The 144,179-nt window shown below is 45.9% G+C and overlaps 5 protein-coding genes and 1 long non-coding RNA gene across 8 annotated transcripts in view; 3 read left to right on the forward strand and 3 right to left on the reverse strand.

Moving 5' to 3' along the window:
- Positions 1-722, reverse strand: part of LOC127341453 (uncharacterized) — a 4,003-nt gene extending 3,281 nt beyond the window's left edge. The window contains exon 1 of one of the 2 annotated variants that reach the window (XM_071827896.1): positions 298-722. In XM_071827896.1, the coding sequence (XP_071683997.1) occupies positions 298-452 (155 nt within the window). In that variant the 5' untranslated portion in view covers positions 453-722. The remainder of the gene's footprint in view (positions 1-297) is intronic. The other variant, XM_051367307.2, reaches the window with a different exon arrangement.
- Positions 723-40,848: 40,126 nt separating this feature from the next.
- On the reverse strand, positions 40,849-44,701 carry LOC127339323 (protein FAR1-RELATED SEQUENCE 5). The gene is made up of 6 exons (XM_051365188.2): positions 44,359-44,701; positions 43,629-43,893; positions 42,771-43,464; positions 42,179-42,636; positions 41,800-42,087; positions 40,849-41,669 (listed from the first exon to the last, which is right to left on the reverse strand). Exons 2-6 carry the CDS (start codon positions 43,773-43,775, stop codon positions 41,052-41,054), a joined length of 2,205 nt encoding a protein of 734 aa, XP_051221148.2. The 5' UTR covers positions 43,776-43,893; positions 44,359-44,701; the 3' UTR covers positions 40,849-41,051.
- Positions 44,702-83,746: 39,045 nt separating this feature from the next.
- On the forward strand, positions 83,747-86,510 carry LOC127341451 (alcohol acyltransferase 9). The gene is made up of 2 exons (XM_051367305.2): positions 83,747-84,239; positions 85,370-86,510. The coding sequence occupies exons 1-2, from the start codon at positions 83,799-83,801 to the stop codon at positions 86,372-86,374; spliced, it is 1,446 nt and encodes a 481-aa protein (XP_051223265.1). The 5' UTR covers positions 83,747-83,798; the 3' UTR covers positions 86,375-86,510.
- Positions 86,511-113,995: 27,485 nt separating this feature from the next.
- On the forward strand, positions 113,996-116,736 carry LOC127341450 (uncharacterized). The gene is made up of 2 exons (XR_011754780.1): positions 113,996-114,815; positions 115,538-116,736. It is a non-coding gene; the product is annotated as an uncharacterized lncRNA (long non-coding RNA).
- Positions 116,737-132,291: 15,555 nt separating this feature from the next.
- Positions 132,292-134,438, forward strand: LOC127341449 (uncharacterized). 2 transcript variants are annotated; one of them, XM_051367304.2, is made up of 2 exons: positions 132,292-132,966; positions 134,256-134,438. In XM_051367304.2, the coding sequence occupies exon 1, from the start codon at positions 132,568-132,570 to the stop codon at positions 132,934-132,936; it is 369 nt and encodes a 122-aa protein (XP_051223264.1). In that variant the 5' UTR covers positions 132,292-132,567; the 3' UTR covers positions 132,937-132,966; positions 134,256-134,438. The 2 variants fall into 2 exon arrangements, with proteins under 2 accessions (XP_051223264.1, XP_071683999.1); XM_071827898.1 differs by lacking the exon at positions 134,256-134,438 and adding an exon at positions 133,397-133,535.
- Positions 133,214-134,675, reverse strand: LOC127341448 (uncharacterized). Its single transcript, XM_051367303.1, has 4 exons — positions 134,633-134,675; positions 134,433-134,541; positions 134,187-134,338; positions 133,214-133,570 (listed from the first exon to the last, which is right to left on the reverse strand). The coding sequence occupies exons 1-4, from the start codon at positions 134,639-134,641 to the stop codon at positions 133,232-133,234; spliced, it is 609 nt and encodes a 202-aa protein (XP_051223263.1). The 5' UTR covers positions 134,642-134,675; the 3' UTR covers positions 133,214-133,231.
- Between the last annotated feature and the right edge of the window lie 9,504 nt (positions 134,676-144,179).

Here is a 144,179-nt window from a genome sequence, read left to right on the forward strand (position 1 = left end):
CTGTGCTACAATTCCCTATGCAACCGGGACAACCAGGTGGTAGCAAACAAGCAACCCAGAAGAAAACTCCAAATCCTAGGAATCATACATGCAGCTAGAGCTGGGAGGGATACGAAGTTGCTAACTCAAATGCCATCACTGCCAAACTTGGCACTCACTTATTTTCTCTAAAAATCAGCAACAATCTATCATTTCTCTCTCAAGCTAGAGGGAAACAACTCTTTATCAAAAACAGCAAATAAACGGAAATAACTTGAAAATGGAAGCTAAAAATGAGCAAAGTTTGGAGGTGCTTACAGCATTAGTGGATGGATCCATTGGTGGGCGTGATGAACAGCCGGAGCAAGTGGCGGCAGCAGGGTAGAAGAAGAAGGAGGCCATGGGAGGTCATCTTGCAAGAGGTGATGATCTAAGCTTAGGTCGGAGGAGGAGGAGGACGAGGAGGCCATCATGGTGCTATACTACTAAAAGCTAGTAGGAAGGAGATCTTGATGTGCTACTTCCAAGAGGGGAAGAAACTTAGAAAATGTCAGTCAAGCTCTATGACCTTTCTCAAGAACACACTCACACACTCACCCTCGAATGGGAAACTATAATACTACTACTGTTGAGTTTGAAAATGGAGGTGCCCATGAGTGAGCTTTCTCCATGTCATAAGGTTTTCACCCTTTTTATCTCTTTGGGTGGTAACTTTTTCTCTCTCCTACCCCTTTGCCCAGAAAAGTGATCTCTCTCCCTCTCCCATCTGCCAATTACAGGTGAATCATTATAGTAACATTTTTTTTTCTGCTAGGATCATATATAGGATCTCTGCCTCTAGATTCCGGAGCATATATAAGCCCCAACAGAACTAGACAGTCTTTCTCGATCTTCCTGGCCGGTGTATTATTACCACCCATATGGCACGCAGATGCAGGTATAAGCTAGCTGTGTCAGCACAGCAGCCAGTACACACATGCAGGTACAACATTGTTCTCCAGAAAAGAAAACGGGTCAAGCAAACTGCCAATTATCAGTCTTGGAAATATCTGTCATTTGTATTTATCCATATAGATGACAGGTTGATGTACATTCAAATCATGTTGCAAGTAGAAAATGTCCCCTGTTGAAAACCAACCATATATGTGACTGGCGACAGTAATTAAGATAATGAGATATATAATGGATAATTTTATTAAGGGAGTTTATTTCATGGAGAAATATACTATATCTCAAATTTAACCTAATTAACTAGTTATCTAGGACTACATGTCCTATACCAATTAATTAGTAGAAGTGAAAGTATATAGTTAAAGTTTATCTCAAACAACAACACGGAGTAAACTAACCAGAAGTGAAAGTATATAGTTAAAGTTTATCTCTTTAGAACGGTATAAAACCATGAGTTGGGGTGCCAACTTTTTGTTGAATATACATTTGTGATGCTAATTAACTTTATTAACTTCTTTTCAGTAAATTAATGGACCAGGAGGGAGTAGATCCCTTTTCTCAGGAAGAAAGATACTTTGTGAGTTGTGGCCTCGGTAATTGTGGTGCATGATTCCTGGCGGAGCAAGGGGTGCAAAAAAGTTGGTGTCTGCTGGGGCTTTTGTCCAGTAGCTGGCTCCCAGGAACAAAATTGGAGAATGCCCAACTTGATGCAGAACTGCCTGTCCTCCAGGCTCCAGCCACCCCAGATAAATGATGAAAAAAAAGAAGAGAAGACTGATTCATCAGATGAGGAGAGACCCACAGCCATTCATGTCATGTCAGATGTGAGAAACTAAAGGCAGAAGTGCAAAGTATGGGCATGGTGTTGCCTTTCCCTTACAATCGTGTATCTTTTTCACTATGTTTACTACTAGCTGGGAACTCTACTTTCCACGTGATGCATGTGTACGTGCATACATGGTAGCCAAATTAGGGTTCTCTCCTACATATTCTCTCCTCTCCTTCACGTTGAAAATGGTTAGTGTGGTATGATGTGGGAAAAAGATCTTTTTTTGCATCAAACAGTTTGTATGGTATGGGCATCCTAGACACTTGTTTGGCGATATTGGGGCGGAGGGGAGCGCGCCCGAATAGAGAGAGAGAGAGGAAGGAGGAGAGAAAGGATTTTGTGTGTTTTTGTGTTTTTTAGAGAGAAATCGCCGCCCCTGTGCCGCCCTCCTCGCCACCCCTCTCGATCCCAAAAAAAACACCGCGCGTATACGGAGGGGGCGGCGAGGGGGCGCGCGGCGCACAACTTTGTGCGCCGCGCCTCGCCGCCCCCTCCGTATACGCGCGGCCTCGCCGCCCCCTCCGTATACGCGCGGTTTTTTTTGGGATCGAGAGGGGCGACGAGGAGGGCGGCGAGGAGGGCGGCGTGGGGTCGGTGTTGTGCGGAGAGAGATGAGAGAGAGACACACACCGACGACCCTGCACTTATACGGAGGGGGCGGCGAGGGGCGGGGCACTCATCGTGTAGTGAAGAGGACAGCTTGAACGGAGGGTAGGCTCGGGAGCGGAAGAGTTATTAACGGAGAGAGGCAAACCTTTCTGGTTATTTTGTTTTCTATTTCCATTTCTTGAGCTCTAGTTCGAGGAGGTCGTTAGTAGTTCCTCGCCGCCCCCTCCGTATACGCGCGGGTTTTTTTTTGTTTTTTTAGGCGAGAGAGGAGAGAGAGAAACACACCGACCCCGTGCGTATACAGAGGGGGTGGCGAGGGGTGGCACACAACTTTGTGCGCCGCCCCCTCCGTATATGCGTGGGGTCGTCGGTGTGTTTCTCTCTCTCCTCTCATCACACGCCACACTAATGTTTCTTTACTTAATTAGTTTTTACTACATGTCTTCAGGAGTGACATATGGCGGACGACAGAGACTCGGTTTTGGAAACCTATGATCCGGAAGCCGAAGCACATATAACCGGGATCATAAACGGCGATATTGAGTATGTGCCGGAAGAAGATGAAGAAGATGTCTCTTCTTATCTGAACCTTGACGGTGAAGGTGAAGGTCGAAAAGGTGATGATGAAGGAATGGAAATTATTGAAACGTTTGCCTCCGGAGAGCAAACGACAAACGACCATCTCGAATTAGCAACCACCTCCGGCGAGGTATATATATAAATTGGGCCTCTGGTGATTCAAATTTACTGATTTGAATAAATATGTATTAACGTGCGCGACTCTCTTTCTTTTTTTAGCCCTCGGCCTGATCGTCGAAAAAATCGAGTACAAAGCCGCGTGGCAAAACAAAGACGATGAAACAAGGAGAAACATATACCATCGATGTTGTCGGTGAAACCGGCAGGCCGCTAGAGCCCAAACAACATTATACAAAGTTTATCAACCAATGCGGAGTCGTTGTTAGAGACAACGTCCCGAACACCGTCCAGGAATGGAATGAGCCAAAGAAGGCACGTGTTGGTTTCAGTTTTGTCCAGAAGAGAACGAAAAAGGATTGCTGGAGAAAGCTTATCGAACATTTCATTCTACCTCGGGAATTCTACAAACACGATGAAGAGGCGAACGAGATTCTGGGTGGACGTGAGAGGAGGAGGCTAGTCAAAGAGTTTGCTCTTCAGAAGATGGCCGAAGCATTCTGGAACTTCAAGAAAAATTTAGCCCGTGACTATGTCTCCCAGAACAAGACTCCGGATTTCAATGGACAATATGAGAAACTGAAAGATGATTGGCCCGAATTTGTGAGGCAAAAGCAGTTAGAGCATTTCAAGGCCATATCGGAAAAAATAAGGAAACGCTAAGAAAGTGTACAATCATATTATGGGGCTAGAAGGATACCGCCTTTCGGAGCCTAAGTGGGAGAAGATGGAGAACGACCTAAGGGAGCGAGGAATCCCTCTAGGTATAGAGGGATGGGACCCAAGGGCCAAAAGCTGGTGGTACGGGCATGGGGGGTCGCTAGACCCCGTGACAGGGAGGTGTGTTCACTGGAAGAAAGTGTTTACTCCCACCTGAGCCCTTATTGACGCAATGACCCAAGCTCAAGAGGGGAAGATCAAGTTCAATAGAGAGAACGACGCGCTGACATTTGCCCTCGGGAATCATGAACACCAAGGACGTGTACGAGGCAAAGGCGCCATTCCGTGGAAAGTAGGGTTTCCCCAGGACAATGACCTGTACAGTTACAGAAGCCGTAAGAGAAAGACGGATCGGGATGCAGATCTTGTGAGGAAGGTGGCATCGGAACTGTATGAGGTGAAGCAGATTGTGAGTAAACTAGTAAAATAAAGATCGGCAGGGCCGCATGAAGATCGTGCAGCGGATGTCGGAAGCCAGCAGCGGTGAAGTAGCGTGGCTTCCACGGAGGCCCCGGCTGGTGCTAATGCACCCTTGCTGGCCCTGAGAGGTGCTAATGCACCGACGATCGATATTACTGCACCGGAGCCGCCTCACTACCCCATGGACGATGTACATGAGATGAAAGAATGTGAGCTGCATTATGCAATGGGGAACATTTCCATGGAGGTAGCGATCGGCTCCGCTTTACCTTGTACACCTGGAGCGCTCCACCACAACAACCCCATTGCATATGGCTATGCTCGTGTCACGGTGGAAGACATAGTCCAAGGGTGCGAGGACCTGGAGATTGACTATGCTACACCCGAAGGGGAGGAAAGACTTCGAGATGTTAAGCGCTAGTTCGTTCTATGGAAAAATAAGTACATCAAGTTTCCAAGCGAGGCGCCAAGGCCAACAAGTCCACCTCCCTCCGGTGGTGGTGGTGGTTCACCCCCCTCCGGTGGTGGTTCACCTACACCTCCTTCACGTCAGCCGACGCCGCCCCCCAATCCACCTCCGGTGAGTAAGCAGCCACCGTCCCCCAGTCCGCCTCCGGCGAAGAAGCAGAAGAAGGCCGACAACAAGGCAACCCCCTCCTGGACTATTAACCCGGAGCCTTATGGACCTAAGACCACAAAGGTACCAATGCCATCAATGAAGCCTCTCCTCCCGAGACCTTGGGAACTTCTGAAGAGGAAACCAAGGTGGCCGCGGCTGCTCACCATGAGAAATGGAAGGCGAATATCAAGGCGAAAAAAGAGCCAATAAGTGATCCCAAGCCGGTATTTACTGAGCAACAAAAGAAGTCCAACAGAATCTGCGAGACGACTATGGACGTGAATTTCTTAGGAAAATAACAATATCGGATAAGAAAGCCTCGGAGGAGGAGAAGAAAGCGTTGGCGGAGAAGAAGAAAGCCTTAGAGGATAAGAAAGAAGCAAGTAAAAAATGCGGGAAATTTTTTGCCCAGCTCGGGGAACAGGAAAAACTATCAATCCCCCCGCTCATAGTGGAAGCCGGTCCTTCCGTTACGACGTCGTCCCTGTGAGCCGATATGGATAAGGACATGGAACTATTAGACCCCGCTATACTAGCAGCTGCTAGAGCAAAGGGAATGACTGTAACGGAGGCCAAAGAAAGAGCGGTCGAGTTCAGTATGACTCTTCGTGCATTGTTAGGCCTTGAGGATGCACCAGTAAGTGAGGTAGCACTTACATATGTGCGGAATGGGCCTCTCGTCGAGCCTGCGCAGGAAACGAGTCTACCAACACATATGAGAAATCTACTACACTGGTACAACAATTTCATAAAACATAATCCCAACGAAGAATATATTTATGAGGATGTTAGAGAGGAGCACCACTTCAAAGAGTATTGTGTACAAATTCATATGAGTGAATTGTTACAGTTGTTCAATCTGCGCGAGCTCGACAAATCTATCCTGAGTTGCTACGTTCTGTAAGTGATTTATTTCTATAATCTTGTTCATTGCCTACACTATATTGTCCTAACTATATTCTTGTGTACACTATTATGCATAATGAAGCCTGGGGAATGCAAAAGAAGGAATATCCTTGATGTTGGGTTCATTGACCCACATATCGTTAATGGATATGTGTTAGAAAGATACCCGAGACGTGGAGTAAGACTTGTACGACTTTCTTACAAAGCAGGAACTCAAAAGTGAAATTCTATTTCCTTACCATTTTGAGTGAGTGTTTCTGTCTTGTGCACATTCTCTTTTGTTATGTCTAATCGATGAGTTGTTAAACATGACTGTGTATGTAACGTGTCCGCAGGTTCCACTGGATTCTGCTAATAATTCAGTTTGACAACTCCAGCTCCAGAGTTCTCGTCATGGACTCTCTGAATATGGATACAAAGCATTGGGTCGGCATAAGATTAATGCTGCAAAAGTAATTATTTTCAATCATTTGCACTATATCGGTCTCTTTCGTTTATTTCCTGATATCAAGTAACTAATAATTTCCTTCGTTCATTTAATTTCTTTGCCCTGTAGGGTTTGGAAACGATTCAAAGATAAAGTAACCGGTGAATTCAAAGATGAGCTAACATTTAGAGTGTTATCTAATGTGGATACTCACCCACCGGGAACCAATCTATGTGGATACTATGTTTGTGAGTTCATCCGGGGACACCTTTGAGCGGAGGGCTCATGATATCGACTTGCGGATGCATGACTTGCGGAGGAAGCTTACTCCAGAAGTTCGCTTCCGACCAATTCAAGGGGAATTAGCAGGATTTTTGATGAGGGCAGTCCTCGATCGTACAAGAGAGCACTATTACGAGGACTAAGAACTTCTGCTGCAGTAAATTGTATATGGAAACTTGTTTGAAGTTGTATATGGTCACCCGAGATTGAATATTATATATTCCTCTTAAATTCTTCTGTTTGAAATTTTAAACTTGTTTGAAATTGTACATTCGTATGCATCAACGTGTAACGTGTATATATAGTAGCGTAGAATATGTGTACTGAAACTTCTTTCTAATTAAAATGAAATACAAAATATAATTTAAAAGAAATGAAACATAACAAATTAAAAAGAAACCAGATTTAGGGGGTTAAAACCCTGAACCTGCGGAGACCTTTAGTCTCGGTTGGTCTGGCCAACCGTGACTAAAGGTCCTCCGCCACGACAGACGCCTGCCACCCACGTGGATGGGCATTTAGTCGCGGTTCGTAAGCAACCGCGACTAAAGGGGGGCCTTTAGTCAGTGGCGGAGCCACGTTAAGTCTGTGTAGTCAATTGACTACACAGATTTTGAGCAAAACCTTTAAAAGAACACAAAAAATCATGCATAAGTTCAGGAAATAATACAAGAATTAGAGACTCAATATACTTGACATCACAGCTTTATTGCTCTGGCTCCGCCACTGCCTTTAGTCTCGCATAATTAGTCCCGGTTGCGCAATCGGGACTATATCCCATTGCCAACCGGGACTAAAGCCCCTTTTTCTACGAGTGTTCAATAACTTGAAGTAAACTATGTTTTTTCGGCGTAGCACGAGTGATTTCAAATTTCTAATATGAATAACTTAAATAATATTTGTAGCCACCGTTTTAAAGGTTTGATTGAAGAGTTATATCCAAAACGTCATCTATTTGTGATGTGGACGGAGGAATTGATGGGGTACTGATGGAAAAGGAATTTATGGAGCAGTAAAAGTAAGTTGTCACCTTGTAAATATCGTGATGCCAGTTGTGCACATGTCTAGCTAGGGTAACCTAGATCCTATTCTACTGGTTGCCATTTGCAACAGCCCTGATAGATGCATGTAGATGACAAATAGAAGCACATGTCAATCAACGGTGGAAGCAGCAGCTTGCTTGCCTACCTTTGAGCTAGCCCCCAAAAACAAAAGCCACCGTGGCCTCCGACACGCATGATCAGATCGGGTCTTGTGCTAAGTAAACATCACATCAGTATAAAAAGGAGGGAGACCTACATGCAACTGATCTAAAGCCGATAAGAGAAAAAGGCATCGGGAGAGAGAGAAAAGATTATGGCTTTTCTCAAAAATATACTGATCGGGGGGAGGGAGAGCTACATGGTTTTAGGGCTTTAAGCGCCCGCATCGATCTGAGTTCTTTTCAAAAGGACACATAGCGATGGATCTTTGTTGATTGATTAAACGGTTAAACGTACTACCATGGTATGGCTCAAAGGAACTGTTTTTCTGCCATGATTGCAGACTTTTAGAGGTCGACCCTTCCACACCCTCATCATGGCCTAATCATGTTTTTTTTTTTCCTTTCTTAACATTCAAGCTAGGAGTGTACGTATATCCACCTGATCAAACTGTAACCAGTGAAAATTCACTAATCAATTAAGAGACACCATTCACCAGATTATAGTTGAAGCGACTTGACCAAATATGTGTCTTTTCCTGAAAAGGTGGTGAAACCTGGACCTCTGCATCAATTGATGCACACAACCATTTATTTTGCAAAATTTTATCATCCAAGTTATTATATCACGGATCACAAAGTGTTGAAACAAAATCAAACATCATATACCATGTATACACTATGCAATCTATGAGTAACTCACCATCCACCATGGTTGAAGAAATCATGTATAACCATCATCAGACGGTTGCATCTAGTAACCATATGCTCCCCCGTCTCCAAAGGAAGTAGGTAATTCCATTGCTAGATCTAGTGCACGACCAGATAACCTGCAAAAAGTGGCAATATCATGTCTTGTCAAATACAAATTGTTTCGACAATTCTGTAATGAACCAACATATATAAAGTTGATCTCCTAATCGAATTCCATTTTTAGTTTTTATTATCAACCCCATTCAAATGATTCCTAAACATGTCTGTGATATTGGATGGGGAGGGCATGTTAAAGGTAACGAAAACAATTTGACACATACAACTGGAAAAAGGAAACAAGATGAATAAATGTTTAATAGTCTCCTCTCAGTCACATAAACAACTTTTCTTACACCTAGTCCATTTTCATTTGGCTAGTGTGTCTTTGGTGAGTAAGACCTTCTATTAAATATCCACATAAAAATCTTAATCTTTAGTGGAGTCTTAAGTTTCCATAAATATCTACAAAAGAAAACGAGTGTGACCATTCATAAGGGTCATATAGATAGATTTGACTAACACTACTAGGGAAAACTCTATAGGGGCACACTCATTGGCAGGCACCCATCTGAACGCATATGGCTTCTATTAGTATTCGCGGGCCGAAAAGTCACACGCGAATGGTGTGCTCATACTGGCGGCGGACCAGAAAGGCACGCGACTACTAGGTGGGGTCTGGCTGTACTCTGGTCTAGAAAGTACCCTGCAGCGCGCCAGTGGGGGCATGCGACTGCTATCGGCATGCTAGTCGCGTGTGCCTTTGCCCGCCCGCTTCCAATATATTGGGCTGATGTGCGCGAATCAGGCAAAATACTAGTCGCGTGCCCTATTTTGGGCACGTTGGTACTAATCAGCTTAGTAGCCCTATCTTGGGCACCCTACTACTAGTTTCAGGATTTGCACCCCCTGCAATGATATCGCCTTTTTAGTTTTGAAAAAATATCATAGAAAATGGTAGAAAATTCAAAAAATAAAATATTTCGAGCTGGTCATGTGTTATGTCATCTAGTTTCTGGTTACATACGACCTCCGATGAAAAACAATATATATGCAAATGTATCTACGCAAAATTTTACATCCGATTCAACTCCCTTTGGGCGTTTAGAGAATTTTTATATTCCCAAAAATCGAAAAAGAAAACAAAGTTTTTTCAGGTTTTAGATTTCAGCGCAAAATAATTTCAAATCTAAAAAATTCCAAAAAATCCCTCTCTCTAGTTTCAAGCTTTTCCTCCTCATCTACCCCTTCTCCACCTTATCCCATCCTCCTCTTCCTCTTCTCCACCTTCTCCCCTCCTATTCTTCCATTTCTCGACCTTCTCCTCTCCTCCCCTTCTCTAGTTTCAAGCTTTTTCAGGTTTTGGATTTTAGCGCAAAATAATTTCAAATCTAAAAAATTCCAAAAAAATCCCTCTCTATAGTTTCAAGCTTTTCCTCCTCATCTACCCCTTTTCCTCCACCTTATCCCATCCTCCTCTTCCTCTTCTCCACCTTCTCCTCTCCTCCCCTTCCACCTTTTCCTCTTCTCCTCTTCTACTTCTCCTCCTTCTCCCCAAAGAAGAGCACCACCTCCGGCGATCACCTCCTCTCTGGTGATGGTGATCGTATCCTCTCCACCTCTGATGCCCTGCTCCTTCGTGCACATCCGGCGCCCTGCTCCTCCACCCACATCTGGCGCCCTGCTCCACGTCCACCGAAGCCCTGCTCCACCTCCGTCGGTGCCCCGCTCTGCCACCGCCAACGCCAGCTCCGACGACCTCCTACTGGCCATATCTCTCGTCAACGCCATAAGGAGACAACATGGACTCATTGATTTCTTTTAATTTTTAGGGTGTTTTGTGTAAAATCACGTGGACAACTGGGCAATGGTCCCAGCTTTTTAAAGTTGCAAAAAATCACACTAGCAGGGGACCTGGCAGGCTCACGCGACTAGTACTTTAGTGGCAGCGTGCCACGCCCGCACGCGACTAGTACGTGCCATACTAGTCGCGTGCCGGATACACACGAGACTAGTAAGACTTGCCACTAGCGAGGTACCACTTTCCAACTCTTGTGGTCACTTAGAAATAGTTGTTTGTTAGTTTGAGAAATAACAAAACCATGTTGTTCACTGCTAGGTCAGCTTATCGTGTCTTCTTCCACGGCACCACCGCCCTCCCTGGAGCCGCCCATGTGTGGAGTTCCTTCGCGCGGCCTCCCTACCTACGTCCTTTTCCCGCTTTGCTCCGCCGCGGCTGAGACAACGGATCACCTAGCATTGCAGTGTTCTTTCGCCCGCACTATTTGGGACGCGTTTTCTCGGCGTGCTGGAGTGGGGATCCCGACCCCCGGCCCGGACAGCCAACTCTCCACCTGGTGGCCCGACGTGGTCGACCACCTCTCTAGAGCGGATGCCAGAGTAGTCAACTGTGCTATCATGCTTATCTTGAGGCTGCTCTGGTTGGAGCGGAACGCCAGTGTGTTTGAGGACACCGCCTCTCCTATCGATCAGGTGCTCGATGCGGTTCACCAGGAATGGAGGCTTTGGCTTTCATGTAGTAGTGGGTCTGTTAGAGGTGTGATGTAATGTTCTGTCCACCTTGTGTGGTTTTTGGTGGATGTGTTTTAGCCCTCTCTTGGGTTGTAAAACTTCTTTCTCTATCTTAATGAAATGACAGGTGGATCTCCTGCGATTTCTCGAAAAAAAACCATGTTATCACCTTGGCGTAGCTAAGCTCATTTTGAAGCATAATTAACATTCAGTTACCTCCCTCTTTACTAGTAGGACAGTTGTGCTAAATTCCATGTCTCACTACAAGAATGATCAAATATTTTCGATATAATCAGCCTAAAACTTATTTCTAGCACATTGCAAATCCACAAAGGCATGCATTCGAGCGACTAGATGCAGGCACACATAAACATACACGAATATATGCAAAAAGAAAAGAAATAACGGAAGAATCTTGCATGCATGGAAACAGCGAGGATAACACGTAAGAAATAACACATGCACACACGGTAAGATTGATGCATCCTGTTCACTTTAATTTCTTTTCTGTTCCCCACTGGCTATAGCTGCATCCTCTGCACGTTCACAAACCCTGCATGCAGATGCAGATGCAATGCAAGATCGGTATATAAGTAGCGATTACCGATCAAGAAAGGCAGTACAAAATTGTTGTGCCCATGCAGATTGCTATGTCACGAAAAGGGTCTATCGAGGAGCTTCGCTTTGTGGTCTTTGTGTTCCTGATCTAAATTTGATTGAGAACAAGACAAGAAGGGAATATATGCTTTTTCGTACAAATGCTAGGACCACACCACTTGTGTACAAGGTGCAAGGATGTATAAACAAGTTTTTTTTCTCGATTCCACCCTTTTCTTCTTTTTCTTATTTTTTTTCGAAAAGTCGACGGACTGGCCTAAACATTACAAATAGATCCAAAGATCACCTAGCAAGGACTACAAGTGCAAGCCGAATGCGGGTCACCATCTTGGCCGCTTCATCACCAGAGCCCGGCAAAGCTTATCATAGTAGGACTTGTTATAGTAAACATACGGAAAGTCGTCGTACTAAGGCCCCAAACAACCGGCGCACCAGAGCAGCAACCATCGTAAAAAATGACGCATGTAGAGATCCGAAGTGTCAGAGCTAAAACCACACCACCGAACATATGTAAACCGACTGGATCCCAAGAGATCAGCGGGGACGAACAACTCCACCGGCAGTAGACGCACCACCGGAGCGAGGATAGGACAACGAGAAACTTATTCTAACATCAAGATATAGCCACCACCTCAACATCTCAAAGAAGACACTCAAAATAATCTAAACAAAGAACGGAAACCCACCGCTAAATGGCCACCCTTTCTTTCACCACTCATTATAGACAAAATTTTAACCACATCGCCCCATTCTAGGAGGCTTACGGTATAAGAGTACTTGAGTATGCATCGATTGAATGACTCATCCTGCGACTTATCATTCTTTATGGATTAACGGAGAATGTATCCAGTTATCCAAAGGTTGTGACAATAGCAACATGGATTACACATATCCTAAGTATATATGAATCACTAATCCTATTGCAAGATTGTCATCAACGCTCAATGTTGGCGGAACATATCTGATGCTATAACTTACATGCATATCCAAGCTTGGTGGTGATAAAACTGATCTTCTTGGTTCTCCCTCGTTGAGGTGGAAAATTAACGCTTACAAAATACAGCCTTTTGAGCGCTAGGACCATGTCGGAGCAGGCATCATCGTGGGCTCCACCGGTGCCAACTCGCTCGCTTTAGAGAAAGGATGCAAGCACGGTGACAACCTCGATCGATCATGTTGTTTGCCTTCTACCTGCGCCTGTGCATGCAGGCCGTCTACTCTGGCTACTCTCTCATCTATATATCGATGCGTGTTTTTCTTCTTGCGGGCAGGTGACACAGACACACACGCCAGCCGGGCATGCAGATATATATATTTGCAGGTGGTGTCACTTCCATGCAGCACAGATGCACGTACATCAGTACATGGCTATGTAATACGTACGTACTTACGTATGTGCACTAGGGGTGGGCGTTGGTCATGACCGAAAATTCAGTTTCTGTATTTCGGTCTATTTTAAATTCGGTCAGAAAAAATGAAGACCGAAATATACTTGTTACTTTTACTACCGACAAATTCGGGTACCCAATAATTCGGGTTCGGGTTCGGGTTCGGTCATGACCGAACAGTGTGGCCGACGTTGTCAACGCAAAACTTAGACATTATTTAGTAAAAGGTTGGCAATATTTTACATGTATTTGGATGTTTTTTCATTGCATATATTATTATCAATTGGCACAAATAAATATTCAACAATCTAATAAAAAATGTAACAACGCTAGAGAAGTTTATGACCATTCAACAATATCACATCTCACGCATATCACAAAATCTAAAGATTGGGACAGTAAAATTCGGTCAGTTCGGTCTATTCGGTTACTCAGAACAAAATGACCGAATTGACCAAACTTAATCCGGTCTATAAAATTTTCTACCCAATATTTTATCGGTCATTTCGGTCTCAGTTTTTTCGGGTTCGGTCTCGGGTTTTTAGGTTTCGGTCTTCGGTCATCAGTTTTTTTGCCCACCGTGAATGTGCACACTGTATGTCTTAAGGCATCTCAAAAGAAAAACCCCATTTGCATGTCTCCCTTTTGTCGCCTGCAACACCGACTCTGCATCAACTCCGGCCATTCTGTAGCTGTACGCGTCCGAGCCTCTCACCACTGCTGTGGGGTGGTCTTGGCTTCGCCGTGGTCTCCTACGTGCCGGTCACGACCACCTCGTACTGTGCCCATGATCCGCGTCACCCGTAACCTGTTCTATCAATTTCTGCGCCGGCAGACAAGGTAATTTATAGGCCCCGCAATCCACTTTTTTCACTGCATACGCATAAAAATATTTCTCATAGCGCGTTGTAACTATCGTAGATCATGGTGGATAATCCGGACGAGTTTTCATTCATCCATATCATCAACACATCATTGGACAAGCCCGATGATGACAACGAGATCATGTCAGCTGTGGTTCTTCTCGTCTATGACTAGGAGGAGAACAAAGTGCAAAGGTTTATTGTCTCGATTCCAGGACATAGTCCAGCTAAGAACCCCAACCAATAGGCCGGCCATGATCAACTCTGGCTGGCCCATGACTTTGTTTTTGTTTTATGAACTAGGATGTTTAAATGTTATTCAAAAAAATTTATTTGTGTAAACTAAAAAATGGCTGAAAAAATATGTGGAAACATAAAAAATGACCACAGAGGACCAAACCGTTGGGTGCATAGCCACCCCCAAACGGACATGGGTCTTTGATCGGTCCGTGTAGCCATGCAAACTGACAAATCGGACACTTTTGGTGTAAAAAATGGGGGGCATCGTTGGATATTCATTTTTGTAGAGCATATGTTGCTGCAGTTTAATTCAGGTTTTTTCTGGCTTGGATTTCCGAAATCTCACCAAAAATCTGTTACTCTGGTACCACCGAGAAAACTTATACCAGACAAAATGGACTGGTATATATACACTTTTCTAAAATTATAAAAAATAAAAAAATTCAGTTGACAAATCTCATACGGTATTATTGCCATATTTCTGTAAACCAGAAATACCGGTGCCTGCCTGTATTTTTTGCAATAGAGAAAAAACCTTGGTTCAATTTCACTCTTTCTCCATATGCATGTTCGAATCCAGTGTGTTTTCCATAGGGAATAACTGTCCCCACTCAATGATCATCGTCTTGGTGGCTACTGTGGGCACCATGGCTGCAATATCGTGGGGTGGATCCCAAATTGGGGTTGGCCATGGCTGCAAGATCTTGGGGTGGCTCCTAGAGGATCCGCTTGGCTCGTGACGAAACGATCTTTGGGGGTGGTCAGGCCAATGCACACAATTTGGACCGAGGTTTATGGAGCAAGATCCAGGTGAAAACTCTTTTTTGGCTTGGCCAAAACCGGTGATGTCGAGATCTTGTGCCGTCTTCTTTTTTAGAGCATCGCCGAGGTGAAGTTCCCGCCTCCCTCGATTACCTACGGGCGAAACCTTAGTCCTTGGGTCAGATGATGGCGACATCCCATGTTGTTCCCGTCTTGGGGGCATCAATCCTGGAGGTGTGTTTCGGCTGGAGGGACCAGTGGATGCATCTGTGGTGGAGCGACGTGGTTGCTACCGTCTTGACTACGGTGGTTCTAGGCGGCATGGTGCAGCGGAGTCTCGACGGAGGACGCCTGCTAAGTTGTGCGCTTAGAGGAGGCCCCATCTAGCACCATGGTGCCGTCATCAGCATAATTGGCGAAGTTTATGTGGATCTTAACCATGAAAATTGCTCAGCGTTTCGATTGCGGTGGTGATATCTGTAGTGAGTACATGAGGTGCTTCCTATTAGTCTTCTAAATCGGATGAATGCTCTCGTTTCGCCTAGATGGTGTCTCGTGGTATGCGATGTTCCCGGTCCCTATATTATAGAGGGACTTCTTTGTTTTCTAGGCATAAAGTCATGTTGGCATGAACTTCATTCATTGTGTGTGTAGGTGTTGTGTGTGGAAGTTTTGGATTATTTTATGTATGCTCTTTGTCCGTCCTTTATTGAATATAAATTAATAAAGAAAGCCATATGTATCTTGTAGACCGGGGTCTCATCCTCTATTTTGAAAAAAAAGAGCTTAAACAGTGATTGGCTCTTTCTTAGACATGATAGTCTCCTCCAGTTAGCACATTTTGCCCCTCTCAAATTTGATCCTGGATCCGCCCCTATCTGCATGCTTACACAATATCCTAGCGTGATCTGCATGCTCGCATGCTTGAACGTAGCGCAAGTTGACGGACGTACATACGACACGCCGCGTGATACGGCGTATTAGCAATTTAGCATGCACATGGTCCATGTGTAGGGGGCAAACGTGCAAGCATGGTTTGGTAGTACATGCATGCTTTTCAGGTTGTGCTCAATTATATGATCAATCCATCCATCCATCGACCACTGTCACCATGGGACCAGAGGCAACTGCACGCTTAACAACACCCTTCACACCATTTTCATACGAGTTCCAACTGTACCTTCACTCCTTCGGTCAAAACTTTAAAACTTCGTCTACCGCTAAGTGAGAGAAGAGCATATTGTATCCTAGATTTTGAGTTATACAAACCTAAAAACCAGAACCGGTAAGGCCTCATTCGGTGCCAGTGTTTTTGGAGTTTTGGTGAGTGTTTTTGGAAGTGTTTTTGGTGAAAATAGCTGCCACCCAAAACACTACCCAAAACACTTGCCCCAAAACATAAACAGAGTTGTGAGCAGTTTCACACGAGCAAAACCGAGCAAAACGCTAGGGGGGTGGGGTGTTTTAAATCCACCCCAACCCAACGTGTTTTGGGGTGTTTTTTGGACTCTAACCCGGCCAAATCCGGCCTGCCAAACAGCCCACTAGTGTTTTCAAGTGTTTTGGAGTGTTTTAACTGAGCCCAGATTTTACACCCCAAAACACTACAAACCCCCTCAATAAACACTGGCACCTAACGGGCCCTAAGGGAACACTCACAAACAAACAAAACCATCTAAATTGCCCCATGCCCCCTGTTGGTGCTGGTATTGTGTAGTCGTTGTTTTACTATGAGTCATAATCTATTCATGAACTTTTCATAGGAAGAAAATCAATGGATCTCATAAAGCTGGATTTTGAAAACAAGGTCATGCGGATGAAGGGGATTAATCCTGAATGATGTCATTGGATAGATAGTTTTGTTAGCAAATGCAGTGCCGGTATTAAGGTTAATGATGCTATAGGTCATTATTTTGTAACTAGGAAGGGGTTGCGACAAGGTGACCTGCTGGCACCTCTTTTGTTTAACCTTGTAGCAGATATGGTTGCAATTTTAACTGTGCGTGCTAAGGAAGATGGTCAAGTTGACTTATTAATACCACATCTAAAAAGAACACTTAATATGAAGTTGATTTATGTATCTTGAAACTGCTGTCGGGACTGAAAATTAATATCCATAAACGGAAGTTTTTTCCTATTTCGGCAGGTCTAAGGATGTCGAGGAGGATTATATTAATCTCTTTGGATGTGAAGCAGGATCATTTTCGAAAAACAAGATGGTGAACGGGAAGCCATAAAGGACCGCTTCGCGAAAAAAACTAGCAAGCTGGATGGGAAATTTTTGTCATATGGTGACCATTTTTTGCTAACTATTTCAGTTTTAACTAGCCTACCAATGTTTATGGTATCTTTCTTTGAAATAACAAAAGGGTACAAAAAAGATAAGATTTGTTTAGATCACGGTGTTTTTGGCAAAGTGATGGCCATAAGAGTAAGTATAGACTTACTTGATGGTTCATCATTTTTCGACCAAAGATCAGGGGGTCTGGGGTGGAAGTGCTTGCTACCAAGAATAAGTGTTTATTAAGAAAGTGGTTTTATAAACTCTTAACCGAACAAGCGGCATGGCAAGAACTCATATGAAACAAATATCTTCATTCTAAACCCTTAACCAAAATAAAACTCAAATAACGGACTCACCTTTTTGGAAGGGCCTAATGAATTCAAAGGATGCATTCTTTGAACGCGGTTCCTTTAAGGTGGGTAATGGCGAGTAAACATGTTTTTGGGAGGACATGCATCTAGGCAAAACGCCTCTATCTCAGCAATATCCTTCCCTATATAACATAGTACATAACAAGTTTCAACTGCCAATGTTATGTCTCATAGGCCTATGAACATATGTTTTAGACAGGCTCTTACTAGTTGAAGAGGTGATAGTTGGTTATAATTTTGCACCATTCTGATGGATGTGCAGTTGTCAACTTGGCCAAATGCTTTTGTTTGGAAGTTAACAATATCTGTGTTTTTGGGTCAAATTATTGTATCTAGATTACGTGAATGATCACAAAAAATTTCCTTGCAAATATATTTGGAAGATGAAGGTTTCACTTAAAATTCGTATTTTTATGCGGTTCCTACTTCACAAAGTTTTGCTTACAAAATATAATTTAGCAAAAAGAAATTGGCAAGGAAGCAAGAGATGTTTTTTGTGATCTATTTATTTCATGTCCTTTTCCTAAGATTGTGTGGTGTATTGTTATATGGATTTCAATATGAGCCCCCTAGCTAATATAAAAAAATTGTAAATTGGTGAGAGGGGTTCATAAGAAAGATAAAGTGCGAATCAGAGTTGGTGTATGCATTTTACTTTGGCTATATGGAATGCTAGGAATTACTATGTGTTTAACAATGAAAAATCGAATTCATTTATGAAGGTTATTTCGATGGCTACTCATTGGACCATTCGTGGTCCTTCCTACAACCAATGGAGAGGCGATAAGATTTGGATACAGCCATACCGGGTACAACCGCCTTGAGAGAGTTGCATCGGATTCATACAGCCAGTTCAACTGGCGTTTTGATCGTAGGATAGCATGTTAGTGCAGAGCCACTTTATTTTATCTTTACTTTTCAGATGGTTGATTCACATATCAACCCTATACGACCCATGACGTAATCCTTTCTAAGACTTAAAATAAAGTAATGATGCGTCTTTCAGATGGTCACAACTCACCAATTCAAACTAATTAAGCACCCTCGGCTCGACAACAAGCATCAATGTGACACCCAAATTACATTTTTGGTGGTCTAAAATATTGAGACATGGTTTCATGTCAAGTGTATTTGTGGTGTACATTTGGAATGGCGCGCGCTACCGTACATTATTCTGCACGCGGGTCATAGTTTGTGGCCATTGGTTCAGCCCTGGTCGTGCCTATATCTTGACGTTTAGCATAATTCAACATGAATTAAGGAGGGCCATGCCCAAATTTCCATTAAGTGGGATGACTTCAGGGTGAAGAAGGACATCATCAAGAGAGCTAAGTTGCTAGTTGTAAAGTTGGATCAATCAGTGTACTAATTTGTTTACGTGTAGCCAGAGGTTGCTAGCTGTAGGTTCGCGTCCAACCTAGTACTATCTCTATGTAGATGCAACCGGCCAGAGGATCAATCAGAGGAAAGAACTACCTAGCGTGCGTACGCACATGTTGTAACAACAGTGACGTCGAGACAAAACAGTTGGATCGATCAGGCCTTTATTTTTTCTTCTTTTAGCGCAAACTGTAAAAATGAGCACACCAAAATCAACGATCCTCCATGATCGATCCGTCTACTTGACCGTACATGTACATGATGGGGCTGTAAAAATGACATTTCACCTTGTAGATCTTCCTCATGCAGGTTATGCACATGTCTAGCTAGGGCAACATCTGCAAGATCTTAGAGCATCTCCAGCCGTTGGGCGCTCCCAGCCCAAAATTCAGCGCTATTTAGTGTCGGATGGATGTAAAACTTGATTTAAGAGGTGCACTTTTTCAGCGGCGAGCCCCGAGGAAGACCAAATGTATTTAAATTCAAACATAAGTAGACGAAAAACGTTCAAACTTAGGCGAAATTTGGAGATATTTAATACATATATAGGCGAGTTTTTACATATATATAGACCGAATTAGTATTATATTTGAATTCAGCCAGAGGGAACATAAAATAAAATTAATGTAGAATAACGTTGCATAGAAAACAAAATTTTCCTACCGCGAACACGCAATCCAAGCCAAGATGCAATCTAGAAGACGGTAGCAACGAGGGGATTATCGAGTCTCACCCTTGAAGAGATTCCAAAGCCTACAAGATGAGGCTCTTATTGCTGCGGTAGACGTTCACTTGCCGCTTGCAAAAGCGCGTAGAAGATCTTGATCACCGGCGCCACGAACGGGCAGCACCTCCGTACTCGGTCACACGTTCGGTTGTTGATGAAGACGACGTCCACCTCCCGTTCCAGCGGGCAGCGGAAGTAGTAGCTCCTCTTGAATCCGACAGCACGACGGCGTGGTGTCGGTGGCGGTGGAGAACTCTGGCGGAGCTTCGCTAAGCGTGCGGGAGTTTATGGAGGAGAGGGGGGCGGCTAGGGTTTGGGAGGGGGTGGCCGGCCACTCAAGGGGGGCGGCCAGGTTGTGGTCTTGGGGTGGCCGGCCCCCTCCCCTTGGCCCTCATTATATAGGTGGAAGCCCCAAGGGTTGGACTACAAGTCTCCGAATAAGACCCGAACCCAAAACCTTCCATATGATAGGGAAACCTACCCAAGCTAGGACTCCCACTAGAGGTGGGACTTCCACCTTCCATGGAGGGGGTGGCCGGCCCCCCTTGGGGGAGTCCACTTGGGAGTCCTCCCCCTCTAGGGTTGGCCGGCCATGGAGGTGGAGTCCCTCCGGGACTCCACCTTCCTTGGTGGTTTCTTCCGGACTTTTCTAGAACCTTCCATAGAACATTCCGCATCATTTTAAATCACATAAAATGACATCCTATATATGAATCTTATTCTCCGGACCATTCCGGAACTTCTCGTGATGTCCGGGATCTCATCCGGGAATCCGAACAAATATTCGAACTCCATTCCATATTCAAGTTCTACCATTTCAACATCCAACTTTAAGTGTGTCACCCTACGGTTCGTGAACTATGCGGACATGGTTGAGTACTCACTCCGACCAATAACCAATAGCGGGATCTGGAGATCCATAATGGCTCCCACATATTCAATGATGACTTTAGTGATCGAATGAACCATTCACATACGATACCAATTCCCTTTGTCACGCGATATTTTACTTGTCCGAGGTTTGATCTTCGGTATCACTCTATACCTTGTTCAACCTCGTCTCCTGACAAGTACTCTTTACTCGTACCGTGGTATGTGGTCTCTTATGAACTTATTCATATGCTTGCAAGACATTAGACGACATTCCACCGAGAGGGCCCAGAGTATATCTATCCATCATCGGGATGGACAAATCCCACTGTTGATCCATATGCCTCAACTCATACTTTCCGGATACTTAATCCCACCTTTATAACCACCCATTTACGCAGTGGCGTTTGGTGTAATCAAAGTACCTTTCCGGTATAAGTGTTTTACATGATCTCATGGTCATAAGGACTAGGTAACTATGTATCGAAAGCTTATAGCAAATAACTTAATGACGAGATCTTATGCTACGCTTAATTGGGTGTGTCCATTACATCATTCATACAATGACATAACCTTGTTATTAATAACATCCAATGTTCATGATTATGAAACTAATCATCCATTAATCAACAAGCTAGTTAAGAGGCATACTAGGGACTCTTTGTTTGTCTACATATCACACATGTACTAATGTTTCAGTTAATACAATTATAGCATGATATATAAACATTTATCATAAACATAAAGATATAAATAATAACCATTTTATTATTGCCTCTAGGGCATATCTCCTTCAGTCTCCCACTTGCACTAGAATCAATAATCTAGATTACATTGTAATATACCTAACACCCATGGCATTCTGGTGTTGGTCATGCTTTGCCCTAGGGAGAGCTTTAGTCAATGGATCTGCTACATTCAGATCAGTGTGTACTTTGCAAATCTTTACTTCTCCATCTTCGATGTACTCGCGAATCGAGTGGTAACACAGCTTGATATGCTTCAGCCTCTTGTGTGACCTTGGCTCTTGTGCATTGGCGATGGCACCCATGTTATCACAGTAAATGATTAATGGGTCCAATGCACTAGGAACCACACCGAGCTCTACAATGAACCTCTTCATCCATACCGCTTCGATGAAGCCTCGGAAACCGCTATGTACTCTGATTCTGTTGAAGACTTCGCCACCGTGCACTGCTTCGAGCTTGCCCAGCTTACTGCAGCACCATTCAATATAAACACGTACCCAGACTGTGACTTAGAGTCATCAGGATCAGTGTTCCAACTTGCATCGGTGTAACCACTTACAACGAGCTCTTGGTCACCTCCATAACAAAGAAACATATCCTTAGTTCTTTTCAAGTACTTCAGGATATTCTTGACCGCTGTCCCATGTTCCATTCTGGATCACTTTGATATCTGCTAGTCAAACTAATAGCATGTGCTATATCCGGTCTAGTACATAGCATGGCATACATGATAGATCCCTTTGCCGAGGCATAGGGGATATTACTCATCCTTTCTCTTTCTTCTGCCGTAGCCGGTCCTTGAGTCTTACTCAAGACCTTGCCTGGTAACATAGGTAAGAACCCTTTCTTACTTTCGTCCATTCTAAACTTCTTTAGAATCTTGTCCAGATATGTACTCTGTGATAGCCCTATTAGGCGTCTTGATCTATCTCTATAAATCTTGATGCCTAATATATACGATGCTTCACCAAGGTCTTTCATTGAAAAACTATTATTCAAATAACCTTTTACACTGCTTAATAGTTCTATATCATTCCCGATCAATAATATGTCATCTACATATAATATCAGGAATGCTACAGAGCTCCCACTCACTTTCTTGTAAATACAGGCCTCTCCATGACACTGTATAAACCCGAAGTCTTTGATCACCTTATCAAAGCGTCGGTTCCAACTTCTTGATGCTTGCTTCAGTCCATAGATTGAACGCTGAAGTTTGCATACTTTGTCAGCATTTTTAGGATCGACAAAACCTTTGGGTTGTACCATATACAACTCTTCCTCAATGTCTCCATTAAGGAACGCCGTTTTGACATACATATGCCAAATATCATAATCGAAAAATGCAGCTATTGCTAACAAAATCCTCACAGATTTTAGCTTCGCTACAGGTGAGAAAGTCTCATCGTAGTCAACTCCTTGAATTTGTCGGAAACCCTTTGCGACAAGTCGAGCTTTATAGACAGTAATATTACCATCAGCATCTGTTTTTCTCTTGAAGATCCATTTATTCTCGACAGCCTTTCGGCTATCAGGTAAGTCTACCAAAGTCCATACTTTGTTATCATACATGGATCCCATTTCAGATTTCATGGCTTCTTGCCATTTGTTGGAATCTGGGCTCATCATCGCTTCTTCATACGTCGCAGGGTTCTCATCATTGTTATCTACAATCATGACATTTAGACAAGGATCATACCAATCAGGAGTGGCACGTTCCCTTGTCGATCTGCGAGGTTCAGTAGTTTCCTCGTTCGAAGTTTCATGATCATTATCATTAGCTTCCTCTGTTGCCGGTGTAGGCGGTACAGGTACAACTTCCGTCGCGCTACTCTGATCAACGAGTATGGATTCATCAATCTCATCGAGTTCTACTTTTCTTCCAGTCACTTCTTTAGTGAGAAATTCTTTCTCAAGAAAGGTTCCGTTCTTAGCAACAAAGATTTTGCCTTCGGATCTGTGATAGAAGGTGTACCCTATAGTTTCCTTAGGGTATCCTATGAAGACGCATTTCTCCGCTTTGGGTTCTAGCTTGTCCGGTTGTAACTTCTTTACATAGGCTTCGCAACCCCAAACTTTAAGGAACGACAGCTTAGGTTTCTTATTAAACCATAATTCATACGGTGTCGTTTCTACGGATTTTGATGGTGCTCTATTTAAAGTGAATGCGGCTGTCTCTAATGCATAACTCCAAAATGATAACGGCAAATCAGTAAGAGACATCATAGAACGCACCATATCTAAGAGAGTTCGATTACGACGTTCGGACACACCGTTTCGCTGTGGTGTTCCCGGCGGTGTCAATTGTGAAAGTATTTCGCATTTCTTTAAATGCATGCCAAACTCATAACTCAGATATTCACCTCCACGATCAGATCGTAGAAATTTAATCTTTTTGTTACGTTGATTTTCTACTTCACTTTGAAATTCCTTAAACTTCTCGAAAGTTTCGGATTTATGTTTCATGAAATAGATATACCCATATCTACTCATATCATCTGTGAAGGTTAGAACATAACGATAACCACCGCGCGATGCTACGCTCATTGGTCCGCACACATCAGTATGTATGATTTCCAATAAGTCAGTAGCTCGCTCCATCATACCAGAAAATGGAGTCTTAGTCATTTTACCCATTAGACATGCTTCGCATCTATCAAGTGACTCAAAGTCAAGTGATTCAAGTAATCCATCAGTATGGAGTTTCTTCATGTGTTTCACTCCAATATGACCAAGGCAGCGATTGCCACATATAAGTAGAATTATCATTCAATTTAATTCGCTTAGCATCAATGTTATGTATATGCGTATCACTACTATCGAGATCTAACAGAAATAAGCCATTCTTTTCTGGTGCTCGACCATAAAAGATATTATTCATAAAAATAGAACAACCATTATTCTCAGACTTGAATGAATAACCGTCTTGCATTAAACAAGATCCAGATATAATGTTCATGCTCAACGCGGGTACAAAATAACAATTATTTAGGCTTAAAACTAATCCCGAAGGTAGATGTAGAGGAAGTGTGCCGACTGCGATCACATTGACCTTGGATCCGTTTCCAACGCGCATCGTCACTTCATCTTTCAGTAGTCTTCGTTTATTCTTTAGTTCCTGTTTCGAGTTACAAATATGAGTAACCGAACCAGTATCAAATACCCAGGTACTAGAACGAGAACTAGTGAGATAAACATCTATAACATGTATATCAGATATACCTTCTTTCTTCTTCTTGACAAGGCCGCTCTTCAGATCAGCCAGATACTTGGAGCAATTACGCTTCCAGTGTCCCTTCTCCTTGCAGTAATAGCACTCAGCATCAGGCTTAGGGCCGTTCTTAGGTTTCATAGTAGGCGTGGCAGCTTTCTTGCCACCCTTCTTGAATTTTCCCTTAGACTTGCCCTGTTTCTTGAAACTGGTGGTCTTGTTGACCATCAACACTTGGTGCTCTTTCTTGATCTCAATCTCAGCAGCTTTTAGCATGCCAAAGAGTTCAGGTAACTCATTGTTCATGTTCTGCATATTGTAGTTCATCACAAAGTTCTTGTAACTTGGTGGCAGTGATTGAAGGACACGATTAATCCCCAGTCTGTTAGGAATCACTATTCCCAAGTTACTGAGTTTCTTCGCATGCCCGGTCATGGCGAGCATGTGCTCACTAACGGAGCTGCCTTCTTCCATCATACAGCTAAAGAAATGTTTCGATGCTTCATAGCATTCCACAGCCGCATGAGTCTCAAAAATAGCTTTCAGCTCTTTCATCAACTCATGAGGATCGTGGTGCTCAAAACGTTTTTGAAGATCGGATTCCCATCGCACGGGATGGCACACTGAACTTGAGAGTACCGAGTTTTTCGAGTCTCGTAAACAGCTTTTACTTCATCGGTTTCAGTTTCTGCAGGAGGGTCACCTAGCGGTGCATCAAGCACATATTGCAGATTTCCGCCAGAGAGGAAGATCCTCACATGACGGAACCAGTCGGTGAAGTTGCTACCGTTGCTCTTAAGTTTTTCTTTCTCCAGGAACTGGTTAAAATTGATTGGGGACGCCATCTCTACAACATATATTTGCAAAAGTTTAGACTAAGTTTATGACAAATTGAGTTCAAATTTTAATTCAATATAATTAAAAATCTAGGTGAACTCCCACTCAAAACAATATCCCTCGCATTGTCTTAGTGATCACACGAACCAAATCCACCGCACCTAAGTCCGATCATCACGAGACAAGGTGTGATTTCAATGGCGAACACTCAAAGTGTTCATCATATCAACCATATGATTCATGCTCTACCTTTCGGTATCACGTGTTCCGAGACCATGTCTGTACATGCTAGGCTCGTCAAGGCCACCTTAGTATCCGCATGTGCAAAACTGTCTTGCACCCATTGTATGTACTTGTTGATTCTATCACACCCGATCATCACGAGATGCTTCGAACCGACAAGTATTGGTAACGGTGCTACTAAGGATGAACACTTTATTATCTTGAGATTTTAGTGAGGGATCATCTTATAATGCTACCGTCGCGATCTAAGCAAAATAAGATGCATAAAAGGATTAACATCACATGCAGTTCATATGTGATATGATATGGCCCTTTTGTCTTTGCGCCTTTGATCTTCATCTCCAAAGCACGGACATGATCTCCATCATCTTCGGGCATGATCTCCATCATCGTCGGCGTAGCGTCAAGGTCAATGGCGCCGTCTTCATGATTGTCCTCCATGTAGCAACTATTACAACTACTTTGAAATACTACTCAACATGAAATTTAAAGACAACCATAAGGCTCCTGCCGGTTGCCACAATACAATAATGATCATCTCATACATATTCATCATCACATTATGGTCATATCACATCACCAAACCCCGCAAAAACAAGTTAGACGTCTCTAATTTGGTTTGCATATTTTACGTGGTTTAGGGTTTTCGAGAGAGATCTAATCTACCTACGAACATGAACCACAACGTTGATACTAATGTTTTCAATAGAAGAGTAAATTGAATCTTCACTATAGTAGGAGAGACAGACACCCGCAAAGCCTCTTATGCAATACAAGTTGCATGTCGAACGAGGAACAAGTCTCATGAACGCGGTCATGTAAAGTTAGTCCGAGCCGCTTCATCCCACTATGCCACAAAGATGCAAAGTACTCAAACTAAAGATAACAAGAGCATCAATGCCCACAAAACCATTGTGTTCTACTCGTGCAACCATCTATGCATAGACACGGCTCTGATACCACTGTAGGATAACGTTGCATAGAAAACAAAAAATTTCCTACCGCGAACACGCAATCCAAGCCAAGATGCAATCTAGAAGACGGTAGCAACGAGGGGATTATCGAGTCTCACCCTTGAAGAGATTCCAAAGCCTACAAGATGAGGCTCTTGTTGCTGCGGTAGACGTTCACTTGCCGCTTGCAAAAGCGCGTAGAAGATCTTGATCACCGGCGCCACGAACGGGCAGCACCTCCGTACTCGGTCACACGTTCGGTTGTTGATGAAGACGACGTCCACCTCCCGTTCCAGCGGGCAGCGGAAGTAGTAGCTCCTCTTGAATCCGACAGCACGACGGCGTGGTGTCGGTGGCGGTGGAGAACTCTGGCGGAGCTTCGCTAAGCGTGCGGGAGTTTATGGAGGAGAGGGGGGCGGCTAGGGTTTGGGAGGGGGTGGCCGGCCACTCAAGGGGGGCGGCCAGGTTGTGGTCTTGGGGTGGCCGGTCCCCTCCCCTTGGCCCTCATTATATAGGTGGAAGCCCCAAGGGTTGGACTACAAGTCTCCGAATAAGACCCGAACTCAAAACCTTCCATATGATAGGGAAACCTACCCAAGCTAGGACTCCCACTAGAGGTGGGAGTTCCACCTTCCATGGAGGGGGTGGCCGGCCCCCCTTGGGGGAGTCCACTTGGGAGTCCTCCCCCTCTAGGGTTGGCCGGCCATGGAGGTGGGGACTCCACCTTCCTTGGTGGTTTCTTCCGGACTTTTCTAGAACCTTCTAGAACCTTCCATAGAACCTTCTGCATCATTTTAAATCACATAAAATGACATCCTATATATGAATCTTATTCTCCGGACCATTCCGGAACTCCTCGTGATGTCCGGGATCTCATCCGGGACTCCGAACAAATATTCGAACTCCATTCCATATTCAAGTTCTACCATTTCAACATCCAAGTTTAAGTGTGTCACCCTACGGTTCGTGAACTATGCGGACATGGTTGAGTACTCACTCCGACCAATAACCAATAGCGGGATCTGGAGATCCATAATGGCTCCCACATATTCAATGATGACTTTAGTGATCGAATGAACCATTCACATACGATACCAATTCCCTTTGTCACGCGATATTTTACTTGTCCGAGGTTTGATCTTCGGTATCACTCTATACCTTGTTCAACCTCGTCTCCTGACAAGTACTCTTTACTCGTACCGTGGTATGTGGTCTCTTATGAACTTATTCATATGCTTGCAAGACATTAGACGACATTCCACCGAGAGGGCCCAGAGTATATCTATCCGTCATCGGGATGGACAAATCCCACTGTTGATCCATATGCCTCAACTCATACTTTCCGGATACTTAATCCCACCTTTATAACCACCCATTTACGCAGTGGCGTTTGGTGTAATCAAAGTACCTTTCCGGTATAAGTGATTTACATGATCTCATGGTCATAAGGACTAGGTAACTATGTATCGAAAGCTTATAGCAAATAACTTAATGACGAGATCTTATGCTACGCTTAATTGGGTGTGTCCATTACATCATTCATACAATGACATAACCTTGTTATTAATAACATCTAATGTTCATGATTATGAAACTAATCATCCATTAATCAACAAGCTAGTTAAGAGGCATACTAGGGACTCTTTGTTTGTCTACATATCACACATGTACTAATGTTTCGGTTAATACAATTATAGCATGATATATAAACATTTATCATAAACATAAAGATATAAATAATAACCACTTTATTATTGCCTCTAGGGCATATCTCCTTCAATTAAAACACGTCGTTCTACATGCTAAAATGGGGGTAGAACGCCGTGTAGTCACCATCGTCGTCGTCGCTGGAGTCGCCGCCGTCCTGCGTTGGCGGTGCTTGCTGGCTGCTCTCGCTGGGAGCCCAACGGCTGGACCCCTGCCTAGGGTTGCCGAGGCATGGCGGCGACGGCGTCGGCTTGTACCACTCATCCTCGCTGGAGTCCTCCAGCTTGATGAGCGGCGCGCCTCTGGCGGGTTGTGCGGCCGCGGCGGCCAGGTCCAGCAGCCGCCGCTGCTGCTCCGCCTCCTCCCTCTCCCAGTCCTACCTGGACCAGGCGAGCGCCGCGTCCATGTGGAGGGCATTGTCAGCGGGCACGAGGTCTTGGAGGGACCTCGCGATCGCCTCGGCCACCGCCGCCTCCTCGGCCCGCGCAGCCTCCTCAGCGGCGCGATCAGACGCAGTAGCAGCCGCCGATGCACCCTCCTTCTTCGCCTTCCTCTTCCTCCAGCGCTCCGGTTACGACTCCTTCTTCACCTCTGTCTTCACCGTTGTCCTCGACGTCGCTGCTGGAGGAGCGGATCCGCAGCTGCGCGTCATAGACCTTGACACCGACCCCGATTAGGACAACGACGCCATGCGCCGGGGCATCCAGGAGCTTCCGTGTCAGCGCGACACGGAAGGCACCGCCGCCTGCGGCGGCATCCCCAGGACGGGGTAGTTGCCGCCCTCGATGTGCGCGAGCACATTCTCGAGGGTGCGGTCCGGCGCGCTCCACCAGCAGGCAGCAGCGGCGGCCGGCGGCATTGTTTCGCACTGGAGGAGGGGGTGGACCGTCGTATGCCACGAGTTCTCGTTCATACCTTCGTCGGAAGAACTCGTTCTAGGCTGCGTAGTTGTCGAGGAAGAAGCGCTCCTTCGCGCGCTGCTCGTCGCTGAGGGTGACGAGCACGGCGTTGATCTCGGCGTCGAGCGCGTCGCCTCCCACCAGAGGAGGCGGGATTGGGACGCCCCCGTGCTCAGGCGCCATCCTCCGGGCGCGCGGAAGTTCGGCGGCGCCGGATAGCCCACCATGTGCATCAGTCGCGCCTCCCATTGGTGTATCGACCGCCGGCCGAAGCTGTTGTTCACCGCGCCGTTGCCGTAGCCTGCCATTGCTCGCTCGAGGATATTGGGGAGAGAAGTTTGGGGCTGGGAAGAGTAGGGAGACGACGGTGGTGAATGCGGCCAGACGCGATAGTTCGACAATAAATAGAGGGAGCCGTGCGTGAATTCGAGCCGACGGCATCAACTCGCCGCGTGGAAGCGACGCGTCCGACGAAGACTGACCGGTGGCAGGCGCTTCTCGCCGACAAGTCGGGGTCACCAGGCACGCGAGAACTTTCCTCGATGTTCCCGCGTTTTTGTTTCCTTCGGACTCTCGAGCGCGCCTAGGGGACCGGAGATGACCTGGGCTCGCCGGATGGATGAAAGCCCAAATCCAAGCGAAACAAGGATCCGGGGGCGCAACTGGACAATTTTTCGCTGTCCGGATAAAAAAGGTCTGCCGGGGGCCCCATCGGGGAGACGGCTGGAGATGCTCTTAGTACCGGTTGGCACTTTGCATGCATGCAGATCACAACTGGGTGAGGAAATAGGAAAACCACTAATAACTCTTGGGGTCATTGTTGAGCACATATCAATTATTTAGACTATGGATCCAGTATGCATGTATTCGAGCATACGTGCACAGGTGCACGCCAAAGCCAAATATGTACGAGTATGTGGTCTCCGACACAAATGATGAGATGAGTGGACGGATGAATCGGGTCTTGTTCTAAGTAAACATCACATCAGTATGGAAAGAAGAGAGCTAGCTAGAAGCCCTAGAACATCGGGAGAAAAAAAAATGATACATGCACCGCGGAAAGGTTTTAGGGCTTTAAGGGCGCGCGGGCATCGACCTGAATTCTTCTTTTCGAAAGGGACATGCATGCATACGGCTCGATGGATCTTGTTGATTGATTAAACGGTTAGACGTACTACCATGATAGTGTAGCTTAAAGCCACTGTCTTGCTCCATGCATGATTGCAGACTTTTACAGGACCCTTCGACACACTCATCATGGCCTAATCATGTTTTTTTTTCTTCATTTTTTTCCTTTCTCAATGTATCAAAAGTAGTTGTACATCTACGTGTATCCACGTGATCAAATTCTAGCTAGTTTCGGAAATTAACGTGTTACCTAATAAACTCGATCAGAGATAGTGGCGGAACCAGAAACTTCCATAGACCTAGGTAAAAGAGATTAAGCTGCAAAAGTATTGACGAAACAACAATTGAAAATCACAAATCGCAAGCTTTGCATCGTCAGCAATCCTGGGCGGCTGCCTAGGCTGTAGGGATGCTAGGTCTGCCCATGATCACAAATTTATAGTTGAACCGATATGAACAATTGCAAATAAATGTACATAATTAAGCCTTGTATAATCGATCTAGTTTGATCATATTTTTGTAACGTTATCCTATGTGGCCTGCTTTATTACAACAGTACTGCATGGAGGCTTCTTTAACTTGTGCAATAGACATTGTCACTCTCAAAGGATAGCGGTGCGCTGATGGGCACATACACAAGGAGAACCGCGGGGAGGCTCAAATAGCTGCCATGACAAGCGAAGGAGAAGAGGGATATGGAAAAATGGGGGTCACTGTCAATTATTTCTCAATCAACTACCAACGGTCATCAAATCAAGATTCTGTCATATTTGCACTTATTGTATGATCACACAACTGACTTAGCTAGATTCTTTGTTGATAGAGAAATAACAATACCGAGAAGTCACATTGGTATTTATGGGGTAATATATGTAAAATCAATGAACGGTAAGAATCTTGCATACGAGGCTCAACGCAAAGAAACAACACATGCACGCGGTACGATTGTTCGAGCGATCCTTTTTTACTTTAAATTGCATGAAAAACCGAGCATGCAGATGCAATGCAAGATCGGTACCTAAGTATTGATTATTTAGGCAGTTAAGAAATGGTTTGTGCCCATGCGGCCATGCCAATTGGTAGCTATATCACAATAATGGTGGATTGAGGAGCTAGCATTGTGGTCTTTGTGTACCTCAACCTAAAGGTACTCCAGAACAATAGAAGAAAGGAATATATGCGTTTCGTGCAAATGGTACACCCACACCTCTTGTGCACACGCGCATAGATATATATGAGCTATCTTTTTTCACTATTTGAACCCCTATCTTGATCTTCCATTTACGGATCACAATAGGGTAAGCTGATCGTAATACATGACTTTTCCCCTCTTATCAAAAAGAGGGAAAAAACAATACCAAATGGGGGGGAACCCTCAGCATATTTTTATAGAAGGCTGAGAAACTCAGTTGATATATTCTTCCACACCGAGGATTGAAGCCGGCTGGCTTGTATCACAAGAAAGTGACCCTTCCATACTGAGCAAGCGCTGCGTTTTCATAGAACAAAAGAAGAAGACTATCTAAACTTCTAGTGCATATATACTTTGTCTAGGTTATGTTTTGAATATTATATTTTCATGTAATTCGGTCAATGAACCCCTAGATGTGTTGTGAACTAACTCTAGAACAATGTAACCGTGACTTGATATTGATAAAGGCGGCGTGGTGGCTTTCTCTCAATTTCTTTTTATATTGCACGTGCTTTAGCTTGACACTTTCTTTAAAAAAAGGGAGTCCATTTCTTCTCTGTATCTAATAACGAACACACCAATTTTTATTGCAAAATATAAATCCTTACAACTAATACAGATTTTTATACAAAGACCATGAAGACCGCTATGTCGCACCTATGTAGCACAAATCCCATTGCTAGCCACCCATCCATATCAGCTAACAAATCGCATGGTACATCTGTAAATGGCAAAGACCAGCAAATCTAGTTAATTTGACAGTTGATGTGTTGAATGAAGCTCGAAGAAGCGTGTAATACTGCTTGCCAGACACGGTGGAAAATATACATCCCAACTTGGTGAAGACATTCTAGCTAACACCATCTCTCCTTGGATATTCTAATCTACATTGAGTTGGAAATTAACGGACGAGTAAAAAGCTCATCCCCGTGTACACATAGCAGATAATAGTGTCATTTTGAGCTCTTGGACCATGATGCAGAAGGCATCCTCGTGAGTCCCACCGTGTCGCGTCGTTCGCTTTAACCCAGAGAGGACACAGGCAAGGCACGGTGACAACCTCGATCGATCATGTTGTTGTTTGCCTTTTTCTCATCTCGATCACCTGCAAGCAGCTACGCAGGAGACCCGGCCGTCTACTCTAGCTACTCCATGCATGCCTTTTTTTTTTCTTCCGGCAGGTGACATGGACACGCGTGCAGATATATTTGCAGGTGGTGTCACATCCATGCATGCAACACAAATATAGCCGTACTGTCCTGCATGTGTGTATACTCCCAGTAATTGTATGTTCACTATATTTACACAAAAATAGCAGCGTACACTACGGGAAAAAGACTTTTTTTTTTTTGATAAGGGAGCAAAATCGCCACAGTCTTTGCATCAATTGATGCACACGGTCTTTTTATTGCAATAATTAAAAGTATTCAAGGTTCAAGTACGGAAGAATACGAAAATACAGTCATGGATCTGACAGGGCCTGTTACCCCTAGCCATTGTACTTCCCGGTCGGTCACCCATCCTCAAATTACTCCGGGCCAAGCACGCTTAACCTCGGAGTTCTTTGCTGATGAGCTTCCGGAAAAGAAGTTGCAACTTATTGGTATGAGTATCCTATCAATCCTATTAAGCCCTGGGCCAGGATATCACAGCCATACTCTATCCTATTACTGTATCGCCATCCAGTAGCCCGAGAAAACAAGTCTTTGTCGTGCAACTATTTGCACGGCAAAGGTCCCTATATGCACGTCAAAGACTTTGTCGTGCGACGCCGCACGGCAAAGGTCGCACGGCAATGCCATTGACGGCAAAGGATTCTTTGCCGTGCGACTCGCCAACGTTGCACGACAAAGGCTTTGACGTGCGACGTCGCACGACAAAGGTCACTTCTTTGCCGTGTACCAAACATATTTTATCTAAAAAAGGCCCCAAACTGGCCGGTTTGGGATTCGAACTAAGGACGTAGAGTAGGGAAAGCGTGCAACCTTGCCACTGGGCTAAGTGTTCATTGGTTGATAACTATACCACGCCACGCCTTTTGAGCTGAGAAGAAATCCAGTTTTTACATCTTTGTCGTACGCTTACACTAGGCAAAGGCTTCTTTGCCGTGCGTTTTTTAAAAACACTAGGCAAAGGCGTGCTTTGCCGTGCGTTTGTTAAAAGACTAGGCAAAGGCGTGCATGGCGATGCCTTTTGTCCTTTGCCGTGTTCGGCGGCTTTGCCGTGCGCCTTGATACGGCTTTGTCGTTGACATTTTCTTTACCGTGCGCCCTGAGGGGTCTTTGCCGTCCAGAGGTCTTTGTCGTGCGTTTTCTTCATTCTTTGCCATGCCTTTTTTTTTCTTTGTTGTACAGTTTTGTGCCATCGCACGGCAAAGACTTCTTTGTTATGCGCGGGCACATGGCAACGACGCGCCGCACGGCAGTGCTTTTTTCCCGTAGTGATATATGATATTGAAATACTACATTATTGAACGATACATCAAGATGTATCTAACGATATTAATTTAGTGTCACAAATGCACTACTTCCTCCGCCTATAAATAGATTTCTAAGGTTTGCCTAAATCTAGACACTAATAGCAACTAGATATATCCAGATTTAGACAAATCTTAGACGTCTTTTTATAGACAGAGGTAGTACTAAATTTTCTACGGAAGTAGTCAAAGTTAATGAAATTTGATGATGGAGAGAGTTGTAGATAGTGTGTGCACTCATAAGTCCGCATTTGTAGCAAGAATATGTCGCTATGCAGCCTACCCTCTATATATGTACACAGAAATAAACAACACAATACAGTGTGTTTTTATTCTGTATATGTGCGAGCATGTAGGACTGGTTAACTGATGTGCGTCCTTGCGTAATGTGTACTCGATCACTAACATGAGTACAAGAGAATCCACCCAAGAGACCAAGAGGGGCCGGGCCTGGGCCAAGCGTGCAACTTGCAAGCATGCATGGCGGGCGGTACATGCTTTTCAGGTTGTCGATCGACCACTGTCACCGTGGGACCTGATCACTGCACGCTTCACTAACCTTTTCTCCTGTTTTCCTGTAACATTCCAATCTTCCAACTTGTATCTTCACTCCTTCGGTCAAAATTTTATAACTCGACCGTGGTAATATTATCTCAAGAATAAAATGCAAAAGCTGAGAATTACAGTGAGGGCATCTACAACGTGGGTGCCACAAACGGGCGCCAGACTCTTTTTCCCAGCCGTTTCCTCCGATTCACGTCGATCCTACGATTTTGCTTTCCGTCACTGCCTTTTCTATCGTCTACGCTTAGCCAGAAAAATCTCCGCACATACGTATTCCGGGGATGTCGGACGTTATCGACAGCCGCTACTTTCCACCGAATTTCATGGCCCGATGAATCTTGGCCCAGAAAATCAGCAGTTAAACAACCGATTCAAAGCAAATAATCTCAATCAGCTCGTCTTTTTCCTCTGCTTGAACAATCAGCCAACACATTATTTAACTTTTACAAACAGGTCGCGACTACCAACAAACAACCCTAGATTGACCGCTAAAAATAGTTTTTTGTCCGGGTTGTAGATACGAGCTACCTCAAAAAAAAAAGATTGGGAATGGATCAAACTTTCCCATTAGCCGCACACCTGAAATTAAATTGAGAAAATAATGCTTTTTAGAAAAAAAAAATTGACATCATATTTTTTCACAACCACTCATTCTTTGGTACTTGAATATTGACGGGTTCATTCATGCAATGAAGCTATCTCATGGTGTTGTCTATATATAATCCTTTCCCTACCTTCTATTGGTGCACACATTCCACACATATTTGTGCACCAGATAGTTTGGAGGGGGATACATTTCTGGATTTTCGTATTGGGTGCCCGTGGAAGTGAACCAGTCACCCTCGAATGAATTCATTGGAGATATAGAGGGCGTGTGTGTGCAGTGTGCACAACTATGTGTGGAATGTGTGCACCAATAGAAGGCAGGGAAAGGATTATATAGACAACGTCATGAGATAGCTTTGTTACATGAATGAAGCCCGTCAATATTCAAGTACCAAAGAATGAGTGGTTGTGAAAAAATATGATGTCAATTTTTTCCAAAAAACATTATTTTTCTCAATTTAATTTCAGGTGTGCGGCTGATGGGAAAGTTTGATCCATTCCCAATCATTTTTTTTGCGGCAACTCATATCTAGGACCCTGGCAGAAATCTATTTTTAGTTGTCAATCTAGAGTTGTTTTTTTTACAGTAATCACGATGTGTTTGTAAAAGTCAAATAACGTGTAGGCTGATTGTTCCAGTATAAAAAAAAAAAGAGCTGATTGAGGTTGTTTGCTTTAAATCGGTGGTTTAACTACTGATTTCTGGGCCAAGATTCACCTGCCCCTGAAATTTCGGTAGAAAAGTGGCGGCTGCCGATAGCGTCCAACGTCACCGACACGCAAAATAAAATCCTAGGATCGATCGGGAATCGAAGGAAACTGTCGTGGAAAAGAGCCTAGCGCCCGCTCGTAGCGCCCGTGTTGTGGATGCCCTCATAGTTGAAATTGGATAAAACCACCAAAATCAAATAAGGCTACGAGTCTCTCCTCTCTAGTGGTGTGATTTATGAATAACAGATATCACATAAAATTCCATAGTAGATGTATCATACTCTCATGTCTTACCAATACTCTCATATCTCACATAAAAACATCATGTTGGAGTTATAAATTAAGTATCCAATACTCCAAGTTGAATAATAAATTTAAAAGTTTTTTTTTTCGAACGGGACAAAAGCTTTGTCCCAATCTATTAATTAGGGAGATGTGTTTGGACAAAATATTCCGGACAAACAGATATACAAATAAATACAAAGGATTACCCTCCTGGTATTATTTCATCCAAATGCTTTGCACCTGCAGTTACCCACAAGCGGGCTTCCCTCTTAATTTTATCTAATGTCTTAGATCACAAGCTCATGATCAGGCCAATGTAGTGCGGTGGATAAATATGTTATGTCAAAGTCTTAATGTTGTATTTTCCCCTATTTTTAATATACTTATTCCTCTGCTGGGGATTCATTTTTGGATGGTATGGATTGATTGGTGTTCAACTTGTTAAAACTCTTTGCAACACACACAAAAAACTGCGTGTAACTTTGCCCGATGCCTGTCTAAATGCAGATGCAGCAAATGTGGTGATTAAGATAGGGGCGGTATAGAGCCTATGTGCTCCTAAGGATGGGATGCACAGTTCAGCATAAATTAGCAGTTCGTGGATTCTATTCCCGCCCCGAATGCACGAAGGGTACGTATCAACGTCTATACCGGCGTCTCCTATGTATATCCAGGGAGAGGATCAATCAAAGAGGAAAAGTTTCTGCATGCAGCTAGCTAGGATAAACATGACTATGATACAGATCAGGGGCATACTCGTACTACCGAGTGTCCAAGTGGTCATGGCTTGCTTTATGTTCTGATATGTGATTCGTCTCAAAGATCGCCTTCCCGTGTCTAGTTGTTCAAAATCGTTCCGCCGTGGTCCACTAATTATGTTCGGATCTAGAAACGGAAAAGAGACAGTCGAAGCTAGCTAGGGCAAATGTGCATGCGAACCTGATGCCGAGGCTAGCCGGTGGTGCTACCGGAGAAGACGGTTCGGCGCGTTGCGGCGTCTGCTTCTTCCGGCACGGACGCACGCCCTCTGCCAGTACCGGTGGCTCCGACGACTAGAATCGCCGCCTCGTGCGTCTGCGTCCGTTCGAGCCGAGGGGGACACCGCGCGACCTTTCGATCCCAATCGCCGGAAGCTGAACAACGAGAACTGGGCCGACAGTCTCGGCCCAATACGGCCCGAGCACAAGTGGGCCTGAGCTGCAGCAGCCGCTCAAGAGAGAGGCTTCCCTTGAACGGAAGGGAAGGCGAGGCGAGCCGCCGCCGGAGAAGACGCCGGCTTCAGCTAGCCACCCACCGAGCTTTCGTCTCCAATCTCTACGGCCTGGCTTCTCTGCAAGGTCTGCGCTCTCTGCTCTCTCTATGGCAGACCCTAGCCTCATTTTCGCCTTATTGATTCATCCTAGATGCGGTGCCGAAGCCAAGAAACCCTGTAACAGTACTGGACTTTGATTTGGGCTGGTGATTATTGAGCTGAAATTAGAGTGCTCAACATGCGATGCATCCCCACGAACTGATCTATAGATCGAAAACATACATTGATCTTTTAGTGTGTACTGGTATTATTTGTTGGACATTGTTTTTACTACTAGTATACGTCACCTTTTCAATCTCGTATTCTGGAGATGCTTGTGTTTCTCACAAAAAGTTTCGGCTGCAGGGATGCAAAAGAAGTTTATGTTTCTACTAACTACATTCCTTAATAGAATGTGTATAATTTTTTTGAGAAGTCAGACATTGTCGAGTTTGACTAAGTTTATATGAAAAATATCAAAATTTATAATACTATGTAGACACAATATGAAATATATTATATATGGTATCTAACGATATTAATTTGGCATTGTCAATGTTACTACTTTCTTCAATAACCTTGGTCAAACTTTACACTCTTTAACTTTGGACAAAATTTATACGTCTTGTTTGAGGACCGGAGGGAGTATGAATATAAGCAGTTTATATGGTTGTGCTATGCTGATTCTTGAACATAAAAAACTACTGATGACATGGATTGTGACTCCTCAGAAATCATAGTGTAAGGTTTGTTTGATACTAGTTGCTAGGTTTGTGTTGGTTAATTTGGTGTATCGTTTCTTTGTGAGCAAAGACTGTTTTTGTTTGTGCTTCACATGTCTAGTTATAGCCATTTCCCTGATGCAATTGTGGTCTTTCCTGTTTGATGCTGTAATAATAAAGAAGAATCCACCTAAAACTAACCTACAAATTACATATTTTTACAGCTGCATGAGAAGTGTTGATACAACTATACAAGGCATATATTAAATCTAAAAACATGCGCGTGCTTGTTCACGAACCAGATCCATGGTTCTAACATGCTATCCATATATTTCCTTTTCAGTTCTTCATTGGATCGTCTTTCTAATTTCTTTTCTTGGATTTTTTATATTTTGCAGAGATATTGTTCTACCATTGGATCGTCTTTCAAGTGTCTGGGCTGCAAGGTTGGGCAGACCTCCCAGCCGCTTCACTCCATTCTTGCTCTGTCAGGATCCTTCCATGACCTTCTTGCATTTGCTGCAACCTGCCGCCCTTCGTGTGTTGCATTCTCCTCATACGCATCCAAATCTACATTGTGTGTCAAATTCCCACCTCTCCTTGTCCCATTCAATGCCTTTGCTACTCACTATTATTCATGGTGATGAAGTTGTGTAGTTCAGTTCTCTAAGAGATTATGGTAAGGAACTGACTACTTCAAATCATGGCTCAAAGTTCTATTTGTCAGCAACACCTAGCACAGAAGGTGGAGAAGAAGAACCAAAACAACACCTGCCAACATTATACTGGTCTTATGATGCTTGCACCAGAGGATTTCTAAAGGGATGTAGGCCATTCATTTGTATTGATGGCTGCCATATAAAAACCAAATACAAAGGAGTACTTCTCACATCTGTAGGAGTAGATCCTAATGATTGTATCTATCCAATAGCAATGGGTTTAGTGGAGGTTGAGTGCACAAGTTCATGAGAATGATTTTTGACAACACTTAAAGAGGACCTGAATATTTCCAACACTTCTAAGTTCACTATCATGAGTGATATGGTAATTTGTTCTACCCTTTGGTCACTTATCCATTCACTACATGGTTCATGTTGTACCCTTTGGTCACTTGTCGACAAGGGTCGTACCCTTTGGTCACATCTCGACATGCATGACTTGTCGACAAGTGATCAAAGGGTACGACACTTGTCGAGAAGACATCCATGTCTTTAGTAACATCCATGTTGTTCTGGAGATGCCCTAAGGACATGTCCAGCTGACCGACGCATTTGAGTGTCCGTTGTCTGTTTGCGTCTGCTCGCGGATGTCATGCGGCACAGGATGACCGTTCGCGTCGGGGATATCTCCAGCGGTGAGGACCCTTTTTTAGCGTAAACATCGCCAAAGTCGTTAATGGTGGTTTAACATCCCATCGTGGCCTGCCGCCGGCGATTACTGGTTCCGCGCGACAACGGTTGTTCCCGCGCTTGCCCAACAGATTGGCGCATTTCGCGGGTGTTTCACGCGCGCGGAAAACAACCTGCACGGCAATGTTTCCCGCCCCGCCATGGCTATATATTGTGGAACACCGGCGGGGATGACGAGCACACCTCAACCTAAACCTTAGAATCCATCCATGGCCGAGCACAACCTTAGCTGGGATCAGGTTATTCAGATGTGCCGCCAAGTCCACCTGGAGGAGGACGAGCAGCTAGCAGCCGACGCCTTTCAGGTCGAGCAGCTGGACCTGGAGACGACGGAGGCGGAGGTGGGAGGGCGCGCGCTAGAGCGTCAGCGCCTCTTAATGGCCACTAGGGCGGAAATCACCGAAGCCAGAGCCGTGCTCGCCGAGGCTAGGGCGGCGCTCGCGGAGGCGCATCGGAGATGGTGGCGCCTCCTATGCCGGCGGCCCCACCCGCGGACGCCGTCATCCACGACATCACCGACGACGAGGAGGACGTACCCAGCCGCTTCGAGTGCTCCGGTGACCATAACGTTCTGGTCACGTCGTTCGAGACCCTTGCTGGGACCCAGCGCCATCAAGCTTGGGTAGCGGAGGAGGAAGCCCACAGCTATGCGGTCGCCATGTCTCGGGGGTGCATGTGCTCCGACCTGGATTCGCTCGCACGGAGGGGACATTCTCCCGCGCGGGTCGATCAGGAGAACCGGGAGTTGGCGGACACTATCGCCGGCAGGGACGATGCGGTGGTGGCGGTGGCTAGGGACAGAGCCCGCTACCACGCCCACATGGCGGTTGTGGAGGCGGCGACGACGAAGGAGGCTGCAGCGGCCAAGGCGGTGTTGGCGGAGGTGGTGGAGGAGGCAGCGATGAGAGTCCAATGGCACTCCTCTCTGTTCGAGACCCTCGAACGCCGCAGCAAGCAGGACGAGATGTCCGATTGCCGGCGTGCGCGGCACAAGATTAACTCGATTAACCTTCTCTGTAAAGATGGTCCTTTTGGCCAATCAATTGTAATGAAGAATTATTTTGCTCACCTAGTCAATGTCTAGCGGCTCCGGATGCAACCAACGCGGTCACTTTACGCGACCGCAGCGATAAAAACCTGTCACATATTTGGACCGTGTTTGCGTCGCGTCGTACGAGACGATCACTTTGTGTCGCCCACTGAAGCATGGCCAGACGGATTTTCGACCCGAACGAATATAAACAGTCGCTTAGCTTCCGTTTGGTCGCCCCGTTAAAGATGCCCTAATCAATCCAGACCAACGCGTCGATCTAAATCGAAATCCCAAACATGTAAATGACGTCCGCGGCAAAAGAGTGCAAGCTGGTGGAGAGCGAGGGCCAGCTGACAGTTTTACTGTACGCAACACAAAATCCAGACTAGCAGCCGCACACATTCACGGTTCTGAATACAAACGACACCACTACTGGTTTATTATTCCAACGCATGCAATACATTTGTCGATCAACAAATGTCTGAGAACAATTACAAGATTACACAAACAAACCCAAACATTTTTATATTATACTAATATCCATAGGGATCTGTAAGGGGGCCAACGGTTTGCAGCAGCTAGTTTTCCTGTGACCAGTCACTCCACAGTTGCTACATCTTTGCTCCTGCCTTTGCTTCTTCGGCAAATCTCCTCTGCTCGGACATGTGGTGCTTTTGTGTCCTTTCCCCCTGTATCTTACAAAATCGAGAACGCTTCTCTGTAACCTCGTACGGTGGCTTGTCGCGTCCGGTCGTTGGCATACACGGCCGCTTCCTACGGTTGGGTGGGTTAATAACCGCAATCAAATCTGCAGCCACTTCCAGTGTCGGTGGTGCTTCCCGCTCTAGCTGAACCTGTCCAAAATCAGTCCTTCCTAGAACTGTGGGAAGCGATCCATCTTCAGGCTCACGCCTAACCAGTGCATCCACCGTTGCTCTCTCAGTCAGGCCCAATCCATCCTTGACCGCTGCTAGACCAGCCAGTTCAACCTTCGCAGCAAGTAGAATGTCCATCCCCCGTTCAAACGCAGCCACATTGCTATCACCCAACTGCACTACCTCAAGAGCAATGAGGTACAAGGCGGAGTGCCTGAAAGAAGATGATGTCTTCGACCCCTGGTCTTTTTGGTAGTGCAGTAAATGAGACGGTAAGTTATCCCTCGCATCAACCGTCCACCTCTTGACAATGTGAAATTCTGGGATACGCTGCACGTCTAGTGCCATCATCACCTGCAAGCCAAAAAAAAAAACACTTCACTATCAGGGTTTGTCTGTACAAGTGCAAAGCTTCTAGTTTGTTCGGCATTCAGCGGATATCTACTTCACGCGGTACCAGCAAGCAAAAAAACGGGGGGTCAACCTTTAAGATGTGACAGCAGACCATGCCCATGTGCTCGAACAACCCGCACTCACAGCTAAACTTGCCACGGTCAGCAGATACGGCGACGGTGTATTCAATTTTACTCCACCTCTCACGGGCTTCACCATTGACATGCCTCACAGCATAAATTCGGCCCTGCATTTCCTCAACAAGTATGTACCTGCCAGCTTTGTACATGAAACCCTGAAACATTTCGAACATTGTCTTGGTGTACACCTTGCTTGCATGTTCCTCTAGCGGTAGGTTGTACCTCAGCACCACACCGCCCTGACGATAAAAAGAAAAAAAGCCGTCAACTCTGAGTACACGACAACATAACTGTCAACGAGAAATCAATTGAAAAAGCAGTACATCTCACCATACGCGTCCGCTTCTCCTGGAATCCCTCCTCCGACTCCCTGTCAAACTGGATTTTCATGTACTGCTTAACGAATAAGTTCATCGGGCAGCCCGGCGGGACGTAGCCTTTGAGAAGATGGTTGGCACTCTCACTTCGTTGAGTGCTGGTCATCCTCGCACAGAACTTGCCGCTGAAGTAAGGCTTGGCCCATTTGTGACGAACCTCGAAAATTTGAGTCATGAATGTGTTGTTCTGTAGCTTGTACTTCTCCACCAGAATATGCCAAGCTGATTCGAACTCTTCTGCTGTCAGCATGGCATTTAGGACCTTGTGAAATTCCGGTTGGAATTCTCCACGTTTTGTGTAATGAGCCCCAAGACTCTCCTTAGCCTTGCGCAAAACGTGCCACTTGCACCACCGGTGTGTTGTACCAGGCAGTACTTGCTGAATTGCGACCTCCATGGCACGCGCTTGATCTAAGAGAGCACGGAAAATAAACATATGCAAATAAGGAAAATGGATAGGTTTATAAGAAGAAGGTATGATCTGTCCATTCAATTTGGGGACAGCAGACGGCGAAGTGAGCAAGCCATACGGATTTTACGCGTACCGGTTAGTATAGTCTGTGGATGACGACCACCCATCATCTTCACGAATTCACTGAACACCCATTTGAAACTACCAATCTTCTCTTCCCTCATCAGAACACCCCCCAGGATGATGCTCTGGAAGTGGTTGTTAACCCCAAGGAACAACCCAAATGGCATATCATACAGATTGGTCCTGTATGTTGTGTCAAATGTAATTGCGTCCCCAAAGTTGCGGTACTGTACCTTGCTCCGCCCATTAGACCACAACAGAGTCTTGATTTTACTTTCCTTGTCCACTTCCACCACATAAGAGAAGTCTGGGTCATCTGCACCAATTTGAGAGAACACTTCCATTGTCTTCCGGACATCATCGTCGGCCTGCTCTCTGCTAAGTTTTCCACAGAAATTCCGCAGGCACCTCTTCGTGAAAGGGACGTTCTCCATCCTGGCAAACAAGCTGCCAATGATGCTATACACTTTGCTGAGATTAACATTGTTCTCCCTAAGCTGCTTAAGCAGATCCCTCGTGTACTTGTCTATATGCTTATGCGACGGGCAGTGGAGCTTCTCCGCACATGTGCCTAGCATGGGGTGGTTGTGAGACACCCGGTGTTCACTAACAAACCAAGCATGGTCGTCGGTCCTCAGTAACCGAACGAGTGCAGGGCAGTTTGTTCGATTCGACGCACTGTTGTCCCTCACTGGCGGCTTGCCCTGTTGACAGAATAAAAATAAAATAGTGGGCTCACAGGAAATTAGGATACCCCAAATGGACCCGCGTATGAATACAAAGTGCGGCATGCTCAATTCAGTACGGTACGTAAGTGGTAAGCCTGATCTACTTAAATAAATATAATGGGAGGCATGAACTAACTTACTGAGCATCCACAAACTATTTCTTGCATGCACTTGGATCCCCGGACGTTATGCCTACTCTTGCCATATCTTATACCGAATCCGCTCTCCCATGAATATATGTTGTAGAATTCATAGGCTTCAGCGAGAGAATCGAACACGGTGCCCATCGTCGGGTTAACAATCACGTCTGTCTGTCTGGCAGCGAAGCCACGCAGAGATGCTTCTAGAGCAGTGACCCTCCCCACCGATGGAGGTCGCTCGTCCGGGACTGCAGGTCCCCGAGGCCTGTGGAGTCAAGATGACGGGACAAAAAGATATTCAATAACAGTTCATCTTTGCCATAACCCTATTTTTTTATTACTAACGTACGATTGTTATAACCGAACACAACGCCGAGGTAAGCTGACATGTGCGAGGGTTAGCTAAAGAAATCAGGCGGCCGACCTATCTATCCATGTGTGAGCATGGATTTGGGCAACAACAAAAAATTGGTAGTCACAGGTAGTAGTTCAAGGAAAGGGAATTAGGACACTACAGCCTAGATATGTACAAAACAGAGTGCCAAAAACTTAGACCATGTTCAGAAACTCTATCATTGTTTGTCTGGACAGATTACTACATCAACATGAACTGGCCGGGGATCTAATACAGAAAGCCGAGCTACAGCAATGGAACCTGATTCACCGCGTCCACATTATTCAAGAAGGGTGTACATACAGGCATAATGTTGGAGCTGTGTGCAGAAATTACCTTCGTTTCCAGCCTGCTGGTACCGCGCGAGGTGGCAACGATGAAGTAGCAGCGTCCCTCACCGGCGGCTGGATATGCGCGGGGGGAGTCGCGACGGCCGCCCTACATCCTACAGAAACAGAACCCACCAACGGCCGCTCGCCACCGACGGCAGGCGGGGTGGGGAGGGTTCCTTCTCCGGCTACCAAACTCTGGACGGAGGCTGCGAATACCGCCGCCCGAGCCGGCCCATCCACGGAAGGAGGGGAAGGAATGCGACTGCTCGGTCCTCCACCTACCACTACCAGAGCACCCTCCGGCAGGCAAACTCTGATGCATTCTTGCCCGTCCGTCAAGCAGCTGACCACCATGTTAGAATAGACAAATTGTATACGTATCGTATACGTATAGGACTTGTAATTGTACCCATATATAATGAGAAGAACCCTACCCGACGAGGCACGTCGGGACGCACACATCTTACGATTCTTTCATGGTATCAGACGCCGCGACCTGACCTAGGGTTCTCGCGCCGCCGTCTTCCGCTTCCGCAGCTCGTCGCCGTCACAGCTCGTCGCTGCCATGATGGCGTCCGGAACGTCTGCCGACTCCACGGCTTCGACGTCCGCTTCTTCCGCGGGGCTCTCCGTCCCGCCCGCGGCCTCGGTCGCCGGATCGCTCGCGCTGAGCGCCGGCCCTGGCGCGGTTCCGTCTGGGGCGCTCCCGCCGGCACGGTTCCGCCGGGCGCGATCCCGCCAGGCGCGGCTCTGCCCGTGGCCTCATCTGTTGGCGCGGTCCTGCCTCTGAATCCATCTGCTTCCACCACGATGGCTTCAATTCGTTCAGATGCATCACGGTATTCAGATTCCCTGGCCGCGTCCATGCAACATATGGCAGGGCTTGGTACATACCCTGGTTACCACAACTACCCACAGATGGCCGGGCTTGGCACGTACCCTCTAGCACTCGGGTTTCCGCGGCCGCCGCTGCTGCCTCCCGCCGGCGCGCCATCGCTGCCGTATACTGGCACCATGCCCTACAGCACGCCGCCCGGTTTTCCGCCTCAGCCGCAGCAGCCGCCGTCTTACGGCGCCGGACCGTTCAACAACCATGCGTTTCCCAGCATTGTCACCATCGCGCCGGCTATCACCATCAAGCTCACTAGCGATAACTACATGTTTTGGCGTGCTCAGGTTGGTCCGCTGCTCCGCAGCCATATGTTGATGGGCTATGTTGATGGATCCTTCGTCTGCCCCGACCCTCATGTCGTCGTCAGCCACGCCGGCGGTCTACACCAACAGCCGAACCCGGCGCACCAGCACTGGATTCAGCAGGACCAGGCAATCCTCTCGGGTTTCGTCTCTTCGATGACGGAGGGTGTCTTGGGTATGATCATGTTCGCCGGTACTTCTCGCGAGGCTTGGGAGACCTTGAGTGGCGCTTTTGCGTCGACATCTATTGCTCGTGCCTCGGCCCTCCGGCAAGAGATGGCTGACTTGAAGAAGGACAACAAGACCATCAATGTCTACTTCCATCAGATGAAGTCCCTCTCGGACTCGTTGACCAGTATTGGGATGCCTCTCCGCGATGATGAGTTTATCTCTTCTCTCCTCGCCGGCCTCGGTGAAGAGTATGATGCCCTGTTCGAGGTGGTCAATGCTCGTACCACTCCTATGCAGATTCGCGACCTGTTTTCGCAGCTCCAGGCTACTGAGCAGCGCAAGCTGGCGCAACGCCGCACTCACGGAGGTGCTGCTCACTATCCGGCGGCGCACGCTGCTGCCTCCACTCCCGCCGGACCTGTCGCTGCATGGACTGCTCGTGGCAGCCCCCGACCCTCTGCTCCACCGCCAAAGACGGCGCCCCCTCCCGCGGCTCCTAAGCCGACTGCTGGGCGTGGCAGTGTCGTCTGTCAGCTCTGTGGAGTCCCTCGTCACACTGCTTCTCGATGCTACAAGCGGTTTAACCGTGACTTTCTCGGCATCGGCAATGATGGGCGCGACACCGAGAAGCAACTCTCCATGGCGATGACTGCTTCCCATGGATCCTCCTCTGGCGCTCCTCAGGTTGCAGACCCGGCATGGTATGCAGACTCTGGCGCCACTCATCACATTACTCATGAGCTGGACAAGCTTACCTCCCGTGAGCCCTACCACGGCACCGACCAGGTTCACACAGCCAATGGTTCAGGTATGCGCATTCATAATATTGGTCATGCTACTTTACCTACTCCATCCTCTAGGTCTCTAGCCCTTAATCGTGTCCTCCATGTTCCTAAAGCAACCCGTAATTTGTTATCTATGAGTAAACTTTCCTCTGATAATAATGTATTCATTGAACTTCATCCTCATGATCTTTTTGTTAAGGACCGGGACACGCGGGCACCCATTCTTAGAGGTCGTTGCAGTGGTGGTCTCTATGAGATTAAAGCTCCTATCATCAAGCAAGCACTTAGCAGCGTCAAGGTGTCCCGTGATATGTGGCATCGTCGTCTACGACATCCAGCATTACAAGTCGTTCAACATGTTCTTCGTAGTCATGAATTACCATCCATCCATGAGTCCAATAAGATTGAGTCAGTTTGTGATGCCTGTCAGCAAGGGAAGAGTCATCAGTTACCCTTCTCCTTGTCTACTCGTGTAACAAAGTTTCCATTAGAGATTATTTATTCCGATGTATGGGGTCCTGCCCAAACCTCTGTTAGTGGACATCGTTTTTATGTCAGTTTTGTTGATGCTTATAGTCGTTTCACTTGGCTCTACTTACTTAAGCGTAAATCTGATGTCTATGACGTGTTTCTTCAGTTTCAGAATCATGTTGAACGCCTGTTAAGTCGCAAGATTATTCATGTCCAAACTGACTGGGGGGGGTGAGTATGAGAAACTTCACCCCTTCTTTCATAATTTGGGCATCTCACACCGTGTGTCTTGTCCTCACACTCACCAACAAAATGGCACTGCCGAGCGTAAGCACCGTCACATTGTTGAGACTGGTCTTACCTTGCTTGCTCATGGGTCTGTCCCCTTATGCTACTGGAGTGATGCTTTTGCTACTGCCTGTTTTCTCATCAACAGGCTCCCTAGTCGCACAATCGATATGAAAACTCCTCTTGAGCGTCTTCTCAAGGAAACACCGGACTACACCTTTTTTAAGGTGTTTGGCTGTGCTTGTTGGCCTCATCTTCGACCATATAATGATCATAAACTTGAGTTTCGATCTAAGAAGTGTGTGTTTTTGGGCTATAGTTCTCTTCATAAAGGATACAAATGTCTCCATGTTCCCTCCAATCGAGTCTATATATCTAGAGATGTCATCTTTGACGAGAATGTTTTTCCCTTTGTCAATTTTCCCAATTCACATACACTACCACCTATATCGGAGTCGTCTTTACTTTCAGCTGACCAATTTATGGATGATGCACATGCCTCGCCGTTGCTTGCTAACCATGGTGCAGGTACTGGACGAGGAGGTCGACTAGAAATTTTAATCCCGCACGCGCCGCCACGGGACGTCGATAAAACTGCTCCGGTTATGCATGGCTTGCAGCCCATGCATGGCTCTCCCTCGGGCTGTGTGCAGCCATGCAATGCAGCAGCCCCAGCATGCAATGCCTCCGGTTCTGCCTCTAGCTGCATGCCTGCATGTGAAGACACGCACAGAACCGAGTCTGGACTGGATGCTGCTGCTCCGTGCATGTCTCCTGCTGGATCCCTGGACGCGATGGAGAAACCGGACGCGCCGCACGCGACGCGCACGATCGCTGTTCCTGGCATGTCCTCTGATGGGTCCCTCGACGCAGCGTGCACACCAGCGCGTACTCCTGCTTCCCGCGTGTCGAACGTGTCCGCTGATGATGGCCTGTTGTCCCCTGCTGCTCCGACGCCTGTGTCCCCAGTCTCCCGGACAGCGACACCGCTCGCCTCCTCGCCAGCGACAGCTACTTCCTCGCCCGAAATTGCACCGCCTGTTTCGTCTCGCTGCTCTGTTCCCCGCCGATCGGGTCAGTTGACACGCCTGCGTCGAGGTATTCAACAGCCTAAGAAGCGCACTGACGGTACAGTTGCTTGGAATTGCATTCTTCAGGCTTATTCTGCATCGAAGCATACTCAGGAACCACGGGATTATAAAGAAGCGTTGCGTATTCCGCACTGGCGTGATGCTATGGAGGCGGAGTTTTCAGCTCTACAGGATACTGGCACTTGGCGACTAGTTCCTCCTATTCCTGGTGTTAATTTGATTGATTCCAGATGGATTTTTAAAGTCAAGCTTCATGCTGATGGCTCTATTGAGCGGTACAAGGCCCGTTTGGTTGCTAAGGGATATAAACAGCGCTATGGTCTGGACTATGATGAGACTTTCAGCCCTGTGGTGAAACCTGCTACCATTCGGTTATTACTTGGTATGGCTCTCTCTCACCACTGGTACCTTCGTCAGCTCGACATTCAGAATGCCTTTCTCCATGGTTATCTGGATGAGGAGGTTTACATGAGGCAACCTCCTGGCTTTGTTGATTCTTCTCGGCCGGATCATTACTGCCGACTGGTCAAATCACTATATGGACTGAAGCAGGCTCCTCGTGCTTGGCATGCTCGTCTCAGTTCCGTCCTTGGCTCCTTGGGCTTCTCTCCATCAGTGGCAGACACGTCTTTGTTCATTCTTCGTCGCCCGGATGTGACCATCTTCCTATTGATTTATGTTGATGATATTATTGTTCTCAGCTCCTTGGAAGGTGCTATTCCCAGATTGATTGGCAAGCTCCGGTCTGAATTTTCTGTGAAGGATCTTGGTGCTCTCCATTATTTTCTGGGTATTGAAGTGTCATCACCTTCAGCTGGTCATCTTCTTCTTCAGCAGCGTAAGTATGCCTTGGAGCTGCTTGCACGCGCTGGTATGTTGAAGTGTGCTCCGTGACTACTCCTATGGCATCTTACGAACGTACGTGCAGCTCGGATGGTGATGCGCTTTCTCCGAGGAGGCCACTCAAGATCGCAAAGATTGTTGGAGGTCTTCGGTATCTCACGGTGACACGGCCGGATTTATCTTTTGTGGTTAACAAGGTCTGCCAATTCCTTCATGAGCCTCGTACACCTCATTGGTCTCGTCAAGCGGATCCTTCGCTATGTGAGTCACACTATTCATTGTGGCTTGCATTTTCGGTCCTCTCCCTCCACACTACCGTCGGCTTTCTGCCGATCTTGACTGGGCTGGCAATATGGATGATCGGCGATCCACGGGGGATATGCTATATTCTATGGAGGAAATTTGATCGCTCGAGTGCACGGAAACGCTTCATCGTCTCGAGATCGAGCACTGAGTCTGAGTATAAAGCTCTTGCTGATGCTACAGCTGAGCTTGTTTGGGTCCAATCCTTATTGAGAGAGCTTGGTGTGATCCAACATCGACCTCCAGTCTTGTGGTGTGACAACATTGGTGCAATTTATTTGTCATCCAATCCAGTTTTTCATGCGAGGACGAAGCATATTGAGGTGGATTTTCACTTTGTTCGTGAGCGTGTGTCTCGGAAGCAACTTCAGATTCGGTTTATCTCGTCTAAAGATCAAGTTGCTGATATCTTTACTAAACCACTCCCTTTACCTTTGTATGAGCATTGTAAGCGCAATCTCAACCTTTCATTAGTTGAGATTGAGGGAGGGTGTTAGAATAGACAAATTGTATACGTATCGTATACGTATAGGACTTGTAATTGTACCCATATATAATGAGAAGAACCCTACCCGACGAGGCACGTCGGGACGCACACATCTTACGATTCTTTCACACCAAAGCCTGGGCGCCGTCGACGGAGACGGAATCAGCCACGGGGGGTGCCATACTGCTTCCCCCAGCTGAACCGGTCGGATCTGGACCGGAAGAGCGGCCGCGCTTCTTGATCGATCAACACTCAAACAGCAGATCAGACATTTCTGGTGCAGCAGCTACCTGTCTCTACGGCCTACGGGCGTTTCTTGCTTGTAGCGAGGTTCTCCGGCGGCGCAGGACGGTGCTCAGAGGTGGTGGCTGGCTCTGGGAGATTCATTGGGGTAAATAATTAATTTTTACGAGCCGCCATGTACGCCATGTACGACTTTCGGCCATTCTTCCTCGTACGACCCCGCCAGAATGCGGCGTACCGCCTGCGTATTCTCTTCGTAATATAGCACATACGTATAAATTCTTTTTGCTGACGTCACGGTTCGGATCACGATGTTGCATGTGCTTGTGGATATCCCAGCTCAAATTACTCGGCGGTTCATACTCACAGCCCTTTTCTTACGAGACTACAAATAACAGTCACAGGGGGTCGATTACATGTTTAGATGTTTAAATACTAACAACAGGAAACACTAAGGTTTGTTTTTTTAGACTAACCCCAGCTCCATTATTGAAAATGAAACATAACAGCGTTTTTGACAACAAGGTAATAAAAAAAGATTCAGCCCACCAGTTAGACTGGGGTTCTTAAACACCTGAGAAGATCCCGGGGAAAAGAGCATGCAGATCAGCACGACAGTTTTAACCAGCTAAACCAAACTCAGAGAAAACCACCACCTCCACGATATATTTAAGCTAAACACAGCAGCCTCACGCCTAGGAAGCCATGCCTCATCATATCACCACATGAATGATGTCAGATTCCTCCGGGTGCTTTTGCACTTCAGTCCGGCATCAGCGACGGCATCATCTTCAGTTTTCTCACCAGGGCAGCTTTGAAGCTTTCCACCAGACCCCACTCCAGGTTTTTGAAAGGGATCTGCCAATTGCTTAGGTATGATAGGATTAGCCCCGCACATGTTTTATAGAAAGCCAAGTTTTTCTGTTTAAACACCAGGTGGTTCCTATTGTTCCAAATGCTTCACATAATAGCAGATGAAACAACATTCAACTGCTCAAATCTCTTATTGCAAAGCCATTTGGATGCAAGGGATAAATAATCAATAATTTCTACATCAAAAATCGCTTGCACACAGCCCAAAGCAATCTAGATACTAGGCAGTCAAAGAACAGGTGTTTAACAGATTCTAGCTCACTACAAAGCTTACAAACCAAAGATTTTTGTATACCCCTATGTCTAAGGTTCTCTCTGGTCATGATCTTGTTTTGAGATAACAACCATAGAGAAATTTGCAGTCTAGGTGGAATTTTAAGATCCCAAACAGAAGGCAAAAAAAACTGGTTGAATTCCTCTAAAATTAATGACAACATATAGAGATTTAGAGGAATAAACACCTTTTGATTCATATTTCCAAATATGTTGGTCCTCTTTATTCGAAAAAGTAATTGTTTGTGCAATCTCTACTAACTCAAACCACATTTCCATCATGTGTGGTGTAAAAGTTCTCCTAAATTCACATTTCAGTTGTTGCCCATCCCACAGATCAGCAACCGTTATTATCTGTTGATTAATTACAAAATAAATGTCCTAATATTTGGTGGACAAAGGTGTATTTCCAAACTAGGTGTCTTCCCAAAATCTAACAGTTCTACCATTTCCTATTTTCCATTTATATCCAAATTTAACAACACTAAGGTTTGGGACTAACCTTAATTCTAAATAGTTCACCGCCTTACTATTTAGCCAGCAATTGTGAAATGTGTGGTGCTTTTTCTTTCCCAGAGTACACGAGAAAGCACACTTTCTTTAATTAGAAACAAGGAGAAGGCTGGAGCTGGAAGGATCTGATCTTCAAGTAATCACACAGCTTCGAGTGCACGCCGATCTAACAGTTACCTGGAATGTTTTACTGCAAGGCTGCGACCTCTGCGCCTTCTGCTACCCATGGAGCAAGCATGGATCATCGGGCCCCGTAATTACGTTACCGCTAGAGGGGAATGAGGTGAAATGCATATTCCTGACTCCTCGCATGTCTAATCAGCCACGAACACATGCAAATATAACAAAACTGCATGACTACTCGTTTTCTCACTCTGCACACAGCAATATATAGCTGAACCGAATCATACCTTGGGATGTATTAACATCCCAATAAATCATGAAGATATGGTAGATGATTTACAGCGATGGTGGTGATGATGACTTAATATAGCAACATATAAGTTGGTGCGACTGCACAGAAAAAGTTCAGAGTCTTATCTTTCAAGGTGAAAATATAAGGTCTGATTTTAATTGGTTATGCTTAGCAATGTTTTGTTGAAGGCATTGTTTTAAGAGCGAGGAATTTTTCATAGTAAAAACCTGTTATCACCAGAATTTGACCGAGTCAGAGGTGGGCCGCGATCAAGATGGGCTTGAAGGATATACATGGAAGAAATACATGAATCGGCCTTATATGCAAAGTTTGGGCTAGTTTGCCCTTGTATCTGTAAATATGATAGGATACGTGTCGGTTAGTTAGAGTTTGGCTCGTGCACGGTTGAGATTATTCCCACGTTAGAAAGTCTACGGACTATAAATATGTATCTAGGGTTTATGAAATAAACAACAATCACGTTCACCACAAACCAATCTAGGCGCATCGCCAACTCCGTTGTCTCGAGGGTTTCTTCCGGGTAAGCATCATGCTGCCTAGATCGCATCTTGCGATCTAGGCAGTACACGTTCATCCGCTGTTCATGCGTTGCTCGTACTGAAGCCTTTTTGATGGCGAGCAACGTGGTTATCTTAGACGTGTTAGGGTTAGCATTGTTCATCGTATCATATGCTATCGTCGTGCAACCCTGAGACGTCTAGCCGCCCTTACGCCTATCTTAGGTGTAAGGGCGGCACCCCGCTTGATCATTATTTAGTAGATCCGATCCGTTATGATTGCTCCTTGTTCTCCAAGGATTAGTTTAATATCTGCATAGTTAGGCCTTACAAACGGGTTGAAGGATCCAAAGGGCGCGTAGGGTGTAGTTTGCTAGCCCTAGACAGGATGTTCCGGGGATCAACCTCGTGTTGGTTTTTAGGCCTTGTCTAGGGTCGGTTTACGATCACCGTGCGTGGCCGCCAGGCTCAATCACGAGTAGGATGTTCCGATTATGTGGTGAAAACCCTAAATCGTAGTAGGTCGTTTTAGCTTTATTCTGATCAAGCAGGACCACCATATATTCGTACACCTCGTACGGATCATGGGTGGATCGGCTCTTTGAGCCGATTCACAGGACAACCTGAGAGCCGATCGAGGCTCGTATTTAATGTTTACGTGTATGCCATGCAGGAAACTAAGCGAGGCACATCCATCACCTTCCTGACCAGCTATAGGTCGGTGGCACGCCTGCACCAGCATCGGACGTGCGTGCCGAGTCTTTGCGGGCCGTCGCTCGGAGGGACCAGGGCCGCCGCGATCTGGAGCCTCCCGGCTCTACTGTGTTGCCTGTCGCTGCTCGCCGGTGGGTTTCTGACCGCAACACATTCTGGCACGCCCGGTGGGACCATCTGCGACATCAACCGCATCGCCATCTACATCTGAGATGGCGGACGGCACTCCAGTCACGTACGAGGATCTGACCGAGGAGCTCAAGAAGAAGTATGACGAGGTCAAAGCAATCCTCGAAGCCGACCTCATCGGCTCTTTTCACGTAACCCGCTCACATGGCATCGTGGAAAGGGTTCTCACCCGAAGGCGCTCGATGGAGTGGACCTGTCCGCCCCGTCAGAAGAACGCACCAGGTCCCTGCGTCAGGAGGTTAACTTCATGGTAGCTCATTCGCTACACCGCCATTCTGAGAGCCTGGTGAACACTTTGGAGCGTGTCGCTCTTCGGGTGATCCAGGAAATCATGAGGCATCAATACTCTCCGTCAGGACCAGCTCTCGGGACTTACCAAGGAGAGATGCCACTCCAGTCCCGTCCACCGCTGCCATTCATGTTGGCAGCACCAAAAGTGCCGAATTCACCGGCATACGTCGTCTACAAGATCGGTGGTGACCCTAGTGACTACCAGTTCTTGCATGAGGCGCCTAAGGAGATCCCTCACGGATACATGTGCACATACATGCCGATCGCAGAATCGGGCACTCACAAACCAGACCGCAACAAATAGGGACTTCGGAACAACAGGAGGAACTTCGGGAACAGATCTTGAGAAGCGTACGTGGCTAGCTAAGTATGCCACTCCGACAAACCTCCAGAGCTCAGCTCCTGCAGTTGGCTCAGAGCTGGAAAAGCAAGCATGACTGGCTAAGTATGCCACTCCGGCGAATCTTCAGAGTTCGACTCCTGCAGCCAGCACCGCGGATCAGATCAGTACCATCCTGAGAGACCAGTTCGGCATGGTGCCGAAAAGGAGGACAATCTGCTATTCCAAGCCGTACCCCAACGAGTACGAGTTGATCCCGCTACCACCCAAATATCGGCTCCCTGATTTCTCCAAGTTTAATGGATCAGATGGTTCCAGCTCCATCGAGCATGTGAGCCGATATTTGGCACAGCTGGGCACGATCTCAGCATCAGATGAGCTGCGTGTGAGGTTCTTCGCACAGTCCCTCACAGGATCGGCTTTCGGGTGGTACACATCGCTGCCACCAGACTCAATCCGGACTTGGAAGCAGTTGGAAGAGCAGCCCACATGCGGTATCACTCGAGAGGCTTCCGAGGCCGGCATTGCCGAGTTAGCACAAGTACGTCGAAGCGCGGAGAAACAAGTGTCGAATACGTCCGGCGCTTCAGATCGTTAGGAACCGATGCTATTCGGCTCGTGTGACTGAAAAAGAAGCAGTCGAGTTGGCGGTGGTGGGTCTCGCATCACCGATCAAGGACGTGGCCTCCCAAGCAGACTACCCTTCACTGGCGCACATGGTGCAGAAGCTATCAGTATATGAACAGCGCCACCCAGATGTATACCAGGATAAATTCAAGCGTGCGGTGGTCCTGGTTGAGGCAGATGAAGATGAAGGCTCTGTGGGAGATCAAGAGGTAGCAGTGGCTGAATGGACTCGGGGGGCAAGCCCCGTGTCCTGCAAGTGGGTTAAGCCACAAGGTCCTCCCAGAGGATTTGACTTCGAAGTTACCAAAGCTGAGCAGATTTTCGACCTCTTACTTAAGGAGAAGCAGCTAAAGGTACCCGAAGGCCACAAGATCCCCACGGCGCAGGAGCTGAATGGAAAGCCATACTGCAAGTGGCATAACACGCCCACCCATGCCACCAACGACTGCAGGGTGTGGCGGCAGCAGGTCCAAATGGCGATAGAACAAGGGCGTCTAATTTTCAGCCAGTACGCCATGAAAGTCGACACACACCCCTTCCCCGCCGTCAACATGGTGGAGTGCACTTACCCTGGAGGGTGCCAGCCAGGATTCTCGTTCAACATCAACATGGTAGCACCTGGACACCACTCTGGTAAGGACGGGGACGAGGGCAGCTGCTCTCGTAGGAAGGACACAGAGGAAGCCGTGCCACGCGATCGGCTCCGTCACGATGGCAAGCGCTACATCACAGAGGGAGAAGTAAGGAACATGAGATATCAGCGACCTCTCTCTGATCACCTCCTCAACAAGTATGTGAGTCAATATGACCAACGCCGACGACCCAACGACGATGATGAAAGAGATCGTCTGGCTAGGGACGCCAGGAGACATCGTCGGCATGATCGCGACGAGGAGAGATATGAGCGCCACGCCAAGGAAAAGTCAAGAGAGCAAGACGACGAGGATAGGCACTGGGACTGCCCCTTCTTCAGACACTGCTGGGATTCAGGAATGAGCCGATTGCCTACAATCGACAACTGCCCAGAATGTAGACAGAAGAGGAAGGATGCAGCTAACGTGTCCGTGTTCAAACGTCTAGGGCCTCTCCCGCCTCGGAACAAGCACGCTGAGTCCTCTCGGGTGGAAGATCTCGAGAAATTGGAAGACGATGAAAAAGAAGAAGATAAGTACCACCGGCCAAGGTGGTGCCCTGATGGACTCAGCCGTTCCCAAAAGCGTAGGGTTCAGCGGCTACGTGGTTTGGAGGAAGCCGAAAGGTTATACCTGCACACGTTGAGGAAGGCGCGGCCTGATCTGGCCGCTAAAATTCAGCGAACCCTGGACGAAGAAGGTCGGCCACAAAGGAAAGAGTGGCGCCCCAGACAAAAGAAAGCCGATGATGAAACATCGGCTGGCACAAACATGGTGTTCATCCTCCCGACGGAGTTTAGTGCTCCAGGATTAGACGAAGCACCTGTGGCACAACTTGACTGCGGCCCACGGCCAGTTATCTTTGAGAAGCCACGAGAAAGAAGTTACAGACATCTGAAGGCCCTGTACTTGCGAGGCTATATCGATGGGCAGCCTGTCAACAAGATGCTGGTGGACACCGGAGCGGCAGTCAACATTATGCCATACTCCATGCTACGTCGGTTGGGACGCTCTAGCTCGGATCTGATCAAGACCAACGTGACATTGAGCGATTTCAACGGCCAAGCGTCTGACGCACAAGGTGTTCTGAATGTGGATCTGACCATAGGAAGGAAAACCATCCCTACGACGTTCTTTATTGTCGATAGCAAGAGCACCTATGCTGTCCTGCTAGGAAGAGATTGGATCCACGCCAACTGTTGCATTCCATCCACGATGCACCAATGCGTAATACAGTGGGATGGAGATGAAGTAGAGGTCGTCCATGCAGATGACTCAGCCGAGATTTCAACGGCTGGCATGAACGCTTGGGAGACAACAGGCCAGGAGCCACTCTCAGGCATCAATTTGGACGACTGCGAGCGCATCGACGTGACGAAGGACGGGGTTAGGCTGGTCTTATCCACCGGCCTGACCGTCTAGCAAGAACAAACCTATGGACAAACGTGGCGAGGCCGATCCTTGGGATCGGCCCCAAAGATCTATGGAGGAACATTGCAAAACCTTCATTGAGCAATTCAATCAACGTGGAGGCCGATTCCAGCAATCGGCCAAAATTATCCTCACCACACATTCTGCCTGTGTTCAACGTCGATCTAATGGGCAGCGGTTTTACGTCGGCTGATGAGCTAAAAAATCAACATTGGTCCTACCGGAGCCGACGTTCAAATACAGTGCCTTGGCTAACTACAGAGCCGATATCCGCAGTTACTGCGATTCGGCTCGGGGGGGCACCTAATCAGATGAACATGTGCGATACATGTGCAGTGAAATATTGGGGGCCGATAGAAAAAATCGGCCAGTAAAAAAATTCTCATGGTATACAGCCGATGCACGGACATCGACTTTAGAGCTAAGAAACAAAGCCGATGCACAGCCATCGACTCTAGTACAAATTACACAAGATCTACCAGCTGCGTGTTCAAGACGCGGATTTTCACCAAGTCGGTCTTCAGTTCAGCTTCAAGTCCTTTTGTTTCCTTGAGGGAGTGAACAATGAGAGCTTCCTCAGCCGCAATGAGCCGCAATGAGCAGTACTGTCAGAAGCGTCAGTTTTGGCATGCAAGGCAGCCTTTTGCTCATTAAGCCGTTGGTGTTTCGTCTACAATATCGGCTTTCAACGGAGGAAGAGGCGATCGATGGGGGCAAGTTTGGCTGGCTCGGCATGGTGGCTGTCTCAGAATTACCTGAGTTCAAAGCCCTTTGTCTGATCTGTGCATCCTTACCGATATTCTCGCCTTGACTGAGGCTCGGGGGGCAGCTGGCCTGGTAGATGCTCTGTTTTAGAAGCCGATTGGGGTGTCATCGGCTGATCCTTCGTCGCAACCTTCTTCAAAAATGGTGAGTTCTTGCAGAAAAGAATCACTGGACCTGGTGGGAGGAATTTAAGGGCTCTCTTGAAGACTCCACATTTTCCACCAGATCTCAAAGTCATCAGTTGAAGAATTGAAGGATAGATTGTGAAGAACCGATGCGGTGCTATCGGCTCATTGAGCATTGGCTAAGTGAGCAATCGGCAAAGTCAGTATGTGGGGGAATCGGCTAAATTAGCTTAAAGGGAATCGGCAAAATCAAACTGGGGGAAATTCTTCATTGATAAATAGGATTTCTTACATAAAGAGCTGATTGCTCTCAAAAGGAAATACTAGGGGGTACATTGCCCCATCTACTACTGCTGATCCTATGCTAAGGGTCCTATCTACGGGCCGTCGCTGCCCTCGTCGTCGCCGTCGTCGCCGCTATCGGCGCTACTCCCGGCGGGCTCGTCGTCGCTGCTGCAGCGGCCGCCGGCCGGGCCCTCGTTGTCCTCATCCTCCTCGTCAGCGTCATCGTTGTCGCTGTCGAAGTCGCTGAGGTTCCCCGGCCAGGGGCAGAAGCGCTTGGCCGGCGGTTCGTCGGAGGAGGTGTCGTCCTCCTCCTCCTTCTCCTCCTCCTCCTCCTCGGGGGAGGTGAAGTCATCACAGGAGAAGCGATCATCATCGCTCTCCTCCTCCGTTTCCCCGTCGGCAAGGAAGCGGAGGTCACTTTCCCCGTCGGTCAAGGACTTGTCGTCCTCAGACCAGATGGAGAAATCGTGACTAGATTCCTCCCCGGCTTCGATGGCGCGGCGGATGTTGGCCGCATGGGCCTCCTCCGGGTTCCACTCCAGCGTCGGCTCGCGGGAGGAGGAGGATTGGGTGGAAGGACCCGATGAGGCAGAGGAGGAAGAAGACATGGTGGCGCAGGAGGGCTTTTGGAGTGCTAATGCGAAGGGGATGAAGAAGCAAACTGTTTGGAGCGGTTAAATAAAAGGGGATATAGTGGAAATTCAATGCCATAGCAGTTTCCGAGGAAGTGGTGCCCAACGAAAAAAAAATTGCCAGGACACACAGAAGTGGAAGAGGCAAGGCATCATGATGAAGGATACTGCGACGGTTCTTCCACCGACATGACCCGACGAAGAAAAGCAGAGTGATTTTGGAATTATCAATTCCAAAACCAGGGGGGCATGTGTTATCACCAGAATTTGACCGAGTCAGAGGTGGGCCGCGATCAAGATGGGCTTGAAGGATATACATGGAAGAAATACATGAATCGGCCTTATATGCAAAGTTTGGGCTAGTTTGCCCTTGTATCTGTAAATATGATAGGATACGTGTCGGTTAGTTAGAGTTTGGCTCGTGCACGGTTGGGATTATTCCCACGTTAGAAAGTCTACGGACTATAAATATGTATCTAGGGTTTATGAAATAAACAACAATCACGTTCACCACAAACCAATCTAGGCGCATCGCCAACTCCCTTGTCTCGAGGGTTTCTTCCGGGTAAGCATCATGCTGCCTAGATCGCATCTTGCGATCTAGGCAGTACACGTTCATCCGCTGTTCATGCGTTGCTCGTACTGAAGCCTTTTTGATGGCGAGCAACGTGGTTATCTTAGACGTGTTAGGGTTAGCATTGTTCATCGTATCATATGCTATCGTCGTGCAACCCTGAGACGTCTAGCCGCCCTTACGCCTATCTTAGGTGTAAGGGCGGCACCCCGCTTGATCATTATTTAGTAGATCCGATCCGTTATGATTGCTCCTTGTTCTCCAAGGATTAGTTTAATATCTGCATAGTTAGGCCTTACAAACGGGTTGAAGGATCCAGTGGCGCGTAGGGTGTAGTTTGCTAGCCCTAGACAGGATGTTCCGGGGATCAACCTCGTGTTGGTTTTTAGGCCTTGTCTAGGGTCGGTTTACGATCACCGTGCGTGGCCGCCAGGCTCAATCACGAGTAGGATGTTCCGATTATGTGGTGAAAACCCTAAATCGTAGTAGGTCGTTTTAGCTTTATTCTGATCAAGCAGGACCACCATATATTCGTACACCTCGTACAGATCATGGGTGGATCGGCTCTTTGAGCCGATTCACAGGACAACCTGAGAGCCGATCAAGGCTCGTATTTAATGTTTACGTGTATGCCATGCAGGAAACTAAGCGAGGCACATCCATCACCTTCCTGACCAGGTATAGGTCAGGTGGCACGCCCTTGCACCAGCATCGGACGTGCGTGCCGAGTCTTTGCGGGCCGTCGCTCGGAGGGACCAGGGCCAGCCGCAGTCCTGGGAGCCTCCCGGCTCTACTGTGTTGCCCGTCGCTGCTCTCCGGTGGGTTTCTGACCGCAACAAAACCTAAGATCTATGATCAGACGACGGCAGCGTTTGTGCATTATTTCCTTCTTGGAGGCATTGCTTATGAAGAAGCTCGTCTTCTGGTGTTATTTTGGTGGTGTCAGTGTTGCGGTTTCAAGAAATGGATCACTGTAACGAGACTTTTCTTTTTTATAATTCTTCTCTTTTTTTATCTTTGTGTATCCTTTATGCCAGTACGGCATAACGTTGTTGCAGAGGCTGAGTGTAATTGGTATCTCCATGATATTAATATATGCTCTTTATCAACAAAAAGAAAGGTAGATGATTTTGTTGGAGATATGCCCAAGAGGCAATAATAAAAATGTTTATTGTTATATCTTAGTGTTCATGATAAATGTTTGCATCCATGTTATAATTGTATTAACCGAAACATTGATACATGTGTGTTATGTAAACAACAAGGAGTCCCTAGCAAGCCTCTTGTATAACTAGCTTGTTGATTAATAGATGATCATGGTTTCGTGATCATGAACATTGGATGTTGTTAATAACAAGGTTATGTCATTGGGTGAATGATATAATGGACACACACCCAAATAAGCATAGCATAAGATCAAGTCATTAAGTTCATCTTGCTATAAGCTTTTGATACATAGTTACCTAGTCCTTCGACCATGAGATCATGTAAATCACTTACACCGGAAGGATACTTTGATTACATCAAACGTCATTGCGTACATAGTGCTTATAAAGATGGGATTAAGTATTCGAAAAGTATGATTTGAGGCATATGGATCAAGAGTGGGATTTGTCCATCCCGATGACGGATAGATATACTCTAGGCCATCTCGGTGGAATGTTGTCTAATTAGCTTGCAAGCATGTGACTAGGTCACAAGAGATGACATACCATGGTACGAGTAAAGAGTATTTGTTGGTAACGAGGTTGAACTAGGTATGGAGATACCGATGATCGAACCTCGGACAAGTAAAGTATCGCGTGACAAAGGGAATCGGTATCGTATGTTAACGGTTCAATAGATCACTAAGTTATCGCTGAATGTGTGGGAGCCATTATGGATCTCCAGGTCCCGCTATTGGTTATTGGTCGGAGAGGAGTCTCGATCATGTCCGCATAGTTCACGAACCGCAGGGTGACGCGCTTAAGGTTCGATGTTGTATAGTAGCATCGGAATATGAGATGGAGACCGAATGTTGTTCGGAGTCTCGGATGGGATCCAGGACATCACGAGGAGGTCCGGAATGGTCCGGAGAATAAGATTCATATAAGAGAAGTTGATTTCTAGGTTTCGGAAAAGTTCGGGATTTTTCCGGTGGAAGACCGAGAAGGTTTTAGAAGGTTCCGGGGGGTTCACCAATGGGCCCACGACCCTAGGAGGGCCAAAATGGGCCGAGGGGATGTAGCCTAGCCCTAATGGGCCAGGGGCACATGCCCCTCAAGGCCCAAGTCGGCCAGCCCACTAGGGTTCCCCAAAACCCTAAAGGGGATCAACTTGGGGGGAGAAAATTCTCCCCTCTTGGCCGCCGGCCCTAGATCTGTTTGGGGTGTGGGGGCCACCCCAAACTGTCCTCCCCCTATATAAAGAGGGGAGGGGGCAGGGGGCGCACACCCTTGAAACCGTAGCCCTGGTGCCCCCTCTCTTCCCCACTACACATCTGCTCCGGCTTGGCGAAGCCCTGCAGATTTTCTCCTCCACCACCACCACCACGCCGTCGTGCTGCTGGGACTCCGAGGAGAGCTACCACACCTCCGCTTCCCGCTGGAACGGGGAGAGGAAGGACTTCACTGACACCGTACGCGCGACAGAGTACGGAAGTTCTGCCGGATTGCAGCACCGGAACGATCATCTACATCAACCACGAGATCTGATCTCATTTAGGCTTTGGATCTACGAGGGTTAGTATCTATTCTTTCTCGTTGCTTCGATCTTCATAGATTAGATCTTGGCTTTTCCTAGATTGGATCTTGGATTTGTTCTTATTCGTGGTAGAAATTTTTTGTTTTCCATGCAACAAACCCATCAGCTTTACACATATCTGTAGCTATGGAATATGAGTAACTAATAGATATCACTATATGGATCTATGTACACCACTCCAAATATGGATTTAAATAGAAAATGAAATAGTTGTACCACATTCAATTAATCTAGCTGGACCTTTTCTTGTTGCATGGATGAAAGATGATTTTGTAAATCTCAGCAAACAAAGCTAATATTGTTCCCTTTAAATAAAATATATTCATTGTTCATGGTAAGTTATCTATACTACTAGTCCCTCCCTGTCATAATATAGTGAGCATTAATTTCTCCGAAAGTCAAATTACACTAACTTTAACCAAATTTATTGAGAAAATTTTATATCTACAAAATAGAATGTATAACACTTTAATACATATTTTATGGTGTTTCTAATGATATATTGATAATCTAGATGCCGATATTTTCTTAAATAAATTAGATTAAATTTTTACTTGGTTTGGCACCTTATTGTGCTATCCAGAACAAATAATTGGGAATATTAACTATCAATACTGTACTAATAGACGTAGGGCAAAGATAAAAGGTAAACAATATTGATTGCAGGCCGATGGCAAACATTTCGTTGGACTACTCGGTGTAACTCGAACACCGTCCATCTCTGGTCCATCCTAGTGCCGGAATCCTAATTTTGTTCCCTACCGCAGGAGTCTCCACGCCTGTTGACCACAAGCGTCTCCTCCGATCTGCTCTCCCCGACGATCTCATCCACGCAGCACCCCTCGTCGTCGTTCCGCTACTGCCTCCGCGTGACAACAGGCTTATAAACCTTCCAAAAAGTATGGTACTTATTACATTTGAGTTCTCATTGCCCCTATCATAAGCATCTTGAATGGTTAAAGTTAATGTGAGTCAAAAATGAGCTATATGCTTGCAAATCACAAGTTGAAAATCTCATACCCCTTGAATGCGTGTACCTAAACCTCATGCAACTCAGCTTAGGTCCCGAATAAGTTATTGTCATTGTAAGTATACATGTATCATTGAGAACCGCCAACGGGGTACCTCTTGCCTGATGATATGGAGGTACTCTTGTGGAGCAATCCCACGCCAAAATGACAAGACAAACAGTGAGCATCTTAGCAAATTTTTTATTTACTATGAGTATAGCTTTTTATTGCAAATGCTTCATAGAATGCTCACTATGGTTCGCTGTAAATTTCCACTATGAATGATACATGGCTTAGATTAGCGGCCCAGACGTTTTCCCTAACTCGTATACAAACTCCATGGACTTATAAGTTTCCATTTTATTTCGCACTGCTAGGTATCCATAAACAAAAGAACATGACATTAACTGAATCTAAGTGCAATGCTGAAAGTGTTCCTCATGAAAGCATAGTTCTACTAACTCCCAACTCGCAATTTACGAACATATAAACTACATAAGATAGGCACAATGATCAAATTTATTAAGTACAAGAAAGTAAATGTGTCATCAAGTTCGTGAGAGCTTTACTAACTAATTTTCTCATGCCAAAATTTAATTTGGAAGATAAAAACATGATGAATTAATTGGAATAGAATCAATGCTACTAGGTAGATATGGTGAACACAATTGGCAAACTTTGTTTAATGGTGGTGGGATGCACGAGTAGAAATCATACTCAGCACATGTGAAGGCTAGCAAAAGACTGGGAGCGACCAACTAAGAGAGTAATAATGGCCATAATCATGCATAGCGACAAAACATTATCAATCAAAGCATAAAGTGATATTACAAGTAAAAAACTAAATGGTCATAGAGGCTTTAGTTGACTGGTCATAGTCATAACATGGTATAAGCATGCACCAAGTCAACCCAATAAAGCATCAAAGGAGAATACCTGATAGGGCAAAGGTGGCCGATCTTTCGATGAGACATGGATAGATCGATTTGTTGGTGGAGTTCGTGCTTGACGATCCGACTACACGTGCAAAGCTCGTGCGCCAATGCAATCGCTAGGACAATCTCCGGGAGTTATGATCTTGCGGATGCGCGATCAGCCTGACCAGCGAGGGTCTTAATTCCTACATGAAATCGAGAACAAGTAAGAACGAATGATGCAATCAGAATATTGCGGATATAGATGAAAGCTTTATTGAAAAAGGTGGGATTCCGAATAGTCGGTCTTGTTCTGGGCGTTGGCCTCAAAAGAAGTACACGAGAGTTGCAGCAATGGCTAACTTTTAGTCTAATCAAAATCCAAGTCTAAACGTGACGGCTATGGGGGTATTTAAAGGAGGAAAAGGTGGGGTTTCGGCCAGCCATACGTATGGTGGTCGAACTAAACCCTAGAAGGCCTTTCCCCCTTCAATACGGTCGTGGCAGGTCTCTTGTAGGTGCCCCTGAAGTGCTTTTCGAAGGCGGTCTTCAGGTCGAACCAGCAAAAGATAGAGTTTTTCTCAAGGTCGCTGAGCCAGATCCGGGCTGTACCTACAAGGTACAGCTGAAGCATGCGGCAGGCGATATTAGGGGTTCCTCCGGCGAAGGTTACTGCATTGTAGTAATCCTCGATCCAGGTATCCGGCCTTTCGGTGCCATCATAATTCTTCAGGTTTCCGGGTAGCTTGAGGTTCATCCTTGGCTTTGGTTCCTCTCGAATCATACTACCAAAGCACTTTGGGCCGATGTAGTCAGATCTGTATTCGTTGAGACGTTCCCGTGCGTCACGCAAGCCATTGCGGGGGGATTTTGAGCGTGAGCGAGATCTCCGGCCACCAGCTCCGCCTCCACCTCCGCCTCCACCGCTAGGTGGTGGGGAGGGAGATCTGCGAGGGGGCCGATGCGACCTCTTGCTTCTGCCTTCTGATTCTCCTCGCCCTTCAAAATGCTGACTTCGGCTTCGGTGGCTGCCCTCACCATGGTGCTCGCTGCCTCCGTCGTTCCGGCTTCGGCGAGGCTCCGGTTCGCATTCCTCGTTCCGACTCCTCCTGGGCTCGGGCTCACGATCATTGTTCCGGCTCCAGCGGGGTTCCGGCGTACGCTCTTTGTTCCCGCTCCTCGGAGGCGGCACATTGTCGCGGATATTGATTCCACCTGGACCATGGGGTCTGGTGTTTCCGGCTGGACTACGGCGGCGAGGGGGTGGAGGACGCGGATATCCGTTGGGCGGAGGTGACGGATCTCGGTACTTGTCTTTACCAGTGTACTTCGTGTCCTTTCCCTTCTTTGGATCCGAGTGAGGTGTCTTTGATGGTACAGGGATCGGATTTGGGTGTTCTCTGGTTTTCCTTCTGCGTTCCGAGGATCCGGTGCGCGATTCATCATCACGATGACGATTGTCGTGGGCGTCCTTCTGTGCGGTGGACATGCAATGATCCGGGTTGGATTCCAACCTGCGCGAAGTATCTGCCTTGCTCTGCTGCTTCATTGCTGTGGCAACGAGCGTACGGACGTAGTCGATGTCAATCTCCTCGTCCTTCTTTTTCAAGATCTCCGCAGCCTTCTTCATGTTATCCTTTGGAGTTGCGAATGGCTGTTGCTCGGTGGGAGTTTCAAAGGTGATCTTGCGAGGAGCTACAGCCTCTCGCCTGATTCTATCAGCCTCCTATTGAGCCTCAGTGATCTTGTCCTCCCAGCGCTTCCGGAGTTGCTTGACTTTTTCTAGTGATTCGTCCACCTGACGTTCTCGTTTGAGAAAATTATCCATGAAGTGCGCGGCCTCTTTCCTCTCATCCAGCATTGCTGCTGCGCTGGTTGCGAATTTTTTGGTTGTTGCCACCATCTCCTACCTCTTGGCTTCTAGAGCTTCCGCATCAGCTGCGTCTTCAGGAGTTATTGGTTTGTTGAGGATATCCGAGTATGCGATTGCATCCATGCCTGCCTGCTCCACCAATTCTTCTGGGTACAGGACTTCCTTATGCGGTCGTTCCCGCGATAGCGGAGATCCTGCATTGGATGGCTGTGGATCGGATTGAGTATGCTCATCTTCTGATTCGTGCTGATCCAGCGCTGCCAAGGTTGCGAGGACCTGCTTAGGCTGGGCGGATTCAACTTCAGATTGATCACCGCCTCCGAACTCCTTCAGTTTGCGATCGAACTCTTCGGTATCCATGGAGTAGGTATCCCCGAAAGTTGGGCTTAGGTTGCCTAGTATCGATTCTTCACCCGGAGCGTTGCTTTCTCCGACAGCCTCCTGCTGATCCGGAGCGGCGCTGTTTTCCGGTGCCTCGACCTGCATAGGGCCAGCTCCGCCTTCTTGAGGGGCGGCTCCTGCGTTATGGGCTAAGAAGTGCACGAAGTGACACTGTTGCTTTTCTAACACCTGGGAGACCCAGGCGGATCTGCATTGGTCTTCCACCTTTATTTCCTGCTCAGGGGCGAATTGGGTGGGTTTTGATTTTTCCAGATCTAAGGCGGAATCCTCCTTAGGAAGTTCATGCGTCTCAGATCGGATCTTCGCGACTGCGTCCTGCTCAGCGGCGGTCGCGTCAGCGTTACTTACCAGCGCGTTTCCGTCGGAATCGACGGTCTCGCCGATGAAGATGTGAATGCCACCGATTGGGACGATGGAGAGCTTGGTGGGGTCGGTTTTGGCCGGAATCCAGCACTCGTCCGGAGGGACGATCGGAAGGTTCCTGGCATAGAGGACACGCCCCACAGCGATGGTTTCGTCGTAGCTTCTCATGGCGGAACCCTCCCGGTTCCGGCCTCCAGACGCCGCTGGCCCCATGGTGGGCGCCAAATGTCGTTGCCTATTCGACGGTACCTCAGAGGAGGGATCCTCACGAGGGGGAGAAGAAGTAGGGGCCATAGGGCGGAGTGCACTCGGGACGGTGGTACGCGATTTACCCAGCTTCGGAACACCTGCACGATGGCAAGGTCTACTGCTGCTTGTCTGGAATTATCTGGGCGCTTTCGCGTTGTTACAATGAGTTGTGGTTGTGCCTCTAGGGCTCCCGGGATCCGGCTTATAAAGGCGCACGGATCTAGGGTTTACACGGTGAGTTCTAGCCGGAATACAAGTTGCCTAACTACGGTACAATATCTTGCCGTGTACGTCAAGGATCCGCCTTCCATCAGGACCGTGCTGGATCCGGATACTTCATGGGCCTTCACGGATCCGGCCTCCTTCGTAGGTCGGTTGGGATCCGGCTTCCTGTTCCTGGGCTGGACTTCATCCTTCAGGATCTACAGCAACTGGGCCGCCCGATGGGCCACATGCCACATCACCATCTGTGGGCCACCCGGCTTTGCCGGATCTAGGCCATGCCGTTGATATACCCATAAAGTATACCCACAACATTTGTAGTAAGTAAAGATAACAGAGCTTCCAATATGTAAACAGAGCAGGATTGCAGTGGTTGAATTTATGAGTGTAATGGAAAGGATCGGGATCCACCGTTCACTAGAGGTGTCTCTCCATAAAGATAAATAACATGCTATGTGAACAAATTACAGCTGGGCAATTGATAGAATATCAACCATACATGACAGGATGATTACTATGAGATTTGTTTGGGCATTACAACATAATACATAGACCGTAATCCAACTGCGTCTATGACTAACAATCCACCTTCCGGTTATCGTCTGAATCCCTTCTAGTATTAAGTTGAAGGCAACAGATTATCGCATTAAGCAATGTGTGTAAAGTAAATAATATAATTACCCTTAGATAAAATATTGTTTTTTTCTTCCTAGTAGCAATAGCACATCTACAATCTTAGAGGTTATTGTCACTTTCCCAGAAAACTGGAGGCATGAACCTACTATCGAGCATAAATACTCCCTCTTGGAGTCACAAGCATCTACTTGGCCAGAGTATCTACTAGCAACGGAGAGCATGCAAGATCACAAATAACATATGACAAGAATATATAATCGATCTCAACATAGTATTCAATATTCATCGGATCCCAGTAAACACAACCTGTAGCATTAAATAAGGATGATCTTAATCATGTAGGGCAATGATACGCGTACAGCACGTGTCCGTTGGGAACCCCAAGAGGAAGGTGTGATGCGTACAGCGGCAAGTTTTCCCTCAATAAGAAACCAAGGTTTATCGAACCAGTAGGAGCCAAGAAGCACGTTGAAGGTTGATGGCGGCGAGATGTAGTGCGGCGCAACACCAGGGATTCCAGCGCCAACGTGGAACCTGCACAACACAACCAAAGTACTTTGCCCCAACGAAACAGTGAGGTTGTCAATCTCACCGGCTTGCTGTAACAAAGAATTAGATGTATAGTGTGGATGATGATTGTTTGCAGAGAACAGTAGAACAAATATTGCAGTGGATTGTATTCGATTAAAAGAATGGACCGGGGTCCACAGTTCACTAGTGGTGTCTCTCCCATAAGATAAATAGCATGTTGGGTGAACAAATTATAGTTGGGCAATTGACAAATAGAGAGGGCATGACCATGCACATACATGATATGATGAGTATTGTGAGATTTAATTGGGCATTACAACAAAGTACATAGACCGCTATCCAGCATGCATCTATGCCTAAAAAGTCCACCTTCAGGTTATCATCCGAACCCCTTCCAGTATTAAGTTGCAAACAACAGACAATTGCATTAAGTATGGTGCGTAATGTAATCAATAACTACATCCTCGGACATAGCATCAATGTTTTATCCCTAGTGGCAACAACACATCCATAACCTTAGGGGTTTCTGTCACTCCCCCAGATTCACGGAGACATGAACCCACTATCGAGCATAAATACTCCCTCTTGGAGTTACAAGCATCAACTTGGCCAAAGCATCTACTAGTAACGGAGAGCATGCAAGATCATAAACAACACATAGATTGATAATCAACATAACATAGTATTCTCTATCCATCGGATCCCAACAAACACAACATATAGCATTATAGATAGATGATCTTGATCATGTTAGGCAGCTCACAAGATCCGACAATGAAGCACATAAGGAGAAGACAACCATCTAGCTACTGCTATGGACCCATAGTCCAGGGGTGAACTACTCACTCATCACTCCGGAGGCGACCATGGCGGTGTAGAGTCCTCCGGGAGATGAATCCCCTCTCCGGCAGGGTGCCGGAGGCGATCTCCTGAATCCCCCGAGATGGGATTGGCGGCGGCGGCGTCTCTGGAAGGTTTTCCGTATCGTGGCTCTCGGTACTGGGGGTTTCGCGATGAAGGCTATTTGTAGGCGGAAGGGCAGAGTCGGGAGAGTCACGAGGGGCCCACACGCGAGGGTGGCGCGGCCAGGGCTTGGGCCGCGCCGCCCTACTGTGGCGCCGCCTCGTGGCCCCACTTCGTTAGTCCTCCGGTCTTCTGGAAGCTTCGTGTGAAAATAGGCCCCTAAGCGTTGATTTCGTCCAATTCCGAGAATATTTTCTTACTAGGATTTCTGAAACCAAAAACAGCAGAAAACAGCAACTGGCTCTTCGGCATCTCGTTAATAGGTTAGTGCCGGAAAATGCATAAATATGACATAAATTATGCATAAAACATGTAGATATCATCAATAATGTGGCATGGAACATAAGAAATTATCGATACGTCGGAGACGTATCAGCATCCCCAAGCTTAGTTTCTGCTCGTCCCGAGCAGGTAAACGATAACAAAGATAATTTCTGGAGTGACATGCCATCATAACCTTAATCATACTATTGTAAGCATATGTAGTGAATGCAGCGATCCAAACAATGTAAATGACATGAGTAAACAAATGAATCATATAGCAAAGACTTTTCATGAATAGTACTTCAAGACAAGCATCAATAAGTCTTGCATAAGAGTTAACTCATAAAGCAACAATTCAAAGTAGAGGTATTGAAGCAACACAAAGGAAGATTAAGTTTCAGCGGTTGCTTTCAACTTGTAACATGTGTATCTCATGGATATTTGTCAACATAGAGTAATATAACAAGTGCAATATGCAAGTATGTAGGAGTCAATGCACAGTTCACACAAGTGTTTGCTTCTTGAGGTGGAGAGAAATAGGTGAACTGACTCAACAATAAAAGTAAAAGAAAGGTCCTTCAAAGAGGAAAGCATCGATTGCTATATTTGTGCTAGAGCTTTGATTTTGAAAACAAGAAACAATTTTGTCAACGGTAGTAATAAAGCATATGTGTTATGTAAATTATATCTTACAAGTTGCAAGCCTCATGCATAGTATACTAATAGTGCCCGCACCTTGTCCTAATTAGCTCGGATTACCTGGATTATCATCGCAATGCATATGTTTTAACCAAGTGTCACAAAGGGGTACCTCTATGCCGCCTGTACAAAGGTCTAAGGAGAAAGCTCGCATCGGATTTCTCGCTATTGATTATTCTCAACTTAGACATCCATACCGGGACAACATAGACAACAGATAATGGACTCCTCTTATATGCATAAGCATGTAGCAACAATTAATTTTCTCATATGAGATTGAGGATATTTGTCCAAAACTGAAACTTCCACCATGGATCATGGCTTTAGTTAGCGGCCTAATGTTCTTCTCTAACATTATGCAATGCTCTAACCATTCTAGCGGTAAATCTCCCTTACTTCAGACAAGACGAACATGCATAGCAACTCACATGATATTCAACAAAGAGTAGTTGATGGCGTCCCCAGGAACATGGTTTTCGCACAACAAGCAACTTAATAAGAGATAAAGTGCATAATTACATATTCAATACCACAATAGTTTTTAGGCTATTTGTCCCATGAGCTATATATTGTAAAGGTGAAGAATGGAAATTTTAAAGGTAGCACTCAAGCAATTTACTTTGGAATGGCGGAGAAATACCATGTAGTAGGTAGGTATGGTGGACACAAATGGCATAGTGGTTGGCTCAAGGATTTTGGATGCATGAGAAGTATTCCCTCTCGATACAAGGCTTAGGCTAGCAAGGTTATTTGAAACAAACACAAGGATGAAGCGGTGCAGCAAAACTCACATAAAAGACATATTGTAAACATTATAAGACTCTACTCCGTCTTCCTTGTTGTTCAAACTCAATACTAGAAATTATCTAGACTTTAGAGAGACCAAATATGCAAACCAAATTTTAGCATGCTCAATGTATTTCTTCATTAATAGGTGCAAAGTATATGATGCAAGAGCTTAAACATGAGCACAACAATTGCCAAGTATCACATTATCCAAGACATTATAGCAATTACTACATGTATCATTTTCCGTTTCCAACCATATAACAATTTAACGAAGAAGAAACTTTCGCCATGAATATTATGAGTAAAGCCTAAGGACATATTTGTCCATATGCAACAGCGGAGCGTGTCTCTCTCCCACACAAATAATGCTAGGATCCATTTTATTCAAACAAAACAAAAACAAAAACAAACCGATGCTCCAAGAAAAGTACATAAGATGTGATGGAATAAAAATATAGTTTCAGGGGAGGAACCTGATAATGTTGTCGATGAAGAAGGGGATGACTTGGGCATCCCCAAGCTTAGACGCTTGAGTCTTCTTGATATATGCAGGGGTGAACCACCGGGGCATCCCCAAGCTTAGAGCTTTCACTCTCCTTAATCATATTGTATCATCTCCCTCTCTTGATCCTTGAAAACTTCCTCCACACCAAACTCAAAACAACTCGTTAGAGGGTTAGTGCATAATCAAAATTTACATGTTCAGAGGTGACATAATCATTCTTAACACTTCTGGACATTGCACAAAGCTACTGAAAGTCAATGGAATCGAAAAATCCATCAAGCATAGCAAAACAGGCAATGCGAAATAAAAGGCAGAATCTGTCAAAACAGAACAGTTCGTAAATACGAATTTTGTTGAGGCAACAGACTTGCTCAAATGAAAATGCTCAAACTGAATGAAAGTTGCGTACATATCTGAGGATCACTCACGTAAATTGGCATAATTTTCTGAGTTACCTAAAGAGAATTAGACCCAGATTCGTGACAGCAAAGAAATCTGTTTCTGCGCAGTAATCCAAATCTAGTATGAACCTTACTATCAACGACTTTACTTGGCACAACAATGCACAAAACTAAGATAAGGAGAGGTTGCTACAGTATTAACAACTTCCAAGACTCAAATATAAAATAAAAGTACTGTAGTAAAAAACATGGGTTGTCTCCCATAAGCGCTTTTCTTTAACGCCTTTCAGCTAGGCGCAGAAAGTGTATATCAAGTATTGTCAAGAGACAAAGTGTCAACATCATAATTTGTTCTAATAATAGAATCAAAAGGTAACTTCATTCTCTTTCTAGGGAAGTGTTCCATACCTTTCTTGAGAGGAAATTGATATTTAATATTACCTTCCTTCATATCAATGATAGCACCAACAGTTCGAAGAAAAGGTCTTCCCAATATAATGGGACAAGATGCATTGCATTCAATATCCAAGAAAACAAAATCAACGGGGACAAGGTTATTGTTAATGGTAATGCGAACATTATCAACTCTCCCCAAAGGTTTCTTTGTAGAATGATCAGCAAGATTAACATCCAAATAACAATTTTCAATGGTGGCAAGTCAAGCATATTATAGATTTTCTTAGGCATAACGGAAATACTTGCACCAAGATCACATAAAGCATTACAATCAAAGTCATTGACCTTCATCTTAATGATGGACTCCCAACCATCCTCTAGCTTCCTAGTAATAGAAGCTTCGCGTTCTAGTTTCTCTTCTCTAGCTTTTATGAGAGCATTTGTAATATGTTTCGTGAAAGCCAAGTTTATAGCACTAGCATTAGGACTCTTAGCAAGTTTTTGTAAGAACTTTATAACTTCAGAGATATGACAATCATCAAAATCCAAACCATTATAATCTAAAGCAATGGGATCATCATCCCCAATGTTGGAAAAAATTTCAGCAGTTTTATCACGATTCAAATAGCTTTTAACAGCTTTGTGCAGTTTTTCGCGCTTTGCATTTAAAGTGGAAACATTGCCAACACCAATTCTTTTACCATTATTAGTAGGAGGTGCAGCAACATGTGTAGCATTAGCATTACTAGTGGTGGTAATAGTCCAAACTTTAGCTATATTATCTTCTTTTTCATTTTCTTCTTTCTCCCACCTAGCACGCAATTCGGCCATCAATATTATATTCTCATTAATTCTAACTTGGATGGCATTTGCTGTAGTAACAATTTTATTATTATGATTCTCATGAAGCATAACTTTCGATTTCAAAAGATCAACATCAGCAGCAAGACTATCGACTTTAGAAGCAAGTATATCAATTTTCCCAAGCTTTTCTTCAACAGATTTGTTAAAAGTAGTTTGTGTACTAATAAATTCTTTAAGCATGGCTTCAAGTCCAGGGGGTGAATTCCTATTATTGTTGTAAGAATTCCCATAAGAATTACCATAGCCATTGCCATTATTATAAGGATATGGCCTATAGTTGTTACTAGAATTGTTCCGGTAAGCATTGTTGTTGAAATTATTATTTTTAATGTAGTTTACATCAACATGTTCTTCTTGAGCAACTAATGAAGCTATTTGTGACAGCTTGATAAACTTGTTTGTTCAAGGTAGCATATTTGTGATTCAAACATTATGTCAAATTACTTAAGGCTATACTCTGTTGATTCTTAATTCAAGGTTGCTGGGAGTTTTCCCTTTCTTCAGGAGTATAAGAAAGATGTATTGCATCATCTCTATGTTAGGACGTGATTCCCATATGAATTCTTATCAAACACATGTTGAAGTTCCATCAATATTATGCCTTTGATGAATTGTTTATGTCCACTACAACTTAAAAAGAGAGTAGACAAGTGAACCCATGAACCCTGGTGATGCATGTAAAATGCATGCATGAACTTTGCACTTTCTTGTCACATATTACCACGTATTTGCCTCTCATATAATGTTATTTTCATGTTTTATATCATTTTCGGGGATTTTCTAAATAATCCCCTCTCCTCTGGTTCTAGTTCTGTTTGGCAGAAAACGCCACTTTTTAGTGTTTTTTAACTTTCCAAGAGCTACGAGACTCGAAAAAGGACAAGCTTAGGGGCCATGCTTCGGAATTTTTGAGAAGACCAAAATAAGCTAAAGTGGGACACCAAGAGCTCAAGGGGCTGGAAACTAGGTCAGGTGGCGCGCCCTCCCCCTCTAGGCGCGCCACCTAGTGTCGTTTCACCGTCGTCCATCCGATTCACCTCAATCTTTCGCGAACCGACTTGTTTTGACCTAAAGGCCCCTATATACACGACCCCCAGGGTTTCGTCGAGTCTATGGAAGGGGAGATCAAAATCACATAGACAAAGAGTCAGCAAGCCGCCACCGGCGAAGATCGGAGGGGGAAACGCTGCCGGAATCGCCTCTGGTGGACTCCTCCCCCCTTAAGTGTGGACATCTTCATCAACATCATATTCTTCATCAAAATATACAGCAACTCTCCATCACCCCCATTGTAATATCGTGGTAAACATGATGTATGATGCAATATATTGTTTTCCCATAATATATTGTATCTCTATCTTGATGTTTGAGTAGTGACTTGTTCTTGGCAATTGTTATCTAGTTTTTGTTGGTTACATACAATTATTTATTATCTTCTATGATGATATTTTTTACTAGCATATGAGTGTACACATATATTGGGGGATGCACTAGGTTGTCACCGTTTCATGTTGATAGGATGAGGGATAGCCGGCGTTTGACAGAACCCGAATCCCAATTCTTAGATTCATGTTGTATTAATCATGATTAATCAACGGAGGGTATAACTATGGGGACCTTTAAACTTACACTGGTGGTTGTACTTTATGTCTTAATAATTTCCTTGTTTGTTCTTAATTGGCCTTGGGATAAATCACTAGTAGTGTAACTGCTCATGTTTATGGCTACACCTATCTATGGCTTCTCTCTTGAAGAAACAACAAAAAGACTATCTTTTTGCTTCACTAATTATGACAACCACACAAATAAATTAACAATTTGCTATAACACTTACACTCTTGACTTACTCCGCCTCAATTCACTTCATCTGATTTTACTTTGCTGTACTTTACTTTTCTTGCATTATTTTTACTTCTTGCATTTCAATTTCAGCACATATAGTTTCATAGTAAAAACCTCTTCACACACATTATAGATACTAGTTTAGCATAGAAGACCATATAACTGGGTTATAGGGCTTTAGAGAATAGATAGTTTACCTTCAGCTCCTCGTGGGTTCGACACTCAAATACTTATCGAATTATACTGCGGTGATCCCCTACACTTGGGGGTTATTACCCGGTCCATTTTGAACCATAAGAAACACCTTTACACCACAACTATCACACTTTATATTTTCTATTATTTATTATTTAGAAAATACAAAAATAATTTCTTCACTTGCCAACTATCACAATTCATATTACTAATACCAAACCTTGTGCTTGACAACCACACGGTAGAGTTGGGGACACAGGACAAAAACTTTGCTTTGCAGGTTACTAGAAGAGAGAAGAATAACATCTCACCAATTCTACGAGAGTTCAATATAAACCCTTGAATCAACCTTGTGTGTGTGTGTGTGGGGGGGGGGGGGGGGAGCGCTTTCTACAACACTCTGCACTTGGAGTCCCAAAGAGTACCGAGTTGTTGCCATCACTTGTTGACTTTCAGATAGACCAGAAGAAGCTACCAAGGTGACCATACATAGGTGTTGTCGGAATATGGTAGCTTTATGATCGATTTGTGATGGCATTGAATGGATATCCTGGAGAGTTGGGAGCACATAACATGAGTTTGCTACAACATAATTTTCATGAGAGTGCGCTGACAGTGGTGAAAAATAGAAGGGGACTACAATTTCCATCTGGAGTCATGTGAAGTCAAGGAAGTAGCAGTATATCTCATGAATAATGGTTCTAGTCCAGTACAAAAATGCTCGAGCATTGCAGCGTCAAGATGGCAAATGTCATATTTTCTAAGGTGAATATGTGTCGAATATGTGTACGAGTAGTGCTATAATTGGACTTGTAAATACACACAATTTTACGTGTTCGAGGCAAACTTTGTAACCTGGCCTTATTTAAAGGTACCAGGAGTAGGGCAAATAGACTAGACGAAAGTTATATATTATGCATAAAATTGATTCCCAGGGACGGTCTAGCGACCGTGGCAAGGGCGCTGGAACGGTGTGGCGTTTATAGATCTAACGTGTCTGTATATATACCCCATGTTAGTACCACGGGAGGAGTGCTCGCAAAGCATACCCCATAGATGTAGGCGTTCGCCGAACTACATAACCAAATCTCAGTGTCGTTTGCCGTGATTGCTTGTTCTCGGTTGGCCCCTCCAACGCAAACGGTTTTCTTTTGTGAAAATAAAATAATTGAAGTGTATTTAATGTAAGGTAAATAATTCACTACAGCCAAGTGATCGATGTCATTGATCAATCATCTCGTCCCATCGCCCGCGTGGTCGTTATGCTCGTCAACTCACCTAGTAGTCTCGCATGTTGCCACTCGTATACTCATTGTTGTCCTATACCATATCCCCTTCGCAATGATCACCTCCACAAAGACCCTTCTCCTCTAACCTAGAGGTCCCTTGCTCATGAGCACACCTTCCCAAGGATCCATCTCCACTGGTCCTAAGGTCCTTTGCCGCCTACTCTATTCACAATTCCCTGCGTTTTCCATTCTCCATCCTAAGTAGATCTTGCATCCATGGAGGGAGTATCATCCATCGAAGCTAGATTTGACACCGTCGAGCTTGGAAGAGACATCAAATACTTCCTGATGCAGCGTCCGTCTAGCCGTATTCGTAGACAACGATCATGGGCGCCATATTCGGCGCTGTAAATCAAGGATGTTTGATTTTTCTTGTTTGGATGTTCCATGTGTTGTTCTTACATGCAACAAGTTCTTATATGTCTTCTTACCAACGAACAAACGACTTGTTGTCATGACTCTGGGAGTCTGCTACAAATGTTTCATTCATGTAACACATGTTTTTAAGGCTAATATTCGCGATGATGTTTCTAAGCAGTTAATTATTGCATGCACATATTTTATTACCACCTGTTCACATGAGCGAGTGTATGTGCGTGTATGTGAGCGTCTGCGTTTGTACTGTGTTTCTCAAAAAAAAAAATTTGTTGCAACGTTTTTTGTGCATTTTTTACATAACTTTTGACGCCTAGTGCAACCCTTGGTGCATTGGTTCTTATCTCTGCCTACTCCGTTCACACATCTCACATGTAGGTGTAGGTGTACTTGATCCAGGGTGAGTGTTTTTTGATGTTTTGGTGGCCCAACTCGGCTGTGACCTTATCAGTCTTGTACAAATATACCGTTTTCCATAAAACTAAGGCAAGGCTAGGCAAACTCTTCAAAATACAATTATCTCACATTATGGGTTTAGTTTGACTTAATATCTAAGAAAAGTATCAATATCTATGATATAATATCTATGTTATTAGAATCATTATGAAGTATATTCTTATAATACAAATTTTGAATTGACAAAATCCAAAACGCGAGGTAATTACAAATTGAGGGAGTACTAAATTATGTTAGACATGTCGGGAGGAACATGCATACTCCTACCTATTTCACATTAATTGTGTGGATTGACACATTCATGGTGGTATCCAGATTCTCTGAAATAAAGGAGAGACTATCTGAAAGATCGAGATGTCGCCTAGAGGGGGGGGGGGGGGGTGAATAGGCAATTACAAACTCTTGCGGATTTGTCTTGTAAGAATGCGGAATTAAACTATCGTTTAGTTTACAAGCACAAACCCTAAATATGCTAAGCTCAACTAAGTATAACAATAGCAACTAAAGCTAAGCAAGATAGGCATAAGATATATGTAGCACAAGTGATAGCAAGATATATGTACTTCAAGCACGATGGCTATCACAAGGAAAGAGAGCTCGGGTATAGAAATAACCGAGGCACGCGGAGACAAGGATGTATTCCCGTGTTCCCTTGCTTTGCAACAAGGTACGTCACGTTTGGAGGAGTGGAGGTCCCACGAAGGATTCCCCGCGCCACGAAGGCTCACCCTATTCTCCGAACCACACCCACGAAGGATAATGGCCCTTTCCTTATGGTTAGCTTTTCCTCCACTCCGGAGATGGCAAGCTCCACAACCACTTCACAAGCTCCACGAAGGAGAAGCCCGGGCCCCTTCACAATCTTCCACGAAGAGATCACCGGGACACCAACCAAGCCAACTAGGAGGTCACCCTCCAAGAGTAACAAGCTCACGGTCTCTCACTCGAACAAATCGTGGTGGAGAGCTCAACACTATGCAATGATGCAAGGCAAGAACACCGGAGGTGTTCAAGTCCTTCACACTCAAATCCCACCAAAGCAACGAATGCTAGGATGAGATTGGAGAGGAAGAACAAGGGGGAAAGTCAACCAAAGACTCCAAGATCTAGATCCCAAGAGATTCCCTCACTTAGAGAAGAAACGGTTTGGTGGAAGTGTAGATCTAGATCTCCTCTCTCAAATCCTCAAGTATGAGCAAGAATGGTTGGAGGAATCAAGGGAGAGAGCAACTTCTTCAAATGCAACAATGGAGGTGAGAGAAAGGGGAAGAAGTTGTTGCTCAAGGTGGAAGAAGGGCTATTTATAGTCTAAGGAGAAAAATAACCGTTGGGGAGAAAACCGGGTGAAAATCGGATAAAAAACGAGCTGAAAAAGTGCCCAGCCGGTTGCCAGGCCGGCCGACCGGCCTGGGCGCTGAGGAGCCCGGTCGGCAGCCTGGTCCGACCGGCCCAAAGAACCGGGCGCGGCAGGTGGCGCGCTGGGCGGCGGGAAAGCCTCAGCGCGCGGGCGGCGGCGGCCCAGCAGCGCACGGGCGGCGCGGAGGGCAGGCCGCGCGGGGCGCGTCGGGGCGCAGCCGCATGGGCCTCCGGATGGAGAGGCGGCCCGGTTAAAACCCGGTTGGACCGGAGGGGCAGCTGGGCTGGCCGGCGCGTGGGCCGGTGGCCGCCCGGTCCGGTTGGCGCCCGATGCGGACCGGGTGGGCCGGCGTGCGGCCCGGCAGGCCGGGCGGCAACCGGCAGCCTTCCCCCTTTTTTCTTTTCTTTTTCTTTTTCTTCTTTTACCTTTTCTTTAATAACTATTGCTCCCGAACTCCGATTGACATGAAACTAATTTCGTTGGAAAGATAACAACAAATGCTATCCAATAGAAAGTGCAAACTCAAGAAACTGTAGGAGGGGATTTTATCATGAATATAAAAGGGTAGAACCTTATATCATGAATAATCGGTAAAATCACCCAACCTCGAAAACGCAATAGAAGATGCATGCGAACTCCGTTTTCGATGAACTTGGGCTTGTTGTAAAGCTAGCAACAATCTCAAGAACCTCACATAGAGAAACACCAAGAAGCAATAAGGATATGCAAAGTATGCAAAGGATTGAGCTCTCTAAGACGATGTGATCAAGTTACTCAACCGAAAGCCCCTCTTAATAGTGCGGCTATCTATCCTATAATCCGGTCTCCCAACATCCACCTTGAGACCGGTAAAAGGAAAACCTAGCAAGGCCATACCTTTGCCTTGCGCATCCCGCTTGATCTTGATGATAACTCTTCAAGCTTCACTCAAGCCGGAATGCCTCACTTGACCAATGTTGCTTCGTGAAGACTCACAAATGCTCCCCCATACACTATGATGGGAAAGCTCCATTGATGCACATCTTCACTAGTCCATTGTCACCAAATGGATGGCAAGCTTCAAGCATGTGATTCACTTGAGATGCTCATCTTGAACTTGCCCAACTCAACCTTGTATCTTCTCATACTCACATAAGATAGAGCATGGCTAATATTGAGTTCCACATAAGAACTCCATCTTCGTTTCTTCTTCTTGATCATATCACATATATATCTTCATACCAATGATCTTGATGCCAATACACAAGGTATACCTTTATCTTCATGGCATCCATACTTGAATCCAACACATGGAGAGCAAGTAGTACCTATGGAATATTCCTTCATATAAACTCAATGAAAACATTAGTCCATAGGGGTTGTCATTAATTACCAAAACCACACATAGGGGCAATGTACCCTTACAATCTCCCCCATTTTGGTAATTGATGACAACCACAATAAGAGGGTTTATATAATGAATATTGGTGACAAGTACGCAACTTATCCGAGAATAAGTTGTATACAAGAGGTTGTGTTTGATATGGTCAAGTAACACAAAGCTACTAGCCCATATCAAAACCGGCTCTACTCACACAACTACAACAAATGCAATGGATGTGAGTAGAACCAATATATATAGAGAAAACTCCCCCACAATGTATGCACGTGTGATGAACATGAATTCATTGCATACATTGTCAAGATTAACCTTTGGGATAGTTTCCACTATATATATACAACCATGCAAGACATATAAATATGGAATGCATGAGAGGCAAAACACTTAAGCACAAACCAAACTTAAGTATAAAACCATTCCCTTAAACCCTCTAAACTTCTCCCCCATTGGCATCGATTGTCAAAATGGGTGAAAAATTTAGAAGGCCAATATAATGTGAGTTCCTCCCCAAAGTGTGCACTTCTCATAATTTGAGTGGAATCAAGTGCACATATCCAATGATGAATACTTGAAGGAAGACAAACTATATTGAGGATCAAAGATTGCAAAAAGATAACATGGTGAAATGAGCTTCAACAAGTAAAGCAAGCAATCAAAGATCCAATTGGACAAACAAAGATATCATGATAAGAGAGATATAGTGCTTCTAAAAATAAGAAAGCTCCCCAAGGTTCGTGCACAATTTATAATGTTTGCATTTGAATACAATATGCACAAACATGGAATCCTCACTCCCTATATATCATTTAGAACACAACTAAGATAAAGAGAGTATGCTTATCAAGAACAACTTTAGTCCAACAATTACGAGATATGAGTGCATGAAGAAAATAAATAAACCAAGCACTCATAAATTTTCTTTACCAACCCACTAAAAACAAAAGGGGTAAAAGATGGTCGGCAAAGAACAAGGATATCAAGATGTTGGATTAACGCTCTTATGTATATGAGTTTCTAAAGTGGACAAAGTGATCCATAAAGAAACACGCACACACAAGAGGGTAACAAAATAGATAAGACAAGATATCCAAGATGAAGTCATAAAATATACCAAAGGATGTTTGCTTAAGAAGCATATATAGCCTATGGCTCCAAATTTCACTTATGGTATATGAATGAACTTCAACCAAGTTAAACCTCAAAAACATCACAACTAACAATAAGGGAAATAGAGCTAGTTGGAGTGTTTTGAGAAAGGCAACAAGTATCATAAATATGGATTTATTTCGCAATTTCATCAATATTGCACATAAGAGCTCTTTGAGGAATTGATATGCAATAAATTGCTAGAGGGCATGTGTGGGTAGGTGTATTCCCAACATATGCATCTTCTCAAATTACTCAAATGTACAATAAGAAGTTTTACTTTAAAAATGATTTTTCAAGAACCGCAATATTTTCGAAATAAATAATTTCATTCCAAGATACAACCTACAATAGGTTGGATGCTATATGAGAGTGCATGAATAAGATACTTGTTACCGAGATGGCAATGGCTTGATGTAGTAGATAAGAGTTCATCGATCATCCTAGCTTGACTCCAATCTTCATATGGTGACAACACCTTCCTTATAGATGAGACAAGCCTCCATTGCATCTCCAATGTACCTAAAACATCATTCAAGTACATCTTGGTCCCCAAACTTATTGGGTCCAATATGGTTAGACTAACCACAATATATAGGACACACTCCATATAGACATGTGCATATTTAGATGAAATTTGAATTTCATGCACATCTTAGCCATTTAGGATTTGATGGAGTATATCCTACATAATGGATCAAAAGAAAGCAAGCATGCTACAAGTATAAACAAATTACATATAAGCATGCACCAAAACTTTTAAAGATCCAAGAAAGATATACTTTGGACAAAACACCAAAAGAATTAAATAAGGCATAGAGGTGTCACAAAACAAATTTGTTGTCCAAATTATATCTAAGAAGCGAATCACAAAAGATTTGTTCAACAAAGTTCAACAAATGGACTAAGAAGAAACCATTGAGCATAGAGGATGAAATAAAGCAAACATGCTCAAATTAAGACTTATCTCATTCACCAAATAACACATAGAAGAAGGAATGAGATAGCAAAACTCCCAAAGGAGCAAGGTTCGAACAAATAAACCAAACCCACTACACTTTTCACAATGGCACAATGTACCGTAAGGAAAAGGTATGTATTCCAAAACAAACACTTGATATGAATCAAGGGGATTTATCAAAAGATTTTTCAAAGGGACAAGGAAGACATATGGGAGCTACAAAGATTTCTTGGAAATAAAATAAGGAAGTAAGAAACAATCCAAGGTGAAAATGATCCAAAAATTCAACCACATACAAGGTTATCAATTGTCAAAGACAATGAGTATATTGGAAATAATTTCCGGTGGAGTATTGACAATGATAGTAGGGATCAACTTCACAATAAAAGGCATAGTATAAGTATATAGAATTAAGCGCTATGCACGGATGAAGATTCTTGATAATTTCAACTAGTCAAACAATCACGCACGACAATGATTAGAATAACTTGAAGCAAACGGTGTCCCAAATAAGATATAGAGATATGTATTTGAGGAAAAACCGCACCAAGAATTTCTTATTCAAACAAGAACCCACAAGATGAGTAATAAAAGATTTTTATTAGGAATGGAGCTTGTTTGAGCAAATATGCCACCTAGGAACAAGATAATTAAGAGGAGGGAAGTCCACATAACCCCCATATGTATTAGTTTTGGGATGCTAGACCCCCCTAAGTATGAAGTGGGACACATAACCCCCCTAAGTATAAGATACCATGCAAATTACCCCCTTAGACGGTGATAGCTGTTTTGGTGGTGGTTTTTGGTCCACGTGGACAGTGGTATTTTTGGTCCACGCTCCTCTCTCACTCACGGCGCCGCTCCGCTTGGCACTTCTCTCCGCCGCTTCGACCTCCCGCGGCGGTTCCCAAAAGCGGCTGGGACGGAGCTAGGAGTGCTAGTTGGGGCAATGGCCCTCCTATGCTAGAAAATTTCCTGAAAGACAACCTAAAATACATGCGGATTGATCCCTAAATTTTCTAAATATTGCATATGTAACCCCCTCCAAGCAATGTAATGTTCAGTTGGCCCCCTCCACCCGGCCTCGTCACCGAGCGCAAGCTACGTGCATTGTTTATTATCTCTACGGACTTCTTTTGGATATGTAAGGTGGAACACACAAATCTATTTCACATTAATTGTGTGTATTGGCACATTTATGGTGGTATCCATATTTTCTAAAATAAAGGAGAGATATCTGGAAATAAAGGAGAGATACATGGAAAAAGTGTGCCATGGATAGTACTACACTGAACCAAAAAAATGTAAGGCATACTAGATAGGGAAGGAAATTAATACTCCCTCGATTACTTTCATATCTGTAAGCCAATAAATTAAAGCGCCCGGTCACAATATCTCTCTCTACCACGGAGTATATAACCCGAGCAGAGGCATCGGCCATTGCCAAAAAGACAACCGACACAGAGACAGAGCAGAGCCACCGGCCATGGACACGGGGCTGGAGATCCCCGGCGAGGTGCAGTACCCGAGCTCCCCCGTCCTGGTCCCGCCAGGCCGCCCCACGCCGCGCCGCACGCTCTACCTCTCCAACCTCGACGACCAGCGCTTCCTCCGTTTCTCGATCAAGTACCTGTACGTCTTCCCCGCCGCCGCCGCCGTCCCCGTCGCCGCGCTCAGGGCCGCGCTCGCCGACGCGCTCGTGGAGTACTACCCTCTCGCGGGGCGGCTCCGACACGGCGACGAGGAGGGGAAGCTGGTGGTGGAGTGCAATGCAGAGGGGGCGCTCTTCGCCGAGGGCTCCCTGCCGGGGCTGGCGGCCGATGATTTCTTGCGAGGTGGCGGAGCAAGGCCGCACCGGTCGTGGCGGAAGCTGCTGTACAGGGTCGACGCCCACAGCTTTGTCGCCGTGCCTCCGCTCGTCGTCCAGGTCAGTGGTGTTGCCACTCTGCTATGCTCTCGATCAGTTAATTAATATTTTTTATTGCTCTTCAAAATTAATTTCTCTTTGGAGAAAATCATTCATTTGTACACTATATTTATTCCTCAGATTTTTTTCCAGTGCATGCAACGATTAATGCATCATATAGTATGTAGGAATAAGATTGATTTCTGTTGTAGGCTTGTAGCTGCTCCTGCATGATTTGGTAAAACTTAACGCAGGGTACTACCTTGGAGAACAACTTGATTATAGTTAATAATGTGGAAAATAGTCACTTTTTCCCCGAAATGGGGGAGCCCAAGCCGGAAAATGGTACTAGTGCAACCATTAAAGGAACTTGTTTTTTAATCGAGTAGAGCAATTGAGATTGTTGCTAGGTTATGTTATCGTCTCGGTCACTAAATACGTGATCAGGTTGAGACCTCCAGATGCAGCAAAGTTAGCAGAAAAGCAGAGGAGGATAGGGTTAGGAGAGCCCAACTTTTCCCAAAAGCTCCGATCTTTCCTTTTCTTTTGTTGGCACACTTTCAAATCCACTTGCATTTTGTCAAGTTTATCATGATTAGTGGCGGTAGTAGATATCCATCCATGCATGATCTGATTTTCTCAAAATATGCTATTCTAGATCAGAATAAGATCTTCAGAGGCAATCTTCTCACTTTCAATCCTCGTGATATTACTAGTATATATGTAGACCTTGTGTGAGTGAGCATCAGCATCATTGATCCCCTTGGTGTTCTAACTAGCTGTTGAAAATGATAGTTGAAAATGAAAGTAGAATCTGATTAAACTGTTTCTTCTCGTACAAAGAATCGACTAGTACTACCCTCCACTGAAGGCACCACTGATTTTTCTTTCTCTGTAGCCTGTCCTAGCTCAAATTGGATTGTCACGGATGGAATTAATTAGCTCCAGATATTTATTTTGTCTAGTACCACTCTAGTAATTTCTACTGGATTATGATCTGTTTCTGATGATGTAAAAGTTGCGTCTCTAATTTGGTCAGTAATTTTTCTCAAAAAAAATTGGTCAGTAATTTGTAGTAGTAAATTGTTTGCTAGTGATGGCATCGCACTCTGCAATGCCCGACTGACTGACAGACGAGGACATGGATGCAGGTGACACACCTTGGCTGCGGTGGCATGGTGCTGTGCATGGCAATCAACCACTGCCTCTGCGACGGCGTCGGCACGGCGCAGTTCCTCCACGCCTGGGCGCGCGCCGCCCGAAGCTCCGGCATTGTCGGAGACAACCCCGTCGTCCACGACCGTTGTGCCCTGCGCCCGCGATGCCCGCCGCGCGTCGAGTTCGCGCACCCGGAGTACCATTGCCACGACGCCGCCGCAGACGACGGCGCGTCCAACCTCCTCGCGCACCTGCTCGGTCAGCCGTTGGCACCGGTGTCGCTCACCTTCTCGGCGGCGCATCTCGCGCACCTCAAGAAGCAGTTCCTGCTGAAGCGCTGCACGTCGTTCGAGGCACTTGCGGCGACGGTGTGGCGTGCGTGGGTGCGCGCGCTGGACCCGCCGGCGCCACTCCGCGTGAAGCTCCTCTTCTCGGTGAACGCCCGGCGGCGCCTCACGCCGGAGCTCCCAGACGGCTACTACGGCAACGGGTTCGTGCTTGGGTGCGCGGAGTCCACGGCGGGGCAGGTGGCCGCGGCGGCACCCATGCCCACGGTGGTCAGGCTGGTGCAGGAGGCCAAGGAACGCGTGGACGACGCCTACGTGCGGTCCATGGTGGACCTCCTCGAGGAGCAGCGTCGAGGCGTCGACGGCGGCGCGAAGCCCGACCTGTCGGCGAGCCTGGTGATCTCGGCGTGGACGCGGTTGGGGCTGGAGGACCTCGACTTCGGCGCCGGCGCGCCGGCGCACATGGGCCCGCTCACCAGCGAGATATACTGCGTGTTCGTCCCCGTCGCCGGCGACCCCGGCGGCGTCACGGTGCTCGTCTCAGTCCCGCAGGCTGCCACTGACAAGTTCGAGCATTACTGCTGCAACCCCATGGATGCCGCTGGAGTGGCAGAGACGGGCAGCGGCGCCATGGCGGCCGGCAATGGCATGCTGGAGCGGGACGAGAAGCAGCAGCCGTGTCATGGACATGAGATCAAGATCGATTACTAATGACATATAGATAATCTCATCTTGTAGCTGGAAACAAGGATGGGTCTGTAAATTTTCTGTGCTTGGAAGACATATTCAAATCTTATAGTCTCATCGATCGAAAAAATGAACATGAAGAAGAACATTACAATGCAAACATCTATCTCTTTTGGGGGCTAAAATCTATCTAGTCATATGCAAAATTGCCAATACAGTAATGTGAATCAATTAATCTTTATCTATTACAGTATTTCTGAAACAGATGGCAATCATATAATGTGGATCAATCAATCTTTATATCTGTAAATTTCGAAACACATTAGTTAACGCAAAATTAAAGTGGGAGAACGAAGCTTTGCTGGTGATTGGACTGATAAAACATGACGGATCCATCATCTTTGCATCAAATCAAATCCTTTAAGCCTTTTTTTGCTTTTGCATTATTCCACCGACCACCACGAGCTACACTACACTGCACACCAGTAGCTACGAAACGAATCGGTCGATCGAGGCAGGTCAAAGCGATCCGGCAGGTTCTTTATGCTCCAATACTACTGGTTCGGATGAACAATGCATCTATCCATTTTGTTTTCTTCCTTCCCTATGGAGTAGTACAAGGTCAAGCTGGTAGCTTTTGCAGATACTTCAATCAAATGTGCTCCAGCTATAGCCTTTTCGTACCACCTTGTTATCTAGCGCAACCGTGCAACTAGTACTAGAAATCCCTCTACCCGAGTGATCCATTGTAAAACACTATCTCCACCGCTCCGACGTATTTTAAACATAATTTATACTCCGTATCTGTTTTGTTCCTTCACATGTTTGTTAGCGTACACCGCTGCCCGATGATACTGGTTTTTTACCACAGTGGTATGTGACATGTATTAATTTGGGGACGAGAGAGATGAGATGATTTAGATGTGGCTGGCACATGGGCTAGACGGGGGATGTGACGGACATACAGATGCGCGGATGGTGTCCGCCAGAACCCAAATTTGATCCAAAATTGGCCCACAATGAGTCTAAGTGGATAGGCCGGTCATTTTGAATCTTTCCGTTGGGCTGGGGGTCTTTACTCTTTTTTTATCCGCGCAGACCAAAGTGGACACAAAATGTCCGTTCGGGGTGAGCCGCTGGAGATGCATCTCGAGCAGATGATTGTAGATGTGAAATAACTACAATACACATCACCTTGGTAAAAAAACACAGCTCCATCATATGATGTAGATATAAAAAAGGCCCCAAAATTTTACACCGTGATTCAAATTTTTGCACCATGCGATCCAAATATACATCACTTGAGAGGTGATGTAGGTGATGTACCGTAAATCAACGGCCACACAGGAGCTTCAACCGTCGTTTTGTCGTTTCTGCACACCTCACCCACGCGAGCTTCCACGCCGATGTCGGCCAAATCAGACCAAGTCGTGTCAGTTGCCGTAGGGAATCAAGCCGTCGTCGCTCCCCATCGACCATCGGGCCCTGCCCCGTCTCGCCGAACTCGTCCCGCGGTTAGAGATGGTCGGAAACGCGCAAGCGTCGAGGTGAAAATCCATCGCCCGTCGGCATGATTCTGTCTCGTCGCGGCCATCGCCGGCCATCTCCAGAGCCAGTGACCACTGGTGACCTTCGATATGCCATCCGCGAGCTCCCGCGCGGTCGAGTCTGGCCGGAGTGGGCGGGTCACTGACCGGTTCTGCCTCGCGCAAACCCGGCGTCCCACCTTAGTTTGCTGGCCTCGCTCTGCTTCTCCACCCCCACCAACCTAGCTGAGATATCATCGGCATCCAGCTCATATGCCCCACCGACCACGCATCCACCTACCGTTGCTGACAACTGGTTGATCCACAATTATTTTTCCGAGTCACCAATATATCCCGAGCGGTACTTCAGTCGCCGGTTTCGGATCAGGATGGAGTTGTTCAAGTACATTGCGGAGTCGGTGAAATTACACGACATCTTCTTCGAGCACTACAGGAATGTGGCCTGCATACTTGAACATGGCACATTCCAGAAGATTACAAAGCTCATTCAAAAAGCAAAGTCTAAACCCCGGGTTTTGTGTGTTTGATAACAACACTTGAACAATCTCACCGTGTGCAATGAGTATCCTTGTTAGACTTGCAAGTGCACGGTGATCTCGCTGGACACGTCAAGATCGGAGGACTGAAGTGTAGCTTATAGGTTTTCTGGTTTTGTGTGTGTATCGCGAGGTGACATGGTTGGAGAGGAAAAGAGGAGAAAGCAGTTTTTGTCAGGCCGGTACTACCGGTACCAGTAGCGGTAGTACCGCTACCCCTACTGGTACCGCACCACGGTACCGCTCTGGTATTCTACACTGGAATTGACCCACAGAACAAGTTACGGTACCTTTGCGGTACCTTGAGCGGTAGTACCGCTTGTGAGCGGTAGTACCGCCCAAGGTACCGCTTAAGTATCGTAATGGAAGTTATGGCTGTACCGCTCTGGTACCGCTTCGATACCGCTTGGGATCCAGTAAGCTCTGGAGACCATTGCGGTACCTCGAGCGGTATCGCAAGCAGTAGTACCGCTATGTGTCCACGTGGATAAGTTCTTTGGGATTTCGAATCCAGAGCGGTAGTACCGCTTTCCAAAGCGGTAGTACCGCTTAGGCAAAAATTGCAGAAAACGGTTGGATTTCGGGGGGCCTATTTGAAGGGCCCTTCTTCCCCAACACGATTTTATCTCTTCTCTCTCTCTCCTCCATTGTTGCTGAGCTTAATCCTTGAGGATCTCCCCAACCATCCAACCAATCTTGCCCAAATTTTGAGGAGTGGTGGACGAGACCCCGATCTATAGTTCTACCAAGAGAGTTTTCACCAAATCATACTAGTCCTTACTCCTTAGTGGATCTTGGAGTTAGGGTTCCTATGGTGGGATCTTGGAGGAAGTGCACCTATGGAGGCTAGCTTGGTGTTGTGCTAGCCCCATAGGTTGTTGGGAGCCTCCTAGTGTTGTGGAGCTCGCCCCAACCTTGTGAAGGAATCACCGCCTCGACCGGTGCCATAGTGGAGAAGGGGGAGCACCTGTGTGGAGCTCTCTCGAGGAAGAAGGTGAGGCCTTCCTTCGTGGTGTGGCCACCTAGTCTCTTGTGTGAGGCTAGCACCTCCTCAACGCAGATGTACTCTCTTTTGTGAGTGGAACTGCGGGAAACAAACCTCGCCTCATCTCCGCGCAATCCGGTTGTCCCGCTCCTTACTCTTACTATCATGCTTGTTCCTTTACTTGTTGCACTTGCCTAGGATCATACTAGGAACACCGCCACCACTAAAGAAATCACCTTTACCTTCTGCACCACTAAAACTGAAAAAGGCTTAAAATTTGCATAGCGTCCATTCACCCCCCTCTTGTCCGCTATGATCCATTCAATTGGCATCAGAGCGGGGTTTTCTTGCTCGAGCTTTACCGCCTAAGAAATGGCCAGACAAGAGAAGGTTGTGAATGGGTCACCTTCCCTTGAGCCACCCGCTCCATCATCTACCATCGATAGCACAACGGCTACGTTGGATGACCTCAAGAAATTGGAGTCATCCATCGTTAGCCAAATGAAGGCAATGATGATGGAGTTGGTTGATCAAAAGCCAACCCCTATCGATGATCCTAAGGCAAGTGCCGAGGATCCCCCACCAAAAGCTAGTCAATTTCCTCTTGTTGATTTTGTCGCAATCGACAAAAGATCCACAAAAGGAAGGGCTTGGGGAGACCGGCACTTCAACAAAGGGGAAGGATGAGCCACCGGTTGCGGAACGTCTAGGGGGTAATCATGCGGTGCCACCACCAAGTGATTACAACATAAACGTTCCAATACCTATGCCACATATCTTGTCGCATGGTTCACCACCGTTACTTGAATCAAATAGCTTCGAAAATTGGCAATTCTTAATGTGTTCTCATGTGCGCAGCGCTTCTACCGAGCTTTGGCGCATCATTGAGGAGGGCTATTCACCACGAGACCCAAAGATCTTGACAAGAAGAGAAGTGGTGGATGACCAACGACTCAACGCCACCTCCATCAACATGATCCACATGGCTGTCACACCCAAGGACCGCGCTCATATACGCTCGCTCAAGACCGCCAAGGAAGCATGGGATAAACTTGACAAGCTCTTCCTCGGAAATGAGAGCATCCAAAGCTCTCGTTTTGATGAAGTGAACAACATGGCCAACAACTTCGTCATGAATGAGGGAGAGACCACCGAAGAAATGTATAGGGGCCTCATCGCTCTTGCCGTGCAAATGCAAGATCTTGGAGCGACGTTTGTGGATGACCATTGGATCAAGCGGAAGTTCTTCAACGCTCTCCTCCCTTATGAGGAAGTGAAGTTAACGGCCATCCGCCAAAACGCCTCCTTCCGTGCTATGACATCCGATGAAGTTCTTAGCGAAGTCATCGCTTTGGACATCTCCAAGAATAATGCGGAGGATCTTGTTGCTCGCGCCCACAACACCCGCAAGCCCAACCTTGCATTGAAAATTAAGGTGCATGAAGCTAGTGAAAGCGATGAGGATCCCATTGAGTGGGGTCCGGGTGATCTCAAGACCAACTATCATGAGCACATGGCTCTCGCCGCCAAGAAATTTTGGGAGGGAAACAAGTCCCAAAGCACAAGACCAAGAAGACCACGTGATTCTCCAAGAAACTTCTCCAAGAGTCCAAGAGAGGGGCAAAGGGGAAGAACATGCTACAATTGCGGCGACAAAAGTCATGTTGTTGTCGATTGCATCTATGAGAGAAGAGAAGATAATGGTGGAAGGCTTGTCCGCAAGGAAATGTTCAAGTCTCTCTCCAAAGGATTCTCCAAGTTCTCCCCCAAGTCCGATGACGACAAGGTCTCCTTCACCAAGAAGCCAAGAGCATTTATTATCCGTGAAGAGTACTCCTCCGATGAGGAAGAGGAGCATGAGGACAAGATCTCCAACAAGGAAGGAGAGGGAGTGGCCGCCATCGCCATTACCACTCCCTCTATCTCCCTCTTCGACTCTCCAAATGGGAACCTCGTCACCAACAACGGCCGTTGCCTCATGGCACAGGTATCCTCGGAGGTCGAATCCCCTTCCAAACTCACATCTCCATTTAATACTTTATCTATTGATGATGCCACTAGTCTCACCATTAAGCGTGAGATTGTGTGTTTGGATTCTTTTCTCACTAACATGCAAGGGGATACCAAGACTCATGTTGGAGCTCTCTTGGCCCAACTTGGTGCGGCTCAAGACCTTATAGAGGAGAAGGAGAGGCTTGAAAGGGAGGCGGCAAATGAGATTGCCTCTCTCAATCAAGTTCCTGAGGAGGAACAAAACTTGCGCATGTCCCTTGAAGCAAGTGTCATCACCCTTGAAGACTCCAATACCGCCATCATCTCTCAACTCACTAAGGACCGAGATCATGCTCTTGGTTTGGTGGGTGAGCTCAAAAAGAAGATGCTTTCTCTTGAGGAAGCCAACAAGGAGAAAGATGAGGAAGGCTCCAACTCTTGTCATGACGAGCTTGTTGATCAAGTTGCTTCTTTGAAGAGGCACAATTCTCTACTCCTGGAGGTCAATGCTCTTCAAGAAGAAGCTTTGGATGAGTATTACCGCTTGTGCAAGGAGAAGACCTCATGTTGCAATCATGAAGAAGAAATTTCCACTCTTTAGAGCACCAAGGCCAAGCTATTGAGTTTGAGTAACATGCAAGAAGAGTCCTTGGTGGAGTGCCTCCGCATGAACAAAGAGAAGGTCACTTGTTGTGATCATGATGAGGAGATAGCCTCTTTGAAGAGGAGCGAAGCCAAGATCATGGAGGTCAATTCCATGCAAGAGGAAGCCTTGAAGGAGTACTTTCCCTTGAGCAAGGACCGCACGTGTTGCAACCATGAAGGTGATATTGCCAAGATGGAGGATGACAAGCGTGTACTCATGAAGATGAACTCTCTCCAAGAAGAAGCTTTGATGGAACATTTCTAGGTGAACAAGGAAAAGGAGGTCCAAGTATTTGATATCACTCACCTCACCCGGAGCATGAAGATGAAGTCAATCGTTTGATGGCCAAAATTGATAGACTCCAAATCCAAGCCAAGTACTTGGAAGGAGTCATTGAAGGCAAAGATGGAGCCAAAGAGGGCTCGTGCAATAAAGAAGGAGTGGCTACCAAGCCAAAGAGGAAGAGGAGTAGGAGGACCAAGAAGAAGAAGAACAAGGAGAACATGGAGATCAATCACGAGGAAGGCGATGCTAGCTCAAGAAGTGATGGAGTACTCAACTCCGCCACGAAGGGTTTCGCCGGCTCTAACAACCCTTCTCATGTTCTTTTTGTTGATTACTATGGTCATATTCATGCTCGCTTTATTGGTCCTCAAGAGGACAATGCTGATTGGACTATTTGGGTTCCCAAACCCCTTGTTACTAACATGATAGGACCCATTGAAAAATGGGTACCTAAATCCATGACTTGATTCCTTGTAGGACTATGCTTCCGGTGGCGCTAAATGGGTGGTTGATAGTGGAGCCACAAGTCATATGACCGGAAGCAAGGATATTGTTGTCGACCTCGAGCCATCTCACTCTACCGTTTCATATGGCGACAACACGTGCTCTAAGGTATTGGGTCTTGGCAAGGTGGTGGTAATACCCGACATCTCACTTGTGAATGTCCTCCTTGTCGAAACCCTTGGTTACAATTTACGCTCCGTTCATCAAATTGCTCGTATGGGTCTATGCACCTTTTTAGATGAACATATGGTGGTCCTCTTGTGGAGAAAGACACTCCGTGTAGCCTTTGTTGGATATGTAGAGAACGGATTGTATGTTGTTGATTTCTTCGGAAAGACAACATCTTCCGCTCTTTGCCTATTCGCTAAAGGTGACAAGGGTTGGTTATGGCATCGCCGACTAGCCCATGTCAACATGAGGACTTTGCAAAGTCTCCACAAGGGTGGCCACATTCTCGGACTAAAAGAAGATGTTTCCTTTTGCAAATATCGTGTTTGTAGGGCTTGCGTACAAGGAAAAAATGCATGGAGCTCCTCACAAGGCCAAGACGATCATCTCTACCACTAGATGCATGGAGCTCCTACATATTGATATCTTCGGTCCGCCGTCTCATGAAAGTCTTGGAGGAAAGAAGTATTGCCTTGTCAGTGGTGATCTAAAGAGCAAAGTGACCACTCGGAGGCAACTAGCAAACTTTTGTGAGCACCACGCCTTTGTCTCTATGGTGGAACCGCTCAAGGTTAATGATGCGCTTGAAGATCCCGATTGGTTGATATCAATGCAAGAGGAACTCAACAACTTCAAGAGGAATGATGTGGACTCTCATTAAGCGACCCGATCATTGCCGCAATGTTATCGGCACCAAATGGATCTTCAAGAACAAGCAAGATGAACATGGCATCGTCATCCGCAACAAAGCAAGATTGGTGGCACAAGGCTATTCTCAAGTTGAAGGCGTGGACTTTGGCGAAACCTTTGCACCCATTGCAAGGCTTGAGTCCATCTGTATCCTTTTGGCCTTTTCCTCTCATCATGGCTTCAAGTTGCAACAAATGGATGTTAAGAGTGCTTTTCTTAATGGTCCTTTACATGAGGAGGTATATGTGAAGCAACCCCCGGGGTTTGAGGACCCCCATTTCCTGGACCATGTCTTCAAGCTCAAAAAGGCCCTATATGGACTCAAACAAGCTCCTAGATCTTGGTATGAACATCTAAAGGAGTTGCTTGTAGACCGTGGTTTCGAAGTGGGGAAAATCGATCCCACTCTTTTTACTAAGAAAGTCAATGGGGAGCTCTTCGTATGCCAACTTTATGTAGATGACATCATATTTGGCTCAACTAACACAAAGTTCAATGATGAGTTTGCTAAGTTGATGACTAATAGGTTTGAGATGTCGATAATGGGTGAACTCACACTAGTGGAGAAGAGGCCTTTGGACCCAAGCAAATGTCCCAGTGCTGAACCAAACCGGGTCCAATGGGGGCATTGGTCCCGGTTCGTTTCTTCCCAGGACGACCCCACCCGCTGTCGCCTGTCCTGTAGTGGCCTTTGGACCCGGTTTGTAATACAAACCGGGACTAAAGGGTCCACCGCAGGGCGCGGCAGGCCGTGTCAGCCGTGGGAAACCTTTAGTCCCGGTTTGTATTACAAACCGGGTCCAAAGGCCCCCCAATCTGGCTATATTACCTTGCCCTGCCCAAGTGTGAGCCACACTTGGCCATTTTTTCACTTTCTTCACAAGAGAGGTGTATTGCTCTCCTCTCTTCTTCACATGCACAAGAGGTGTTTGATGAAATGCTTAAGAGGATTTGCCACTTGAGTTTACACAAATCAAGCCACACTTAATTTGTTTTTTTCTTCTTCATCGAGGTTAACAACTTTATCCTTTTCATCTGTAATTGATAAAATGCATGTGTATATATACATCGTGATGTTCCGTAATGGTTTTGATCAGCTAAATTATATCATGCAGATGAATCGGCAATGGATGTACATTGACCGACGGTTTGACGAGTTCACTTCGGGCCTGGATAAATTTATGGCCGTGGCAGAGGCAAACAAACATGGTGGCTTCATGTATTGTCCATGTGTCAACTGCAGGAATACCGTAAATTACGCTCACTCGAGTCTCATTCACAGCCACCTTCTGCGATCCGGTTTCATGCCCAGTTACTATTGTTGGACCAAGCACGGAGAAAGAGGGGTTATGATGGAAGACAATGACGAAGAGGAAGAGGATGATGACAGTTATCCCAATTTCCCTGAATACGATGATACTGCAGAAGGCAATGAAGACAATGAAGTAGAAGATCAAGAGGCACCAGATGAGCCTGCTGATGATGATCTTGGCCGGGCCATTGCTGATGCAAGGAGAGAATGTGAAACTGAAAAGGAAAGGTTGGCCTTCGACAAGATGATAGAAGATCACAACAAATTGTTATACCCAAATTGCGAAGATGGCCATAAAAAGCTAGGGCAAAGACACTGCTGGAATTGTTGCAATGTAAGACAGAGCACGGTGTCACTGACTCAGGCATTGGAAAGTTGCTGACAATAATTAAGAGGAAGCTTCCAAGGGGTAACGACTGGCCCGCCAGTACGTACGTTGCGAAGACGATTGTCTGCCCTCTAGGATTAGATGTGCAAAAGATACATGCATGCATTAATGACCGCATCCTCTACCGCGATGAGTACGAGAATTTGGATGCATGTCCGGTGTGCACCGCATTGCGGTATAAGATCGACGAGATGACCCTGGTGATGTTGTGGGCGAGCGCCCAGAAGAGGGTTCCTGCCAAGGTTATGTGGTATGCTCCTATAATACCACGGCTGAAACGCTTGTTCAGAAATAAAGAGCACGCTAGGTTGTTGCGATGGCACAAAGAAGACCGTAAGAAAGATGTGATGTTGAGGCACCCTGCTGATGGCTCCCAATGGAGAAAAATCGATAGAGAGTTCCCAAACTTTGCACAGGATGCAAGGAACTTACGGTTTGGTCTAAGTACAGATGGCATGAATCCTTTTGGAGAGCAGAGCTGCAGCCATAGCACCTGGCTTTGTGACTCTTTGTATATATAACCTTCCTCCTTGGTTGTGCATGAAGCGGAAGTTCATTATGATGCCGGTGCTCATACAAGGCCCGAAGCAACCCGGGAACGATATTGATGTGTACCTGAAGCCATTAGTCGAAGAACTTCTACAGCTGTGGTCCCTAGCAGGTGTACGTGTGTGGGACGAGCACAAGCAGGAGGAATTTGACCTAAGAGCGATGCTTTTCGTAACCATCAATGACTGGCCTGCTCTTGGTAACATTTCAGGACAGTCAAACAAGGGATACAATGCATGCACACATTGTTTACATGAGCTCGAAGGTGATTATTTGGAAAAAGGTCAAAAGGTCGTGTACCTGGGGCATCGTCGATTTCTTAGGCTTACCCATCCCGTAAGAAAGAAAGGCAAGCATTACAACGGTGAGGCTGATCACCGGAGGAAGCCTCCCCATCGTGATGGTGTTGATATATTTGGTATGGTCAAGGATCTAGATGTAATATTTGGAAAGGGTCCTGGCGGACGGTCTGTTCCGAATGATGATGCCGGACACGCGCCCATGTGGAAGAAGAAATCTATATTTTGGGATCTACCCTATTGGGAAGTCTTAGAGGTCCGCTCTTCAATCGATGTGATGCACGTGACGAAGAATCTTTGCGTGAACCTGCTAGGCTTTCTGGGTGTGTACGGGAAGACAAAAGATACACCAGAAGCACTGGAGGACCAGCAACGTTGGAAAGACCCCAAAAAGCTGCATGAGAGAGTTAAAGGACGTCATTTATCCAGCTATGCTCTTACAAAAGCAGAGAAGGAAATATTTTTTGAATGTCTTAGCAGTATCAAGGTCCCGTCTGGCTTCTCCTCCAATATAAAGGGAATAATAAATATGGAGAAGAAAACATTCCAGAACCTGAAGTCTCATGACTGTCACGTGATAATGACACAGTTGCTTCCGATTGCATTGAGGGGGCTTCTACCGGAAAATGTTCGACTGCCCATTGTGAAGCTATGTGCATTCCTCAATGCAATTTCTCAGAAGGTAATAAATCCAGAAATTCTACCGAGGTTGCGTAATGATGTGGTCCAATGTCTCGTTAGTTTTGAGCTGGTGTTCCCACCATCCTTCTTCAATATTATGACACATCTCCTCGTTCACCTGGTCGATGAGATTTCCATTCTCGGTCCTGTGTTTCTACACAATATGTTCCCCTTCGACAGGTTCATGGGAGTCTTGAAGAAATATGTTCATAACCGTGCTAGGCCAGAAGGAAGCATCTCCAAGGGCTATGGAACAGAGGAGGTCATTGAATTCTGTGTTGACTTTATTCCTGACCTTAAGCCGATTGGTGTTCCTGAATCGCGGCATGAAGGGAGACTAAGTGGAAAAGGCACGCTAGGAAGGAAATCAATGATATGTAGGGACGGGATTTCTTTGACTCAAGCACACTACACAGTTCTACAAAGTTCCACCATGGTGGCTCCGTATATCGGTGAGCACAAGAACTTTCTACGCTCCCAGAACCCGGGGCAGTCGAACGATTGGATTAGACGTGAACACATGTCGACTTTCGGCGGTTGGTTGCAAAAACATCTCCTGAATAACGAAGATATTGAAGATCAGCTGTACTTGCTGGCCCAGACACCATCTTCGACTGTAGTGACTTTCCAAGGGTACGAGATAAATGGGAATACATTTTACACGATCGCCCAAGATAAAAAGAGCACCAACCAAAACAGTGGTGTCCGCTTTGATGCAATAATGAATGAAGGCCCAAATGACACATATTATGGTTACATAGAGGATATATGGGAACTTGAGTATGGAACTTCTTTTAAGGTCCCTTTGTTTAGGTGCAAATGGGTCAACAAAACAGGAGGCGGGGTTCAGGTAGACAAGTTGTATGGAATGACAACAGTGGATCTCAACAATCTTGGGTATAGAGACGAACCATTCGTCCTAGCCAAGGATGTGGCCCAGGTTTTCTATGTGAAGGATATGTCTACCAAACCAAGAAAAAGGAAACATAAGGAAACAAATACATCAAACGATGAGCCAAAGCGCCACATAGTTCTTTCTGGAAAAAGAAACATCGTGGGAGTGGAGGACAAGACAGACATGTCAGAAGATTATAATCAGTTTGATGAAATTCCACCCTTCAGAGTGAACATTGATCCAAGCATCAAGTTAAATGATGAAGATGCTCCATGGTTACGGCCGAAGAAGATTAATTAAATGATGAAGATGCTCCATCATCAAGTTAATTGAAGAATGTTCATGGCACAAATGAGTATCTCAACATGGCAATCAATTTCCCATTTATTTTTGTGTAATCATGTAACTGTATGTAAGATATTAAAAGTGGAGATGCGCCACGGGAGATTTCCCAACCCTTTCCCCAACACTGTTAGATGAGATGTAGTCGTTCAGGGGCTTGCAGGAAAAAATTCCAAGGCGCAGTTTCTGAAGATGCCGTAGGGCGTGTGCACCAACGACATCTTCGAGAAACTGCGCCACGGGAGATTTCCCAACCCTTTCCCCAACACTGTTAGATGAGATGTAGTCGTTTAGGGGCTTGCAGGGAAAAATTCCGAGGAGCAGCTTCCGAAGATGTCGTAGGGCGTGTGCACCAACGACATCTTCGAGAAGCTGCGCCACGGGAGATTTCCCAACCCTTCCCTTCATCCATGGGAATGAAACTCTGCTTGGCTTGTTGATCTGCTTGGCAAGGCGTATCGATGCTCCTTTTATAGGCACGGCACCTCTTCTACTTTGTCTTGTTCCTTCGACAGGGCGTCGTGCGCTACATGCTTTATCTCATCGAGCAGTGCGTCCACCCATGCTTTCTTATCATGCCGACATCTTTAGTCCCGGTTGTACCCACCAGCCGGGACTAAAGGTTACCCACACGTCCTTATCCCACCGACAGTTTTGTTAGATGACACAAAAAAGGATCTTTAGTCCCGGTTGTACCCACCAGCCGGGACTAAAGGTTACCCACACGTCCTTATCCCACCGACAGTTTTTGGCGCCACTGCGTTCCCGCCTATTTTTCTTCCCGCGCTTTCCACTGCTTCCCGCCTCCGTCCTCCCGCCATTTTTTCACTATATATATGTTGGCTTGGCCTCCATTTACATATCACATCTAGACTCATATCTGCAAACCTCATCACCAGGTCACATGGCTTCCATCGTATCTCTAACCCTCCGGGAGGCGGAGGCGCTTTGCGCGTCGAACTACCCCTGCCCGCCGGGCTACCGCGTCCCTACCGGCTGGTTGCTGAGCGTCGGAGGGGTACCGGTCCCTCCTGTCCCTCTAGGTGTGGCGCGCGAGATGGCCATCACGAACCACTACTACTTCGAGCTCACGCCAGAGCAGCGGAGGAATCCCCAGTGGCATCCCGACTACAGCCCGACTTGGGAGAGCTTCTTCATCAATCGGCGTGAGAGGGCGCTCGCCAGGCACGAGGAGGGCGGCCCGCCTCCTTCGAACTTCAACGAGGCCGGCCGTCGGCTGTGGTGGCGCGACCGAACTCTCCAGGGCGTCATGGCCCACCGTGGCCCCCGCCTGCGCTACCCTCAGTCCCAGCCCATGCGTGCTCTCCCGCCGAGGTTTGACTACCGCGACCCCGATGCCAGCGATGATGATGACGGCGACTACGACGACTACAGTGGCGAGTACTATAGGGCTAGGCACGAGTATGACTGAATGACTCGAACAGTCGAATCTGGCCATGTATCTTAATTAATTTTCAGTTGAGCTAGGCACGAGTACTATAGGGCTAGGCACGAGTACTATCTGGCCATGTATCTTAATTAATTTTCAGTTGAGTTCTGTACTTTAATTCCACATGTAATCTGGCGGGAAACTTTTCTCATCATCGGCGTACGCCACAACGACTTTATTGAAAATACAATAAAATAGATAAACAACTAGTCTAGTCGATCTACTCGTCGTCGGAGGTTGTCTCGGTCCAAATGTCGTCCCACCGAGGGTCGTTGTCGGCCCAAGTTGTATTCGGGTTATCGAGCTCGAACACGGCGACGGCCCGACGGTGGCGCCTGTTGGACCTGCGTTGTGCCCGGAGGTCAGCGAAGAACGCGGCGGTGTTGTCGACGTCGTTGGGGAACTGCGCCCTCCACTGGCGCATCAACTCCTCGTCGTGCTCGGCGATTGCGATCCGGCGCTGCACCTGGCGGTGGCGGCGACGGTCCTCGTCGTCGACGAGGCACGGTGTCGGCGCGAGGAACTCCGCCTCCTCTAGCGATTCGACGTCTGGGAAGTTCATGTCGCACCGTGGCCGCCGAAATCGCCATGCGGCCGCGTCGTAAGCGCGCGCCGCCAGCTCCGGGGTGTTGTACGTGCCGAGGGTGAGCCGGAAGCCACCGGCGCGCATCTCGGCGTAGAACCTACCGTTCGGCCGCGCTCGGACGCCACGGAAGCCGGACGAGCCGCGACGGCGCGGCGGCATCCCGGCGACGAATGAACGGAGGCGACGGCGATGTGTGGTTCCGCGCACGCGCGGCGCTTTATAGCACAGCGACGCGGCAAGTTTGGCGACAGGTGGCGCGGGGAAGCGGCGGGGCGTGGCACGTGGAAGCGGCGGCGACAGGTGGCGCGGGGAAGCGGCGGGGCAGCGGCGGGGCGTGGCACGTGGAAGCGGGATCTACACGTCGCACGGCGGTGGCGGCGGGGCGAGGCACGTGGAAGCGGCGGCGACACGTGGCACGGGGAAGGGACACGTGTGGCGGTGGCGGTGGTGGCCAGTACATGGCGGTGGCGGTGGTGGGCAGTACACGGCGGTGGCCCGTACGTACATGGCGATGACGGTGGTGGCCAGGCGGTGGCGGTGGCGACGGTAGCTGATACACGGCGGTGGCGACGGTGGCCAGTACACGGCGGTGGCGACGGTGGCCTGTACATGCATGGCAGTGCGGTGGCTTTTTTTCAGTTGAAATAAGGCGGGAATGAAATTTTTTAAAAAAAGTGGCCTTTGGTCCCGGTTTGTCTTACAAACCGGGACTAAAGGCCTTTTGCGCAGCTTAAAACGCAGCAAAATTGGCCTTTAGTCCCGGTTTGTATTACAAACCGGGTCCAAAGGGGGGCCTTTGGTCCCGGTTTGTAATACAAACCGGGTCCAAAGGGGGGGGGTTATAACTGCTCGTCTCCTTCCTCGCGCAAATCAATCGCGCGAGGAGGAGACCACAACGCCGCCAGGCGGCCCCGCCCGCCACCGCCTCCGCCGCGAATCACCACCGCCGCGCGCACCATCGCCACCGCCCACCGCCTCGCGCACCGCCACCGCCGCCGCCGTGCGCCGCCTCTCTCTCTCTCTCCCGACGCGCGTGCCGGCCGTCTCCGCCGCCGCCCGCGCTCCGCCCGCCATCGCCGACTCCTCCACCGCCGGCCGCTTCCTCCACGCCCGCTGCCGCCTCCTCTCTCCGCCCGCGTCGGCCGCGTCCTCGATCCTCCACCGCCGCGCGCCTCCTCTCCGCCGGCAAGCAAGGTGAGAGCCCCGGCCACCCGGCCTTTTTTATTTTTTTTCTTTCTTTTTTAGTCTTTGTTTTTAGATTAGTTTGTTAATTAGTTAGAAAAATTAGATTAGTTTGTTAAGTTAGAAAAATTAGTTTAGTTTGTTAATTAGTTAGAAAAATTAGATTAGTTTGTTAAGTTAGAAAAATTAGTTAAAACAATATAGTTAGAAAATTAATTAGTAAAATTAGTTAGTAAAATATTTAGTTAGTGTGTTAGTGAAAAATAGTTAGAACTTTAGTTAAAACAATAGTTAGTGTGTTAGTGTAAAATAGTTAGCGCGCAAAAACGCCGGCGCCCCCCCAAATAGAGATGTACGCCGGCGCCCCCCAAATAGAGATGTACGCCGCGCGGTGCCCCCTTACGCGGTAGTGCCGGCGCCCCCCAAATAGAGATGTACGCCGGCGCCCCCTTACGCGGTAGTGCCGGCGCCCCCCAAATAGAGGATGTACGCCGGCGCCCCCTTACGCGGTAGTGCCGGCGCCCCCCAAGTAGAGTATGTAGTGCCGGCGCCCCCCAAATGGTAGTGCCGGCGCCGACTAACATATAGTGAAGTTATTTTTTAATTTATGTTAACGTTGGTACATATATATATGATTTGTTTTCGTAGCTACGATGCCGCGACAGCCGCCGCGCCGTGGTCTAACTCTTCTAGAGGAGATGGAGCAGATGGGGGAGGTCCGGGACTGGGCTCCGCCGGGGTGGCACTGGGAGGTCTTAGCTTCCGGGTCGCGCACCTTGGTGCGGAATCCGGGTCCCGTTGTCGACCCGGATATTCTTTGGTGGAGGTCTTATGGGCCACGGTCGTTTCAGAGGGAGCCGGCCCCGCCGGAGGAGGTAGCTCAGCGCATTGAAGCGGAGGACCAGCACGTTCGCCGTTACATGTACGCGTTAGACAACATGTATAGGACCGGATGGAGCGTTATGCGGGGATCTCATGTTAGCTATGCTCCCGTTGTTGTTCCGTGGCTTTGGGGGCACACCCAGCGCGGCTCAGGACCCGGTCGGCGCCCTCTAGGACCCGGTCTACGCGGTTGAGTGGTTGTAGTAGTGATTGATATGTATCAGGGAGCATCAGTTGAGTACGAAGATTACTATCCAACGGCTCAAGTAGTAAACAAGTATAGATACGGATCTGATCTCGTCAAACCTGGCGAGCTCGCGCGTCTAGGGACTCAGATGCGAAGGTTGCATGACTGGTACCTGAAAGCCTGTCGAAGATGTGAAAGCTACATCACGGTGTATCTTAGAGATGAGCATTACTTAGGGGAAGACGAGATAAACCTTGAGTTAGAAGAACTGTTTCAGTTATTCAATCAAGACGCCCTCGACAAAGCTGTCATCAGTTGCTACTGCCTGTAAGTGATTTATTTGTGTAATTAAGTTTGTAGCTCATTCATTTGCACTAACAATTATCCTCAGTATATTCTTTGTGTACGCTATACATTTAATTATGCAGAATGAAGAAGCTGGAATACAAAAGAGGCAAGCTCCTACCGCTGGGGTTCATAGACCCAAACACAGTTCATGAAGTTACGGTTCGACGGTACCCCAAGGACACAGAGGACAACATCGTAATGTTTTTAGAGAAGCAAGCAGACAAAGAGGATATATTCTTTCCCTACAACTTCAAGTGAGTGTTATATATAACATACATTATGCTTGTGCACCTTCCACTTTATTCTCGTAATCATTGAGCTATGCTTGTGCAGTTTCCACTTTATTCTCCTAATCATTGATCTTCACCTTGGAGTCGTAAACGTCATGGACTCGAAACGTAAAGAATATGCGGAATGGGCGGACATGGCTGCCATCCTCCAGAGGTAGTTTCAATCAATTTCGTATTGGCATCTTCATCTGCTCTAATTCGAAGATATCATCAACTAATCAATTACTCATTTACTCATTATTTTTTGCCGGGCAGGGCTTGAAAACGTTTCATCAATACTGTTCCGGGTGAATGGTAACCGGAGCTTACATTTAGAGATTACCCTGTAAGTAGTACTATATATATAGCTATGTCCGTGAAACTTTATATATGATATTTACTTTCAATACGATGCTTGATTATTAGTTTGATCGAACTATTTTTTCGTAAAGTGTATGAGGCAGGAACAAGGGAATAACTTATGTGGATACTACGTCTGCACCTTCATGCGTGACATGTCCTGTCCCAAGGGTGGGGATGCCCAAATACACCACACTCGTGTACGATAACAAATTTTCACAATTAATCTTAATTAGTACCATCTATTGTATTGAGTTCCATTCATATATTGATCTCCTTTTTTAAATATAGATGACACGCCTGCGGGACACTCTCATAACAGCGGATCAAATAAAAGCAATTCAAGAGGAAATCGCGGGATTCTTTATTACCGAGGTCCTTACCCCAGGTGGAGAGCACTATCGGAAGATCGTGACGGCGGAGGATATTCGTTCAGGACATGTTGTATTGTAAATATGCATGCATTACGTGTACTGTGTTGACTATGTCGTGTACTATTGACGATGTCTATATATATTCATGACGATTTTTTGTGGTTTCTTGAATGATATATATATGCATTGCCGAAACTCTGCCGCGGCAGAAACGCCTGTTTCTCTGCCGCGGCAGAGAAACGCTGGTACAGCCCAAATCTGTGCCGCGGCAGAGAAATAGCAATTCTCTGCCGCGGCAGAGAAACATAGGCCCGGTTCGTACCACGAACCGGGACCAAAGCCCTTCTACCGCGAGCTCCCTGGCCGCACCACGTGTCGAGGCCTTTAGGCCCGGTTTATCTTTGAACCGGGACTAAAGGGTACCCCCTTTAGTCCCGCCTAGTTGGTCCCGGTTCGGGAACCGGGTCTAAAGGCCCAAATGGACCGGGCCTATTGCCCCGTTTTCCTCTAGTGTCAAGTACTTCCTCGGATTCGAGATCAAGCAAATGCGACAAGGCACCTTCATAAAGCAAGAAAAGTGCCTCCAAGACATGCTCAAGCACTTCAACATGAAGGACGCCAAGGGCATTGGTACCCCGATGCATCTCAAATGTCAACTCTCCCTTGATGAGATCGGCAAGGCGGTGGATTCCAAGCTCTACCGTTCGATGATAGGTTCTCTTCTTTACCTTTGTGCCTCTCGTCCGGATATAATGTTAAGCGTTGGTATGTGTGCACGGTTTCAAGCAAATCCGAAGGAAAGCCACATTGTGGCGGTAAAAAGGATCTTTCGATATTTAGTTGATACCCCACACTTCGGACTATGGTACCTGATACGTCCAAAACGTATCTACTTTCCCGAACACATTTGCTATTGTTTTGCCTCTAATTTGTGTATTTTGGATGTAACTAACACGGACTAACGCTGTTTTCAGCAGAACTGTTCTGGTGTCTCGTTTTTGTGCAGAAATCCAACTTTCAGGAAAATCCTCGGAATTTATGCGAAAGGTCCTATTTTTCCAGAAGACTCACGAAGCCAGAAGGGCAAGCCAGGTGGAGGCCTGAGGGCCCCACACCATAGGGCGGCGCGGCCCAGGAGGGGGGCGCGCGGCCCTAGCGTGTGGCCCCCTCGGCCGGCCTCCGACGCCCTCCTCTGGACTACTTAAGGGGTTCGATCTAAAAATCGCGACCAAGAAGTCGAAGTCGCCAGAAACCCTCCAGTACGCCGCCACATCACGAAACTCCGTCTCGGGAGCCAGAAGTCTCCGTTCTAGCACTCCACCGGGACGGGGAATTGGAGGAGATCATCGCCATCATCACCACCGACGCCTCTCCATCGACCAGCCATGTTTCCCCCATCCATGTGTGAGTAATTCCCCCGCTGTAGGCTGAAGGGGATGGTAGGGATTGGATGAGATTGGTCATGTAATAGCATAAGATTGTTAGGGCATAGTGCCTAGTGTCCGTAATTGGTACTTTGATGATATTGTTGAACTTGTTATGCTTAATGCTTGTCACTAGGGCCCGAGTGCCATGATCTCAGATCTGAACTTGTTATTGTTTCATCGTGATATTCATTGTTTTATGATCTTACCTGCAAGTTGTATACACATGTCGCTGTCCGGAACCAATGGCCCCGAAGTGACAGAAATCGGGACAACCGGAGGGGATGGTAGTGATGTGAGGATCACATGTGTTCACGGAGTGTTAATGCTTTGCTCCGGTACTCTATTAAAAGGAGTACCTTAATATCCAGTAGATTTCCTCGAGGCTCGGCTGCCACCGGCTGGTAGGACAAAAGATGTTGTGCAAGTTTCTCATTGCGAGCACGTACGACTATATATGGAACACATGCCTATTGATTGCTTTGTACTTGGACACCGTTTTATTATTATTTGCAAATGCCCTGCTTAGATTGTTACATGAGTTTCTCTCATCCATGCAACGCCCGTTATCCGTCCCCGTGCCTACAGTATTTTAATCCTGCTGTTTACTATAATAACTACTGCTGTCTGTGTTACTCTGATGCTGTTATTTCACTACTACTACTACTATAAAACTGTTACTACTGATAAACTCTTGCGAGCAAGTCTGTTTCCAGGTGCAACTGAATTGACAACTCCGCTGTTAAGGCTTTCAAGTATTCTTTGTCTCCCCTTGTGTCGAATCAATAAATTGGGTTTTACTACCCGTGAAGACTGCAGCGATCCCCTATACTTGTGGGTTATCAAGACTGTTTTCTGGCGCCGTTGCCGGGGATCATAGCTTTATTTGGAAGTTCACTTGGATTGATATTGTTCGCTGCAAATTCTCCATAATGGGTAAACCTCGCGATTCTAAAGTCGCCATATTACCATCCACTACAAGAAAAGGTACAACTCTGAGTACCTCTGCTACACTTGATTCACCATCTGTGATAAGTCAACTTGTTTCACCACCGCAAGCTTCACTTGCTGGTACTTCTGCTGAATCTGAAAATTCTCATAGTACTGATAATGTTTCTGCTGTGCTTGATGATAGTGGTTCATTGGGATCCTTTCTAGATGCTACAATTGCTAGGTCTAGACAAATTGAAAATGCTGAAACTCCTAATGAAAATGCTGCTACACCTGTTAATTCACCTGAACTTGATTATTCTAGTGATGATCCTGATGAAGATTATGTGGAGCTTAATGATGATTTTATTAATAGATGCAATGCTACTGCTGATGCAAGAAAAATAAAAAAGTTTCTCACACAATATACTGTTAGACATAAGTTATCTCCTGATCCTAAATTTGCCACATCTCCTATATGCATTAAGTATAAAGATTATGATTTTTCTCTTGATCTATCTGATATAGCTATTGTAGAGAACGCACCCTTTTGTGGTACTGAAAAAGAAAGTGTTGTAGAACACATGATTGAACTTTCTTCTATGAGTAGCTTGTTTTCTGATGATGTCAAGATGCGTACTTACTTTGTCGCTAAATTTTTTCCTTTCTCATTAAAGGATGACGCTAAAACTTGGTATAATAATTTGCCTTCTGGTTCTATTAAAAGTCCAACTGATTTGCGTGATGTTTTCTTTCAAAAATACTTTCCTGCTAGTGCTCAACATGCTGCTTTACAGAAAATTTATAGCTTTGACCAGGAAGATGGAGAGAAATTGCCAGAAGCTTGGGCAAGATTTTGTTCTCTTATCAGAGCTCGACCTGGACATGATTTGGAAAAGCATGATTTACTTGATATATTTTATAGTGGACTAACCGTTGAGTCTAGGGCATATTTGGATAGTTGTGCTGGTTGTGTTTTCAGGAAAAGAACTCCTGCATTTAAGCTGAAGAATTATTGGCTAAAATAGGCCGGAATCATGATGATTGGACTATACCTGAACCAACTCCAACGCCAATATTGAAGAAGAGGGGTTTAATTAAATTGAATGATGAAGATATGAGGGAAGCCAAGAAGTCTCTCAAGGAGAAAGGTATTAAATCCGAAGATGTGAAGAATCTACCTCCCATAGAAGATATATGTGAGATAATTCCCCCTTCATCCATGATTGAGGTAAACTCCCTTCAACGCTTTACTAGAGAAGATATTCCGTATTCAAAACCTCCTGCTCAATGCTTAGATGAGTTTGATAATTATATTGTTAAGCAAGAAAATTTTAATATGAGAGTAGAGAATCATCTAATGGAAAATTCTCAAGCTATTAGCAATTTGCATGATATTGTGGAGAGAACCTCCAATGATGTTAAGATGCTTGTTTAACATTTTCAAATGGTTCAAACTCAAATTGATCAACTCACTAAAGTGCAAAATGACTTGTTAAAAAATAATTCTAAAGAGAAACATGCTTATGAAGTAACAACTAGAGGTGGTGTCTCTACCCAGGATCCTCTATATCCTGAAGGGCATCCCAAAAGAATTGAACAAGATTCTCAACGAATTGAAACTAGTGCTCCTTCTAAGAAAAAGAAGAAGAAACATAAAAATGTTGTAGAATCCTCTGAACCTGTTAATGATCCTAATAGTATTTCTATTTCTGATGCTGAAACTGAAAGTGGTAATGAACATGATAATGGTAATGATAATGATAAGAATGATGCTTCTGATAAAGAAGAGGTTGAAGATGAACCTGACAAGCATGATAAAAATAAAAAATATACTAAAGAAGATTTTATTGCTAAGAAACATGGTAATGAAAGGGAACCTTGGGTGCAAAAGCAAATGCCTTTTCCTGCTAAGAAACTAAAATCAAAGGAAGAAGAACACTATAATAAATTTTGCGATTGGATGAAACCATTATTCTTGCAAATCCCTTTGACTGATGCTATTAAATTGCCTCCTTATTCAAAGTATATGAAAGATATTGTTACTAACAAAAGGAAAATCCCCAATGAGGAGATTTCCACTATGCTTGCTAATTACTCTTTCAATGGCAAAGTTCCAAAGAAGTTGGGCGACCCAGGTATACCTACTATTCCTTGTTCTATTAAGAATAATTATGTTAAAACTGCTTTATGTGACTTGGGAGCCGGTGTTAGTGTTATGCCTTTTTCTCTTTATAAGAGACTTTATTTAGATAAGTTGATACCTACTGATATATCTTTGCAAATGGCTGATAAATCTACTGCTATTCCTGTTGGTATATGTGAGGATGTTCCTGTTGAAGTTACTAATAACTGCTTGATATTAACTGATTTTGTTGTGTTGGAAATGCCTGAAGATGATAATATATCTATTATTCTTGGGAGACCTTTTCTTAACACCGCAGGGGCTGTTATTGATTGCAATAAAGGAAAGGTTACTTTCAATGTCGATGACAAGGAGCATACCGTCTATTTCCCCAAGAGGATTGATAAAGTATGTGGAGTTAATACTATTTCTAATGTGAGAACTATCAAAGTTGGAACTATCGATTGTCCTATATATGAGCCTAAAGAAGGATATCAAAATCTTATGATTGGATCCATATCAATACAATTCAAGGTAACATGATTGATTTGAGGTTTATTTCTTCTTATGCTATGTAAAATTTATTTGGTGGCAGGACTTGATCAACCTTGTTAACAAATACTTTTTATATGCATAGAGGAGGTAAACAACATTTCTTTTTCCCTCCACTTGTCTTACTTGCTGTAGCACTTTTGATTTGCAAAGTTCCTTAGCTAATTAGAGATTTCCAAAATTTTCCTGGCCAGTGATAATAAACTTAATACCCAGAAATGTGCATTTTTCAAAGTTTTCAAAAATTCACAAAAATTATACCGTTGGTCCTATTTTTCGAAAATGCACCTGGGAGCACCAGGGGATGACCAGTGGGGCACCCCAGGGTGGCACCCCACAGGCCAGCGCGGCCAGCAAGGGGGGCACGCCACCCTGTTGTGTGGGTCCCCCTTTACCCCACTTTAGCATCTCTTCCTCCCACACTCTTCTCTCTCCCAAAAAAATCAACACCAGCTTTCTCTCACTCGCGTTTTTGCTCAAGAGCTCCGGATTTCTCGATCTCTTTGCTCAGCGCAGATTTCTGTCTGAAATTTGGCACATTTGCTCTCCGGTATGTGACTCCTCCGATTATCCAAGTAGAATTTTGTTTGGTTGGGTATATCTTGAATATTTTGCTGCTGTAGGTAACATGTTTAGTGAGCTTGCATGCTTGTTCTAAGTTGTATAAAGTAGTTTTGATGCATGATTAGTACTCTAGCAAGTTCCTATAGTAGTTCCCCTCAATTATATGTCACCAAATCAAATTTTATAATGATTGTTGAAAATTTCAGAAAATGGAGTGGAATAGATATCAACTAAACCAACAAGAATTGGAGGTGCAACAAGTCATGAGAGTGAACCGCGAAGAAGGAGTGTACCCCTCTTACTACCCGTGCACAGATTTCATGAGAAGTGCAGGAATCTTGGGAGATGTTCAGAATCTAATTTCTCGTGCAGGGTTGAATGATTTTGTTGACGGAGAACCATGCCAATATGCAAAATTGACTATGTCTGTTGTGCAGGATTTTAAGTTCAATTGGTCGCAATCTAACCCCATGATTCAATATAAAATTTATAATAAAACTGTCAACTTGCCATTCAATGATTTTTGTACAGCAATTGGAGTACTGCAATGGGGATCATGCGAGAAGATAAGGGGATCGCCGCGAGAGCTCTTAAGTGTGGTGACCCGGCATACCACTGCATGGTGTAGTATGCAAGTCTGATATAACACCAATGAAACACCATTCCACTAGTATTATATCGCTCAGAGTGGTACAACAGAAACATATGCGGGTCCAAGGCATGTCTATAGAATTACAACACTGACTCTGTTACATAAGATCATCACAGCCTCCTACTTTACAATGAGGTAAAACTGCAAATAAACTCCAGAAGAACGACTCGTAGTCTAGTCTTATCACGAACTCTATTTGTAGAGTATTTAACTAACTCTAGAGGTTGTGAATAGATTCTAGCTAAATAGGAGCTAGGTTTAGGAAACTAGTTCCTTTCTATTGCTAAGCTAGGTTTGATCCTTGTTGGAGGTAGTGTTTGACTCTTCTGTCAGGTTCCTGTCCCTTGAAGTATTTGTTGATCCCTCGGTCTTCGAGTTGCACTGTAGATCCTCCTTCGATGCCTCCATATCTAAGCAGGGGATTTAAGAGTGGGATGAGTACGAGCGTACTCAACAAGTTCATTATAGGAAAGAGGTGTTTAATGCACTAGCTACGACATTAGACCAGAAAGTCTAATACCAATGCAAGTTTTCATAACCATTTCTTCAAAAGGTTGCTTTTATTCAGAAGAACTATGTCCGTCAGCCTTCACCGGTTTACTAGAACTTCATGGAGCTCCTTTCCGGCCGCGTTCGCAGTTCCATATCCCGGAACAGGGAGTGACAGGTCACGATTCATTACACTCTGCAGAGGTGTGTTGCTTTACCCATAAGAGATCTTAACCTTGGTGCCAACCAAGCTGCAGGCTTGTCCACACTTCCTATGGTGTGAGGCCCGGTATAAGGTCATAGCCAATCATATTCCTCCGCTACCTCATACACCCACCCTTTGCTGCAAACTCCGACCCTGGGTCCTCGCCGGTGCTCTTATACCAATTAAGGATGGCCCCCGACCACGACAACAGTTCAGGTCTCTACCATGAACTCCTTCGCCGATAGCTGCAACCCATCATAGACCGCAATAACCGTGGGGACTTCATCGGGACCCCCACCCTACCACTTGTCCTCTCTTGGATCAAGGGTACCACTTGTCCTCTCTTGGATCAAGGGTCTACGGTAAAGCGCATCCGTTGATGTACAAGAGGTGGAAATACAATTGACTATTCCGTCCCACTCCAGATCTTATGGTTAACACGGGTATTACGGCACAAGAATCACTGGACGACATTTGTTGTTTAATCCTAGATGGATATAACCCTTGCAATGGAACCTCCACCATATCAACACAATCCATGGTTCCATTGCCCACCACATAGTCATATTCATAGTTATGAAAATAGTGGTTTTGGTTTTTATGCAATAGTGATAAACATAGTACTTTGTAAGTAATTTGGTAAAAATACTCAAATGACATGAGCAAGTGATGAACTTGCCTTTCTTGACTGCAAGATTATGCAGTCAAGGTCTTCGATACTCAATAACTCCAAATTCTGAAATAGCATCATCGTCCGGTAAGGACGATGTTTAAAAGATTGACAAGGATGCAATAATGCATAAGTATGAGATGCAATCGTTTTAAGCGTGACCTAACCCCGATGATTTAGGATTAGTAAGTTGTTATGATTGATTTAGGGTGTGTTGCACTTTTAGAGCGATTCTCAAACAAGGTTCTTATTAAGGTTGCTTAAGTTGTAGAATAAGCAAGTAATGCAATACCTCACAACAATAAAATTAATAGATCGCAGGTTTCTTCAAAAGAGTAACTTTTGAAGAACATGTTTATTAAAGAACAAGAAGTACTTTTAATAGTAACTATTTGTTTCCATGGTTTGCTATGATTCTCAATTGAGTTTCCCAAGTAGGTATTATATGGATCCTAAGCAGGATGAATTTAGATGCATCTAGTACATGCATGGTTTTAGTTGGGTATGAGCACATAAAGTAAAGTACTACACATGTTTTTTTTAGTTGATTATGGGGTTATACCAATGAATTATGATTAATGGTAATGACATTAAAGATACAAGTTAGGGTTAACTTTTATTTGGTATGACTTGATCACATAGGGTTTTGTTCTTGGGTATATGATTTGGAAAAGAATACTACTCAATCAAAGACAATAGGTTAACTTAATTCATCACTATGACTACGACCTAGGTATATGGTATATGGGTAGTAGGTATAAATTATATGAAACTTATCATTTAAGATAAAAAAAATATTGAGTGGTACTTAAGCTCGGTTGGACTAGTAGTGTTGTTAAGGGTTAAAGCTTGATATCAAGCTCCTAATGGTACACCATTGGAATGATTACATACTAACAAGCTATGGTTATATTGGTATATGAGTTAACTATATAAATTAGAATGATTTCTCTATGAGAAACACATGATTTAGGCATTACCTCCTATCTAAGGTTTAATTCATAAAGTTATTGCATGTAATCACACATGGTTATGCATAGCTAGTCAAACAATTGGATTGTGATCAAGGATGTACAATTATATTTACTAAATCATGTTTAAATAATTATGACAATTTTTATAACATGCTTAAGGTTGAATTATTATTTTAAAAATGTCAAAAATTCAACTTAAGCACAAAATATATTTTTAGATTTCAAACTACAATTTGCACTTTTAAAATGTTTGTTTGATACCTTAGAGTAATTTTATCTATGCAAAATTAGATTATTGACTAATTTTATTTAACATGTAAATATTAAATCTACACAAGTGTATGTATTGGTATTGGTACTACGTATTATCTGCTTTCTAGTCTGTTCGTGTGGCTAGCACTAATGCATACACATGCCTAGATAATACGTAGTACCAATACCAATACATACACTTGTGTAGATTTAATATTTACATGTTAAATAAAAGGGGAATTTTATTTTTTGCCATGCTTTACTTTGACACTATACAATTTGCCCTTGTTTACTTTGACTTCTACTTTTTGCCACACTTTACATTGGCAACTAAATTATTTGCCCTTTTGATTTATTTTCCTTTTTTTTGAGAGTTTAGAATAAACTCTATGACACAACTGCCCCTGGCAGTACACAGGGGAATAGAATTAGCTTATCTTCTTCTCCCCGGTTTAGAACAGGGCAGAGCTGCTCGTGCAGCTGCCGCCGGCGCGTCGCCGCTCGCCGCTGCATCGTGGCCGACACCACTGCACCTCTCCGCTCGACGCTGCATCTCTTCCGCTAGCTGTTGCCTCCCTGCGCCCAAAGGCCGCTTGTCGCCCGCCGCCGCACCTTAGCCGCTCTCTTCTGCCCCTGCGCGGTACAGCCACACTGCCGCACCTCTCAGCTTCTCTTGTGGTCTTCCTATATCACACGCAAGCTTCATCTTGGCTGCAGCACTGAAGCCCTCCTCCCCGCAGATTTCCAAATTGTGGGAGCCACGAATTGCTGCTCTCCGTCGTATGCTCGGAACCTGCAAAAACTCTAGTGATTAAAGGATCTTGGAGACATCAAATCGAATCAGTTGAAAGAGAGATCGAGAGGGGCGAGTCAGGCGTGGCCGTCGGAGGAAACGGGCGCGGGAGGACGCAAGGGCGGTATGCGCTGAGCCCGGACGGCGTTCGTCGTTCGTGGCTGGGGCGGCGTAGCACGGACGCGAGAGGACTCAGACGGAGCATGAGCGAGGGAGGAGGCGGTGAATCCTCGGAATCCCGCCGCCAACCTCCATCTCTTCCTCTGCGCGGGCCCCTGTGAGCGTTTCCGCCGGCCGCCGGCCGCCGGCCGCCATCGCTCTCTCCGTTTTGGCTGTGAGGATCGACCTCTCCTCATCTCGATCGATCAGTTCTGGGGACATTTTCGTCACAGCGTTTGGGCAAGGGTATGAAGGGGCAAATAATCGATTGCCAGAGTAAATAGTGGCAAAAGGTAGAGGTCAATGTAAAAGAGGGCAAATTATAAAGTGCCAAAGTAAAGCATGGCAAAAAGTAAAATTCCCCATAATCAAGCCATATACGTACGAGTCCAACACGGCCCAACTCCTCACGTCTCTCTCGCTCATTCTCTCTCTATTTTTCTCCTCTCCCCGTACGAGAGCAGCCGAGTGCCCCCAATTGCCATTGACACGGGCGCCGCTCCGGCCGGCCGCCGTTGCCAATTGCCATTGACACGGGCGCCGCTCCGGCCGGCCGCCGTTCTTCTCCGGCCTCGCCGCTGGTCAGATTTGTTCCGCCGCCATGTGCTCTACCCCCACCATCTTTTCGATTTGTTATTCACGACCCCGCTCGCATGCATCTCCTGCGATGCCGCCGCCGCGCACCACCTCATTCCCGACGGTCTCAGCCCTCACCGACGCCGGCGAGGTGGGAGTCTTGCTCGCCTCGACGTGCTCTACAACCTGATCCCGCTCTATTTAATCCTCGCTGCTTCTTTCGTCCACCCCAACCCCGAGAACCCTAACTTTACTGCTGAGCAATTCGACCGTCGCCGGCCTCTTCTGGCGCCGCCGTCTGCCGGCGCGGATCCGGCAGGGTATCCTCCGTTCTGGTTCGACCATGCTATTGGTCATGTTCCAGGTGCCATTCTTGGCTCGCCATGACTACTGCTACTCGACCCTGGCGGAACAGCGATGTGTTTGCAACCCCGGCGTCCGTGTACTGATGGTGTGGTGCTGGTGTGGAGATGAGGTGCTGATGCTTGGATGGTGTCGTGGTGGCGCTGGTGTGGTGGTGTACTGATGGTGATGCTGCTGAGACAATATTGCCGTGTCACCTACTGCAGCCCCGACGCCAGCGGGATGGCACTGAAGATCTAACCTCGGCGTCGACTACCCCGCCTATGCCATGTATTGCATTGTGAGCTAAATTCCACTCCTCTCCACTCTGTCTATGACCATGTCTTGGCGGGTTGTACTTGTGTGTGGTTACTTGGTTAGCCATTTAGAGGAGCTTGGTACTGGTTCTATAATTCTAATGGTCATAGGCTGCTGATCTTACGCTAATTAATTTATAGTGAAGTGGTTCTTGGTTCCTACGAGTGAGCATAAGCAAATGCTCAAAATTGACTTGCTGATGCTAGTGTTTTTAATTCATCTAGTAGTTAAACATTGATCTACATGTTTTGGTAACTTTTGGGATGAAGAAATAAATAGGACAAATGTTGCTGCGGGTAAAATGACTATATGCATCTTATAATGCATATAATCCACATATATTTATATAGGTTAATCAAGTTGTAACTGCTGTGTTGTTTGTGCTGGTAAAGCCTTGATCAAATTGGTCAATGCCTTGTGCTTAAGTTGGTGCCTCAATTTGGATGACCTGATCATCCACGGCTTGTGTGGCTTCTTGCTATTTCATCTTTGAACAAACTGACCTTTATCGGGTGGTGAACTGGAGAGTTCAGTTATGCCTTTGTTTATCTCATTGATTAGTTGAGATATGTTAGAATACAAACGCTGGTGTTTATAGGAATATTATTCACTTGTTACATTGCTTGGTGAGATCATATTAATGCTCATGGTGCTTTTGCTGCTGGATCAAATTAATCCACTGATCACTATTATGTTATGTAACAGATATATGTATGTGCTATGCGAAGTGGATACTTGACCATTTCCAGGACATGGTTTACTTGTGGGCTTGATGTATTTGGATGGTACGTATTGCAGTAGGTGGTCTTGGTGATTGCCACTGTAGTACTGTTGTGACTTCAAGAATGTGTAGAATAATTTCTTGGTTCAGATATTAACCCTTTTTTTTTACAGAACCAATAGCTGATGCTTTAACTTAAAGATTTAATTGGTAGCTTTTATTGCTCTAGTTATCCATGTGCAAATCTTGACTATAATGGATTTCTGTTGTGATGTCTTGGTGATAAGAATCGTAGTTATGATTTCCTTTGATCAAAGTTGGGAACTAGGATATCAGTAGCTTTTAATAGTTGCAGTGTTCTTTAAGTTTTTGCTAAATGATGTTAAAAACCTTTAAAGCTTCCTTTTGATTCTGAATCCAAACTGATTGATATGATGCTGAATAAGCTTTTAGAGTCAGATCCCATATGATCTGATCCAAGACAAGGTGTATACCTCACTCCAGCTCCTAGACAGGGTGTGTGTGGATTTTGAGAAGCTTCTGGTCTTGATGAATCTTCACCTCCTTGAGCTAAGCAATCTTCACCTCCTTGAGCTAAGCCTGCCCCTCCTGGCTGCAGCTATGCCACCATGGCTCATATTGCTTCTTCTAAATTCTGGTTTGGTTTATCCTGCCTATTTCCTGGTTTATTTCCTGAGAATGATCTGGTGGTCTAGATGAAGAACATATGTTGTTCTTGGTTGTTCTTAGTTGGTCGATGGGTATGAGAAAGATGAGGTGCTTGGGCTGCTGTGTGTTGTAAGCACGGGCAATAAATACTCTGCACATATACTCTCTGTGGTCGACAGCACACACATGCAACCTTGTGTGTGTGCTGCTTGCTTGCCTGTTGCGTCTCCTGGGTAGATGCATCTCCCCTTGGGATAGGCACGGCTGAGAAAATATCTCCCTCTTCCATTTCTCTTTATTTTTAACATAGCCACTTGGCATTACCATTTATTCTTGTTTTCTTTGTTTGTTTTGCAGGGTCTTACTTAAACAAGAGATGATAATCTTCAAGTTTAGTTTAGGATTTGATTTTCTTTTCTTATACTTGTAATTGTAACTATATTCTTATTCTTTATTATTTTTGTAAAGACTTTGTATTTTTGTGTTAATATTAATAAAGAAATGTTTTCCTTGTTGTAGAATATCATTAATCATGAATTACTTGTCTTTATGAACCTTGTAATATTGGATGATGTAATTAAATGTTAAATACTTTATTTATTTTGAGTTTTATATTTTGTTTGATTAAACATGTTGTATGTTATATAATGGTCTAGAATTCAAATTCCAATTCCAATTTCAATTTGAATTCTTATCACTCATATTTAAATTGAATTCCAATTGTGTTCCCCAAAATCAAATAGTTCAACAAAGGTCATGTCGAAATTTATCGCACTTGTGTCGATGACCTTAGTCAATTCCCATCAACACAAGTGAAATCTTGATCTCTTTGTGTTTTAAATAAAAGCGCGAAATTTTCCCTGATTTTCAATGCATGAATGCAATGCACACATCTGTGTTCCTCTATTTTTGTAACCCCAATACCTGGGATATTACATTAAGCCTCTTCGAGATGATTTGTCATGGAAGGAGTTTCTCAGAGGATGGTGGTAAAATCACTAGCATTCAACTCCCAGCTATCCGCTACTTTGCTTATTTCATTACTAAATGCGTTCTTGCTAGAAAGAATGGTAGTAAACTATCTATCCAGGATTTAGCTTTTCTAGCTGCTGCACTGCAAGGTAGTAAGGCCTATAATTTGGGTGCGTTGATAGCTTATAGACTTTCTACTAACCGTGAGAAGGGCGGAATTTGTGGAGGTCTCATCGCCTCTCGTTTACTAGCTTTACATGGATTAGAACCTCACCATCTTGATATTCAACTTCCCATAGAAAAACTTGACATAGTCTCCATGATTAAACATGAATTTGTTTCTGATTCATCTAACTTGAGTAACCTGTCTTACAAGATAACATTTTACAAGAAGACTTGGAGAACAACTAAGAAAACTGAAAAACTAGTAAGATTGCATGCGCCTGTTCTATTTAACCTTGATTCCAGGGAGGATTGGTCAGTCACAGAAGGTGCACTGAATGCACACATAGAGGGATGAGGCCATCATGCAAGAGACAACACGGAGGAGGCCGAGGAACACCTCGACTCGTCATCCGATGCAGCAAGTTCTTCGCATCAATATTTTGGACATGTGGAGCCTCCACGCTTTTCTTCTGCACAGGGACCCTACTATGACTACGTCATGTATAATGCACCGGCGAGGAACAGCGACCCTCGTTGGGGTTGAACTCCACTTAGGCCAAAAGCCTAAGCTTGGGGGGAGGTATACCGGTATCACTCATTCTTTGCATATTATGGTTGCTGGATACTTGTATATACTTGTTTAGTTTCTTTGAGTGGTTTTCTAATGAGAAGGAGATGATATTTGGGGAAGTGCTGCCTGAAAACAGATTTTGGACTGTTACCAAAAAAATTCTCAAAAATAGCCAGAACGATATTTTGCGAAGCCAATTTTTGTGCATGTTCCCCAGGTTGTTATATAACTTTCATTAGTTGGACACTTTTCGATTTGAGCAGTGGAAGAATTTCTTAAAAATCGAGTACTGTACTACTGTCAAGTTTGACGAATTTCTGCTGCTTTGTGTTTATGTGACTTTTTCTAGTTTGCCATTTCTTGTTTTTGCTTTGTTTCTTTCCTAAAACACAAAAGACCAAAAATATTTGCTGTTCTTCTTTGGTTTGTAAAGTTCATTATGAGTTCAATGGTCTTCGGTGGCTGGAGCGTGGTTTTCATTTCATATTATCCAAGCTACACAAGTGAAAGGCAATAATGACGGTCTACGACAATTCGACTGTGGTAAGAGGCTGGTATGAACTCTATTTGTTTTCATTTTTGTACATATACTCATCCATGTGAGCATGCTTAGTTGGTTCATGTGAGGTATATGTCATTTAAGAAAGTCTAGTAGTTCATGATCTCTCATGTTTAGCTTCAATTTATTAATATGAGTAGCATGTCATGGATGTTTGCTTGCATTGTTTTATTCATAAGTAGGTATGACATTGTGGTATCCTCCTCTGAATAATTCATTTGTATCGACTTGGCACATGCTCACGCATGCATATGACTGAACAAAAGTCAATTAAGCCTCTATGATTTACATTGCTTCAGAGTTCTTGTATCACTTTTATGCCTCGGTTAATTTATTTTGCCGCAAGCATGATTATGACAGTGACTGCTCTCTTGATTTGTCGCTCCCCAGTCTATTGCTAGCCTTCACTTGTACTGAGCGGGAACACTGCTCGTGCTTCCAAACACCTGAAAACCAAGTTGTTCCAAAGTGTCCACCATAAATACCTATGCATGGTATTTCCAACCATTCTAAGTAAATTCTCATGCGCTACCTTTAAAACCTTCAAAATGCTTCTCAATTTGTGTTAATGTTTTATAGCTCATGAGGAAGTATGTGGTGTTTAACTTTCAACCTTATCATTTACTCTTGACGGACTTTCATTATGGACTAGTGGCACATCCGCTTATCCAATAATTTTGCAAAAAGAGCTGGCAATGGGGTTCCCAGCCCCGATTAATCAAACTTCATTAATAATTCTCTTCACATGTTTTGCTCTGATTCATCAGTAAGCAACTTAATTTTGCAAATAGACACTCCTTCATGGTATGTGATTGATGGAAGGCACCCGAGGATTCGGTTAGCCATGGCTTCTGTAAGCAAAGGTTGGGGGAGTGTCACTCATAATAAAACTAAAATACGTGTGTAAACAAAAGAGAAGAGGGATGATCTACCTTGCTGGTAGAGATAACGTCCTTCATGGGAGCCGCTCTTGAAAGTCCGGTTGGCGAGGTAGTTGGTGTACCCATTACCATTCGTTGACAACAACAAACACCTCTCAAAATAATTTTACTCCTGTTTAAAAAAAATGAAAAGCTCTAGCGCATGTTAATCCCTGCTTCCCTCTGCGAAGGGTCAATCTTTTACTTTTATGTTGTGTCTCCATCCTTTCTTTGAGTACTATCTTGAGAGCACAACTGTCATTCTTAGTATAATATGCTTGTCCCAAAATATGATTGATTGCGGTATAACTTTGATGCTTTTATCTTTGACAATCACTATTTCTAGTCTTTCTATGAACTTCAGAGGTGCCTGAGCATTTATGTTTTGCTGATCAAATATGGGCAAGCGAGATACCACTTTATCATACTCTTTTATGAACATTGCAATCCTGCTTATAGACATGATTCATGATGCTTATTATTAATTGTTGGTACTTTTCCATGATTGACATAGCCATTAGATGATCTTATTTGCATGCATCTTATTATGAACTGCCTAAGTGTTAGCCATATCATGAGAATATATACATCATATGAACAAATGTGTTCGTGAAAGTTCTTTTATCGCGTCAGTTGTTAACTGAATTGCTTGAGGACAAGCAATAAGCTAAGCTTGGGGGGAGTTGATACGTCCAAAACGTATCTACTTTCCCGAACACATTTTCTATTGTTTTGCCTCTAATTTGTGTATTTTGGATGTAACTAACACGGACTAACGCTGTTTTCAGCAGAACTGTTCTGGTGTCTCGTTTTTGTGCAGAAATCCAACTTTCAGGAAAATCCTCGGAATTTATGCGAAAGGTCCTATTTTTCCAGAAGACTCACGAAGCCAGAAGGGCAAGCCAGGTGGAGGCCCGAGGGCCCCACACCATAGGGCGGCGTGGCCCAGGAGGGGGGCGCGCGGCCCTAGCGTGTGGCCCCCTCGGCCGGCCTCCGACGCCCTCCTCTGGACTACTTAAGGGGTTCGATCTAAAAATCGCGACCAAGAAGTCAAAGTCGCCAGAAACCCTCCACTACGCCGCCACATCACGAAACTCCGTCTCGGGAGCCAGAAGTCTCTGTTCTGGCACTCCGCCGGGACGGGGAATTGGAGGAGATCATCGCCATCATCACCACCGACGCCTCTCCATCGACCAGCCATGTTTCCCCCATCCATGTGTGAGTAATTCCCCCGCTATAGGCTGAAGGGGATGGTAGGGATTGGATGAGATTGGTCATGTAATAGCATAAGATTGTTAGGGCATAGTGCCTAGTGTCCGTAATTGGTACTTTGATGATATTGTTGCAACTTGTTATGCTTAATGCTTGTCACTAGGGCCCAAGTGCCATGATCTCAGATCTGAACATGTTATTGTTTCATCGTGATATTCATTGTTTTATGATCTTACCTGCAAGTTGTATACACATGTCGTTGTCCGGAACCAATGGCCCCGAAGTGACAGAAATCGGGACAACCGGAGGGGATGGTAGTGATGTGAGGATCACATGTGTCCACGGAGTGTTAATGCTTTGATCCGGTACTCTATTAAAAGGAGTACCTTAATATCCAGTAGATTCCCTTGAGGCCCGGCTGCCACCGGCTGGTAGGACAAAAGATGTTGTGCAAGTTTCTCATTGCGAGCACGTACGACTATATATGAACACATGCCTATTGATTGCTTTGTACTTGGACACCGTTTTATTATTATCTGCAAATGCCCTGCTTAGATTGTTACATGAGTTTCTCTCATCCATGCAACGCCCGTTATCCGTCCCCGTGCCTACAGTATTTTAATCCTGCTATTTACTATAATCACTACTGCTGTCTGTGTTACTCTGCTGCTGTTATTTCACTACTGCTACTACTATAAAACTGTTACTACTGATAAACTCTTGCGAGCAAGTCTGTTTCCAGGTGCAGCTGAATTGATAACTCCGCTGTTAAGGCTTTCAAGTATTCTTTGTCTCCCCTTGTGTCGAATCAATAAATTGGGTTTTACTACCCGCGAAGACTGCTGCGATCCCCTATACTTGTGGGTTATCAGTACCCAAGGGACACGGACTTCTCTTTGGTTGGCTTCACCGACTTCGATTGGACAGGCGACAAGGTTGATAGGAAGTCTACATCCGGAGCTTGTCACTTTCTTGGAAGATCCTTGGTGTGTTGGTCCTCGAAGAAGCAAAATTGTGTTTCCGTCTCTACCGCGGAAGCTGATTATGTTGCCGCGGCGAGTAGTTGTGCTCAAATCTTATGGATGAGGCAAACCTCTTTTGTGTGACAAAGAGAGCGCAATCAAGATCGCCTACAACCCGGTTCTTCATGGCAAGATGACGCACATTGAGATAAGGAACCACTTCATCCGGGATCACATTGCTCGCAGAGATATTGTTCTATCCTTCATTGGTACCAAGGAGAAATTGGCGGACATCTTCACAAAGCCCTTGGATGAGAAGCGTTTCATTGAGTTGAGGCATGAGCTAAATATCATTGATCCATCGAACTTCGCTTGACCGTCGTGCGCACATACCACTCTTTAACCATATGTCTAGATGAAAGGCACACATGAACATAGGGGGAGTGCGGTTTAAACTTATTGAGCTATCTGTTATCACCAGAATTTGACCGAGTCAGAGGTGGGCCGCGATCAAGATGGACTTGAAGATATACATAGAAGAAAGAACAAGAATCGGCCTGTTATGCTAAGTTGGGCTAGTTTGCCCTTGTATCTGTAATATAGTAGATCGCATCTTAGATTAGAAGATAGAGTTTTACCCGTGCACGGTTAGGTGCACGCCTAAATTAGAAAGTCCCCTGGACTATAAATATGTATCTAGGGTTTATGGAATAAACAACAACCAACGTTCAACCAACAAATCAATCTCGACGCATCGCCAACTCCTTCGTCTCGAGGGTTTCTACCGGTAAGCAACATGCTGCCTAGATCGCATCTTGCGATCTAGGCAGCACAAGCTTTATGTTGTTCATGCGTTGCTCGTACTGAAGCCTTTTTGATGGCGAGCAACGTAGTTATCATAGATATGTTAGGGTTAGCATTGTTCTTCGTATCATATGCTGTCGTAGTGCAACCCTTGCATATCTAGCCGCCCTTACACCTATCTCAGGTGTAGGGGCGGCACCCCGCTTGATCATTATTTAGTAGATCTGATCCGTTACGGTTGCTCCTTGTTCTACAAGGATTAGTTTAATATCTGCAATAGTTAGGCCTTACAAAGGGTTGGAGGATCCAGCGGCACGTAGGGTGGCGTTCGCTAGTCCTAGACAGGATGTTCCGGGGATCAACCTCGTGTTGGTTTTTAGGCCCTGTCTAGGATCGGCTTACGATCACCGTGCGTGGCCGCGAGGCCCAATCGTGAGTAGGATGATCCGATTATGCGGTGAAAACCCTAAATCGTCGTAGATCTCATTAGCTTTATCTTGATCAAGCAGGACCACCATATATTCGTGCACCTCGTACGAATCATGGGTGGATCGGCTCCTTGAGCCGATTCACAGGATAACCTGAGAGCCGATCGAGGCTCGTATTTAATGTTTACGTGTATGCCATGCAGGAAACTAAGCGAGGCATCTCCATCACCTTCCTGACCAGGTATAGGTCAGGTGGCACGCCCTTGCAATCAGCATCGGACGTGTGACCAGAAGGCTTTGCGGGCCGTCGCTCGGAGGGACCAGGGCCAGCCGCAGCCCTAGGTTGTTCCCGGCTCTACTGTGTTGCCCGTCGCTGCCCGCCGGTGGGTTTTGACCGCAACACATTCTGGCACGCTCGGTGGGACCAGCTTCATCATCAAACACATCGCCATCTACATCTGAGATGGCGGACGGCACTCCAGTCACGAACAAGGGTCAACCAAAAAAGGGGAGGATGGCGCCCCAAACGAAAGAAAGCCGATGGTGGGACATCGGCTGGCGCAACGAGATGTAAGCCTCGTTTGAACAGTACAATCAGAATAGGGGCCAAGTCAGCAACCGCCACGTATGATCCTTGCCGCACGCTTCGCCTACATTCAGCGTCGATCTAGCGGGTGACGGAAGACTGGAGTATGGGGTTACATCGGCTTGCGAGTTCAGGGAATCAACATCGGCCCCGACGGCCGAGCCGATGTTCAGGTATAATCCTACCGATAACCGTAGAGCCGATATCTGCAGTGACCTGACAGATTCGGCTCGGGGGGCACATGATCAGGCAGACAGACGCGTCAGCAATGAAATATTAGGAGCCGGTGGAAAATCGGCCAGTAAAAAACAAAAATGTAGCAAGTGCAGTCGGAGCAGATTCAGTCGAGTTCAGCGAAACATTTGTCCCTACTGGAGAAACACGTCAAGGGCATGAAGGGCGTCGACACGGATGCGATCTACCTCAGCGATCTCAGCTTCGTCGTCCTCATCTTTACCCGTCACCAGCTGGCCGCTCAGGGTACGGATTTCAGCCAGATCGGTCTTCAGATCGGCTGTGAGGCCTTTTGCTTCGTCTTGAGAACGGGCAATAAGGGCTTCCTTGTCTTGGATAAGCTGCTTGGTCACCCTTACCCTCTCTTCAAGGCTCTCCAGCTCCTTGCGCAGGGTCTCGAGTTCGGCGAGATTGGCAGAAGTGTCCGTCTTGGCGTCCAGAGCAGCCTTCTTCTCGTTGAGCCGTCGACACTTTTCGGCAATATCGGCTCTCAGTGGAAGCTGGGAGTGGCGAAGAGTAATCCTTTGTCGAGCCGATTGCACCCTCGACTTAAAGACCGACAGGGTAACAGCGGGCCAGAGCTTCACTTGCAGTGTCATAGGGAGATGGGGCTGGATATCCTCGAGGATGCCTTTGACTTCCTCGGAATTTTCAATCAGGGTCTCAGTTGAGGAAGAAAGCAAGTCTTTGAGACGCCGGAGTGGACCATGGACCGTACTAGGGTTCGGCTCTCCACTTGCCTTGGAAGAAGTTGGTTCGATGGATTCTGGATCGAACGTAAGCAAGCTCGAGAGATCACAACCCTGATAGGGCAAACAAAGTGAGTTTAGCATGCAATGGAGAAATTGATGGAGCCAAGGAGGAGGGGCATACCTCTCCCAAGGAAGGAGGAACAGCCGATGCAGTGACGATCGGCTTTTCTATGGACTTGGATAGGTCAGCCACCTGGGCAGCCGCGATCGTTGAGGTGGCTAGGTCCAGGGTGGCGGACGGCATCGGTACCTCCTCAACGTCTCCGCTAGAAGTTTCTTTGGTCTGCAGGAGGAAGTGATTAGCCGATCCAAATAACAACGGGTTAGCATGAAGCGTGACCGGGGAGATAATTATATTTGAGACCTCCTGGCTTGATGGAGAGGCTCGCGGGTGCTTACGAGCCCTTTTGACGCAGCGGCGTTTCGTGCGTGACCCCGACCTGGTTGGGGCTTGGGGAGCAGGAGGCTCAGGGATCGACCTTTTCTTAGAAGCCGGCGCTGGTGAAGCCGTCTGGCTCTGGGTGGTGGACCTCTCAGAATTGCCCGAGCTCGAGTCCCCCTGACTGGATTCTTCGGCCCCGCTGGAGGTTTCTTTGGTGGAAGTCTGTAGAAAAGAATACGAGCGCATTGTAAAAGAGTTGGAAAGTGGATAAATGTGGAGAGGGTCTGAACCAACTTACACGCAGGCTTTCTTGGGCAGGAGCCTTACGCTTCAGGGTTTTCCTGGCAGCCACCTTCCTCACTGCCGTCCTCGCCTAAGTCGAGGCTCGGGGGGCAACTGGCCCCGAAGATGCTTTACTCTTGGGAGCCGATTTCGGTGAAATCGGCTGACTCTGCATTATGACTTTCTTCAGGGGTGGCGAGTTCTGGCAGAAGAGAACCACTGGTGCCGGAGGAAGGAATACGAAAGGGGAACCGTCGGCTTGTGTGGGAGCCGGACCATCTTGTTGCTGCCAGGAGATAGAGTCAGGTCACAAACAATCACCATAATACGGGTACAAGAAATGTTTAAGTGATGGTACCTGGTCTGCAGGGATGTCATACTCGGCGTCAAGTTCTCTCAGCAGCGGTCCTAGAGCCCTCCTGAAGACATGGGTCTTCCACATGGACCACCAAGTCTCAAAACCATCGGTAGTGAAGGAGAAACGGAGGTCGCGGGGAATTGGAATGGCCAGAGCGTCAAAGAAGGTATAGCACCTTTGGGCAGTAAGGATGTCAGGCAGTTCAGCTCTGCTTGCTGTCAGGTGATGTAAGAAGAAGTGTGGAGGCACCTGTCCGAGACCAAGCTGTCGGGCTGCCACTACCGGTTGATAACACTCATAACCGGGCTTGATGATCCGGTTCGAGGTACTCATGCCAACAGGGAGGAAGCAAGGACGAATCATGATGGAGTACAAATGCTGGGTGCTGGCGTCATCGGCAAAGTCATCCAATCGGAAAGAGACTGGGTTTTCAAAATTTGCCGATTCAGTATAAGGGTGGAACAGGGGGTTGTCCAAACCTTGGAAGAAAATCTTAAACCACCCTGCTGCTTCCTTGGGGATCAGCCTGCTGCCTGGGAGACCATACAGGGCTTGGCCATAACTAGTGCATCGAATTTCCTTTCCATTAACATCTGGAAAGGTGCAGGTGGTCAGCGGTGGGAAGTCTGGGATTTGGTTCTGGAAGTATAATTGGGCCCACAACTGAATAAACCACCAGGGGCCGCCAGTTTTAACTGTCTTTTGAAAGAACAGTTTGACAGACATCAGTTGAAGGGATCGATAGACCTCTCCAAGAAACAGTTTGCCTAGGCCGAGTTGGGTGCCTTTAGCAAGTTCATAGGCCAGGGAGAGGTAATTCTTGGTAGGAGCAAGTGATGGGCCACAGAAGATGAAGTGCTCCAGCCAGAAGTTCAGGAAGGCTGTGTGTTCCCTCTCTGTCACGGGGCCTTTGTTTTTCATATAACGATTGAGATAGGCGCCCCAGCTGGTACACTCTTTTTTAGAGGAAAGAGTGAAAGGGACTTTTGGCAGTTTGAATGCAGAAGGACTGGGGGATGCAATGTCTAGGCCTGTGATCATGGCCACATCCAGCAGAGTCGGTGTCATAGGGCCATGGCCAAACATGAAGCAGTTCAGTGCATCAGACCAGAAGTAGCCGATGGTTTCAGAATGTTCTCATTCTTCTCAAGAGGAGACAATGATAATGACAAGGCATCGGCTATCCCTATGGTTTCCCAAGTGGCATAATGAGTTTTGGATACTCTAGTGTACCATGCCACCCAACCCTCAGGAGGATTAGGCCAGGCTCGCAAGCAGTCGGCCCAGGAAGTCAGATCTAGGTTCTGACTCACGAAGGGGATTCTGTTAGCTTCGCACGAAATTAACAGGGCGGGACTCTCGGAAGAACGAGGACCGAGGCACATCGAATTTGCGAGAGAAGGATGTGTCAGAAGAATGTCTGAAACCTAAATTAATAGCGGGACAAAGCATTAATCCAGGTGTTTGCCATTAATCCGATGTCAAGTCGAATGGCGAGAGGAGGTTGAGGATTACCTTCAGGCCAGAAGCCGTGGCGTCGGTGTTGGATGTTTCCGCCATGGGATGCGTTGAAGGAGTTGGGGGCGGCACGGTTGAGATCTGTGGTGTAGTCGGTCTTGAGTTGGAACTGCTCAGGCGGCGATTTGGGGATCTGAGTTTGCTTTTGCAGATGGAGGTCGCAGGTTACCGTTTGGAAGGGCGGCTGGGTCGACTTTACTCGTGTTTTTGTGATAGAGACCGGTGCGATGCCATCAGCTCTTTTTGGGGATTTTTGTGACTTTGACTGTCGGCAAAAGGTTGACTGGAAATACTTCTTCATTAACAAAGGAGGGTTTTTTTGCAATGAAGAGCCGATTGCTCAAGAAAAGAGGAACAAAAGAAGAGCCGATTGCTCGCGTACTACTAATCCTATGTCACTGATCCTCGCTGCCCTCGTCGTCGGCGTCGTAGCTGCCGCCGGCGCTACTTCCGGAGTACTCCTCGTCACTGCTGCCCCAGCCTTCGACCGGAGCTTCTTCCTCTTCGTCATCATCATCATCTTCACTATCTGCCCAAGCACGGAGGCGCTTCTCCGGCGGGTACCCAGCGGAGGAGGAGGAATCATCTTCCTCCTCGTCTTCCTCTTCCTTGTCGGAGGAAGTGAGGTTCCTCCATGAGGGAAGGTCATCCTCGCTTTTGCTCTCCAGTTCCCCGTCAACGAGTAGGTGGAGGTCGCCCTCCTCATCAGTCAGGGGCATGTCGCCATCTGACGTGAAGTCGAAGTCCCACTGAGGCTCCAACATTGGCTCGCTCGGGGAAGAAGATTGTAAAGAGAGGCCGGAGGAGACGGAGGAAGAAGAAGACATTGCTACAGGGAAAGAGGGTTTTTTGGTGCCGATAGCTAGAACAGAGGAAGGGGATGAAGGAGGCTAGTCAATCGGCACAGTTTAATAAGGAGGAACCTAATGGGGATTTAAAAGCCATTGCAGTTTCCAAGGAAGTGGTGCTAAAGCTATCAAATTTTGCAAGAAGTTGAGGAGGCAAGGCATCATGATGAAGGATACTGCAATGGTTCTGTCACGACATGACCCTTCGAAGGAAAAACAGAGTGGTTTTGAAATTATCATTGCCAAAACCAGGGGGGCATGTGTTATCACCAGAATTTGACCGAGTCAGAGGTGGGCCGCGATCAAGATGGACTTGAAGATATACATAGAAGAAAGAACAAGAATCGGCCTGTTATGCTAAGTTGGGCTAGTTTGCCCTTGTATCTGTAATATAGTAGATCGCATCTTAGATTAGAAGATAGAGTTTTACCCGTGCACGGTTAGGTGCACGCCTAAATTAGAAAGTCCCCTGGACTATAAATATGTATCTAGGGTTTATGGAATAAACAACAACCAACGTTCAACCAACAAATCAATCTCGGCGCATCGCCAACTCCTTCGTCTCGAGGGTTTCTACCGGTAAGCAACATGCTGCCTAGATCGCATCTTGCGATCTAGGCAGCACAAGCTTTATGTTGTTCATACGTTGCTCGTACTGAAGCCTTTTTGATGGCGAGCAACGTAGTTATCATAGATATGTTAGGGTTAGCATTGTTCTTCGTATCATATGATGTCGTAGTGCAACCCTTGCATATCTAGCCGCCCTTACACCTATCTCAGGTGTAGGGACGGCACCCCGCTTGATCATTATTTAGTAGATCTGATCCGTTACGGTTGCTCCTTGTTCTACAAGGATTAGTTTAATATCTGCAATAGTTAGGCCTTACAAAGGGTTGGAGGATCCAGCGGCACGTAGGGTGGCGTTCGCTAGTCCTAGACAGGATGTTCCGGGGATCAACCTCGTGTTGGTTTTTAGGCCCTGTCTAGGATCGGCTTACGATCACCGTGCGTGGCCGCGAGGCCCAATCGTGAGTAGGATGATCCGATTATGCGGTGAAAACCCTAAATCGTCGTAGATCTCATTAGCTTTATCTTGATCAAGCAGGACCACCATATATTCGTGCACCTCGTACGAATCATGGGTGGATCGGCTCCTTGAGCCGATTCACAGGATAACCTGAGAGCCGATCGAGGCTCGTATTTAATGTTTACGTGTATGCCATGCAGGAAACTAAGCGAGGCATCTCCATCACCTTCCTGACCAGGTATAGGTCAGGTGGCACGCCCTTGCAATCAGCATCGGACGTGTGACCAGAAGGCTTTGCGGGCCGTCGCTCGGAGGGACCAGGGCCAGCCGCAGCCCTAGGTTGTTCCCAGCTCTACTGTGTTGCCCGTCGCTGCCCGCCGGTGGGTTTTGACCGCAACACTATCCCTCCTCCCATAATGCATAAAGAAATCCAAAACATATGCTATTTGTCAAATAAGTGACTAATGAGCTTCATGTTGAGTTGTAGTTGTGAGTCGTAGATACATCTACGCGACCTCACACTACTATGCTCTTACACGGTGGCTTCGGCCAGCAACCTCCTCCTTGAGGAGTGTTTGGTTCTTTGTGTTTCTTTGTGACCTTCTTTTGTCCTTCTTCTTTTGTTATCTTTTTCCCATGTTTTTGGGGGGTTCTCATCCAAGCTTTGTTTTCCATGTTGGTTTTTGCAAGCTTGGTTGTGTATTTCCTTACCATCCTTTTAGTTTACTTATCCTCCTTTTTGGTGTTCCGATACCAAAGGGGGAGAAGTTGCCTATTCGGATGGGTTTTTGCATGGGGACTTTCGTTGTTGTAGCCTTTGGTCCTCGTTCGTTGTTTATCTCTTCTTGTGGCTACATCAACTCTATGGAGGCACCGTTTTGTGAGTTCGGGTATTCTCAAGGCAAAGGTATGATAACTTCACCCAAAACTCCTTGCATGATCTTGTATTGCCTTCATATTGTGCATATGCTTTTTTAACATGTCAAGTATCCTTGTTGCACATGTGCTTGGTTTGTAAAATCTAGGGGGAGTTATGTCTCTAGGATGTGTGCATTTGTATTCAAATGCATATTCAAAATATGCACATGTCTAGGGGGAGCTCCGTCGAGCTTTTAAAAATCTAATTATCTCATCATAATATCATATGCCATTGCAAATTCTTCTGTTGTCATCAAACACCAAAAAGGGGGAGATTGAAAGAGCAAAGTCTAAACCCCGGGTTTTGTGTGTTTGATGACAACACTTGAACAATCTCACCGTGTGCAATGAGTATCCTTGTTAGACTTGCAAGTGCACGGTGACCTCGCTGGACACGTCAAGATCGGAGGACTGAAGCGTAGATTATAGGTTTTTTTGGTTTTGTGTGTGTATCGCGAGGTGACATGGTTGGAGAGGAAAAGAGGAGAAAGCAGTTTTTGTCAGGCCGGTACTACCGGTACCAGTAGCGGTAGTACCGCTACCCCTACTGGTACCGCACCACGGTACCGCTCTGGTATTCTACACTGGAATTGACCCACAGAACAAGTTACGGTACCTTGAGCGGTACTGTGAGCGGTAGTACCGCCCAAGGTACCGCTTAAGTATCTTAACGGAAGTTATGACCGTACCGCTCTGGTACCGCTTCGGTACCGCTTGGGATCCAGTAAGCTCTGGAGACCATTGCGGTACCTCGAGCGGTACCGCGAGCGGTAGTACCGCTATGTGTCCACGTGGATAAGTTCTGTGGGATTTCGAATCCAGAGCGGTAGTACCGCTTCCCAAAGCGGTAGTACCGCTTAGGCAAAAATTGTAGAAAACGGTTGGATTTCGGGGGGCCTATTTAAAGGGACCTTCTTCCCCAACACGATTTTATCTCTTCTCTCTCTCTCATCCATTGTTGTTGAGCTTAATCCTTGAGGATCTCCCCAACCATCCAACCAATCTTGCCCAAATTTTGAGGAGTGGTGGAGGAGACCAAATCATACTAGTCCTTAGTGGATCTTGGAGTTAGGGTTCCTATGGTGGGATCTTGGAATAAGTGCACCTATGGAGGCTAGATTGGTGTTGTGCTAGCCCCATAGGTTGTTGGGAGCCTCCTAGTGTTGTGGAGCTCGCCCCAACCTTGTGAAGGAATCACCGCCTCGACCAGTGCCATAGTGGAGAAGGGGGAGCACCTTTGTGGAGCTCTCTCGAGGAAGAAGGTGAGGTCTTCCTTCGTGGTGTGGCCGCCTAGTCTCTTGTGTGAGGCTAGCACCTCCTCAACGCAGACGTACTCTCTTTTGTGAGAGAAACTGCGGGAAACAAACCTGGCATCGTCTCCGCGCCATCCGGTTGTCCCGCTCCTTACTCTTACTATCATGCTTGTTTCTTTACTTGTTGCACTTGCCTAGGATTATACTAGGAACACCGCCACCACTAAAGCAATCACCTTTACCTTCCGCACCGCCAAAACTGAAAAAGGCTTAAAATTTGCATAGCGTCCATTCACCCCCTCTTGTCCGCTACGAACCATTCACTCATGATCACAGAAAGATCGTACATGGAGAGATAGATAGACCTCATAGCTACCGAATCTTATCTTTGGTTGCGGAGCTACCGAACTTTTCGTGGACATAGGCTTGTTATATGCGGAAGTGCGAAGCCGGCGGAGGCCAGGGGGCCCACACCACCCCTTGGTGCGGTCAGGGCTTGTTCTGCGCCAAGGCATGGTCTGGCCGCCCTGTGGCCCCTCTTCATCTCTCCTCCGAACTCGTCTTCGTTACGAAAAAAATAAGATCTTCGGCTTTTGTTTCGTCCAATTCTGAGAATATTTCCTGTACACATTTTCTGAAATACAAAACAGTAGAGGAAACTGGCACTGTGACATCTTGTTAATAGGTTAGTTCCGAAAAATGCATAAAAGTGTCATGAAGCGTAAACAAAACATATAGCAATTGGTGTAAAACAAGCATGGAGCATCAAAAATTATAGACAGGTTTGCAACGTATTATTCGCCGAGGCCAAGACCCGTGTAGAGGACACAATGATCATGCTAGCCGACTTGAGAAGCGTCGACGATGACACCAGGGCCTGGTTCATGAAGAGGCACGCCGAAATTCGCACTTGTCTAGCACGATGGCCTCCTTTTGGACTTCATATGATGTTCTGGCCTCATTGTGCCCTTTTGAACTCCATTTTGCGTCGTATCATGTGCAAAGTGTGATGAACTTATTTCAGACCTTAATTTCAGCCAATTTTAGACTATAATTTCGTGCAAATTTGAGGTTAGAACCCGTTTTCTGAATTTTCCGAACCTAAACTGGCACGCCTTGAAAATGCGTTCACCCGCTAGAACCACCTCCAACGCAAACAGACGCATGATGATTTTCACGTCCGCGGACCGATCAAAACGGACGCACGAGAACATTTTAGCCGTCCGAAATGCGTCGCCCGGTGGAGATGCCCTAACCACGTTGCTGTCTGCGTGTCAACCGTTGATGGCAGAGCAGATCGAGTTTCTTTTTTGATCGGTTGGAGTAGGCCTTGCTCTGCTTTGTATTCTGTACTCTGTTCTGGCCGGCGCAACAAGGGCGCCGCGACAGCTCTCGTCTTACCCTTCCTCTCCCATTCACGCCTGCACAGCCGCAAGATCCGCCACCGGCGACACTGGTGCTGCCTGCGCGTGCCTTTCCTCTCCAGCGCCGACCTTCCCTCCGGCGCTCCTCCCCGCCTAGCATCGCCGTCCTCCTTCTTCCGCCCGGCGCCCCCAAGCTGCTCGCCGAAACGCCACCAAGGCCAAGCGGATCCATGGCGCAGGCCAAGCGGTACGTGCTGCGCCTCTTCATCTCGCTCAAGTACGTGACGGCCAACGTGGTGGACCGCCAGAGCGGCCGCGTGGTGGTCACCGCCTCCTCCGTCGAGAAGCCCCTCCGGGACGGGCTGGAGTGCGGCCGCGCCTGCAACGCCAAGGCGGCGGCCGCCGTCGGCGAGGTGCTCGCCATGCGCCTCCGGGTCGACGGCCTGGCCAGCGAGCCCATCCACGCCGCCGCCGACAAGGAGGTCCAGAAGAAGGGCTTCAAGAACCGCACCAAGGTCTGGGCCATCCTCAACGCGCTCCGCGACCACGGCGTCAACCTCCGCGTCGACGACGACGGGGACCACCGCAGCCATGTCTGACGGACCGACAGATAGCAGCATCAGTGTTCAGTGCGTCCCGCAACTCTACTTCTACTTCTGATGATCTTGCCTCAAGCAACTCTACTTCAGTTATTTAAGTGTATTCTGCTGATGTGTTGCAAGGTCACGACTGGATTTATTTAGCTTCTATGTAAACAGAACAAAACCATGAATCTGATTTTTGGTTAAGTGTAGATGATATGCAGTGACAAATATACCAAATGATCAAGCAGTGTCACTGGCTCGCTGCTATAGTGGCATACAAATTTACACCGGAACCATGAACTGGATAGGCTCAGTCAAATAGCGAGCAACCGAGTGATTCAAGTTTCTCGTACGCTTTGAGCTGACTCAAAGCACTATCTAGCAGAGTCTTCTTGCTACTGCTCATCACTTCCCTGGACTGTCTCAGCTCATACTTGGCCACACTCAGCTCATTCTTCAGGTTCTTGATTTTCAGCGTATCCCTGGCCTTCTCGAGATCCCTGATCTTCTCTTCAATCAGATGCACATCCTCATGGTCAGACCAAACTCCTGATGGTGCTACAGCACAGGACAGGTTATCTGGTAATGGTGGAGCTGAAGGTGCAGTGTGCCCCATTCTTGAACTGCTTCCCAAAACTAATATCATTTTCTGCAAGCAGATAGTGGTTTAATTAGAGCTGTGGAAATATGACTTTTTCGTCATGTTCCGTTTTTTACATGTTTTTTTTTTCCAATACCTTGTCATCATGTTCTGTTTCATACAGTTTGATATTTATTCTATTTGTGTAGCAAGCACACAGTACACATGATCACTGTGGAAATAGGAACCTAGACACTCCCTCAACAGTTTAAAACTGCCAGCCATTCAAGTTCACTGGTTGGACCTGCAGATTTGTTTGTTTTTTACATGGTTTTTGTCCCAATACATTTTCATTATCCTCTGTTTAATACAGTTTGATCTTTGTTCTATCCTTCTAGCAAGCAGACAATACACATTGATCACTGTGGAAATATGAAACCAGTCACTCCCTGAACTGTTAAAAAACTGTCAGCCGTTCAAATTCAGTTTTTGACATGTAGATTTATTAGTTCTTACATGTTTTTTTAGTTCTAAGACTATTACTTCATGCACTTTGATCTGTGTACTAGTATCAATCTGCTAAGCACACATCACGCATGATCCTTCTTGCCATTTTCCAGTCATTTGTAAAATCAACATCACAGTAGTGCCCTTCATTCAGACTTAGTAGAGGAGGGATACATACCTGTTTATGATTTTCAACTGGTGGATCAGGGCAGAAAATCTTGACATCTTTCCTTGTCCTCCTCCTCAGCCACTGGGAAACCTCTGCGGGGTTCACCTTCCCTGCCAAAGCCACAACCCCAGTGTCGACATCTCCCACCGATGTCTCGACTCCTGTCGAACCAAAATTCAGGCAAAACGACCAAGAACACAGCTGATCAAAATATTCTCAGAATGAACAAAGAGGGGTCTGGGAGGCTCTGTGTACCCCTGAAGCTCCCGATCGAGGCCATCGCCTTCTCAACCTTGCTGACGCACCCCATGCACCGGCACTGCATGTCGACCTGGAGGCTGAACCGCCTGTTCTCGGCTCCCTCCTGCGAAGATCCAAAGCTATCTGGTCAGGTATGATGGGAGCAACAGAACCCATGAATAGATCAGAGAAGATAAAGTTGAGAGCTTCGTCACCGTTGCCATGGCTGGGTTCAGACTTGAGAGATTTCAGGCTTTGGTTGCGTGGGGTTTTGAGGAGGTCAAGGGTGGTTTAAATACACGTGTGATCAGAGCCGAGTTGCTGGTAAACGTGTGTCATTTACTGCTGATTAAGAGGATTTGGATGCCGCGAAGTTCCATGCATGCGGTGTTGTGATGAATCAGAAGAGGCACTTAAAAAACGAAATTTTAGGATTATCGCCCTATTCACATTAGGCAATCAGCGTTTGAGAATAGAGATCACGTGTTTCCATTAACTTAATTAATTGTACTTCTTGACTACGTATGCATTTTTTTTCTCATAGACTAAATTTTGTACGTATGCATGACCCGCGATAATGGTGACACGAGATTCCACTTTGAATCGTGTGATGAGACTTTCACTTTGTCGACTCCGATCACACGTGTGTTAAAGCCCCCCACACAACCAAAGCCTGGAAACTCTCAAGGCTGAAGTATTTTGTCTTTGAGAATCACCTGGTGCTTTAATTGAAATTTTAAATATTATTTATTTTTCTTTAATTTTACAAATATTACGTGATTTTGATTTTTTACAAAAATATTATACCGTTAGGCTAGGCTAACCCAACTAGTACCTTTCAGGATAGACAAATCCGACCAGCCTAGATTCTGTGGGGCCCTCATGTTTTTTTTTTGAATAAAGAGGGGCACTAGAGGCGCCAATTTCATTCAACTCATAGGCAGTTTACAACATGAATTATGAGATCTTGTAAGTTTATCTGAGAAACTGCAGAAAGATAAGGACAATTTACATGACTATGAGTTGTAGAGGAGCAACTAAGAATAGGCTTAGACATGGAAAGTCTAAGAGCCTTGTGAGCAATGTTGTTTAGATTTATGCCAATATGGAAGATAGAAGCTTGAGAGTGCAACGCTTTGAAAGCTGCCACTTGCCGTCTGATTTCCCGGGGGACCTGATGAAGAGAAGGACCTCCTGTTGAAGTTGTCGAAGCCAAACTTTTATTATCTGTCAAGAAGGAACATCCTTCCAGGTTCAGAGCTGAAGCCACGCCGCCAGCAGGAGGGCTTGAGACTCTACCTGAAGAACTAAATTAGGCAAAGGAATGGTGGCTTGAATCATAAGTCCACCTCTTTCATCGTGTTCGTTGATTTGACAGTGAGTTCCAATCCCAGCACATAATGGTGAAGGCATTCATGTTTTCTTGTTTTCTTTAAAGGCTGCAACCGAGAATATTAGAGTTCATGTGAGAGAGGATAAAGTCTCGATGGTACCTCCATGCCTTTTTTGTGTGTGTTGCAATTGATCGAGTTCCTTCCCTTTAACTTGCGTGTCCGATTCCACAGCCCTAGCATGTTTGTTAACTTTGTTAACCTGTAAATCGTTGCTTAACTCTAGATTCAAAGTTAAAGGGTTAGCCATATGATAGATTTGACCAGGGTGACCTTGGATTTTTTTTAAATAATGCATCATTTCTTGATTTCCAAAGGCACCACATGAAGGTTAGAATATATGGAAGATTTCCTTGAGGGTGATCCATAATAAGAAGATTTGAGATAGCATCATCGATAGAGTTTGTATTTAAGACAATAAGATCTACTCTTATGTAGCAATGCTGGATAAACCAAGCAGCTCTTGCAAAATTGCAAGTGAAGAATAGATGGTAATCTGTTTCTTCCATGCCACACCTGCAACAAAACTTGCTAATGTGTTTAGAATATTTACCTGCCTTTGTACCCGCTGGAATGGATCTCCTGAGAATTCTCTATCCAAAAGTCTGAATTCTTGGAATGATCTGCTTGCTTTTACAAATCTGTTTTAAAAGTTGTATGGTGGTTGGATTTACCTGTCTTGGAGTTGGCTCTCCATTGTCCTGCATATTCTGAAGACAAGCTTTATAAGCACTTTTAGTATTGCATTTTCCTGTAGGTGCGAGTTTCCAACAGAGAATATCTTCATCTTGGGAACAAATGATAGGAGTGTTTTTTATTTTGTTGGCCAACGGTTCAAGGAAAAGAGTATCGATAAGATGATTGTTCCAAGAGCGTTTGTTTGGGATCCAAAGATCATTAATTTGGGCATCATAAGAGAAATTAGCAGGTTGAATGATGAGACCATTGTAGATATCAGACCAACCATCACACCACGGAGTGCTCCATATAGATATGTTTCCTTGAGTAACTAGATAGAAGCAATGTGTCTTTAGAATGGGAAGCATTTTTAGAATAGAAGCCCAGAAAGCATATTTGGGTATATTAGAGTTTGGACGCCAAATGGAAGAATCTGGGAAATTTCATCGCTCAGCAAGAAAGATGTCATTCCATCCTCTTGTCGCGTGGAGCCGTATAGCGGCGCTAACGCCCTCCCCAAGGTAAATAATCATTGTCCTTTCTACTATTTTGTCGACTGCTATATTTTTTAACACTTGTCGACTGCTATTTTGCTGACTTCCCTGGTATGACTTACTGTCGATATATGTTTTTCCTTGTAGAAACATCAAGTTTTATCCTCTCTTCCCCCTCTCCCTGAAGGCGGGAAAGTTGAAGAACGGACTGTCGTCACCGACGAAAGCCAGGGCACCTCCCGTCCTGAGAGCGAAGTTGAGGGTTCTCACACACTACTAGGAAAAGGGCTATAGCTGCACGCAAGTGGTGCCGGCGCACCACCATAGGCATGCGCCGGTGGAACATGTTGCCGGCGCACCAAATAAGCGCCGCGCCGGCGATGGACCTATACTGCCGGCGCACAAAAAAAATTAGTGCGCCGGGGATAAAATTCGAAGAGATCTGGCTGAACAGTAAAAATCTAGGCACCTTACCCCCGGCGCACCTCTATGGTGGTGCGCCGGTGGTAGACAATTTACCACCAGCGCACCACCATAGAGGTGCGCCGGGGGTAAGCTGCCTAGATTTTTCTCTCCACCCCCCCCGGGAATCGCCTTTTCAGTTTACGAAAAAATAATAGAAAATGATAGAAAATTCAAAAAATAAAATCCTTTGAAATGCCCATGTAATATGTGATCTAGTTTTAGTAAAAATTTGAAAATTTGAATTTCGATGTATTATGCAAAATGGCGTCATCTTTCGGTAAAACGGGATTTCTGGTTGCATACGACCTCCGATGAAAAACTTTTTGATATCAAAATCGATCTACGCGAAATTTCCTATTCGAATTCAACGGCCTACGGCCGTTTGGAGAAAAAATGGATTCGTCAATTGGAAAACAGAAACAGGACTTTTTTCAGATTTAAGATTTGGGTGAAAAAAAGAAAAAAAATTACCCCCGGCGCACCACCCTACTTGGTGCGCCGGCGGTAACATCTCCTATATATAATGCAAACCGTCGACCTCCTCCTCACTTTCCTCACTTTCCCCTCTTCCTTCTCTTTTCCTCCTCCTCCACCTCCGACGGACTCCACCAACTGCTGCACCGTCGACCTCCTCCGGCCTCCTCCGCATGGCCTCCTCCGGCCTCCTCCGCATGCCTCCTCCTCCGGCCTCCTCCGCATGGCCTCCTCCGCATGGCCTCCTCCGGCCACCTCCAACAGCCTCAACCTCCTCTCCGGTGTCGTCCACCTCCTCCGGCCTCCTCCACCGGCCTCAACCTCCTCCGGCCTCCTCCGCATGGCCACCACCACCTCCTCCGGCCTCCTCCACCTCCGGCCTCCCACTCCTCCACCTCCTACACCGGCGCAGCAACAAGAACAACAATCTCAGCCTACTAGAATGACGCAAAAACGACACCACAACCGCAGCTCACGAGATCTAGATCTAGATCTAGATCTAGATCTAGATCTAGATTTAATTTTTTTTGTTTTCTGGTATAACTTACCGCCGGCGAACAAGGCAGGTGCGCCGGGGATAAATCGAGTTTCTGCCGGCGAACCAGCAGGTGCGCCGGCGGTAAGCCATTATCACCGGCCTGTTCCCAACGGCGGGCGCTAGTGCGCCGGCAATAAGCAATTTTGGTGCGCCGGCAATAAGCCTTTTCCTAGTAGTGACAAATCCGCGGCTTCCTCTAAAATAGAGATTGAATCTGAGGCCTCCGAATCTACGCAATCTCTTCCATATGGTGTTTCTCCGACGAACAAGTGGAAAAGGGATGAAGTCGCTGATTCTGGCACGTCCAAAGCTGATAAATCGCCTCTCGAGGAAACTGCACCCGAAGGGGAGGAAAACCCTTCAACCCTTACGATGATGCCCTCGTCAGCTCGTAAGTTTCTTTCGCCTTTTTCTTTTGCACCCGATATTTTTACTTGGTTCGTTTTTTATATGTTTCCTTGGTGTAAAGTGGCGACGAGGAGGAAAATCCTCCTGTTGACGTGACTGCTCGAACGAGCACATCTCGTACATTGGTTATCTCCGAGGCTTGTCCTGAAGCGGACGAAACCTCGCCTCCTCCACAGAATACAGGACATCCGACTCCTGCCGCGAGCCCCGGTGCCTCATCGCCGAAGAGAGCAAGGCTTGAACTAGGCAAAGAATCGAGTCTTTTAACTGGTAGCTCTACAACTCCTTCGCTAGACGATGTAAGAACTTGTTTTCCCTATGTTGATTTGTTGTCGAACTTCTTCCCCATGCCAATTTTCTCATCCGTGCCTGATTTCAGCCTTTGATGAAGGAGCTTATCCGTCTTCGTACCCAATTCATCGGGTACCGCGATTATGCCGACAAATTAAAAGGTACTCCTTTCTTTCTTCTTTCTCCTTTGATGGATTGGTCCTTGCTGTTTTTGCCGTAACATTGCTGTCTTTGTTTGCTAGAATCCCTTTCTGAATCTACTAAGCGTGCTGATGACCTTGTCGCGAGGCTTGAGCAAAGCAAAAAAGCTCGCCAAAAAGCTGAGTCTGGCGCTGCCGCTGTCGAAGGTCCTCGAAAAAGACTTCATGATGCGGAAAGTGCCCTGAGCGAGAACATAATCCGACAAACTGCTCGCGAAGAAGAAATCAGTGCTCGCTTGGAATCGCAAAATCGGCGTTTTGTTAGTAAGTGTTTCAATCCTCTTGATCCTTCGTGAACCTTTGCCTTGCTTATGCATTTGTTGACAACCCGAATTTTGTTTCAGCAGGGAAAATGCACCAAGATTTTGATCTTGAGAATCCTGAAGACGATCGCCTTCTTGACGCGCTTTCACTTCTTGAAATCCATGGAGACGAATTGTGTCAAAGCATTGCTGATGCCAAGTCAGTATTTTCTCGTCTGTTCCCCTACTTCTTCGCGAAGAAAGAACAGCCCGACACCTTCGCTGCACTGGCCAAGCACTTCATCCCTGAAGAAGATCTTGGGCTAGGTCTCCGGCAAGAGGGCTTGAAGATTGGCGTGGAAGGCACCATTGCTTTGGTTGCCGAAAGCCAAAAAAATGTCGACTGGACGAAGGTTGGCGGTGTCAAGAAGATGGAGACGAAGAAGTTGCAATCTTTGATTAAAGCTGCCAAGCCGAACTCGAAGAAGATCCTCTCCTTCCTTGGGTGCAAACTATTGGAGATATGCCCAAGAGGCAATAATAAAAGTGGTTATTATATATCTTTGTGTTTATGATAAATGTTTATATACCATGCTATAATTGTATTAACCGAAACATTGATACATGTGTGTTATGTAAACAACAATGAGTCCCTAGTAAGCCTCTTAACTAGCTTGTTGATTAATAGATGATCATTGTTTCATAATCATGAACATTGGATGTTATTAATAAAAAGGTTATGTCATTGTATGAATGATGTAATGGACACACCCAATTAAGCGTAGCATAAGATCACGTCATTAAGTTATTTGCTATAAGCTTTCGATACATAGTTACCTAGTCCTTTCGACCATGAGATCATGTAAATCACTTATACCGGAAAGGTACTTTGATTACATCAAACGCCACTGCGTAAATGGGTGGTTATAAAGGTGGGATTAAGTATCCGGAAAGTATGAGTTGAGGCATATGGATCAACAGTGGGATTTGTCCATCCCGATGACGGATAGATATACTCTGGGCCCTCTCGGTGGAATGTCGTCTAAATAGCTTGCAAGCATATGAATGGTTCATAAGAGACCACATACCACAGTACGAGTAAAGAGTACTTGTTAGGAGACGAGGTTGAACAAGGTATAGAGAGATACCGATGATCAAACCTCGGACAAGTAAAATATCGCGTGACAAAGGGAATCGGTATCGTATGTGAATGGTTCATTCGATCACTAAGTCATCGTTGAATATGTGGGAGCCATTATGGATCTCCAGATCCCGCTATTGGTTATTGGTCGGAGAGAGTTCTCAACCATGTCTACATAGTTCACGAACCGTAGGGTGACACACTTAAGGTTTGATGTTGTATTAGTAGAACTTGAATATGGAATGGAGTTCGAAGTTTTGTTCGGAGTTTCGGATGGGATCCCAGACATCACGAGGAGTTCTGGAATGGTCCGAAGAATAAGATTCATATATAGGAAGTCATTTTATAAGTTTGAAAATGATCCGGTGCATTTATGGAAGGTTCTAGAAAAGACCGGAAGAAATCACTTTGGAAGGCGGAGTCCCGAAGGGACTCCACCTCCCATGGCCGGCCAACCCTAGAGGGGTGGAGTCCCAGGTGGAGTCCACCAAGGGTGGCCGGCCATCCCCCTCATGGAAGGGTGGGAGTCCCACTTGAGGTGGGAATCCCACCTTGGGTAGGTTTCCCTACACATGGAAGGTTTTGGGTTGGGGTCTTATTCGAAGACTTGTAGTCCAACACTTGGGGGTTCCACCTATATAATGAGGGGCAAGGGGGAGGGGGCCGGCCACACCAAAACCACCACCTTGGCCGCACCCCTTGGAGGTCGGCCACCCCCTCTCCCCAAACCCTAGCCGCCCCACTCCTCCACCTCTCCCGCAACGCTTAGCGAAGCTCCGCCGGAGATCTCCATCGCCACCGCCACCACGCCGTCGTGCTGCCGGATTCAAGGAGGAGCTACTACTTCCGCTTCCCGCTGGAACGGGGAGAAGGACGTCGTCTTCATCAACACCGAACGCGTGACCGAGTACGGAGGTGCTGCCCGATTGTGGCACCGTCAAGATCTTCTACGCGCTTTTGAAAGCGGCAAGTGATCGTCTATCGCAGCAACAAGAGCCTCATCTTGTAGGCTTTGGAAATCTTCAAGGGTGAGTCTCGTTCATCCCCTCGTTGCTCCCGTCTTCTAGATTGCATCTTGGCTTGGATTGCGTTCTCGCGGTAGGAATTTTTTGTTTTCTATGCAACGAATCCCTACAGTGGTATCAGAGCCGTGTCTATGCATAGATGGTTGCACGAGTAGAACACAATTGTTTTGTGGGCGTTGATGCTTATGTTGTCTTTAGTTTGAGTACTTTGCATCTTTGTGGCATAGTGGGATGAAGCGGCTCGGGCTAACTTTACATGACCGCGTTCATGAGATTTGCTCCACGCTCGACATGCAACTTGTGTTGCATAAGTGGCTTTGCGGGTGTCTGTCTCTCCTACTATAGTGAAGATTCAATTTACTCTTCTATTGACAACACTAGTATCACCGTTGTGGTTCATGTTCGTAGGTAGATTAGATCTCACTCGAAAACCCTAAACCACGTAAAATATGCAAACCAAATTAGAGACGTCTAACTTGTTTTTGCAGGGTTTGGTGATGTGATATGGCCATAATGTGATGATGAATATGTATGAGATGATCATTATTGTATTGTGGCAACCGGCAGGAGCCTTATGGTTGTCTTTAAATTTCATGTTGAGTAGTATTTCAAAGAAGTTGTAATAGTTGCTACATGGGAGAACAATCATGAAGATGACGCCATTGACCTTGACGCTACGCCGACGATGATGGAGATCATGCCCGTTGATGATGGAGATCATGTCTGTGCTTTGGAGATGAAGATCAAAGGCGCAAAGACAAAGGGGCCATATCATATCACATATGAACTGCATGTGATGTTAATCCTTTTATGCATCTTATTTTGCTTAGATCGCGACGGTAGCATTATAAGATGATCCCTCTCACTAAAATATCAAGATAATAAAGTGTTCATCCTTAGTAGCACCGTTGCCAAGACTTGTCGTTTCGAAGCATCTCGTGATGATCGGGTGTGATAGAATCAACAAGTGCATACAACGGGTGCAAGCCAGTTTTGCACATGCGGATACTAAGGTTGCCTTGACGAGCCTAGCATGTACAGACATGGTCTCGGAACACGTGATACCGAAAGGTAGAGCATGAATCATATGATTGATATGGTGAACACTTTGAGTGTTCGCCATTGAAGTTACATCTTGTCTCGTGATGATCGGACTTGGTGTGGTGGATTTGGTTCGTGTGATCACTAAGACAATTCGAGGGATATTGTTTTGAGTGGAAGTTCACCTAGATTTTTAATTTTTTTGAATTAAAATTTGAACTCAATTTGTCATAAACTTAGTCTAAACTATTGCAAATATATGTTGTAGATATGGCGTCCCCAATCAATTTTAACCAGTTCCTAGAGAAAGAAAAGCTTAAGAGCAACGGTAGCAACTTCACCGACTGGTTCCGTCATGTGAGGATCTTCCTCGCTGGTGGAAACCTGCAATATGTGCTTGATGCACCGCTAGGTGACCCTCCTGCAGAAACTGAAACCGATGAAGTAAAGAATGTTTACGAGACTCGGAAAACTCGGTACTCTCAAGTTCAGTGTGCCATCCTATGCAGTCTGGAAGCCGATCTTCAAAAACGTTTTGAGCACCACGATCCTCATGAGTTGGTCAATGAGCTGAAAGCTATCTTTGAAACTCATGCGGCCGTGGAGTGCTATGAAGCATCGAAACACTTCTTCAGTTGCATGATGGAAGAAGGCAGCTCCGTTAGTGAGCACATGCTCATCATGACTGGGCATGCAAAGAAACTCAGTGACTTGGGAATAGTGATTCCTAACAGACTGGGGATTAATCGTGTCCTTCAATCACTGCCACCTAGTTACAAGAACTTTGTGATGAACTACAATATGCAGAACAAGAACAAAGAGTTACCTGAACTCTTCGCCATGCTGAAATCTGCTGAGATTGAGATCAAGAAAGAGCACCAAGTGTTGATGGTCAACAAGACCACCAGTTTCAAGAAACAGGGCAAGTCTAAAGGTAAATTCAAGAAGGGTGGCAAGAAAGCTGCACGCCTCCTGTGAAACCTAAGAATGGCCCTAAGCCTGATGCTGAGTGCTATTACTGCAAGGAGAAGGGACACTGGAAGCGTAATTGCTCCAAGTATTTGGCTGATCTGAAGAGCGGCCTTGTCAAGAAGAAGAAAGAAGATATATCTGATATACATGTTATAGATGTTTATCTTACTGGTTCTCGTACTAGTACCTGGGTATTTGATACTGGTTCGGTTGCTCATATTTGTAACTCGAAAAAGGAACTAAAGAATAAACGAAGACTATTGAAGGATGAAGTGACGATGCGCGTTGGAAATGGATCCAAAGTCGATGTGATCGCTGTCGGCACACTCCCTCTACATCTACCTTCGGGATTAGTTTTAAACCTCAATAATTGTTATTTTGTACCCGCGTTGAGCATGAACA

The sequence above is a fragment of the Lolium perenne genome, chromosome 3, assembly GCF_019359855.2.
Source record: "Lolium perenne isolate Kyuss_39 chromosome 3, Kyuss_2.0, whole genome shotgun sequence".
NCBI lineage: Eukaryota > Viridiplantae > Streptophyta > Magnoliopsida > Poales > Poaceae > Lolium > Lolium perenne.

Excerpts from the sequence above, each read along its gene's own strand:
- LOC127339323 (XM_051365188.2), bottom strand. The coding sequence starts at position 43,775 with ATGGGCACCGTGTTCGATTCTCTCGCTGAAGCCTATGAATTCTACAAC. Across the intron at positions 43,465-43,628 it reads AAATAGTTTGTGGATGCTCA|GGCAAGCCGCCAGTGAGGGA; the intron begins GTAAGTTAGTTC and ends TTCTGTCAACAG. Across the intron at positions 42,088-42,178 it reads AGGAGAAGCGGACGCGTATG|GGCGGTGTGGTGCTGAGGTA; the intron begins GTGAGATGTACT and ends TTTTATCGTCAG.
- LOC127341451 (XM_051367305.2), top strand. The coding sequence starts at position 83,799 with ATGGACACGGGGCTGGAGATCCCCGGCGAGGTGCAGTACCCGAGCTCC. Across the intron at positions 84,240-85,369 it reads TGCCTCCGCTCGTCGTCCAG|GTGACACACCTTGGCTGCGG; the intron begins GTCAGTGGTGTT and ends ACATGGATGCAG.
- LOC127341449 (XM_051367304.2), top strand. The coding sequence starts at position 132,568 with ATGGCGCAGGCCAAGCGGTACGTGCTGCGCCTCTTCATCTCGCTCAAG.
- LOC127341448 (XM_051367303.1), bottom strand. Across the intron at positions 134,339-134,432 it reads CTCGATCGGGAGCTTCAGGG|GAGTCGAGACATCGGTGGGA; the intron begins GTACACAGAGCC and ends TTGGTTCGACAG. Across the intron at positions 133,571-134,186 it reads CAGTTGAAAATCATAAACAG|AAAATGATATTAGTTTTGGG; the intron begins GTATGTATCCCT and ends ATCTGCTTGCAG.